At 48.5% G+C, this 142259-nt stretch overlaps 2 protein-coding genes, 1 long non-coding RNA gene and 1 pseudogene across 14 annotated transcripts; 3 read left to right on the top strand and 1 right to left on the bottom strand.

Annotated features, from left to right (window-relative positions):
• The first annotated feature begins 39358 nt into the window (after positions 1–39358).
• Positions 39359–49285, top strand: CREG1 (cellular repressor of E1A stimulated genes 1). 2 transcript variants are annotated; one of them, XM_023640485.2, is made up of 4 exons: positions 39359–39789; positions 43015–43134; positions 44617–44801; positions 47974–49285. In XM_023640485.2, exons 1-4 carry the CDS (start codon positions 39436–39438, stop codon positions 47975–47977), a joined length of 663 nt encoding a protein of 220 aa, XP_023496253.1. In that variant the 5' UTR covers positions 39359–39435; the 3' UTR covers positions 47978–49285. The 2 variants fall into 2 exon arrangements, with proteins under 2 accessions (XP_023496253.1, XP_023496254.1); XM_023640486.2 differs by lacking the exon at positions 47974–49285 and having other exon boundaries at positions 39377–39789; positions 44617–44805.
• Positions 49286–54143: 4858 nt separating this feature from the next.
• LOC138924201 (uncharacterized) lies at positions 54144–68387 on the bottom strand. The gene is made up of 2 exons (XR_011438958.1): positions 68248–68387; positions 54144–55409 (listed from the first exon to the last, which is right to left on the bottom strand). It is a non-coding gene; the product is annotated as an uncharacterized lncRNA (long non-coding RNA).
• On the top strand, positions 68383–141543 carry CD247 (CD247 molecule). Of its 11 annotated transcripts, none has more exons than XM_005609631.4 (8): positions 68383–68517; positions 135487–135590; positions 136230–136286; positions 136647–136730; positions 137177–137209; positions 138027–138083; positions 139016–139057; positions 140302–141543. In XM_005609631.4, exons 1-8 carry the CDS (start codon positions 68460–68462, stop codon positions 140365–140367), a joined length of 501 nt encoding a protein of 166 aa, XP_005609688.1. In that variant the 5' UTR covers positions 68383–68459; the 3' UTR covers positions 140368–141543. The 11 variants fall into 11 exon arrangements, with proteins under 11 accessions (XP_005609688.1, XP_003364958.1, XP_070123717.1 ...); XM_003364910.4 differs by having other exon boundaries at positions 137174–137209; XM_070267623.1 differs by lacking the exon at positions 68383–68517 and adding an exon at positions 116281–116379 and having other exon boundaries at positions 137174–137209.
• Positions 129464–130656, top strand: LOC111773657 (mitochondrial carrier homolog 1 pseudogene; annotated as a pseudogene).
• Positions 141544–142259: the final 716 nt, after the last annotated feature.

Genomic DNA, 142259 nt, shown 5'->3' with positions numbered 1-142259 from the left:
AGTAAAAAAATAAAATATCAAACAGAGTCCAATCAGGCCTCTGGTTCTAACTCCCAGCTTACAGGAAATACGGCCTATGGCCTGTTGATGATCCAGGACGATTTAATCAGGAGAGCCTGGAGTGGGGAATTTCTATACATCAGATGAACTGGTTTCTTCAACAAATAAATGACATTACAAAATAAAGAAAGAGAAAGAAGGTTCTGTTATAAATTTAAAGAGACTTCAGAGAAGTATCAACAAAATGCAACGTGCAGACCTTTGCTGGATCCGGATTCAAACACATCAACGTTTTTGTGACAACTGGGAAAATGTGAACATTGACATTAAGAAATCAATGTTGTTTTTCTTAGGTGTGATAGTGATGTTAACTAAAAAAGTTCTTGTGCGTCGAAGATACTTACTGAAGTATTCATGGCTAAAATGAGGTCCAGGATTTGCTTTACAATATTGCAGAGAAAAAATGGTTAGCGGGGTAGGTAAGGTGGGGTTGGGAACGTAGGGATCACTGTTGAAACTGGACGCAGGCATGTGGGAATTCATGGCACTGCTCTCTTTGGTTGTATGTGTCCTTATAAAGATCCATATTAATGGAAAAACAGTGAGCAAACTCAGGTTGACTGGGCATCCAGGACAGGTCTTGCTGTAGGAGAGGAGAGGGGCCCTAAAAACTTTGAGATCCATAAATACACCACTATCTACTTTAAAGACTTGCTGAAGGGCAGTCTCCTTCATATGGTTGTTGGGAGAGTGACTTTATTCATTTCTTAAAACTTTGAGAGGCAGCTCCGCGTCCCAGCAGCCCCATACCTATGTATACTCCCGAGAGAAACGCATGGATGTACCTCCCAAAAGACGTGGACGAGAAGGTACACACCAGCTTTACCCACAATGGTGCAAAACCAGAAACAGCCAAGTATCAAGGGACAGCTCAACAGATTGTGGGTTGTTCATACCATAAAAATGTTACCCAGCAATAAAAAGAAACAAACTACTGACACACACAACGACATAGATGAATTTCAAAAACATAATGCTGAGCAGAAGCCAGACACAGATGAACACATGCCGAGCCGTTCATTCAAAACAGGCTGAACTAAGTCAGAATAACGGTCAGAGTAACAGTCGTCCCTGGGGGGTGGTATTGACCGGAAGGGGCATGAGGACCCTTTAGAAGTGATGGAAATGTGGTCACATCTTGATCTGAGCGCTGGTGTATACATATGTAGAACCTATTGACTTGGCATTTAAGATCAGCATGCTTTGCGCATTCTACACTGTATATGTTATAACTTGATTTTAACAACAATTTTTAAAAACAGGAAAAGAAAAAAAAAAAAAGCCTGGAAGTATTTTAAATTTCTGAGACACCTAAGTGATGGTGTAATTTAAGATAATATTTTTAAGGTCTAAAAACACCTTTCTGAGTTTCTGCCTCAGCAAAAGTCTGTTCCGAGGAAAATGCTGCCTGGAATATAGTCCAGGGGTCAGGGGAAGGGTTCCAGTTCTACCCAAGACTTCCATCCTACTTTTCCTTTTTGCAAAATGCATCAGCCTGTTTAGCCAGCTGTTTGCCCCGGTAGCAATTAAAGAGTCCATTCTTTTTTCATTTTGTTTTTTTTTCTGAAAACATTCATGGCAAAATCCTAATCATCACCAATTCAATACACTAAGCCAAATGAAGTTGTGTATCGAATAATGAGCATGCAGCCTGTGAAGAAAAAAGGGATTGTTTTCCAGAACCTTCTTCTGGGATCTTGGCGGGTGGGGACGGAGGGAATGGGGGGTTGGCAGAGTTCGGTAAATCGTACTGGACGTAGAGTAAGAAGATTTGGCTTCTAAGTCTAGCTGGTTCTCTGACTAGCTATGTCTTTAGGGACAAATCATGCAACTTCTCTCATCTTCAGTTCCCCATTTGAGAACTGGGGAGGATAAGCCCGCAGGGCTGTCATGAGGATTGAATAAGAGCGTGTGCACAGCGGCTCGCACAGCTCCTGTCACTCAAGAAATGGTGACTATAATGGAGGAGGAAGAAGAAGAACCAAGAAGTCTAAGTTTCTTCTTTCCATCCTTCTACTTGTCCCTTTTCTTCTCCTCCTGACCTCCTGGTGCCTCGAGGGTCCCCCAGCCCTCCTGCCATGCTCAGGACCTCACTCAGACACCTCCTCTTGGGTGCTCCATTGCACACCTGAGCCAGAGTCACAGATGTGCCCAGTGTCTTCCGGATGCCCTCCTCCAGGTGCAGAGAGCTGGGGCGCTGGGGAGTTCCATTGAGGAGGCGACACTGGGATTAAGGACAAAGACTCAAAGCGGGTTTTTGCAGGCTGTGAGGTCAGCAGAAGCAAACCAGAGGATACGCGAAAGAGGGAGAAACCACGTCCGGGTGGCTGGGATGGTGGAGGGGAACGAGGGCTGGGCCGGGACGTGCGGAGGAGTTCACCCTTCAGTAGGAGAAGGGGCAGCATGGCAGACGCTGTTTGGCGAGGTCAGATTGCGTTTTAGGAAGAAGACCCTGGCAGCAGAAGATTCGGAGGCAGTGTGTTTGCAGACAAGAAAAAAAGGCAGGAGATCCTGGCTGCGTCAGCTGAGTCATAAAAAACACCTAAACTGGAGAGGAGAAGAGGGGTTGAAAGATATTGCGAGGTTGATTTACCAGCCCTGGCAGGCAGAAGAAGGAGGAGCTGAGAATAGCTTGAGCTTTCCGAGGAGGGTGGCAGATTTATCAAACAAAAATACAAGATGGACGTGCAATTAAATTTGCATTTCAGACCACAAATGAATAATTTTTAGGATAAGTAGTTCCCATGGAATAATGAAGGTAACATTCAGATTGAATTGGGTGTCCTGTATTTTATCTGGCAACTCCATTTCAGAATCATCTCCCTAAAATGCAAATCTGATCTGCTTAAACCATTGCTATCTTCATTTGACTTCCCAAGTAAATAATCCTCGTGGAAAGAGGCTGCACTTACTAGCTGGAAAGAGTATGTGGGTCAATTGAGCAATCACCTTTCTCATTTTCAGCTGGAGAATCAGCCTAATGAAGAACACTTTTCCAGCATGATCTTTGTTTCAGTGTCATGGGCCCCTGCACCATGCTGTATTCCATATGGTTTTTAGATCTATACTAAATTTACTCACTTTTAAATTTAGTGTTGTCCTAAGTAATAATATCCATGAAATCACAAACTTAGTGGGCTAGTTATTTTTTTTGATACCTATTAAAATAAATACATGACTGTAAAATAAAATTTTACCCCCATACTACCTAAAATTTGCATGCACACTCTGGGAAATTCCGGTAGAGTGCGGAGAGCCGTGCCTGGGCTGTTCCGGTCTGATTCATACCCCACCAGCCTGCAGCCTTAATCACTGTCCAGACAGGGGGAGACGGCCCGGTGTGCTCGCAAACCCTGCACCTGACCGTACTAGGTTAGGAGCAGGGGGACAGGACACTATGAGGTGTGGGCAAGGGAGTTCAGCCTCCAGGGCTTAGCAGGACCAGAGGGGCAGAAGCACAGGTGGGGTTGGCACCCCACTGCCCAGGAAGAGCTGCGTGGGGACAGGGGAGGGCCGAGAACTTGGCTGGAGGTTGGGTTGAGGCGTTTGCGTCGCCGGGGAACAATGCCTCTCCCCAGGGGCTGTAAGCTGATATCCAGGAATGCTCATTGTGGGATTTGGACGTGGACATGATCCACCTGCGTGCACAATGTCTAATTGTCTCTGACTTGTTAAGAAAGCTTCTCCTGATACTTGGTAGCAGTTCAGAGGGATGTCAGTCCCTGGGCTGTCCAACAAAGGTTTTCCCAGGTTTCTTGGTGGAGACTGGAGTCACTAAAATGGGGTACCCTGAACTCAAACCAACCAGCCTTTCTTGCCTAGGCACCTCCGACCCCAAAGGTCCCGCTGACCGGAGGCTCTGCTCATGATTTTAGCACTTCAGCTACACAATAATGGCCCCCGTTGTCATGTTTTCCAAATGCCACAAGGCTCTCCTCCCTCCAGGTTTCACCCATCCGCTCTGCTTGTAAAAAGACTCCTGCACAATGCCAGTGTCACTCTGGGCCCTCTCTCTGTGCTCATCGAAGTCCAGGCCCCTTGGTGTGGGCTGATGGATCCCTGCGCGCTTTTCCATGGAGGGCTGGTGAGATAAGAGACGGTAGGGGCGGGGCCGGCACTCTGTCCAGTGCTCGAGTGTCATAAGGCTGTTCTGTTGGGGGCGAGGCAGAGGGGCTTGGAGGAGATAGCAGAGAGTCTGTTATGTGCCAGGCATCAGGCCAAGCCAACCCTCACCAGGATCCGGGAGGCAGGTACCATCATCTTCACTTTATAGATGAGGAAACTTAGATTAAATTAACTTGCATTAAGGCAGAAAAAGCAGGGCTAGCATTAGACTTCAGGCCTTCTGACCTTAAGTCCAGTGCTCTTTGAGTTATGCCACTGGCTCAATTTCAACGTGATAAGAATTTGGGGGGCACGTTCTGTGTGCCTAGGGGTAGGGTCCAACCCAGTGAATGTAATTCAGATGCCTTGCATCAGCAAAATCTACTGGAACGCAACCTTCAGAATGTTCTGCTTTAACTCCCATCCTTTTTTTTGCTTATTGTTTCACAGCCTTCTTTCCTCATGACTATTTTCAGATACATGTACCCACATTAGTTAGAATAAATGTTAGGTTGCTGTAACAGAGACCCAAAATACAACAGCTTAAACTTAAGTTTATTTCTCTCTCACATAAAATTCCAGGGGAATAGTTTAGAGGCAGTACTCCCCAAAATGGCTTCCTCAGCTCCTACCATCATATTCTGTATCCCTGCCTCCAGGAAGGAGGAGAGTACATGCCTTCATTTTAAGGGGCTGGCCCGGAAGAGTGCTCATATCACTTCTTATATCTCACGTGGGCCCAAACATAACTACATGCACAACTGTAGCTACAAGGGAAGCTGGGAAATGTAGTCCTTAGCTGAGTCACCACGTGTGCAAATTTCCATTGCTGTAGAAAAAGAGACTGGATATTGGAGAGAACAGAGAGCCACTGCCACAGGAATTGTGGGAAGCATGAACTGATAGGCCACTTAGGCTTTCCTTCAGCAGCCTGGATTTAGAGTCAGATTACCTGGTTTAGAGCCACGACTCTGCCACCCAGCTGTGCTCCTGGCAAGTTTCATAACTTCTCTGAATCTCGGTTTTCCCCTGTACAATTAGGTAATACCTAGTCTGCCTACCTTACTGGGGTGTTAGGAGGCCCAAACAAACGAACGTCTTTGAGAGCCTAAGGTAGGCTGCCAGGTCACAGGCAAAGTGGAGGCTACGGCACTGGGACGCCTGGAGGTGGGGTTTTTTGTTTTAAATTGTGAGCACTTGGTGCTGGCTCCCCAACTTGGGTGAGGGTGAAAACCACATATCTGAAGTTTTTCTGTGTCGTCTACTTCGGGGTGTCCTGTTCGCTCCTGTGGTTAGCCTGCCCGCGGTGGCCGGCGCCTCTCCCCAGGCTGCTGGGCTCTCATCCTTCTCTCAGGTGACAGCCTGTGGCAACCCGCCCCACTGGCCCTTTCAGAGCTCTGGTCACATGTGGCTGATGAAGGCCCTGAGACTTACTCCTCGCAAAGTGGATTTGGGTGGAGAGCCCTGGAACAGGACCGGCAGGAAGGAAACAAGCCAATCTGGGCCGTTTCTCCCACCCCATATGCAACAAGCCACAGAAGACAGCCTTGGCATGCTCCTGTACCCCTCGCTCAGCTTGCATTCAGTCTACAGAGTGTGTTAGTTATAGCAGAACGTGTTCTTATCTTAGCCTCTAAGCTCCTTAAGGAAGGAAGGAAGGAAATCTTTTTTAGCATCTATTATGTCACAGGTCCATAAACAACTTGCCAGCATTATCCCTCACCCAGCCTCACTGCCAGCAGGAATTATGACTTCCTTATTGATAGTCGAGGAGTGGAAAGTTGAGAGACGACCTGGCTCAGTACCACACAGCCATCAAACGGGGGAGGCAAGATCTGAGCCCCAGAACTCTGACACCAAGTCTGGCTCTCTATGATACGTGATTATTTCTACCGTAGTTGCGTGTGAAAGGGTAGACACCATATCTTCAGACATTGCATCCTCTCCTGAGCACCAGCATGATATCATGCCCACAGTAGGGACTCAGGTTAGAGCAAATGGCATTTTTCATCATTTTGTCTCTGCCAGTACCCAGTATGGTACCTGACATGTGAAACAGCTCGCTATAGTTTTTATTGGATATACTTAAGTTGTTGGATTGATATTTTTAAAAGAACCATAGCTGCATTCCAAGAGTTGGTTTAAAAGCACCTTGCAAAGCTTTCATGGGAGTAGGGTCTTTATGCGGATAAAACAAGCGAGTGAAATCAGAGAAGGAGGCTTCCTGGACACAACTGCTCATGCCTGGCTTCCTGGCAGAACCCGACGGGGAGTGAACCAATGGCCGACTGCGGTTGGTGTCTGGGTTTCACAGCCATGCATCTGTGGTCAGTGCAGGTGGCCCTTTGGGCAAGCATCCCCCAGAGGAGAGAACACCCCATGGCTACGTGCACGGCAACCACCCATCCTGGGTTTCTTGGCGTCGTCCAGTTTCATATCTTTTGTCCAAAAGTCCTTAGAAAGGCACGTGTCCCGGTTGGGTCATGAGTAGGGCTTTTGAATTTGGAAAATATGGTTACAGCAGACGCGTGGAAAGTGCCTTTTATTGCTTCCTGCTGGTAGATCAAAGCAGAAGGGCTGGCCCGGCCTGGGACAGACTGTTTGACCCGGGGAAAGGGAGGTTCCTCAGGGCTCAGAGGCCTCCAGCTATTCTGTCCACGTCAGGAAGCCAGAGGGGGCCACTGATACAGACAGCCGACGGGCTGGAGCAGGGCTGCGTCCTGAGAATCGGTGCCGGAAAGGGCAGAGAGAACGGTAAGAGGAAAGAAAAGAAGCCAGGCCGAAATGGCTCTTCTGATCTCATTGCACAAAGGAAGGAGGTGACCCAACCTCCTTGTGACACAGGAAGAGGCGCATTAGGGGAAGTGAGCGCTCTCCCCCCAGATCCCTCCAGATTAGAGGCCAAGCATGGGGCCCAGGGCCAGCAGGACGCTCTTTTGCGGTTCTGGCTCTTTCCACACTGGGGTGGCGACACTGCTGGGCAACACCCTCACAAGCATGGTCAAACCAAGCACAAAGCCTGCTTGTTCTCTAGGGTCAGGCCGCTAAGGCCCCCAGCTTCCTCCCACCCTTCAGCTGCCAGCCCTCAGGGAGGTCCCTGTGGGTTGAGCCTTGTCCAGACTCAGGAGGCCTGGGGTCTCATCCGAATTCCCTAGTCAGCTCTGAAGCCTGGGCCACATCACTTTTTCCCTCTGCTTTCTCACCAGTCAGATGAGGAGTAGAGAAGACTGACGGAGTTATAGAGTGCGTACTACAGACGTGCTGGTTCCTTTGCTCTGAGGTGATTCAACTAGCCGACTCTACATTTAAGGAGCTTAAAGATGTTAGTTTTCCTCAGCACAGTAAAATCTTGGTGATTCTACACATCCCACTGATTGATTCATTCATTCACTTAAACCTGCATGGAGCACCGCTATATGTCAGCACTGCTAAGTAACAAATACTGCTAGCTTCTTCTCAGTGAGTCCCTGCTGCCTGTCGCTTGCTGTGTTAGATGCTTCCGATAGATCATCCCATTTAATCCTCCCCACAGCTTTATGAGATGACCCTTCCATTTTTAGACTACGAAGAGTTTAAGGAACTCCCTCCAGGTCATGCATCTTTGATTCTCGGTCGGACACCATGTGGGTGTTCTGATGCATAATTCTGCCGCAGCTTAGATAAACGAGATGCCCTTGAGCCCAATCTCGAGGTTCTAAACAGCAGCTCTGTGGCCAGCGGGCCAGCTCGCAGGCTCTGAAAGCTTTGACATTGTTTATTTGGTGCATTAGGACATGTCCCACCCATTCTAGAAACCTGCGAACCTAGCACACACAGCGAACCCCTTCTCCTCATGCTCCCAGCCGGGAGCTCCAGACCTCATCTACCACGAGGATTAGTGTAGCATGAATTTACAGACTGTAGAAACAGTGCCCTCGTGTGTCAGGGATATAGCACACATTTGAGCTGAGGAGAAAAACACGTTGTAAACAAACTTGAACTATGAAACACTACAGTTTTTGCTTTTTTGTTTTTGTTTTTGCTTTCTATGTCTTTGAAACATGCTGGGGAGAAATGATGAAAAATTGCTAATCCTGCAGAATCTACCCAGAGGCAGATCACTAAGTCTTGGGGCCAGCAGGAGGGGCTGTGGGAAGAAATCTCCGACTACTCCCTTGGTGAGGTGACCTGGCCTCCTGCACTAGCCTGGAACATCCGAAACTTCTGCTGTTTCAACCTGAAAATTATCCTTACTTCTTTACATGTCTCCTTTCTTCCTTGACACTTTCTTTTTCATTTCTTTTCTCTTTTTCTTGTTTTCCCTTCGCTTTTCCCCCTTCCCACTCTACTCTCCCTGTCTGCTCTTAGAAATAGTTATATTTACTTATACATCATAACATTTTCATTTCTCTCTTTTATGGGATTTAAAAAATTTACCTCCTCTTTTTTGAGCATGTGTTTGGGAGGGGGAGGTTGTGCAAAGAAGGAAACTCTGACAAAACGGAGAAAACGAGCCTCGGATTTAGAGGATTTTGATTTGTCTCCATCCATTCATCCATCCCTCCATCCGTCCATCCTTCCATCCCTTCCTGCCCTTTCTACAAAGATTAGCAGTCATTTATCAAAACGCACACAATAAAAATGACACAATATATAGTTTGAGGGATATGATGAAAGAAAAGAGACGTAATACTAAAAAGGTCGGGGGTAAGACCAGCACAACGTAACACATACCCTACAGTCTTGTACGTTTGCTCAAAGTAGGTTGCGAGCTATTTCATTGTGAAATCTCTCACAAACCGGGGCAAAGAGGAAAAAATAATTAGTAACCGTATTTATCATATTCCTTAGATGAAAGAATCCAATGGTTCTTTGGCAGTATTGTGCTTTCTGATATTGAAACCTGACGAATTCTCGGCTGGTGATCAGGAAGAGAGGACTGTGTGATGGTGAGACTCTCAAGGACGGCCCTGCCATGGCCGCAGAGCAAGCTTCCTAAGACTGTTTCTTAAAAGAACGTTTAAAGTAAGGCTGACGGCCTGACTCCAGGGTACAGCTCAGCAAAAACGAAGCCAAACGGGAGGAAAACAATAGAATCCAAGTAGGCAATTTGCTCCTCCGATACATTTCAAGGGTAAAATGTAGAATAACTAAAAAACGAGTGGACTGCGTGTTCTTAGGAAATCCACCGCACATATTATTTCTCCTGACTGGGCTTTTAAAAGAACGGAACACAGCAGGGCGTGAGGTTGAAATCTCTCAAAAGTAACTGTGTGGTTGATAAAAGGAAGATCGTCGTACTTTTAGTAACTAAAATGGGAAGGAATCAAGTCATTTAGAGAGAATTTAGGATTCCATCCAGGCATCACTGATTGGCGCCCACTTCACCCCAGCGGCAGGTGAGATAAAGGAGGGCCCAGAGGCTGAAGCCAAAATCTCTTTCAGAAGAGTTTGGGGTCTACTCCAGCTTATGAAAGAAAGAGAGAGGCACCAAAAGCATTCTCAAATTTTAGTGTGTTTGGGAACTACTAACATATTTGTTTAAAATGCAGAGTCCTGGGCCCACCCCCAAAGATTTTGATTCCATTGTTCTAGAATGGGCCAACGAATCTGCATTTTAAATTCACGAAACAATTGGGTCAGAGACGCTGCCTTCGTGCAGGGCTGATAATTCTAGTTGGGAAAAGAAAATTCAAAGCAGATGCTAGCAATTGCTCACTTTGACAAAAATCCCTCAATTAAACACCTCGACTTAGCATTAATTTTAAACTATAGCTTCCAGGTGAACTAAAAATTAGTTTAGAATTGTGCCCTCCGAATAACTGAACGTTCTCACCTGCTGTATAGAATTGCTGCTATCAGTCAATTTTATGTTGGAAGATGTCTGCCAAAATTGACGATTTTAGAGCAGACAGACTCAAGTCAGTAGATCGGTTAGGACTGGGTTTGGCTGCACGTAGGAGAAGAATCACAGTGGCTTAAAGAACACAGAAGCTTCCTTCTGTCTCACAGAAATGAGTTTCAGACGGGTGGTGCTGGGCACGCACAGTACTCTACAACGTCGGGGACCCCGATCCTTCCAGCGCCCTCATCTTCAGCACGTGGCTTCTGCTTCGTTCCCAAGATGGTTGCGGGAGCTCCCGCCGCAGTTCTCCATTAGGGATAGCAGGAAAGAAGGGCAAAGATGGATCTACTCCCTGCCTTTAAGGACATTTTCCAGGTTTGTACGCAGCAAACCTGCTTATGTTTCATTGACCAAAGCTTAGTTCACGGCCATGTCTAGCTGTAGGGAGCTGGGGAATCTTAGAAATGTATATTTTGAATGGCCATGTGGCCACCTGAATTTGGGGTTCATTACAAAAGGAAGAAGAGAAAATGTGCATAGGGAGACATCTACCAGTCTCTGCCATAGCCATTTGTGGACGTAGATTTGGTGACAAGATCAATCGTCCTAAGAGGAAGCTATTCCTGGTGGGCAACATCAAAGCCACGTCGTCTCCCTTAGAAACAAGCCTTTCTGATCTCGAGAGCAGGCGCTGTGCCTCCTTATCTGAAAGCAAAAGCAGTTCCTAAGATTCACACTGAGAAGGTGATGGGTCAAAATCCCTCTGCTTTTGTCCATTCTGACTGTTTTGAAACCTTTACCCGTGTAACGTGCTTGTTGTGATGAACCCAAGCAGCCCAGGAGAGGACAAAGTCTAAGTTCCCTCCCGTGCCAGCCCACCCCAGGCCTCCCTGCAGGCTGGGCTCGGTTAACATTTTGGGTGATTCTTTCCGAACAAGATTTATGTCTCCCACTCAAAATTGTTACCCGATTTATCAGGAGCCCGCGCTTACCCCACCTTCTATTTTGCTGAGTTCTATATCAGCGTGGAGTTTTACTGCTGATTATCACAAGAGGGACGCAGTGGGACTCAAAGATTACAAACGTCAGAAAGTTAAAGGGCTCCGGAAATCGCAGTGCATGCTCACAATTCATTCCTTGGTTCATGTTGAAATGTAAATAGGACTGGGCTTGCTCTTTTTTTCCTCCCCCAACTTGACTTTAGGACTTTTCTTTATTTTTTAATATTTGGTGGCTGGGCAGGACTGGGAGGCCTCTGTGCCAAGGAGAATGCTCAGCGGAGGAGAGGAAATTTCTTTCCTTTTTGAATTATTTATTTATCTAATACCACCTCACTGTATGAAAGGCTCAGGGTGGTCAAAAGTACGAAAACACTGAAACTGGGATCAAGAGATGGAAAAAGGCAAGTGTTCCAAGCTCTCACACCAGCAGACTGGGCAGGTGACAAAACGAGGAGGTGAGCGAGGTGGGCCTGGAGGGGCCGCACCCTCCCTAAGGGACTGCTGCTCCTGCTTCGGCAGACCACTGCCTCGAGCGGATGCAGGCCCAGGGAGCCTGACTTCATTTCCTCAAAGGATGGCAGAAATGCAGATTTCCTGATTTATAAATACCGGAAACTCAATTTTTAAAAAACTTCAGGGTTGAATCTTTGAGGTTGGAAGTCAGGTGGTGGTTTTCTTTGGAGGGTTGAGGATGACCAGGAGGGGACATGAGGGGGACTGCCTGGAACGTTCGTGTCTTGATCTTGGCTGGTTATGTAGGTGTGTGCAGTGGTGAACATTTCATGGAGCCCTACACTTATGATTTGTGCCTTTCCTCTCGATAAAAAGGTAGAAAGAGAAACAAACACCAGCAATGCCAAAACAACCGCAGACTGGCTAGAAAGTCTGTCTCCAGCCTGGATATCTCTAGGGGCACACTGGTGACAACTTCTGAAATAAGAGCAAAGGAAGTTAGGCTGCTGACATGGAAGGGCAGGTCCCCGGGGTCCTAGGGTGATTAACATGACGTCAGAAACTAATTTGGAGCTTCCCAGCAGCCAAAGTAAAATAGAAAATGGGAAATATAGTCATTTATATCATTATATAATATCGTATGCCCAGGAGAGAGAAAGCTAAACTTATACCCTAGAAGAAATTTCCTGGGTACACAGGGCTGACAGAACACCTTCTGGCAGGGTTTTGTCACTAGGTGGGAAGAGGGTCTTATTTTATGCCTCTGTCTTATTTTATGTTTCTTGGCTTGCTGCACTGAGAAAGGAAATTCTTTGTTTTTCTTTTCTTCTTTTTGCTGGGAAAGTTTCGCTCTGAGCTAACATCTGTTGTCAATCTTCCTCCTTTTTCTTTCCTCCCCAAGGCCCCAGTACATAGTTGTATATTCTAATTGTAGGTCCTTCTAGTTCTTCCATGTGAGTCGCTGCCACAGCATGGCTACTGACAAATGAGTGTGTGGTTCTGTGCCCAGGAACTGAACCCGGGCTGCCAAAGCAGAATGTGCCAAACTTTAACCACTAGGCCATCAGGGCTGGCTCAGAAATTTTTTTCCATGTAAAAGTAAACATGCGACTTATACGTTTATGAAGCATAATAACATAATGAAATCTTGAATCCAACACCCAATTTACGAACTAGATTATTATCAACACCACCCAGACCACCAATGTACGGCTCCTCTCTATCTGTCTCCCACCAGAGGTCATGTTATCCTGAATTTGTGTTTTAATTCCTTTGGTTTTAGAAAATAGTTTTACCACAGATGTATATATTTACAAACTATATATATTATTTAATTTTGCTTCTTTTTGAGCTTAAAAAAAGCATTATATGATGGACACCTTCTTCAATTTGCCTTTTCCCACTCAACTTAGTATTTCCACGATTCATCCACACTGATGCAGGCAGTTGGAGAGAATTCATTTTCACTGTTGTATAATATTCCACTGGGTGAGTATTCCATGTGTTATTTATCCATTCTCCTGTTGATAGAATTTGGGTAGCTTCCATTAGGTTTTGTTTCTGCTATTATAGAAATTGCTGCCCTAAATGTTTCCTGGTGCACATGAGGAGAGTTTCTCTAGGGTACTATTTCTATCATGAGAAGAGCCAGGTGGTAAGATACATGTCTGTTTAACTTTAGAAGATAATGACAAATTGTTCTCAGTGGTGGCAAAAAATTTATATTCCCACAGCAATGTATAATATAATATCAATATTTGTTTAGTCAGACTTTGTCATTTTTGTCCTTCTACTGGAAATAAAACATTGCTTTCACTTTTATAACTCAGAGTGTGACTTGGCATCTTTTCATAGTAGCCTTACCCTAACCTTTAAGGTGCTGTGGTCACCTGGAGTTTCAAGAACTGATATTCAACAAGTATAGCTTGGACCTATATGTTGTCCTATCCACAGGGTCAAAGGTTGAGGAAAACATTTTTAAAAATAAGGGACACATTCTTATGCTGATCCCAACTGACTTTCCTACGAAGTGTTAAATATATATCATGATGGTGACTGGTTCAAAACCTGCCTGCTTCCTGTAAGGAGTATGGGTCTGAAAAGCCCAGATTTGCCCAGAAAGAAAACCGCCCTGGATTTTATTAGGGATGTTACATAAACTGATCCACTGTTTACAGGAGTAGAAGATTGCTGTCCCCAGCTATGAATCAGCCTCATATTTGGCATGGATTTAAGACAAATCCCATGATAGGAAAGCTTTCCAGTGTGTTATTTGGGGGTTCTGGTCTCCTGCACCCCATCAGAGGGCTCTGGGATCAGCGAAGACCAGGATGGTTTCTCCCGCATCACAAAGCAGACAGTCTCTCCGCATGGCGTGCTAAGCACTCTCTGGGGAGCAAACTCACCCTGACGGAAGAAGCTGCTTGGTCCCATCTAGACAGTTTGGGTGGTGGAGGGAAATCATGGGCTTGACTCTGCAGAGCAGGCTTAGTGTTGGAGAAGGAAGAGTGACTTTGACTGTAGTGTTCTCTTTGTTAGTCTGTGATTCACGGCTTGGTCCGAGAGAGAGAGAGAGAGAGAGAGAGAGAGGCTCTGTGTGTGGAAACCCCATGGGGTGTTGAGGCACGACCTGTCCTTCTTCAGTGCTGTGGTCCGTGTCTACTGTGCCTCCAGCACTCCAGCATCCTCTCCCGCATGGTGCTGGCACTCTTGGGCTCCCCTCCCCCCTCTTAGTCACACGATCAAGAAGCAGGGGACTCAGGCCTGGGGCAATCCCGGTGGCTCATACCCTGGCTTAGGAGGGGGTGGCTGAGCTGAGTGGGTCTAATGAGAAGAAATCTCAGACTCCTCTGGAGAAACTACCAGAACAGAGGCTCTGTTGCTGCACTGCGAGTTGTGAGGTTGTGATGGTTTGCCCCAGCTGGGCCGATGACTGAAGCCGACACAGAAGGAGCAAAGAGGTGGGAGAAGCCAAAGCTGGAGGACATCCCGGGCTGAGGGGCAGCCGAGCTTCCCTTGGGACCCTCAGGAACAGCACCAGGTGCATTCCCTCGTCTGTGCTCTAGTCACGTGGAGTGTGATTTGCCTGACAGGTGATCCAGAAAACATCCTCATTGGTGACCACCTAAAAGAATCGGAAACAAATGGAGGAATGAGACACCATCCTCCTTTTCTATCACAGCATTTAGGGGCTCTAGGGGCCCAGAAGATGGCAGAAGCCCCCAACCAGGAACCATGGGGCCTGCCATAGTGGCCCTCACAGACACATCTGAAGGAGTCAGTGGAAGCAGCGAGACCCCTTGCGAGGCCAGTGGCATCTGGGGAGATCCGCGCAGGAGGAGGGGAAGGCGGTGGTCACTGTGGCGTAAATTCTACTAGGCCTGGTTGATGTGCCCCTGCCCCTTTGCTCTGCTCCACCTGTACCACATACACCCACCCCCGGCCCCTCCTGCCCCAGGGCCTTGGCCACATGCTCAGTGGAGATCCTCGGCTGCTGCCACTGTCATCACCTCGTGTCCTACTAGTGCCAGCTGCCTCAGCCTCCCCGGAGAGGGCCTGGCTTCTGTGTGGCTTCTATTATGTCCATCAGAGCAGTACAGCCGCCCAGATTCTTCTCAGCTGCACCCCCCCGTGCTGGGGCGTCTCCCACACTCTGGGCTCAGGTGGAGGGCCACACTGCAGAGCTGGGATCTGGCTTTCCTGGCAACTTCCCAGGAGCTCAGCCCAGAAGTGCAGGGGAATTAATGCCCCATGTAGTGAACTTTAAAAATGACAGAAGGAGATGAACGACCTGGCAGATACACCCTCTCCTTGCTTCCCCAGAGGGATGGTTCCAAGGCCCGGTGTTTCCACCCGGCTTGTCTGGACGACATTCTGGATGGCTGAGCAACCTGCGGTCTTTTCTTGTGCAGCTGTGGGCAGCTGATCCATGTGCCACCTTGTATTTGCTTTCTCTCCTTCCTTGCTTTTCCTCCTACCCTGGGATTCACAATAAAGCTGGTGAGGTTTGCCTCTGGCTTTGTTTTCTAGGGAACACGGGCTGGGATAGTAACTGACAATGTTTGTCATGAGCACATGTGAGCTGTTCCCTAGAGGGAGGGTTATGAGATTCACAAATGAAAACACAGCACTTTCAGTTAGTATCGAATTCCAGGGAGACAACCAAAAATTTTTTAGTATTAGTATGTTTCAAATATTGCACAGGACATAATTATGCTAAAAAATTATTCACTGTTTATTTGAAATTCAAAGTGAACTCTGCGTCCTGTATTTTATCCGGCAGGCCTATCTGAAGACTCCGAGAAATTCCTGGGGGCAGAGGAGTGAAGAGACTTTGCAGGGTTTGAGATGGGGAACAGTGCAGGCAAGGCTGCACCGTGCAGAGCTGTACGGAGAATGAGATGACACGGCGAGAGTGTGAAATGTGAGGGGCAGTGAGGGCAGGAGGAGCTGTGCCACGATGAAGAAACTTAGATCTGCACATTGTTAGAGGAGTGATGCACTCACTTTTTAGAAAATATAGATCATACTCATGAAAACCCTGAATGGTGAGATGCTAAAGAAAAGTTGGACGAGGGACAAGATGGAAGGAAGGCAAGGAGGGCAGTTAAGAGGCTGGTCAATCATTGACGCTGGAGAGAACGGGGGCTTAAACCAAACCCATGGTGGTTGGGATGGAAGACAGCTGATGGTTTCTTGGGACATTAAATTTAAAAGTCATGGTGAATAATGGGATGACATGGGGCCTGGTGAGCAGAGGGAGGAATCTGCAATGCACTCCAGTGATGCATTTCTGCCTAGGCAACCAGGGCCACCAATGCAAATAGGAAGAACAGATTTAGGGGAGGGAAGCCACGAGTTCAGTTATGGACACTTTGAGTTTGAGAGGGTCTGTAGGCGTTGCGGCAGAGAGGTCAAGAAATGAGTGGGTGTAACAATTTGGGTTTGGGCTAGAATGGACAGGCCCACCACACAACTCCACAGGGCACCTTTAACACTACATTCGGTGAGACTGGTGCCCCCTGGGGTTGTGCACCATGTTGGTCCTGACGGTAATGATGACAGGGAGTGTGGGGAGACAATCTCCATGGCTATCTGGCATTTCTACTCATCTTGTGAACAGAAGCACTGACTGCCTTTGTTCTCAACTGTCTTTTCATGGATGTTTGTTTAGCAAACAGCCTTGGAAGACAGAGATGGTATCTCCCTCCAGGGCAAAATGCAGGGCTGCCTCCTGTCCAGTTTAACAAAGACAATGCGCCCCTTAGGCATGCTTACTGCCCGTTATAAAGGACTGGGTTCCCTGAGTTCAAAGTTCCTTTCCCAAATGCAGCCCGCTGAATGTGCAGATGACACCTGGCCCTCTTCACACTACCTTGTGGGAACTGGGCTTGGAGAACCATCCCAAATGGTGATGCTCTGACTCCTGCTATTGCTCTGAGTAATAAAATCCTTGGTCTCGACCCAAGAGTCTTGTGTCCTCCACCAGCATTCAGGAAACTGTGCCAGGCTAAATTGTTGACTTGCAAGTAAGGTAAAATACCAGGTCCTTTACGGTTCTTGACAGGGGAGAGAGGAAAGGTCAGGGCCAAACACACAAATTAAAGAGCCATCTACACACATTCAGCCTGTATCCTCATCTCTTTTTTCCTATTTTTTTTTCACTTTCCTCTATTTTTCTTTCTCTAAATTATAAGCCCTGATAGAGAGAGTTTAGGAAGAAAGATGAGTCAGGCATTGCAGGTTAGTTCACTCAGTCTTTCGCAATCCCCTTCTTCTATGTGTTTCTCTTGTTACAGAGTTTGGGAATCTAAATATTAATACTTCCCAGTATCTAGAGGTGGCCATCTGACTCAGTGTTAGTCAATGAGATTTCAGCAAAAGTCTTCTGGAGGGGCTTGGGGGTGGTGGTTCTGGGAAAGCTCTTGTTTTCCAAGTTTAAAGGGAGGAAAACTGACATAGACACAGTCATTTTGTCCTTTATTCTCCCCCTTTCTTCTGGAATGTAAATGTGATGCTTGGAGGTGTAGCAGCCATCCTGTGATCATGAAATAACAAGCATGAAAATAACCCCCAACATTCTAAAGAAGGAGGAGTGGTAAGACAGAAAGGACTTAGATCTTTGATGATGTTGTTGAACCGTTGCACCAGCTCTGGACTGTATTTCTTCAAACTTCTTATAGCGTGAGAAAACTAAACCCCCAATTTCCTTTTATTTGCAGACAAATGGATTAACTGATAATGTATCTTATTCATCATTGTTTCCTTGGTACTTAGCACAGTGTTTCCCATAAAGTAGGGGCTAAATAAATGCCTGTTAAATAAATTTAAATGAAATAAATTTCTTTCAATTTGTAGACTAGGAGGATCGTATATTTATAGTAAAATCAAAGGATAAATAATTCTAAGTTTTTATTGTAGAAAATTTCAAAGATATAAAATTGTGTATAAAGTAATATAATAAACCCTGAACCCCCATGTACCCATCACTCAGCCTTAACAATTGAGGATAAATAATTTAAGGCTGTTTGAATACTTATGTGTTACATAAAACTATACGGCCATCACAGATAACTCTCGTTTGTGAAAGTGATCACTATTTAATTGCATTGCATCTCATGTATCTTGAAATAATAGAGAAGATGTAATTGGTTTATTGCTGAATTAAACATCGCCATTGGGACTCCATTGGAAGATACAAAGAGACAGATTTTCAGAATTTTATAAAGTCAAAGCCAAAAAAAGCTATAGCAGAAAGAGCAATTCAGGGAGTCAAGAGCCCTGTTTGGGTCAAACCTTGCCTTAGTTTCCTCATCCATAACAAGTGGGGGTTGAAATAGAATCTTCTCTAAGGACTTTCCAGCTCCAACATTACACGATTTTAAAAGAATCCTGAATGTTTGTTAGGCAGGTGACACTTGGCCCACACACTCAGGGTGTTAGTTTTGCTTTGAGTCTGCACTTGGACCTGGCTCTGGGCCGAGAAGAACGCAGCACTCTTCTCCACGGACAGTCCTGTAGTGGGTGCTGTGGTGTGCCACCCACTTACACGCCCCTCACCCCCTCTCAGGCCGGAGCCACTCGTTTCCTCAACTGCTCAGAGTGTTGGCAACTTGCAGCTGGCAGCTAAGCCCCTCCCTGGAGCTCGCCTCAGCTGGTGAGTGCTGCTGGTCAAGGCAGAGGTATAAACGTCCAACCCCCTAGCCCCAATCTGGGACAGCTTCAGGGCCATCACAGCTCCACAGGACTGGGGGCATCAGTTGAGGCCTCTGATGTGACCAAATCACAAGTCATCTTCTCCTGCTGCCCCATGCTGCTCCCTTCAATCCCCCTGGGCATTGATTCTAAGAGCACTCCCCAATAAACTGTTTGTGCCAAGTCTCCCTCTCAGAGTCTCATGTCCAGGGAGCCTGACCTGTGGCAGTTAATGCCAGGACTGGTCCAAGAAGGAAGACTGTTTATAAATTGGATGCAATTATTGTAATGAGCAGCAAGGTTGAAGCAGCTGCCAGAGGGGGGCCTGACCTGAGAGAGCTACTGAAACGGTGACTGGAACGTGATGTCCCTGAGGGTGAGACAAACGGGCAGTCAACAAGGGTCTTGCTCAACCTATGCAACCAAGGGAAATCCAGAGTGGACAAGAGACTTCCGGTTTCTGGTTCCGCATGTAAGGAGCTTTCAAGTTGCCACTGTCCTAACAACAAGCAAAAAGCTGAACAGACTGAAAAATCAACTCTCCTTGGGTCGTAAGAGAGGGCAGAACACAGCTGCCTCCAAGACTGGAGAGACAGACAGGTGGACACAGGGAGCGGCAGGTTTCCGGAGCAGAGACCCAGAAGCTGAAAGACCTCAGGAACCAGGGTGTCGGGGTAGGAAAACCTGAATGTAATTGATGAAGTGCTGGGGGCTCAGATGGACAACTCTGAGAATTAAAAACTGCAGAGAAACTCAGTCACAGGGGGCCCACAATACTGTGAGTTCAACCTCCAGGAGCTCACCCAGGTTCCCAGAGTACGTATCAGAGAAAAATCCCCTCTGGCTTCTGGCAGGGGAGGGATACAGGAGCCATTTTGAAACAGCCAGGGCCCTCCCTTCTTAACAACGCCTGGCCGGGGGCGGGGGCACTAATTAATCAGAGCCTAACCTCCTGGGATGTTATCAGAGCCCAACTGACCTGGGGAAGGGAAATAATCAACTCCAGCCAGCTCTAGCCATCCTGACCCACCTAAGAAGGGAGAAAAAAACTGAGAAACTCTTGCAAAGTTCACAGTCCAGAGGCATGGCCTCGCTGAAAGTGTGACCTGGTCACAGGACTGTAGAGCACTTCCCCTCCCCACACCTCCCACCACATCGCTAAAGGCCTGTTTACAGCCATTCCTTTTACCCAGTGGATCATGGCTGGCTATCAAGAAAAATTACAAGGCATACCAAAAGGCAAAAAACACAATCTGAAAAAACAGAGCAAGCACCGGAACCAGACATGGCAGGGATGTTGGAACTGTCAGACCAGGAATTTGAAACAACTGTGATTATTAACATGCTAAGGCCTCTGGTAAATAAAGTAGACAACATGCAAGACTGGATGAGCAATGTAAGCAGAGAGATGGAAATCCTAAGAAAGAACCAAACAGAAATGCTAGAGATCAAAAACACTGTAATAGAAATGAAGAAGGCCTTTGATGGGCTCATTAGTAGACTGGACACAACAGAGGAAAGAATCTCTGAGCTGCAGGATATGTCAATTACAAACGTCCAAAACTGAAAAGCAAAGAGAGCAAAAATTGAAAAAAATACAGAACAAAATACCCAGGGACTGTGGGATAACTACAAAAGGAATAATATACATACCATAGGAAAACCATAAGGAGAAGAAAGAGAGAGAGGAAGAGAAGAAATAGTTGGAACAATAATGACTGAGAAATTCCCCCAAATTAATGTCAGACACCAAACCGTAGATCCAGGAAGCTCCGGGAACACCAAGCAGGATAAATGCAAAAAAACCTCCACCTTGGCATATCATTTTCAAAATACAGAAAAAGATAACGAAATAATTCTGAAAGAAGCCAGAGGAAAAAACATCTTATCTATAGAGGAACAACGGTAAGAATCACATCTGACTTCTCTTCAGAAACCATAAACAAGAAGAGAGTGGAGTGAAATACTCAAAGTATTGAGAGGAAAAACCCACCAACCTAAAACCCTGTGAATTCTGAGAAAACATCCTTCAAAAGTGAAGGAGAAATAAAGGCTTTCTCAGACAAACAAAAGTTGAGGGAATTTGTTCCCAGTAGACCTGTCTGCAAGAAATGTTAAAAGAAGTTCTTTATAGAGAAGGAAAATAATATAGGTCAGAACCTTGGCTCCATGGAAAGTAGGGGAGAGCGTCAAAGACGGAGTAAGTGAAGGCAAAATAAAAACTTATTTTTCTTATTCTTAATTGACCTGAATGCTCAGAATAATACTAACAATGCATTTGATGATACAAGCTAATGTATATGTGAACATAATATATATATGCTTATGTACACTTATTTATAAGTGAAATGAATGACAGCAATGCTACAAGGGATGGGAGGGAGGAGTGAAGATTATTTACGTTTCTCTCACCCTCCGATCCAGCGATACACTCCTTGGTATTTACCTAAAGGAGCTGGAAACTTGTGTCCACTCAAAAACCTGCACCCAGATCTTTAGAACAACTTTATTCATAATTGCCAAAACTTGGGAGCAACCAAGCCGTCCTTCAGCAGGTGAATGGATAAGTAAACTGTGGCACATCCACACAATGGACTGTTATTCAGCACTAAAAAGAAATGAGTGATCAAGCCATGAAAAGATATGGAGGAAACTTAAATGCATATCACTAAGTGAAAGAAGCCAATCTGAAAAGGCTCCATACTGTGTGACTCCAACTATATGACATTCTGGAAAAGGCAAAACTATGGAGACAGTAAGAAGATCAGTGGCTGTCAGGGGTTGTGGGGTGGGAGCAAGGGGGGGTGAATGGGTAGAGCACAAAGGGTTTTGAGGGCAGTAAAACTATCTTGTAAGGTACTATAATGGTGGGTATATGTCATTGTATACTTGTCAAAACTCATGGAACATACAACACCAAGAGTGAACCCTAATGTGAACTACAGACTTTGGGTGATGATGATGCGTCCGCGCAGATTCATCGATTCTAACAAATGTACCACTCTGGTGGGGATGTTGACAATGGGGGAGGCTATGTACATGTAGGGGCAGCAGGCACATGGGAAATCTGTTCTTCCCCCTCAATTTGGCTGTGAACCTAAAATTGCTCTAAAGTAATAAAGTTTTAATAGTAATAAAAAAATGGTTCACCTCCATTAGAGAATTGGCACACACACACACACAAGTGGATCATTAGGAGACTGAGAACAGCCAGCACAATAAAAAGTTAAAAACCTCTTTTTTCAGTTTTCAGACCTAAACCAGTTTTCAGACCTAGAACCCATTAATCGAGGGGAGGCTGAATCCTCGGAGGAAGGGCTTGTAACACCATGGCAGGTATAAACGGCAAACCTAAAGATTTGGGTTGGTGGTCCCCAACACGTGTCCATTTAGTTTATCACTGTGGCCCGGGATGGACCCTGGAGGATGACAGCAGGCTGCAGCAAGCTCTACCAAGTAGTAGCCTCAGTTGCAGCTGCTGTGCGCGTGTGCTGTCTCTGCTGGAGTGAGCTAACGCTAGTGTGTAGTGGTGTGTGGCCAGAGGTTTGGATGTGCCTCCCTTTCTAGCGTTGTCGGAAAGGAGAAACCGAAACTGTTCTCATTCATGCGAGACGGTCAGTGGCATGCATTCTTGCTCCTCTAGAACTTCCCTCCTCCTGTTATAGTCCAGCGAGACCTGGACGTTCTAGCCATGCTGAGAACATCACATTGGTCCCCCTTATTACTGACATTGTGTTATTCAGAATGTGTGAGCAAGGAATGGCGACTACATTGGAAGAACAGTTAAGACATGTGAGCCCTACTTTCTGACACTACCTCAGTGGGCGAAGTGGTTGCAGCCTGGTGAGGGTGGAAAGGCTCCCCACTTGCTTTTGCCGGACTGGTGCAGCCTTAGTTTTTTGTGTGTGGTATCTGGCTGGAGTAGAGTGATTATTGTTTAAAAGTTTTCTGCCTTGCTAGAATGATCTTTTCTAACTGTCTTTGGATAAAGAGAACAAGATTTTGTTGGAGCTTTTTCTTTTCGTCTGTGCCCATTTGTGTTTCCAGGTTGCCAGTTTCTTCAGCTCCAAGGCCAGGATACATGAGACAAAAAGAAAACCCAGGGAACCCACTGCTGTATTGTTCCTCGGGTCCCAAGGTCTCTAGCCGGTCAGCCACCTTTTCTCTATCTTTCAGAGTCTTCTTATGTTTTTTGAAAATACATATGTAATATCCAGAGTGTTTGGATGTACTTATTGGGAGGAATAGGGAAAAGTAACATTCCACCTGCTGGAAAGTGCAAGTTCAGAAGTACTTGATCCACAGAAATGAAATCTCCTATAACATAGCATTAGACCAAGGGATCCACTTCTCAGCAAGGGAGATGCAGAAGTGGGTCCACGACCATGGGACCCAGTGGTCCTTCGTATACCAGAACATCCAGAAAATGCCATCCTGATAGAGTGATGGAGTGTCCTCTTGAAGGCATAGCTGAGGAGCTAGGCTGGAGTTGATACCATGGAGAATGGGGTACGATCCTCCTGGACAGAGTGTACACTCCCAATCACCAATCAGTATATGGTGCAGTATCCTCAGCAGGAAGACTACTTGGGTCTGGAAACTGTGGGGTGAAAATAAGAGAGGTCCTGCTTACCTTTTCTCCAAGTGGTCCACGTTGGAAATTTGTGCTTTCTGCTCTACGGTTCTGGGCTCCGCACGTTTAGAGGTCTTGACTCCCAGAGCAGGAATGTTTCTACCATTCACCCTGGGTGTCTCATGCTGAGAGATCAGCAGGAGAACACCCTGATCATTAGGAGGAAGGAGGTCGGCTATTACACAGTGAGGGCAGAGAAGAACATGTTTGGCACCTTGGTGATCCACTTGGACATCCCTTGGTACTCTGTTGCCCAGATCCGATGATAGATGGACGAATGCAGCAGCCAAGTCCTGAGCAGGGCGTGATGATCGGGCTCAGAGCCCTCAGGGATGAGGGTCCGGGTCATTCCACCAGGTAAGCCACCTGGAGCAGCAAAGATACTCACCAAGGTTCAGAGGAATCTAGAAAAGACAGCCGCAGAGGGAAATTATGAGTAGTACAGTTGAGAGCAATTGCAGCAGCGAGGGTTATCACTTGTCTCACTGGTCATCCTCTCCTAAGTTTTCTCTAGGAAAAAAGTCTATTGGAAGAATTCTCAAAGAACTGCTTCCAAGTTTATACGAAGGAAGCAGATTCAAGTGGTGCAAAGGGTGGACTGTGAGACTGCTTTGCTGCGCGGCCCAGACCCCCTCCCCCGCCCCGTGAAGCCCTCATTTCTCCCGCTGCTGAGTGTTAACAGCTGACAGTTTGCTGCTGCGTCCTCCTTCGGGGACTGCCTGCAGCTGAAGAGAACCGCCTCTTCCTGGTCCCGTTCCCACATCCAATCGCAGGTTGACGTGGAGGCTACAAAGGCCTGGACCATCAGGAGCATCTGAAAGGCCATCCCAGCTCCAGAGCTCCCCGTGGGATCAGCTGAGGCTTTTGTTATGACTGTGTCACAACCCAACTTCTGCCCAATCCTGCTTTCTTCACTCTCCACAGATGTTGATTCCCGAGTCACTCCCAAGAACCTTGCTGCCTGCAAATATTTGTTTCAAAATCTGTTTCCTGGGAAATCTGACCCGAGACGTCGCCACAACAGGCGTTAGCAGGCTGCACTGCCTTCGAACTGGCCTGCACACACACAGGCTTTTCTCTCGACCTGGGGAGTACTGCAGTCACAAGACACTATCTAGAGGCCCAGAGGTTTCACTGAAACACTGCCGAGGAAGGAGTCGCTGAAAATCTCGTGAGAAAGTGAGGTGGGAGGACCTAGAAGGAAGGAAGGTACACAATCAGAGAGGAGATGGAGATAGATTCAGTTTCCATCAAGTTTGGGGCCTGAATCATATGCCTGAGGAAGAGGAGCTGCTGGGAATCAAGAGGCAAGCCAAGACTCTTCATCAGCTCCCAAGTCAAGGAATGGGAGGCTCCACAAGCTGGTGATGCAGGGCTGCTAAAGCGCTGCCCGTTCCTGTGTACAGAATAGCCTAGCGACTGGGACCCAACACTCCTTTCGGGTTATGACGAGAGGACTGTGGGGCAGCTGGCCTGAGGCACTGGGTCACCACTCCTGTTCTTTTCCTCCCCTGTTCTCTGAGCTGAGAATCAGGGTTTTGTGTCCAGTCCCAGAGTGACAGCCTAATCACCACAACTCTGTCCTCTTTTTACAACATAGTCAGGCCTTGACCTCCCCCTCCCCCGCCCCTCAAATTTACATGGAATCTAAGATGAGAAGATTATGAGCTGCAAAACTGGCCTGATCTGCCTGGGGAGGCTGTCAAGTAGATTTTGAGCCTTCAGAACATCCAAAAAGTGTATTTTTGCTCTGGAAGTGCCCAGACATGGAAGAATTAAAATTATTTCTAAGGGTTCACAGATCAAGCAGAAACCCACAGGACTCAGAGGAAGAAAACACACCTGTGAGACATTTTCCCTATTCCAGCCTGACCTCTCCTTAGCTAATTGCATCTGCAATGACCCTATTTCCAAGTAAGGTCACAGCCTGAGGTAGTGAGGGTTCGAACTTCAAGATACGAAGTTGAGGGGACACAATTCAACCCACAATACTCAGTGAGGGTTGAGTTACTGCCCTTTGCCTGAACCCCTGCTAAAAAGAATGGAAGGAATTGTGCTCGAGATGAAACGAGGGGTCAGGATGGCGGGAAATCTCACGCTGTTTCAGACACATCTGGATTGTAGTTTATCGTAAATAGACAAGAAGAGCTCAACTATGTTATTACATAAATTAACTAGCAGAATTGTTGGGTGATCATGACATCTGGTAAAAAGTCATATTTTCAGAAGACATTATCCTCTAAGTAAGTATTAGCAGCTCGTGCCATTCCTGAGCTTATGGAAGTAACATGTTTGATTTCAATAATTGGTCAAGCCCAGAGGACTATAACCTGCATAGTAGAAGAATGTGTCCTTAGAATTTTAGTCTGTGCTCTGCCTTTGATATACACTTTTGCCACAGAAATTTACCCAGGCCGTTGGCCCAGGTCTCAATGGTGTATAATAGCAGCTAACATTTATCAAGCACTGACTTTGCACCAGGCACTTTTGTAAGAACTTTATCTGTGTATGCAATGCTCACAACAACTCTATTACTGCCGTTGATAGATGAAGAAATTGAGGCGCAGAGAGGTTACACAGCTCCGAAGCAGCAGCATGAACAACAAAAGAAAAAATAGATAAATTGGACTTCCTCAAAATTGAAAACTTTTGTGCATCAAAAGGCATTATTGAGAAAGTAAAAAGACAACATATAGAATGGGAGGAAATATTTGCAAATCATGTATCTGATAAAGCTCTAGTATCCAGAATATATAGAGAACTCTTACAGCCTAACACCAAAAAGACAAATAATATAATTTTTAAAAGTTGGCAAAGGACTTGAATAGACATTTCTCCAAAGAAGATATACAAATGGCCAAAAAGCAAGTGAAAAAGCGCTCAACATCATTAGTCATTAGGGAAGTGCAACTTAAAACCTCAATGAGATACCACCTCACACCCACTAGGATGGCAACAATCCAAAAAATGGAAAGCAGCAGGTATTGGTAAGGATGTGGAGAAGTCGGAACTCCTGTACGTTGCTGATGGGAATGTAAAACGGTAAAGCCACGTGCAAAACAGTTTGGTGAGACCTCAGAAAATTAAACATGGAATTTCTGTATGATCCAGCAACACCACTCCTAGGTAAATACCCAAAAGAATTGAAAATAGATACTCAGATCCTTGTACAAGAATCTTCATAGCAGCACTATTCACAATAGCCAAAAGATGGAAAAAACCCAACATCCATTAATGGATGAATGGATTTAAAAAAATTGTAGTATGCACAATGGAATATTATTCAATCGTAAAAAGGAATGAAGTACTGACACATGCTACGTATGAAGGAACCTTGAAAACACTAGGCTGAGTGAAAGAAGCTGGTCACAAAAGGTCAACAGGTAATGTGTGAGTGCATTTGTATGAAGTATCCAGAATAGGGAAATCCACAGAAACAGAAAGCAGATTGGTGTTTTCCATGAGATGGGGGTGACAGGGAATGGGGAGTAGCTTCTTAATGAGTAGAGGGTTCTACTTAGGGGTGATTAAAAGCTCTTAGGACTGGATAGATGTGGTGCTTGACAACATTGTGAATTTATTAAATGCCACTGAATTATTCAATTTAAATGGTTAACTTTATATTATGTGAATTTCACCTCAATTGAAAAAACCTTTATTTTCTGGGCAAAGGTAAATAACAAAAGGGTTTAAAATTTCTTGTATTTATAAAGATCACTGGCTCCTTTGTGGAGAATGGATTGTTGGCAATGGAGGGCAGCAAGGACAGGTAGAGAGAGACATTTAGGTGGCTCCTAAAATCATCCAGATGACAGAAAATGGTGGTTTTAACTTTGGTGCCAACAGTGGGAGAGAGAAAACGTGGGAAGAAGAATCAACGTGATGAAGTGATAGAGAAAACAGGAGTCCGAGATGACTCAGGTTTTCAGGGTAACAAACTTAGGAGTGCACCATTTTGTTGAATTACAAAATTTGAGAGAAGAATAAGATTGGGTGGGAACTTTATTTTTAGACTTGAGCTTGAGAGGCCTGTGAGACGCCCAAGCGCAGCTACTAATTAGGAAGCTGGAAATACAGATTCGAGAGTTGTTGTCCCTTTGTTGGCTGATGAAACCGTAGGAGAGGTTGAGATCGCTTAGAGAAGGAGTCTAGGGAAGGAAAGAAGGCTTACAACAGAGCCCCAGGGAACGCCACAATTTAAGGTGAAATAGAGAAGGAGAAGCAGGCAGAGGAGACTGAGACGTGCTAAGAAATAGTGGAAAGCCAAGGAGAGTGAAGCCCTGGAGTCAAGGGAAGAGACTGTTTGGAGGACAATGGAGTGGTCAGCTGTGCTGAATGCTTCTGAGAAGTAAAGTGTCCATGGATTTAGCAGCATGGAAACGATTGTCAAACTTTCCACGGAAGGATGGAGAGGAAAGCCAGAGTCACTAATCTGGAGAGCAGGAATTTGATTTCTTCGCCCTCTTGACTTCCAGCTCACTGCAGGGTTGTGCTAGATTCTGTTCGCCTAACTCCTAACTTCTTGGTACCCAGTCCCACCAGTGCTGCCCACAGAATCTACGTGATACAGCCCCTACGTGACACCACACCTGGAGATTTTGCCCGTGACGACAAAATACTCTCTTTCTGCCACCTCAGCTATTGATGTTGCTTCTTGATGCTAACTTGCTTCTCATGCTCAAGCTTTCATGTCTGGAGGAAGCAGGTTGGGGGCAGTAGGATCGAGCTGCTAGGAAGATTTACCATTCCTCATTCCTCCTTTCTTCCCTGGATGGCTTTCTCTGTCTCTCCCTCCTAGCAGATAACAGACCTTCCTCCCAGATCGAGCATGGAAGCTTTGGGCAGTTTCGTCTCTGGTTAAAGGGCTTGGTTGACCAGGGAGCACATTCAATTTTATTTTCCACTCCCCAGTGCTGGGACACAGGCCGCCACTCACAAAAGCCTCCATCAACAGTGTGCTAGCAAATATTTAACAATCAGCTCTCCAGGGAAAAAAAAGCCCTCATTTGTGGCATTTGCCAATTTCCATAGTGTAAATACTCCCGACTAATTTCAAGCTACTATGAGGCCTCTGACCTCAGAGATAGAAAGAGCTGTGTGGAATCAGCTCTTAAGAGTTGGTACATGCTGGCTCGGGGCCACCACTGCCTCCATTCCTACCTTCAAACTTCTTCCTAGAAACTGGTCATCTGTTTTCTCCTGATCTGCTTCCTCCAGAATTTACCAACAGATTTGACATAAGGAGTGTGCTTGGCACATAGGAGCTGCTCCACGAGTATCTGTTGAGTGAATGAAAGAATGAATGAAATCATTGTTTCCTGCTTCACTAACTACAGCGTGAAGCAAACGGTACTCCCTGAAGAAAAACGAGCTGGTTTGAAAGGCAGCCTGAACACGGAAAGGGCCCTGCACCTGAAGTCGGGAAGCTCAGATTTCAGACTGGCTCTGTCACGTGGTATCCACGGTACTTAGAGCCAGTCCTTTAAGGCTCCAGATTTCTTCGGGGTCATTGTAAAATGAGGCTCAGAAGAACCTGCCTAACACACAGGGTTGTTGTGAGGATCAAATGAAATACTCTATAATAAAAATTCTGTGGTGCTATTTTATTGGTATCACTGCACAGCAGAATCAGAAATACATAAAAGCTATGAACCAGTTTGTAAGAACGCTCATCAGAAAGTAAAGTTTAATAAATGTAACCACAAACACAGGGTGGAGAGCATGGGCATTGGATCAGACAGAGGTGGGTTTGAAAACAGATTCTGCCATTTATCCACTCTGTGACCTGAGGAAATCACATCAATAAAATGGAGATAATAATACCTACTCTATAGAGTTGTTGTAAGAATTATAATTAGATAGCGTATCAGTCGAAATAGGCTAAATGATGCTATGGTAACAGCGCTCACATCTGTTTGTCTACAAACAACAGAGCTTGATTGCTATTTCCCACTCATAACAGTGGTCACTGTGTTTACTTCAGATCAACTCAGGCGAGGAAGGGAGGATGTGCTCGACACTGTTTCAGGATCTGGGACGCGGCTGCCGTGACCTGGAATGTTGTCAGCTGCCCAGGCAGAGGGAAAGAGGGTCTTAGACCAGCATGGAAGTGAGACATAGCGTTTCCACTGACAGCTCTTGGCCAGAACTAGTCACATGGCCCCACTAACCCTAAGTTGGTCGGGAACCACAGTCCTGCCTGAATACCCCATCAGCCTGAAATATGGAGTGGACAGCATAACACCTACCACACAGAGCGTACATGATAACACTTGGCACAAAATGCCCTCTCAAAGAACAAGTGTTGGTTGGGTTAATTCAGGACAAAAAAGAGGAGAAAGCTTCAAGCAACATCAAGAATTTAGCAGAAAAATATTATGAGAAACACCAACCCCTGAGAATCCTCAGTTATTCTGTGAGGAAATGCTGAGTTTCCCAGCCTGGTGTATGAGCTCTTTTAATTTAAACATTACAGGGAAAAGTGGTCCTACTAAGCTGAAGGAGATGGGGCTCTCCAGGCTGCTGCTAACAGATTTTCAAAAGAATAGTACAGACTTCCAATATTGACGAGTTTCTTTGAGGATGTCATCAGTTAACATTTTAAAAATCATAATTGAAGTAGATTTTTTTTGAGAAATGTCAGTGGGTTATTAAGAAAGTGTTGAAATGAGTTCTCTGTGGTTGTTTCAATTATGTTGTGACAAGTCAGGCACGTATCTCCTGGGCCGAGGCTGGGAGCTGGTTCTGCTGGGCTCTTTGTCCCTGAGCTCTGCTCTCCTGGTCATAAGTCAATAACCCACCGCCCCCCAGGGCATCGGACCAGCCAGATGGAAGGGGGTTAATTTACCTCCACACCCACATATCTGCCTCCTGCCTAACAGGAAGTTGCATCTCTTGAAGTCCAAGTGGAACTGAGGGTCATAAGAAGCTTACGTGTGATGAACGTGGGTGGTTTGGATGGTTTTTAGAGCAAAACCAGGTTCCGCGAAGAGGGTGCAGTGAAATAAAGATTTATGGAGCACTTCCTGAGGTGTTTCTGTGTTTTGTTTTTTGAGAGGGTGCCCACTTAAAATTTTTGTGACATTTCAGTTTTAAAAAAGGTTACCCGTGGAGTACTGAGAGGATTTACTGAGAGTTCAAGCAGGCTTGTAGCGGGAGGCCCGGCGCATAGATGGGAGGCCCGAGGAGCCCCACGGCGGGAAATGGATGCCTTTGTCTCCCTGTGGGACCTCGAAGGCCTGGCCAGAGCAGGTAACCTCCTTAAGCATTTTTCTTTTTACTTTCATTAAGAAGTCTTTCAGGCTTGTTATTTATTCTAAATAATCCTTTAAGAAAACACACCTGAAATTACGGTCAATGGCTAAAGGAAAACTTTCTTCTACTCGCAATAATTCTGACACCAAATGTGTGGGGTTTTCCCACATCAACTGATTCTCCGACTCCGGACACGCCAACCGGGTGTCCTACAATTCGATTCTGACACCAACTATCCAGAGTTAGCGCAGACCCCACAGGTTAGGGGTCCAGTCCCACAAGACTGCCCCCCACTTCAGATGCCAATTGGAGGTAGTGGGTCCCCGGGTTACCCACACTTCTGTCCAACTTGGCTACAAATTGGGGATTCCCGTGACCCCCTCCTCAAGTTTGAAAATCTGCTGTAGCAGCTCGCAGAACTCAGGGAAACGCTTATGTTTACCGGTTTATTATAAAGGATAGAGACGAGCAGCCAGGTGAAGAGGTTCATAGGGTGAGGCCCAGAAGGGTCTTTACTGCAGGAGCTTCTGCCCCAGTGGAGTTTGGGGTGCGTCACCCTCCAGGCTCATGGATGCATTCACCAATCCAGAAGTCTCCGAACCCCGTTGTTGAGGGTTTTTCTGGAGGTTTCAATACATAGGCATGATGGATTAAATCATTAACCATTGGTGATTAACTCAATCTCCAGCCCCTCCTCCCTCCCTGGAGGTCAAAGGGTAGAGGAGTCCGTCTGAGATCAAATATTATAACAAAGATGCTCCAATCACTCAGGAATTTACAAGGGTTTTAGAAGCTCTGTGCCAGGAACCAGGGGCAGAGGGCAAATAATAAGCTTCTTCTTAAGTCCCAATGGCCAAGAAAGTCTGTCATGGAGGAAATAGAGAGGAAAATAACCACAGGCTTCCTCCTCAACTCTTGGAGCAGCAAGAAACGTGGACATGTCAGGGTGGGCTCTCCCTGCTCATCCTTGACCTCAGGAAGGGGAGAGGCAGTGCCTCTGCCTCCGCCCGGGGCAGGGTATCGAGGTCCTGAGGCTGGCAGCTCCCGGCACAGCGCCTAACTCCAGCTGCACAGCCCTTCTGATCTGGCTGCTCTGGCACCTGAGGGTGACTTGCAGAAAACAGGTTGTCTGTTCGTCTGCTCACTAAGTGATAGACCTGGGGCCAGTTCCTTAACGCCCATGGGCCTCAGTGTCCTCAGCTGTAAGACGGGGCTGATAAAAAGAGCTCACAGTCCTTAACCAAGAAACTTTGGACCAGATGTGTCTCGGAATTCATAGTCGTTCAGATCTAAGAAAGTAATAAGCTGCCCATAAGTGTCTATTCTACATATCACGCAGTGCCCCAGGGGTCTGGAGCTGTACTCAATAAGCAATGGACTGTGAGAGGCACTGAGGATGGGCCGTTTCCGCAGAGGCCCTTGGAGTCCTTGTGCTCCACAGCTGCTCCTTCCACCCCCTCTTACACACAGCTCTGCCCCTAACTGTTCCTCCCCACCCCTCCTGATGAAATCCAAATTGCCTGAACCGTGGCTGCTGATGCACAAGAATTCCTCCCTCTTCCGGAACTCATCTTTGTCCGACTGTTCCTGAAACTTGCTAAACTGGCCTGACCCCCTGGTAAAGAGTCCGTCTCCGCCAAGGCAGATGCTCCTTTCAGGGGCTTCTCATGCTGGAATTCTAGAACCAAGGCTTAAGCTGATGGTGTTCCGGGTACTTTTCCTCCACAACATTCAGAATTCTGCAGGGAAACACAGGGACGCTCACAGTAAGCAGGGTGGATAAAAACCAGAAGGAACCTCCCCGAGGCAAGGTTTGCTGCCAAATGACTTAGAGAAACTTTCTGTTTTGGATTTTGGAAATGAAGATATGAGATTGGGAACCTGTAGTTTATCTTACAGGGTTGATGCGGAGATTAAATGAGATGGTCCATGAAAGTGTTTAGGACTGTGCTGAGCACGTGGAGCTTAGTATTCACCATGTTGATGACACTGAGAAGGTTGTGTAATGGGGAACTGTCACTGAGGAGCTCAGAACCACAGAGGCACAGAGTGACCACAGTTTAGGGCACCACCACGGGAGAAGGCATCCTCTCATCCTGCATCCTGAGAAACGATCCGGGGGAGGGGGAGCTTCCAGACACGTCTGCACTCCAGCACCGGGCTGCTGTTTGCAACAGCGATCCTGCAATCCGGCAATCCTGCACGTCCTCAACAGCTCAAAATAAAGGCTCTGAATGCAGCCTGTGGTGGGCTCTGGTTTCCTAGCTGTTATATTATTTGTTTTTGCACAAGGCAATAGTAATAAGATCAGCTCCCTAGTTTGAGGAGTGACCCAGAATTCTTGGGCTTCTTATTGGGGATGGAAGGGCACAAAGACGGAAGAAATATGTTCTTTTGATAGAGGCGCGGGAATGGAGTGGTGTGATTTAAATTGTACTCCAGGTTATACACACTATAGAAGTAAACTCAGCCAAAAATACTTTAAATATTGCCCATGATTTAATCATCCATTTATTAATTCATTCAACAGTCAGTGCTCGAGCACCTGCCACGGACCAGGCAGTGTTCCATACCTTGGGAATTCAGCACTGAACAAAATAGATAAGGTCCTTGCTGTGGTCGGAATGTTTATGTCCTCCCCAAAATTATGTGTTAGAATCTTAAAACCTAATGTGATGGTATTAAGAGGCAGGGCCTTTGGGAGGTGGTTAGGTCCTAAGGGTGGAGGCTTCGTGAATGGGATTAGTGCTTTTGTAGAAGAGATCCCACAGAGCTCCCTTGCCCGCACCATGTGAAGATACAGGGAGAAGCCTTTGACCTTGTAGGGGGCCCTTACCCCAGCATGCTGGCACTTGGCCTTCTAGCCTCCAGAACTGTGGGCAATAAATTTCTCTTGTTTTTAAGCCACCCAATCTGTGGTATTTTGTTATAGCAGCCCAAACGGACCAAGGTGGTCCTCTCCCATGGAGTTTCCGTTCTGGCAAAAAGGGTGGACAAATGTAATTATTCATCGTGGGGAGTGCTAGGAGGAAAATAAAGCAGAGCAATGGGGCTGGGGGTGACCCAAGGCGGCCGTTTCGGATGAGGTAGTCAGGGAGAGTCTGCATGAAGTTATCTTTAACAGCTGAGGAGGCTGAGAAGCCGGCCCACGAAGAGGTTAGAGAAGTAAGTTCTTGGAGGAAGGAAGAGCAGGTGTACAGCCCCTGAGGTGGAAAAGGTTTGCGAGATTTGAGGAACAGCGAGGAGACACGTGTGGCTGGAGCAGGGTCAAGGTTTGAGAGGCGGGCGCAGAACAGCTCAGTAGGACCTTGCAGGCCACACATCAGAGTGTGGATGTAAGTGTAATGAGTAGCCATGGAGGGTGTAGGGAAAGAAATAACACGGTCTAATTTAGAATTACTTAAGGGACGTGAGAATTGTTTTTCTCTGGTGTGTTCTATCTACGATCTTTCACACATCTTGAATGGAATTTATAAGAGAAAGCCTTGAAAAGACTTTTAATTCATTCTAGTTACTGTACCTGGTATTCTAGTAGCCACCTAGGTTACTAACAGTGACTTCAGTCACAATTTAACCTCCAAAATGAAATCGTCCCCCTTGGTATGAAAACCTGTGGTTGTTGGGAAGAAAGCACATGATCTAGTAAGGGTGGCTTTTTCCATTGTGCAAAACCCTGTTACGTTAAACATATAAACATTTCTGACACACGGTGCGTGTGGAGCGAGATCTAAATGACATAAGCACCTCGTATGCAGCCGCTTATCTTGACAATTCCGCTCTCTCAGCCACTACTCAGCTTGCATTTTCCTTGTTGCTTTTAGGAAAAACTGTTAACAGCCCCATCACTCCCCATCCCCCGACGCTTCCCCACGCCACTCATCCACTCTTTTGACAAGTGAAGATTTTCACACCGAGCCTGAGCCTCTTTTGGAGGTTGTAGAGAAACATCGGCGGGCGTGCAAGAAACAGCCATGCTGAATGCAGTCCAGAGCTGCTGCTTTAAGACCTCTGACCATGCCAACATCCTCTTCACCTCACAGTCTCTGGCTAGCTAATAGTTTCTCCTTCTTTCCAATGAAAGCTTTACCTGCATAGGTAGCTTCTGTTTGCCTGGGAGACGAAATGGGTCATATTAACAGTAACACTAGGTTTATGGCCCTCATCTCCACCCCCGACAGTGGGACCTCAATTCCTCTCCAAGCCTCTCCCATCACCAAGTTGTCTCACACGGGCTCACAAACAAATGAGCTCAACCTCCACTGTCTACACAGCCGCACAAGGGCCCTTCTTCTCTTGTCAGAACCATTAGTTGAGCCACATCCACAGGGCACGTTGTGTCAGGCACTGCAGGTCTGTGTGCTACCCACAGCTGCCGGGCATCATCAGCACTGGGGTCCACTGTTGCCTCACATTATTGCCACCATATGCACTTTCAGTTTATGTGGTTGAGGTTTTTTTTAGTCCCTGCTTCCCCTTTCCATCATGTTACATTTCTAGACTCAGGCACGAGACCAGGGGAGGGTAGAGAGCTGTACTGGAAGATAAACATAACTTGTAGATGTTTTTCTGAATTCACAATAACTGTATTCATAACTGAACACTAAAGCCGTGTCATTGTGCCCATCCCATCTGCCTGTCTTTCCCACGCCCTGGTGTTCATGTTCTATGTTAATCTCCTTTTCTTGAGGGACGGGATATCATTCTGAGATCATTAGAACGTTACAAAAAGCCTCTGGCTTCCGTCTTGCTGGCCCTCTCTCTTTCTCCTTCATTCACTTGCTTCGAGGGAAGCCAGCTGCCATGATGTGAGCCGCCCTATGGAGAGGCCCATGTGGCAAGGCATGAAAGGAGGCCTCCAGCCAGCAGCCAGCAAGAAACTGAGGCTCTCAATCCAACAACACACAAGGGGACTGAATCCTACCAACAACCATGTGAATGAGTTTAGGAGCAGATCCATTCCTAGTAGATCCTGAGACCAGTGCAGCTCTTGGCTTAACACATTTCCCCCACCCTGTGGGACATGCCTGTCTCCCACATTGGTTCTTCACACTCCCTTCAACTTTCAGTTGCTTTTCTCAACACATTATGTCTCCTCGCCTGTGTCCATTCCACTTCCTCTCTATATACCTCTTCCCTTCCTTCTCTCTCCCACCTTCTCATTGTCTGCCAAGCTTCTGTTTATCCTTCAAGTTCCAACTCCAGAATTACAGCCGATATGAAGCCTTCCCCCGAGGTAGGCCGAGGTTCTTTCTTCCATACCTCCTCTGCCTCCTGTAAGTCCTCCACATCATGCTGATGGCATTGAATTATAATTTTTGGATTTGTGAATTAATTAGGCAGAAGTTTCCCTTAAGGACAGGAACAATGTCTATTAATTAATATCTAATTTCTCAGCACCTATTTCAGTGCCCAGGGCTTGGTTGGCACCTGTAGGGGAAAAAGAACCATTCCTCTACCCTCTAGGTCCTTCTGGCTGGCCTAAGGATTAAACTGACATGAGACAGAACAACAGGAGAAAATCAAACAAAGTTTAATAACATGTATACATGGGAGAGACCCAGGAAAACTGTCACCAAAATGGCCGAAGCCACCACCTTAAATACTGTCTTTAGCTAAAGACAAAGGAGGATGTTGGAGGCCGAGGTTTGGGATTTCAAAGAGGAGGAAAGCAATTTACAAAGAGATGGAAAAGCAAATGTTTGATAAACAAGTGGTTTGGGGGCCATCTATAGACAATGTGAACCGAGAGACATTTGGTGAACAGCATGTACTGGGTGCTGCTGCCAGATACCTGGCACTGTGCTCCATGCCGGGGTATGGAGATAATGAAACCACTGCCCCTGACCCCAGTGAAAACTAGGGCTGGGAGTGACCCAGACAAATAAGCAAGGGTGACACCATGTAAAGAGGGAGCACGCAGGGTCAGTTCTTGACAGGATGGATCGAACCCAAGTTAAGAAGATCACTATTTCCCAGTGGGCCCTTGGTGGGTGGGGATCAGCTCAGGCTGTTCAAATATAGACAGAAAGTCCAGCTGAGACGGTTGACACAGCCACTCTTTACTAAGGGTTTCCCCCAATACCCCAATGAGGAGGCTTTGCTAATTAAGAGCTGAAACACCCACTGTTATCCTTGAATGTTTCCATTCAGTCGTCCTCACTTCCTCTTGTTGATTTTATAAGACTCTGTGTGCAAAGAATTCAACCAGATATGATTCATTAAGTCAGGCAGTCATTCAATAAATATTTATTGAGTGCATACTCTGTGCATTGGGGATGCAGAGGTGGACAAGATAGACAACATTCCTGCTCTCCTGGAGCTTACATCCTAGCAGGGGAGATAAGCAACAAATAACTAAATAAATATGATTGTTACAGAGCACCATGGTTGCCAGGAAAAAAATAAACAGGATTGTCCACTGGAGACTAATGGAGGAAGCCCTCTTAGAAAGAGTGGCCAGGAAGGCACCTCTGAGGAGTGACATCTGAGTGGAGATCCAGATGGCAGAGAGGTAGCCATGCCCATAGCTGAGGGAAGAGCATTTTGGGCATAGGGAACAGTGAGTGCAAAGACAGACACTGAGGAGAGGTGCCTAAAACTGGAGGGTTTGCAGGCCTCCTTCTCACGCTCTGATGCAGGAGACCACGTTCTAGCCACCTGATTTGTCATGGAGCTATGATAGGGCGTATTGTTATTTCGTATGCCAGCAGCAAGTGGCACAGCAGTTAACAAAAAATATTTTTGATCCTCTTGCAAAAAAATATTATTCATATTCTGAAACTTGCAAAAGGCCCATATTTTGCATTTTAATAGAACATAGAGCCAGAAGAGGTGTCAGAAATCATCTAATTCACCTTCTCATTTTAGATGAGAAAACCAAGGCCCATAAAGGTGAGATGAAAGCTCACAGTCACATGACTTCATAGGGGCAGCGCTGAGACCAGAACTGCAAATCTGGATTGTGTGTGCTCTTTCCGTAAGAGGTTAAGGATAAATATTTGTAATTGGCAGGCACCCAAACTACTTGTATTAATGTTACCGAGCACAAACACAGGTTTGTTTACCCACCGCACAGGATGGGGACAAAATCTGGAAGGCCAGGCTTATGTCAAGGAAAGAGGTTAATTTGGGGTGACGTCAGTGGGGAGACAGGAGTGCACATTCAGAGGAAAGTGTCTACGTGCAGGGAGGGGGTGGCAAGGTAAGGGAACCTGCAGGTGAGTGTCCTTGGTTGTCTGCTTCTGTGATGGATGGTGGATTCCAGCACTGGGAAGCCGAGGAGTTGGGGTCTGGGTAACTTAGTTTCTTGATATTCTCTGGACATCAGTTTTCCTGCAATAAACTTCAAGGACCCGTAATTAGCCAAGACTTCAGTGTGAGGCCACCTGGGTTTTAACAATTTGAAACTTCTATGCGCACTGTGTGAGGGGAAGGTCCATGGTCTGATCTCAACACTAGGTTCACGGATCTGTGAAGCTCAGGGATACGAAGGTTAAAGAAATCGATATTTACCAGGAGTGTAACTAAAGAAGCAGGGAACCGGGATGGGTGCTTTTGGTTTTAACCCCATGTGTGCTGGGGTTACTGTAGGGAAACTGATATCATCGCTGGTATCATTCAGTACTTGTTTTGAAAATGATAAACCTGATTTTCCTCCTCTCTAATTTCTCCCACTTAGTTTCCCAGCTAGCTTGAAGCTGTTCTAAACTCAGCTGTTGAAAAGGAAGCAACGTTGGACTAAGGGTTGTTCTCATTCCCCTTCCCTGAATGTGAAAGCAGTGTGTGTAACACGCTTTGACCACCAGAGGGAACTGCAGGCTCCTATTCAGAGTAGACAGTCTTATTTCTACAGGTGAGTTCTGAGTGGCAAGAGAATCTTGGCTGAAGGTGCGAGGCTGAGTCCGGGGTGAAGGAGAGGCGGGACTGGGGCTCACACACCTGTTGCCCACACCTGCTCCCAGGCCTGGCCCACAGCAGCTGAGTGAAGTTAGCTCATCTCTGTTGATCAACACACCTGGGAGAGCCAGATTCACAAGCTGACCAACTCCTACACCAGGCAGCATTTATAACAACAATTAGGGCAGGGTTTTGAGGCTAGGCCAAAAAGATTAGGACTCACTCTGAGGAAATGTGACCAGAGCTTACGATGATCATGACTGTAGGTCGCATGGTGTGAGCTATTGACCACTTCCCAGACTATGAGAATGGGGGAGGCCCCCCTGAAAGAGTGGAAGACACCAGCTTAGGAAAAGCTACATACATGGGGTGAGGGGGGTAAGTAAGGGCAATAAATTTATGAAACCATTGACTCCAAGCCTGATGACCTACAGATCCCAAGCCAGTTTGGATGAGTTGAAATTCGTGCATGGAATACTGCTAGCAGACCAACAACCCCTGAGCGTCTGTCTGAGAGACTCCCGGGCCAGGAGCAGCGTCTTATAAGTCTTAAACTTTGGGGCTTCTGTCTTCGGCCACTGGGACCCTGGCTGCTCTTTGGTGCGGATAGTGGAGTAAAGAATAAAGAGGAGCATATGTAGAGAATGCAGCATTTCCTCTCAGATGCCAGATAGCCACATCCCAAGGTATTAAAGGAAGGGAGGGTGTGCGCGTGTGAAGAGGCTGGTCCTCTCCTAGTGCTATGACTTACGCAAGTGGCTTAATTTCTTGAAGCCTCTGTTTTTCCATCTGTCAGAACAAACATCGACCAGAGGACCGTTTCGCAATCCGCCAGAGCGGCGGGGTGCAGCGGGAGGAAGGTAGACCGACCGGTCCGGCAGGGGGCGGGGCTGGCCGGGGGCCGCCCCCTCCGTCCCGGCCGCCCATTGGCCCGTCTCGGCAGGCGGAGGCCGGCCAGCGGGCGGGCGCGGGGCCTGCGGGTCCCCGGGCACCGGACTGTCGCCGCAGCCACCGCCATGGCCGGGCGTGTCCGCGGCTCCGCGCGCGCGCTGCTCGCCGCCCTGCTGGCGCCGGCGCTGGTGGCGCTGCTGGTGACGCCGGCGCGGGGCCGGGGCGGCCGGGACCACGGGGACTGGGACGCCGCCGTGCTGCTGCCGCCGCTGCCGCCCCGCGAGGACGCGGCGCGCGTGGCCCGCTTCGTGGCGCACGTCTGCGACTGGGGCGCGCTGGCCACCGTCGCCACGGAGGAGGCGGTGCGCGGCTGGCCCTTCGCCGACGTCCTGTCGCTCAGCGACGGGCCCCCGGGCGCGGGCAGCGGCGTGCCCTACTTGTACCTGAGCCCGCTGCAGCAGGCCGTGAGCCACCTGCAGGTGAGCGCGGCCCGAACCATGCCTCCTCGGCCGGCGGGCAGCTGAGTCCCAGGAATGTCGCCCGCGCCCTGGGCGACGCGCCGGGTGCGAATTCTTTGCCAGCCCTGGAGGACCTCCCTCCCCTGAGTCGTCTCGGAGTGCGGCGTCTCGTTAACTGGGCTCTTATTATTAAAAGTTTTGCAGAACGTACAGATTGGGGGGTAGTTAGTTAAGCGCTTGGTGTCCGTGGCTTCGGGGTTTCTCTTTCTTAATCCTTCATTTCTTACTCCTCCTTCTGAATTAATTTTCCCCTCCTCAGCAAGAAGGTAATATACAGGGTGGTGGACGATGACAGTGCTTTTTGCCGTCGTTAGGCCTCCTGTGCACGTGAGTTTCCTCTGCGGGGAGCAGAACTGAGGGGAGGTCATCTCCTCCTCACCCTTCGCCCTCCTTTTGGGGCAGGCTGCCCTCCTTTTGGGGCAGGTTCGGGTTTACAACTCGCTGGTGGAACCCCTGCTGTCCCAAGAGAGGGGTCACAGACAGAGCTTGGGAGGCGAGAGCCATGCAGTGCGCCAACAGAGCCTGATTTGGTGGAGGGTCGTTGGAGAAAGATCCCAGCTTTGAGGTTAACTGGGAAAGTACAACATTGTGGATAAAGATGAAAGAAACTGATACTTGATTAAGCATCTGTGGTGGGCCAGGCCGCCCTTCACCTTCCAGATGTCTTCCATTCATCCCTAAATAACCCCTGAGGTGGGTGTTACTGCAGAAGCACCTGTGGCTTAGGAAGGTTAAGGAACTTGCCCAGAGCCCATGGCCAAACTGGATTTCACCCCAGGTCCAGTTGCCTTTGAACTGAATATGTCCCACAGACCAGTTTCCTTTGGCCCACACAGAGTTCTGTGTTGTTTTTAATAAATTAGTTACCAACCTTTGAAAACTGAGATTTCAATTAAAACCCTAAATGTCTAACTTCTTGAAAAATTGGAAGATCTGTGGCTCTGGAGGCCTGCATTTGCTGAGCAAAAACAGAAGCAGCTGCCTCCTTTAGCCAAGGCACATACACAGTACAGTCGCCTGGGAAGACCTACAAATGCTATGCCAACGGGCCGGCCCGGTGGTACAGCGGTTAAGTGCCCATGTTCTGCTTTGGCAGCCCGGGGTTCAGGGGTTCGGATCCTGGGTGTGGACATGGCAGTGCTTGGCAAGCCATGCTGTGGTAGGCGTCCCACATATGAAGTAGAGGAAGATGGGCACAGATGTTAGCTCAGGGCCAGGCTTCCTCAGAAAAAAGAGGAAGATTGGCAGTAGTTAACTCAGGGCTAATCTTCCTAAAAAAAAAAAAAAAAAAAAGGCAATGCCAAGGCACTTTATTAAAAACGCATTCAATAAAAAACAACCCCCAACTGCCGGAATCCCTCCTTGAGGCTTCTAATGGGGGGGTGGGGGGGGGGATTGAGAACCACTTCCATACAACGATTATATTTAATTTAAACTTGTGCCCATATTATTATCCCCACTGTAGGAATGAGGAAACTAAGACTCAGGTGCAGGGACTCAGCTGTGGCTAGCCAGCTCATGGCTGTCAGGTAGAACTCCAGCCCAGGTCCTTGACATCTCTAGAAAGAGGCAGTGGTAAGGAACCTACCCAGGACTTGTAGTTTCCATGATGGCATCGAAAAGGCTTGGCCACATCAGAATTAGTCTGACTGATTCCATCAATCAACCAGTCAAGGTTGGTTAATACCGTCCACTTTTTCTCCTCCTTCTGACCTGTGTCTTTTCCCTGTCTGCCCCTGTCCACCCTGCCCACCAGATTTACATGAACAAAATGCCACTCAGCATTGCCCTCTGCCTGAAACCTTTAACAGCATCCACTGCTTACAGCTGCGTAAGATTCACCCGGGGTGTTTGTTTAAAATGCAGGTACCTGGGTTGGTAGTGGAGCCAGAAATCAGCATTTTAACGAGCTCTCCAGGCGGCTGTTCTTGGAAAGCCCTGACGGACGCCAGCCTACAAAGTAGTCTTGACTCCTGAGCTTGGAGTTGAGTTACCCTAACTCTGCCCTCCTCCTCCCTCCCCTCAGAAAGCCTCTCTTTCAAGCACGTTGGGTTTCTCACTACTCACAGTCCTGTCTTAGACTTTCCCCTATACAACCTATAGTTGTATATACAACTATAATACAACCTCCCACTCCTGTCCTGATTCTGAATATCTTGTAAGGCTCCCGTAGTTTCCACATCACTCCAGGCTATGCTGACAGCTCCTAACACCGAGCTTCGAATACATTTAACTGTACCACTCACTTGGCAGTTAGTTATGCACTGCCTTTTGACCTCTTCTCTGTCTTTGTTTTGTGTTAAGTTTTGTTTATGTCTGACTTTTCAATCAGGTTATAAACTCAGAGAAGGGAGAGACCTTAGCTGAATCCCACTCTCCCTTTTTTTTTTAGTCTTCTGTAGACGCTTTGCCTAATAGTTTATAGACAGCAAATATTTGGCTAAAGGATTTCAAGGAGATCTCTTTATGGCACTATTTTGATGGGTCACTGTGAAAGGGCAAAATTTCCCACACAAGACATTTGGAGTTTAAAGTGCTCAATGCAACGTGTGGATTTTGCTGTAATCTGTCAACGGTGCCTTTTATGGAGCTGATTTCTGAATAAGAAAGAATGAGAAATTTTGCTTGCTTCACTGTTTGAGTCCAACAATTCTTCTCTTGTTGCTGGAGCAGGAGTGAGCTACTTCTCCCATTTTGAAATCACATGACAATTTCTGCTAGCATAAGATAACCAAGAAGCATGAGTCAGCTATTTCTTGCTTAAATTGTACAATTAGCCAGTTGAGCAACTGTGGTATTTTTATGCGCTACTTCCACATTAGAGTCTAACCTTTACATCTTTCAGTGAAGGCCATAGCCCAGCCTTGTGTTTGGGTGGTACTATAATTATATTTCCTCTGGTGAATATGGGACAAATTAAGAATTTAAGGGGAAAAAAGTGTTAAAAATAATTCTTACTGAGTCAGTTCATTTTAAATATGACCCCTCCCCCACTTTTGGAGAGAGGGTCAGGATCAGTCTTTCGTCCAAGTAGTGATTTTCCTGAGTGGAAGGTGGTGGTTTGTAATTCATTGTGTGACGGAAGAATGGTCAAGCTCTGGGGACGGTGTGTATGCAGCTGGTGAAATGTATTAGCTCTCCAGAGACAATGTTTCACATGAGAGGGTCTTCGTTTTCTCTCTACAGGAGAATCCGCATGCTACACTGACCATGTCTTTGGCACAGACTGACTTCTGCAGGAAACATGGATATGATCCCCAGAGTCCCCTCTGTGCTCACATAATACTGGCAGGAACTGTTACCAAGGTAAATGGTGATCCCACAGGAGCAGAGGCTGGTGTTAGAAGAGCATCATATTATCAACAACGAAGGAAGAGAGATTTTGAGAATAACATAAAATTGATTTATGCTTGAGATACAGAGGTGGAATACGTTCTAGTGTATAATTTCATGAAAACTCAATGTTTTAATCAGTTGCTTTCATTTAAGTGTTCAGTAAGATATCTATGAGGAAAATGAACTCTTTTTTTTGAGGAAGATTAGCCCTGAGCTAACATCTGCCAGTCCTCCTCTTTTTGCTGAGGAAGACTGGCTCTGAGTGAACATCCATGCCCATCTTCCTCTACTTTATATGTGGGATGCCTGCCACAGCATGGCTTGCCAAGTGGTGCCACGTCTGTACCCGGGATCCAAACTGGCATACCCCGGGCCGCCGAAGCAGAGCGTGCGCACTTAACCGCTGTGCCACCGGGCTGGCCCCAGAATGAGCTATTTTTTGAAGGCACACAGATGTAACAGCTGTGAAGTGTCTGTATAAGGAACGTCTGCTCAGGCAAAGCTCACCGCTCCCCGCCTTGTTTTAGGCTGTGGGGTATTTCCCGTGTTTGGCTTCCTCGCCTCTGTATGTGGACAGTGGCTGAGAGCCGAGAGCGTCCTAGGGAGACTAGAAGGAAAGTGTCCGGTCTAAATTCTGGAAGTTCGTTTAGACAGTTCGGATGAGTGCAGGAGGGAGGAGGTTCAGTAAAACCATGGGCAGGGCAGAGGGCAAGGTTTCACGAGCACTGATCTCACTGCAGGCCAGCAGATGTGGTTTCTGACCTTGTCAATCGTGAATGCTCAGACAAGTTTTATTCATGGTCTGGAAGGTCTGTGTGGACACATCTCTCGCTGAGTGTCCACGGCAGGAGAAAGGAGGACGGGCGGCAAGTGCTCCTGATTTCCATGGTGCTTCTGAAGACTTCCTTCCGTTGTGTGCACGCATCTGCGTCTTTCACGTGTGCTGGTTATGGGATAAATGTGCCAATGTTATATGGCGTAAGCACCAGTAACATTTTATTATAGTATCTTGTGCCAAAATTACTGTGCAACGATGAAAATTGGTACCGACGGTTTCCCACTTCATTACGTCTGTTATCATTCACATTTGAAATCTTCATTGTTCTCTGCATTTCTTCCAGCTTCCTTTCTTTGCTCTTGAAACCTTAAGTTTGAGATCAGGATTTATAGTAGATCTTAAAAGTTCTCCTCACAAGAAAAAAAATAGAGAATTTTTAACTGATGTGATGGATGTTAACTAAACTTATTCTGGTAATGATTTCATAATGTATACACATATCAAATCATTATGTTGTGCACCAAAAATTAATACAATGTTTTATGTCAATTATATTTCAATTTTTTAAGGAATAAAAATTTTAAATCAACATTTATAATTGTATAAACTCTTTAGGATTTGAGAAAACAAAACGTCACTGCCGTGAGAATGTTTATCTTACATATGTCCTTTAGGTGAATGAAACAGAAGTGGACTTTGCAAAGCGTTCATTATTCATTCGACACCCTGAGATGAAAACCTGGCCTTCCAGCCATAATTGGTTCTTCGCTAAGTTGAACATAACCAATATCTGGGTCCTGGACTTCTTTGGGGGACCAAAAATAGTGACGCCTGAAGAATATTACAACGTCACATTTCAGTAAGTATTTACGCGTCTTCCACCTTTCTAATATTCCAGCCCTTGGTTGTCCTCAACCTTCTTAAGCAAAGGGGGTCTTAACCATTGCATGCACTGTGGGCCCCTTTGGCAGGCTGGTAATGCCTACAACCACCCTCAGAATAACATTTTTTAAATGCACGAAATACATAGGATTACAAAGGAGACCAGCTATATTGAAATACATTGATAAAAATATTTTTTTAATGTGTGGTCTAGTAATATGTCGGCTTTTTAACGCACACGTTGAATGCTAAGGTCTAGTGGTGAGTGTATAGCTTTACTTTCAGAGTAGTGAGGACTGAAAACAGTATTGTAAGAGATCTTTGATGACTTCTTGTGATATGAAAGCATCCACAGTTTCTCTATTTCTGTTGGTGACAGTCACAGTGCTATCACAGCTTTGGTGTATTGCCTACATTCATCATTGAAGGAAATGATAAATTTCAGTTAGAGCTAAATGAAAAGGAAAACGTTTTCTTCCATCACAGACCCCCTGAACTCTATCTGCAGGCTTGGACGCCAGGTTGAGGTCCTGTGTTGAGACTTTGCTTGTGGGGCCCTGGATGGAGCCCAGTTCTGCCCCATGATGGCATTTTCTCACGAGAATCAGTCTTGGTTGCTTCTGGACTATGAATGATCCACAGCTGAGTCTGAGCATGTGGCCCCATCCCCTTCAGCCCCCAGCCCTGTGAGTGCCTGTGGGGCTGTGTGGCTTATCCCACCAGGAAGTGGACACATGGAGGGGGGCGGTTGACACCGGTGGGGCCAATGGGAGAGAATGAAGGAGGACAGAACTGGGAAAAGGACAGGGAAGAAGGATGTCTTCCGATGCCTTGCAAGAAGGTCAGGGTTGAAGTGAAGGAGTACAGGGACTGGTGCTTTTCCCGGTGACACAGGTAACTGGCCTCTCTGACATCCTCGAGGCTGAGCCGGCGGTGGTAACAACACTGACAGCAGCATTGGGTGTTGCTGGCTGGCTGGCTGCTACACTGGGTGCTTTACACGTGTTAACTCCTTGAATTCTCTCCACACCCGTCCCACTTAGGGGATGATTTTCCTTGTGTGTAGGACTGAGAGCTGATGAACAGAAAAGTGAGAAACTTGCCTGAAGTCAGGCAGCCAGTGAGGGATGGTGCTGGGATCCAAATTCTGGCGTCCTGGCCCCAGAGCCTTCACCTGGCTTGTTACCATGACGATCTGCCCCCCCAATCCCCCCCCCCCATTACCCCACTGGCAGCCGGGGGCCTTCTGATCCAGTGTCGTTTATAATGTGCTTCCTGCTTGTAACGACCGACTGCTGTTTGTGGAGCTTAGGGCGCTGATGCTCAGCTAGACTTATAGGCTGTAGCTCCTTTTAGGGCTTAAATTCTTAGCATTTATTTATCGTCTTATTCTATTGTAGGACAGTTCCATGTTGAACTATTGACTCCCCACCAGGACTCTAAATTTCTTCACAGCAAAGTTCAGGTTTTGTGTTTATTTTTTATCCTGAACGTGGCCTAGTTCAGTGCATGGCATAGAGCAGCTGTTTAGTAAATACTGGCTACTTGTACAGCAGATAATTTGAGACAAAGGTTCTCAACTTCTTGTTTGAGTAAAGAATCCAGCAGTCCTGGTGTTCATTTTGCTGCTGTGCATGCAGGAGAGAGGCGTGGGCCAGTCATTGTCTCTGGGCTGGCAGGGCCACCTTCCTTTATGGGAATGTGGAAGTAGCAATTACAACGTTATGACTGGGCAGCAAATTATCAAGGAGGATGGCCAGTATGATGACAAGCCCGCTGTCGGAGGTGAAAGTTCACTTTCACGGGACGTGACAATCTCTGACGTATAGTTTCTCTGTATAAATAACATGCCCAAGGGCAATGCTTACTTTAATAGCAAAGTAAAAATTCCCATAAGTCTCCATGCTGAATAAGTGAATAAAATAGATAAATTTGAGGCTCCCACTTTATTACACAGACGAGTGAGCCTTTTCTGCAGCTCAGAGATAAGAGGGAGCATTTTCTCCTTGTCCACTGTGTGACCCCTTCTGAGGCAGGACTCCAGAATCCCAGGAACGGGCAGTGCCTTCAGGCTGATGTTTCTGAGCACGGGCCTCTGCGTGCTACCTGTCTGTTTCAGAGGCCAGGAGTGGGCCCCCACCATCCCACCCCGCGATGGGCCGCCAGAGCTGTGTAATAGCCCGTGCAGTGTCACAATGGTGTCTGAGAGGGCTGAGGCCTGTACGTTCTTGGGGAGTGCTCCCAGGGGCCTCACAAGCATTCTGGGGCTTCCCCAAATGGCAGCCACCTTGCCCCGCCCACCCAGGTTAGATCCGGAAGATGGTCTTTCTACAGATGCCATAAAGCCTCTGCATCCACTCAGATGGGGTCTGTTCAGAAGCTTCAACACAAGTGCTGCTTGGTAGGGGTCCTGTGGGGCCAGCTGAATGTGGTTCACCTCACTGGACTGTTGGGTCAAGACCCCACAAACATATTTGCATGCTGAGTGGCAGGTTAAAATGTTTACGTGGAGAATTTGCTGACATCCTTGAGTAAACAGTTCTCCTAAGTGTGAGCAGCTGCCTCCTATCGCTGTGGGGTCTGAGCAGCAGAGTGTTTGCACCAGGCCTCGTCTCTTCTGCGGTGCCCACGTGTTGCCTAGCAAGGACAGAGGTGACGAGAGGTCACGGATTACAAACTTGCTCCGTCTCCTTTACCTGGAGAAGGATTTCCTGATAGCTGGGGTCAAGGGCACCTGCCCAGCTGGACTCAGGGTGGTCAGGCACTGGCTAACTGCTGCTCTTTTGCCCTAAAGCTCAGGACCCCGTCTGCTCTCAGCAGCTTTTGTCCTTTAAACCTTCGGATAGCCCTGAATGAGATAACCACAGCAGCATTTACTAAAGTGTCAGCGCCATGCTTGGAGAGGAGGGGTGCTGGCCAAAATGAAGATTCCTAGGCCCAGCCCTAAACCTGTTGATCCCAGAACTCAGGAATCTGCATTTAACCACTCGGGTGATCCTTCAGTACATTAAAGTGGCTGAAATTAACTCAAAATCTTAAACTTTTAGATCAGAAGTTTCTCTAGTCTTTCCCTAGAATGAATTTACTTTTAAGATTTGTCAGCCGAGTTGAATGAACTAATTCTTTCTCCTCTCTCTTCCCTTCTCTAGGTGAAGCAGAATATGGAGAATTTAACCACATGTGTGAGGTTGCTTGGGGTGGCTCATCAGACTTGAAGGGCTTAATGTTTCTCTCTGGAAGGATCCTGGAAGATTAGCCACTTGTCTTTCACATGCTGGTTTGTTTGCTTGCTTGCTTCTTTACAGGAATAGGTGGCCCTGTTACTGGATTTCTTGGAAGATGTGGTTGCTAGATATTTTGTTCATATTTTGAAGCCATTTTCTTAGAGACATGTCTTTTATTATGATCAAAGAAATTCTGTCCCATCGATTCCGAATAGTTTCCCAGCGGTGCTCCTTGAAGAGGGGCAGGCCCCAGGCTGGACTGCCCGCTGGCATTTGAAGGTGCTTGAGGGTGTGTATGGGTCCCTGGAAGCCACTGTCCTGGGGGAGGGCGTCGCTCACCCCGGCTGCCCTGAGCCTGCAAAGGGGTGGGCTCCTGTTGTAAGTGCCCGAATAAATCTTGCCAAGACATGAAACCCAAATGGGGCTGCCTACTTGTGGCCCATTCACATCTGACAGTCCTGGGTATTGTTGATCCAACACAGGGCAAAACTATTAAAGAACTTTGTTTCTTTTTTTTAAGTTTTCAAATCTGGGGCAATAATTACCTAGAATAAAAAAAAGTTCATGAAACTTTTCCTGAATTTGATTTCCCCACCTAAGTGGAGACTGTATAATTTGTTTCTTCCACCCAAACACACAATCATACACACGTACACATTATTATTATTCTTTTGCCCCAAAATGGGATTGCAAAAGAAAAAGAAGGCAGGAGGGTGTTCTGTGTGTAAGTTGTTTCTCGTTCTTTGATAAGCAGAGTTAACCCAGACATGCGTCACCTCAGCTGGAGTCAAACGCCGCCCCCCCCCCCCCCATGGCTGTGTTAATAATGCTGCCTCAGCAGTGACCTAGGCTTCCTCAACTGCTCTGAGTCCCTAAATTGCTCCTAACGCTGTGACTACTTAAATCAGGTGATCAAAGGGAAGGTAACATGACATTTTTTTAAAAAAAATCACATTTCTTCAGAAGAGAAGAAACTATTCAGTTTTACTACTGACATGCTTGATTTCAGAAGGTGAGCTTCCTTGTAAAGAGGTGTTGTGAATCAAGCCGCTGAGTCTTCAAATGGCTAAGAGAAAGGAAGTTGAATATGAATCATGAATCATGCTTGTAACTATAAAATGAACTTACCTGGAATCCAGCAAACAGCTTGTGTTTAAGAAAAATGATTTATGTCAAACTTGGTAAAATGGGTTCAGTATTTAAAGCACCAATAATTAAAAGCATTATTTTAATGAAACGTGTTGGATTTATTTTCTTAAATGTAGATGTTAATGTTTATTACACTTCGTTTCCTTGTCTATGGTCAGAACCCTTTTGTGTTATTTTAGCCTGCTCATAAATCAACCACTGACTGCTTCAAAGCTTGAAGTGAATATCTCGACTCTTTCCTATTGGTAAGCAGCTCATTATGTCCCCAAATTTGGGGGCTGGCCAGAATGCAGCCTTCATAAGGGTCTCACCCCAGGGCCTGGGTTGCCAAGGTGCCTTGTGATAGAATGAGCTGGAGGGTGTCTGTCTGGTTTTCTCCCTTTACTCACTTATTGCGAGTTTTGTCTCCATCTTTTGGTGCCCTATAAAAACATATCTATATTCAGGTAAGATCCCATTATCACAGGGGAAAGTTACCCAGTTTTTCTCAGCAGGCGCTGCAGATTCCTTTTAATTCAGTGTGCAGAGTATGTCCCTATTATGTTCTGATTGCCCACCAGAGGGCACTGTAGACTACTTTTTGTGCAAATGCCAGTTTGTTGTACAGCTGAGCAGGTCAAGGCCCGAAGAATGACACCATGGGTGGGGTGGGAAGTGCAGAGTCTCGAGATGACACTGGGGTGGAGGCAGCCCAGCAGGGGCCTCATGCTGCTGCTAGGCTTTCATGGATTTATCGCACTGTCCCTCAACGCCATGTGCCTCGGGTCCCCCCGTAGCCCACCTGCTGCACAAGAAGGGCAGAGCCAGGGCCAGAACCAGATAGGGGATGAGTCTCAGACAGGGACTGGCTTTGGCCCAGAAAGCAAGGCAGCTTCTGGTCAAGAAAAGACAAAATTAAAAGGAGAAAGAGGGAGTGGCTGAGGAGCCCAAAGATGCTGAGCCCAGATGGCTGCATTTGGTGGATCCTGCTGGCCTTGAATCTCTGCTTGTTGGTCTTTACCACACCATGACCAATCATCACAGTTTATTCTGTCTTCTAGGCCAGGTTCAAATTCTTTGCAGGTATGTAGTGGGGTGGGGAAAAATCCTTTATGGCACGAGGAGGGGCTCAGTGAAATAAACGCATAAATATTCTGACCTGAGGTGGTTAATGTCGTGTTTCCCTTCTTAGTAATATTCAGACTGAAGATCACAAAGTAATTGAAGAAGAGATTCTACTTGCCCATAATGGGGCGTGTTTTCAGTTTTAACACTGAAAAAATGTTCTAGTTTGTGTAAAGCTGGTAGGTCAATATTTTTTAGGGAAATTCCAAACTGTCACTTCAGAACCAGATGCTCTATAAATTTTCATCTGGAAAGACAATTATAACTTAAGTCCTTTTGGAATAAGTCAACCAATAAAACTTTAATCTTTTTCTTATTTTTTTCTTAGTATTTATTGTAAGATCTATTTGTGTGAAAAATAAAGATAGTTTAAAAATTCATAATCTCACCAGCCAGCATGGCTGCTAATATTTTGATGAATTTTCTTCCAATCTTTGCCTCTATGAAGGTGTTTAAACCTAGTCAAGACCAGGCTGTATATTGACTGTCCATCACGCTTTCACTTAATCACTAGCTTGTTATGCTGGTGGAAACCATTCATAAGGATGGTTTAGAATGGCCGCACAATATTTCATCAGATCCGTCTACCCTGGCTAGCAAATAATGGTCTGTGTGAGGACTCTGTTGCTAGTGACAGAAACCCTATTCAACGTGGCTTAAGCAAAAAGAGGGGTTCACTGATCTTAAGATGTGCCTTCAGAATTCCATCTTCATCTCCTGGCTCCTCTTCCCGCTGTGCTGGTTTTAACTGCAGCCAGCAGTCCTGGAGCAGAGAGGCTGTATGGTTCCCAGCCAGCAGAGCAGTCCTGAATAGTCACTGTGTCTGGGGACAGGGTGCCCATGTTGGCCGAGCCTGGGGCCTGTGTCCTTCCCTGCAGTGCGGGGTCCAGCTCAGCAGCGGTCAGCACCGCAGGCAGGGGGACGCAGGGTCTCCTCAGAGGAAAGGAGAAGTTACGTCAGCTGAAGGGACACCAGACAGGCAGAAGCTAAAGGCTCTTACCACTTTCTCCAGCGTTTGAAAATTTAAGTTGCTTCCAATTTCCCCCTTATAAAAAAAAACTATCTTTCTGCATAAAATAGTCTCTACGTCTCTATTTTCTTAGAGAGATTCTCAGCAGTGGAATTCCCAAGCCAAAAGCTGTTGGTACATGTTACAAATTGCTCTTAAGAATTTGTATCAATTAGTGGTGCGTCAGCAGTGTGTGGAAGTGCTCAGCTAGCACTCTCACATTGACCGCAAAAATGGTATTGTGTTATTTTAATTGGCAACTCTTAGGTTACTGGTAACATTGGACATTAAAAAACTCAGTAAATATCAGTTGCTTTTCTTTCCTTTGCTCCAGATATCAGTTGGTAACCTATAGGTTGAGTTTTCTCGAAAATAAAAGTTAGGATTACTATAGAACTTAACTTTATAAAATATGTTCACACACAGGGTTTTATCTGACCCTTGCAACAGGCCCAAGAAGTAGGTGGGACACACATTATTTCCCTTATTTCAGGGAGGAGGTTGGAGTCCCCAGATGCTAGCTTGGGGGAGCTCACACAGCTGCGTGTCAGACCCAGTCCTTAAATCTAGCTCTGTCTGCAAGAATCCAGTGACTCCTCCGCTGCTGCTGACATACGGGTACTTTAAGAAATGTCTTGCCACTCGTATTAAAGGTGTGTGGTATAGAAATGGCAAATGCCATGTGTTAGAAATCTCCAGGTTTCCATGGGTCGCACACTGACATCTTCTGGGGCAGGCAGTGTGGAGTATAGGAAAGAGCGTGCACTCCGAAGCCAGAAGCCGTGTTCAAATCCCAGCTCAGCCACTCAGCCTGTGGCCCTAGGCAAATGCTCTGCCAGCGGGTCCGCTCCCTAAGTCCCCTCGGATGCGCGGTGCTGATGAGCATTACTTAGTCTCCATCAAGGTGCGGATAGCCCGAGGCCACCCGTTACGCGGATGCGCAGGTCAAGCTGCGGAGGAGCTAAGGACCAGCCATTTCCTAGGGAACGACGCCGCGGGAGGTCTCCTCTGCCGTGTGTCAGTCGCTGGTCTCCGCTGGTGCCCGGTGTGCGCCCCCCGGGAGCAGCGCAGAGGGGGACGCTCGGGCCTGTGGCGCGGCCCCGGAGAGGTCCGGCCGGCCGGGCGGCCGCGGGAGGAGCCGGGAAGCTGTGCTCGTCTCGGCAGCCGCGAGGGGCCGCGGGGGCTGCACCGAGCCGCCGCGCCCGGGGCGCACAGTGCCGGCTCCTCCTCCCATCCCGGGCCGGAGCCGCCGCGCCGCGGGAAGCCGGGGCCCCTTTCTGTCCCCATAACCACCCTTCCTCCCCCTTAAGCTGGTGACCTTCCTAGGGGACTGTAAAGGTCTAATGCGGCGACCCACCTGCCCCTGACCACCGGTCCCCAGGGGTGGGTCCCCTTCAGGCTTCTTCCTGGGGCAAGAGGACGCAGACCTGCGTGGGGTCCCCAAGGGCCGGGCTGGGCTGCGAGAGGACTCGCGAGCCCGCCAGCTGCCTCTGCCCCATGCAAGCTCAGTCGGTCCTGGCCCTTTGCCAGTGACAAAAATGCCATCTGCACGAAGGCAGAGCCTCTCCAGCGCAATGAGACCGGCAGGCAGCCGCCCGCGTGCAAGCCGGACACCGCCGTCACTGCGCGGCGCCCTCGGTGCGCGCGAGGCAGGGCGCTGGGGAGCCCCAGGGCCCAGAGGCGGCCGGCACGGGATCGGGCCTCTCCAGGGAGACAGCAGCTGGCAGGGCCGGCAGGGGAGGGGGCGCTGGGGAGGCAGGAGTCGTATACTTAAATATAACGGCCAGCTAGAAGACCACTGCGGGGCGGGGTGGGGGGGGGGGGAGGGTGCGGGCGACGTCTAGGTCAGCCCCCTCTTTTTTTAAAAGAGAAGAAAGATACTTTATTTTTTTTCATGTTTCAATTACAAACACAAATGAAGACAACTACTTTTTGTCTAACAAGTATTTACTGAGCCTCAGGTTTGCGCAATGCACTGTACCAGGTCTCAGGGACCAGGCCACCCTCCAAGAGCCACTTTTCTGACGGAGGAGCCCACAATCTCTCTATTTCTCAGGATGTTTTTCAGTCTCAAGTAATAAAAAAGCCACCTAAAAACTCAGCCCCTTCATCTTATAACTGAGTACACTGAGGCCCAGAGAGGGAAAGTGATTTGGTCAACGTCACACAGCAAGTTCAGGGCGAAGATGGGAGCAGATGTCAGGTCCATGCATTCACAAAGCAGTAACTCTCCCTGGTGCCACACTGATAGGAAGATCGCTTGGCAGAGTCAGAGGTAGGGATAAGGCACCACAGAGACCAGAAACTGGTTAAGAATATCCACTCTTAGCACGTAGTTACAAACTGGGCTCTCAGATGCCCTGGCATCTCACAGTTTGAAGCTTGCTCATTTCAGAAGGTGATTTTGTGTTTGCTCAGATGCCCAGGAGTGGACTTTATAAGACTTCTGATGCTAAACTCATCCGCTCCACCAGCCCAGGAGCTGGAACCATGTGTTCAGAGCGCACGGGAAGCAGATGCGTTGAGTCTGACCTGGTCCTGAAGAACAACAGGGATCAGAGAGGAAGCACGCAGGCCCTGCTCTGGGGTGAGGGCCTCCCCTCCCCATGGAGGCCTTGTCACTCTGTTGTGTCATCGGCTCCCCTCCATCTGCCGCCCTCTCCACAGAGACTGGGACCCCCATTCCGGGCTCGCATCACTCCTGGAGAGATTTTGCAGGCAGCATCTGCCCCAAACATTTTACAACCCTCCTGCGTCCTTTCCCCAGGCCACGAGGGTGCCTGTCACCTCCCCTGAGTGATGTGAAAGGGAACAAACTCTCGCCAGCACCATCTATACAAAGGCCATTTTATTCATTCCTCGAACAATCCGATGAGAAGGACGTTGTTAGCTAACCTGGAACAAGGAGTTTCAGACATTTATGAACTTATTCAAAGGCAGCTGGAAGCTGGGAAACGGCGGGGCGGCGACCTGAGCGGGGCCGGCTGTTCTAAAGCTCATGTCCTTCACCGGCGTGGACCAGCACCCCGAAACCTGAGCTTAGTCCTGACTCGGCCGCTTACCAGCTTTGTGAGCTTGGGCGAATTGCTTAATTTTTCTGAATCTCAGTTTGCTTAACTATGAAATGGAAACTGTCCACCGATATTGACCACCTTACTGAGTCACCATGAAGATTAAATGTGACAACATAGGTGAAAGTGACACACAAATGTAGGGCAGCCCCATTAAAGCAGAAATGCTCTTTCTCCGGGGGGGGGGGGGGGGGGGTCTTTGGCCATCAACAGCAATATTTTGCAGGTTGTAATTCTTCTCAGCCCTTGATAGTATCTCTTTAGTTTTACCCACACCCCAGCTTATTGTTGCCATCTTTTTTAAATCTTTTATATCTTTGTGCAGACTTTTCATTTATTTGTTTCTCACGTGTTTGGACTTAGGCATGCTTTTCCCCCTGAATGTCTCATTAAAGAAACAAAATTTTGTGACAGATTTTCTTAAGAACAAATAATCTTTTGAGAGGAGGGCCCATTAGGTGAAATTGTGAACATTGCAAGCACATCTTCAAGAGCCATGCATTTTCAACCTCTGTAATATTCAAGGCCATTTCAACTGCAAGGTCAGAATCTAAGTCAAATAGCTTAAGAAAAAAGTTAATCGTCTTATGAAATGGAAAAGCCTGTGGGTGGGCCTTTAGGTATAGCATGATCCAGGCTTTCAGTGGATGCAGTAAGTGTTCTATCTGTCTTTATGCATCTGTTGTTCTGCTCTCTTCTGGGTTGGCTTCATTCCCAGGCAAGCTTCCTCCATCTGGTGAGAAAGGTGGATACCAGGCATACCTGCTCCTTACAGAGGAATAAGGAAGGAGCATCTTCTTTAATAGCACTTTTGTGGGATATAGGATTGTAAGATGGCCTCCAAGATTGCCACACTTGGGTGTATAATCTCCTTAATCATGGGAAGGACCTCTGCATATGATGAGACATTACTCCTGTGATTATGTTATGTTATCCTGGGTGGGCCTGATCTAATCAGGTGAGCCTTTAAAAGCAGAGTTTTCTCAAGCTGGTTGCAGAAGAATTCAGAGAGATGCGCTCCGGTTGGCCTGGAAGAAACCAAACATCCATGTTGTGAACAGCCTATGGGGGCCACGTGGGAAGGAACTGTGGCGTTCTCTAGGATCTGACAGCAGTCCCTAGCCAATAGTTAGAGGAAAATAGGGACTTCAGTCCTGTATTTGTAAGGAAATAAATTTTGTCAACAGCCAGTGACCTTGGAAGAGCACCCTGAGCCTCAGATGAGAACAGCAGCCCTGGCTAACACCCTGATTTCAGCCCCATAAGACCCTGAGCAGAGAGCCCAGTCATGCTGTACCCCGACTTCTGACCCACGTTACTGGGAGATGGTAACTCTGTGTTGGTTTAAGCTACTAAGTTTGTGATAATCTGATAAGCAGCAATACAAAGCTAATACAAGCTCTGAAAAGCCCAATCCTAGCCCAGGGTTAGGATCCTTTGGTTGCAAGTAACAAGAACCAACTCTGGGTAATTTACGCAAAAGGAAATCTACTGGCACAGGGTTCATAGAGCCACAGGACACAAGCCACTGCTGTGATGGGTCCCAGCAGGAGAAGTGAACAGCGGGTGTTGCCAGGTCTTGTTTCACTCTTTCAAGATTTAAATTCCAGGAGAAAGCAGCTAATCGGCTTTACCTGACAGCCTCACCAAGACTAACCAAGGGAGAATAGTTGGTTCTTCAAAGCAAAATCGATGGAGTGACATCGGCAACATGGCTAAGACACCCCTTGTTCATGTCCCGTCCTCAACAACAATTTGGCATCCACTTATGGACAGAACCGCCTTTGTAGGAGTTGTGGGAACCAGCACCACAGGCCAAGGGGTGCAGCAGGAGGCTTGTCCACCTGTGCATGGGGTAATAGGCAAACAGACCTCCCTCCTGGCTGTGGACCCTGCAGTGGCCCCTGAACCACCTCCAGCCCCTCTCAGCCACGGTCTGGGATCCCCTGGAAAGCACTGTCTCAGACAGTCACCCACAGATGAGACAGCCTTTGCGGAAGTCCAGGTTCCAGAGAAGTCCCAGCACTCCGCTGGAACAAACAAATACACATGTGGATGCATTAGAGTGGCCAAGAGGAACAGCTTGAATTGATTTGTGTCATCCCTTCCCCCAGGGGGCCCAGCTTAGGGATGTCTCTGCCCTGTGACTTTTCCTATGGGGGAAAGTGAAAGCATGTGAGTGGGCACCTAGTTTCCCCAGCTGTGTGGGATGCTGCTAAAGAGGCTCATTTCTCTCTTGTTCCATCCAGAGCACTGAATCATGAGCTGTGTGACTGGGAGGCAGGAAGAGAGTGGCAGATGGGACCCTGGAAGGGCATTAAAGGGATGTGAATCCTACCAGCTGGGTTGTGGACTTCATCAAGAAGCTGGTCCATGAGCTGTTAAGGATGCCTTGCAGAGCCCCCCAACTGGGCCAGAGGCTGCCCAGCACTCTGCAGGCCTCACCCACACTCCTGGCTCTGCGTGTGCTCCTGATGGTGGTGGTGAGAGTGAGCATTGGCAGATGGCTAGTGAGCATGTACAGAAAGCTGGCCTGAATCCACGGGCCACAGAGAGACCAGAAACGTGAGCTTTACTGCCTGCCTTGGGAAAGTAAAAGGGAGGCTGTCGGCACTGGACCTGGTGTGTGACAAGATTGAGAGAAGGCATGCAAGTTTATGAATTCTCACAAGAGGGAGCCAGGAGCATGGAACAGGCATATCCACAGAAGGTATGAGAAAGCCTCAGAGTCTCGAGCAGGGCTGACAGAAGATATTTCTCTCCCAAAGCCAGTTAGTAAAGGCAGTTCCTGTGAAGACAGGAATGCAAAACTTCAAGGAACATGAAAAATCAAGGAAACGTGACACCACCAGAGGATCACAGTAATCTTCCAGGAACTGATTCCATGGGTGTGGAGTGTGTGATTTGCCTGGTAAAGAATTTAAAACAGCTATTTTAAGGAAGCTCACTGACCTACAAGAAAACACGGGAAGACAATTCAGTGAAATCAGGAAAACAACACATGAACAAAAGGAGAAGTTTAACAAAGAGGTAGAAATAATAACGATAATTTAAAAACCCCAGAAATTCTGGAGCTCAAGAATACAATGAATGGAAAACACAATAGAAGACATCAAGAGTAGAATGGGTCAAGCAGAAAAAAGAACCTGTATGTTAGAAGACAGGAACTTTGAAATTATCAGGTCAGAGGAGAACAAAGAAAAAAGAATAAAGAAGAGTGAAGAAATCCTATGTGATCTATGGGATGCCATCAAAAGAAACAATTTGTGAATCACTGGAGTCCCAGAAGGAGAGAGGAAGAGGGGGGCAGAAAGCTCGTTTAAAGAGATGGTGGTTGAGAACTTTCCAAATCTAAAGAGGGATTGGCGTATCCAAGTTGATGAAGCTCATAGTCATCAAACAGACTCGAATTAAAGAGATCTTCTCCAAGACACTTGATAACAAAACTGTAAAAAATCAAAGACAAAGAGAGAATCTCAACAGCAGCAATGGAACAGACGTTTATAACTTACAAGGGAGCCCTCAAGAGGGTGTCAGCAGATACCTTCCAGGCAGGGAGAGAGTGGAAGGATATATTAAAAGTGCTGAAATAAAAAAACTGCCAAGAATACTCTATCCAGCAAAGTTATCCTTCAGAAAGGAAGGGGAGATAAAGATTTTCTCAGAGAAACAAAAACTGACGGAGTTCATCACTGCTGGGCCTGCCTGACAAGAAATGCTGCAAGGAGTTCTTCAGGCTGAAATGAAAGGACACCAACGAGTAACGCAAATTATATGAAAGGAAACAGCACACTGGGAAAGGTAAATATATAATCAAATTCAGAGCACTCACTGTAATATGGGAGTGTGTTAGCCACTTAACTCTAGTATAAAAGTTAGAGGATAAGAGTATTAAAAATAACTATAGCTGCAATAATTTTTAAATGAATATACAATATAAAAATAAGTAAATTGTGACATCAAAAACATAAAAGGGGGAGAAAAAGGATAGAGTTTTTGTATGAAATTGAAGTTAATTGTTATCAGCGTACATTAGACTGTTATGTCCACGAGATTTTTTACATAAGCATCATGGTAACCACAAAGCAAAAACTTACAGTAGATTTACAAAATACAAAGAGAAGTGAATCAAAGCCTACCACTATGGAGAATCATCAATTCACAAAGGAAAGAAGCAAGAGAGGGAGCCAGGAATGAGGGAATTACAAAACAGCGAGAAATTAATAAGATGACATTAGTAAGCCTTTACCTATCAATAATTACTATGGATTAAATTCTTCAATCAGAAGGCATTGTGTCTGGATGGATAAAAAAACTAGACCCAACTCTATACCACCTACAAAAGACTCACTTCAATTTTAAGGATACATATAGGCTCCAAGTGAAGGGATGGAAAAAGATAGTCTATGCAAGTAGCAACCAAAAGAGAGCATGGGTAGCTATGTGTATAGCAGACAAAATATACTTTAAGCCAAAAACTGTAATAAGAGGAAAAGAAGATCACTATATAATGATTATGGGGTCAATTCTTCAAGAGGATATAACAATCATAAATATATACGCACCCAACATCACCTAAATATATTAAGCAAATACAAACAGATCTGAAGGGAGAAATACAAACAATACAATAATAGGAGGAGTCTTCAATACTCTACTTTACAATAGAGCATCCAGACAGAAAGTCAATAAGGAAATGATGGACTTGAATTGCACATTTGACCAAATGGACCTAACAGACGTGAACAGAACCTTCCATCCAACAGCAGCAGAATATACATTCTTCTCGAGTGGACATGGAACTTTCTCCAGGATAGACCATATGATGGGTCACAAAACAAGTCTTAGTAAATTTAAGAAGGTTGAAATCATACTAAGTGTCTTTTATGATCACAATAGCATGAAACTAGAAATCAATAACAGGAGGAAAATTGGAAAATTCACAGTATGTGTAAACTACACAAAACACTCCTGGACAACAAATGGATTAAAGAAGAAATTTTTTTTAAAATCTTGAAACAAATGAAAATGGAAACACAGCACACCAAAACCTATAGGATGCAGCAAAAACAATTCTAAGAGAGAAGTTAATAGTGATAAATACCTACATTAAGAAACAAGAAGGATTTCAAATAACCTAACTTTACACCTCAAGGAACCACAAAAAGAAAAAACTAAACCCAAAGTTAGCAGAAGGAAGGAAATAACAAAGATCAGAGCAGAAATAAATGAAATAGAGACCAGAAAAACAATAGAAAATATCAATGAAACTAAGAGCTGATTTTTTGGAAAAAATAAACAAAATTGACAAACCTTCAGATAGACCAACTAAGAAAAAAAGAGAGAAGACTCGAATAAATAAAATCAGAAATGAAAGAGTAAACATTAGAACTGATACCATAGCCACACAAAGGATCATAAAGGATTACTATGAACAATTATAGGCTAACACATTGGATAATCTAGAAGAAATGGACAAATTTCAATAAACATAAAACCTACCAAGACTGAATCATGAAAAAAAAGAAAATCTAAACAGATGAAAAATGAGTAGAGATTGAGTCAGTAGTCAAAAATCTCCCAACAAAGAAAAGCCCAGGACCAGATGGTCTCCCTGGGGAATTCTACCAAACATTCAAAGAAAGAAAAATTATTGCAAATCCTTCTCAAACTCTTCCAAAAAAGTGAAGAGGAAGGAACACCCCTAAACTTATTTTACAAGGCTGGCATTACCTCAATACCAAAGCCAGATAAGGATACTACAAGCAAAAAAACCCACAGGCCAATATCCCTGATGAATATGGATGCAAAAATTTTCAACAAAATATTAGCCATCCAAATTCAACAGCACAGTAACAGGATTATACACCATGATTAAGTGGGATTTATCCCTGGGATGCAAGGATGGTTCAATATATACAAATCAATAAATATGATATGCCACATTAACAGAATGAAAGATCTAAATCACAAGATCCTCTCAATAGATACAGAAAAAGCATTTAAGAAAATACAACATTCTCTCAAGATAAAAAATCTCAATGAATTGGATATAGAAGGAATGTACCTCAACATAATAAAGGCCATATATGACAAGCCCACAGCTAACACCACCCTCAGCAGCGAAAGTTCCTCTAAGATTGGAACACGATAAGGGTGTCCATTTTCACCACTCCTATTCAACAGAATACTGGAAGTCCTAGCCAGGGCAATCAGGCAAGAAAAAGAAATAAAAGACATCTAAATCAGAAGGAGAGAAGTAAAATTGTCTTTGTTTGTGGATTATATGATCTTATACACAGAAAATCCTAATGACTCCACCAAAAAACTGTTAGAACTAATCAATTAATTCAGTAAAGTGGCAGGATACAAAATCAACATTTAGAAATTAGTTGCATTTCTATACACTAACAAATATCTGAAAAAGAAAAAAGAAAACAATCTCATGCACAATAGCATCAAAAACAGTAAAATACTTAAGAAATTTAACCAAGGTGAAAGGCTGTACACTGAAAACCGTAAGACTTGGTTCAAAGAAATTAATGAAGATAGAAATAAATGGAAAGATATCCCATGCTCATGGATGGGAAGAATTAATATTGCTAAAATATCCATACTACCCTAAGCCATCTACAGATTCAATGCAATCCATATCAAAATTTCAATAGCATTTTTCACAGAAATAGAAAAACAATCCTAAAATTGATATGGAACCACAAAAGAGACCATATAGCCAAAGGAATCTTGAGACAGAAGAACAAAGCTGGAGGCATCACTTTTCCTGATTTCAAAATATACTACAAAGCTATAGTAATCTAACCAGCATGGTACTGGCATAAAAACAGACATGTAGACCAATGGAACAAAACTGAGAGCCCAGAAGTAAATTCTCTATATTCAGTCAACTAATATTTGACAAGAGAGCCAAGAATACTCAATGGGAAAAGGATACTTTCTTCAATAAATGGTGCTGGGAAAACTGGATAACCACATGCAGAGGAATGGCCTTGGACCCCTATCTTACACCACTCACAAAAATTAACTCAAAATGGATTAAACACTTAAACAGAAGACTTGAAACCGTAAAACTTGTAGAAGAAAACATAAGGGAAAAGCTCCCTGACGTTGGTCTTGGTAATAATTTTTTGGATCTGACACCAAAAGTGTAAGTAACAAAAGCAAAAATCAACAAATGGTACTACATCAAACTTAAAAGCTTCTGCACAGCAAAGGAAACATCAAGAAAATGAAAAGGCAACCTATAGAATGAGAGAAAATATTTGTAAATCACATATCTGATAAAGAGTTACTGTCCGAATATTAAGGAACTCACACAACTCAATAGCAGAAACCCAAACAATCCTATTAAGAAATGGGCAGAGGAACTGAATAGACTTCTTTCCAAAGAAGACACAGAGATGGCCAACAGGTACATGAAAAGATGCTCAGCATCACTAATCATCAGGGAAATGCAAATCAAAACCACAATGAGATATCACCTCACGTTGTTGGAATGGCTATTATCAAAAAGACAAGAGATAAGAAATGCTGGCGAGGATGTGGAGAAAAGGGCACCCTTGTGCGCTGTTGGTGAGGATGTAAACTGGTGCAGCCACTATGAAAAACAGTATGGAGGTTCCACAAAAAATTAAAAATAGAACTACCATTTGATCCAGCAACCCCACATCTGGTTATATAGCCAAAGGAAATAAAATCTTGAAGAGATGTCTGCACACCCGTGTTCATTGCAGCCAGGGCATAGAAACAGCCTAAGTGTCCATGAACAGAAGAATGGGGAGAGAAGACGGGCTACATACACACAATGGAATATTATTCAGCCACGAGAAAGAAGGAATCCTGCCATTTGTGACAACATGGGTGGACCTTGCGGGCACTATGTTAAGTGGAATAAATCAGACAGAGAAAGGCAAAACTATGATATCACTTACATGTGGAATCTAAAAAAGCTGAACTTACAGAAACAAAGGGTAGAATGGCGGTTACCAGGGGCTGGGGCTGGGGGGGTCAGGGAGATTGGGAGATATTGGTCAAAGGGTACAAACTTCCAGTTATAAGTTCTGGGGTACAGCATGGTGAGCCTGCAAAGACGAGGCCCCATGAGGCGTTTGGGTGGGATCCTGCAGGACTGCTGGAAGTATCTGCCCCAGTGGAAACCCCTCAGGAAACGGCATGAGCTGGCCTCCAGCTGCTTGTCAGTTCAAGACCAGTCGGCTGAAGCGGGATGAGCAGGCTTGGGTCAAGGCACTGGGGCCTCAAGGCCTGGGGATGTGCTTCCCCATCCCAGGGACCTTGGGAGTGACTACCTCTGGAAACCCCAAAGGATGGAAGCCAATCCTACTTTTTGTGCTTCTTTTCCTGGTGATCAGGAACCCAGGAATTGTGAGGCTGCACCCCAGGTCCCTGCTTCCTGGAATGGGGCTGCCGTAGTCTCAGAATGCAGGGGAAAATCAGAAGCCCAAGAGGGGACCATCCGGAGCAAGGAGTTATGGGAAGAGGCAGACCCATAAGCCCCTCATAGCGGCCTCTCATTTAGTTGTGGGCAAAGCTTTCCCACTAAATTTTGATGAACTAATATAGGAAAAAGGGGGGTATATTGGCTCATGTAGCTGAAAGTAAGGCAAGAGGGCAACAGGAATAGAAATTCTCTTTCCCCGACTCTTGGCTCAGCTTTCCTCTGGGTTGGCCTCATTCCCAGTCAGACTCTCTCTCCGTGTGGAGAATAGATGGCCCCCACAGCTCCAGGCTTGCACTATCCTCACAGTTGCCATCCCCAGGGAAAAACAGCATCCTTCCCCTGTCGTTCCAGCAAAAATCTCGAAAAGGGCTCTCATTGTCCCTCCCTGAACTAATCATTGTAGACAGCAGAATCTGATGCTCTGATTGGCTGGTGCTGTGTCCTGTGCCCACCTTTGGAGCCCAGTGGAGGTGCAAACTTTACTCAAAGTACTCGAGGATTAGGGGAGATGTGGGCCTCTCCAAGGGAAATGAGGGTTGCAGTTTCCAAAAAAGGGGGCAGGTCAAAATAATTATTTCACCGGAATTACTCATTTGAAGAATTATGAGATTTCATTTAGCACCGATATCTTCTTCTTACCACGTACCTGCTCATGTTCTGTTTTGCCTGTCACCTTGCACTGTCTCTGTCCGCAGCTGTAGCCATTTGACTTCTATCAGTTCAGCTCCGGTCCTGAGCCCCAGTGCCTGCCTTATGTGTGGTCTTTACATTGTCTTTGCGCTACTCAATGCCCAGTCAGCCCTCCAGAGGCAAGGGCCCTTTTCTCTGATGACAACTTTCCCAGGTGGCAGCTCCATTCGCCAGCTTCTGGATTCCCCTTGCTGTGCTCTTCTCAACAGTTGAGGCATCCTCCTACTCAGCATTGGACTTCCTGCCATCCTGGATGTTACCATCCATCCACCCACCTACCCACCCATCCAAAATGTACTTGGAGCTAGAGTTCAACCCTGCAGAATAGCCAGGCCTTGCCCACTAGGAACTCACAGCTGCTGGGTATCAGGTTCTATGTGGACTTTCTCTCACCTCCTACCTCTGCCTGTGTCCTCCTCTGCAGAGTGTGGGCCTCGTTCTAGGTCCCAGCCCCAGCTCACTGTGCTCACCAGGGCAAGGCTGGAGGCAGTGAACAGTTATTATTTTGTATATGCCCAGAATCTTTTCCTTTCCTTTCTTCTATTACAAATGATTCTGGTAGGGCTGTTAATCATAGTGTCCCATCTCCAATCTCATCTTGTCCCCCTGGAAACAATGGTTGATCCAAGAGGTGAGCATAAGACCCAAGCTGGGCCAATTAGAGCATTTTCTGAGATCGGTGTGGGGATATTGTTTCTGCTGTCTATCGCTGTGTAACAACCATCTCAAATTTTAGTGACTTAGAACAACCCACCATTTCAGTTGTTCGCGCTTCTGTGGGTTAGCAACTCAGGCTGGCTCCGTTAGGCAGTACTCTGTCTGGCCTTACCTGGGGCCATTGATGTGGCTGTAGTCCTGCGGTGGCTCACCTGGGGCTGGATGGTCCAAGATGGCCTTACTCACTTACCTAGAAGTTAGTGCTGGCTGTCAGCTAAGCCACGTACTCCAGCAGGCTAATCCAGGCTTCTCCACATGGAGGCTGGATTCCCAAAGCAGCAGGACATATGGCTGGCTCCAATGTACAAACGCTTTTCAAATCCTTTAGGGTTTTTTAAAGATGGGAGAAAGAACATGCTTGCATACTGATGAGAATGACCCAATTTAGAAGAAACAATTGATACGCAGGAGAGAGAAGAGAAAATTTCTGCAACAATGTCCTTGGGAGGCAAGACAGGATAGAACCCAGCAGAAGAATTGATACCGATACGATAGGTAAAAAAGTATCTTCACTGTAGTTTGAATTTTGACTTATCTTTCATTCATTTAAAAGCCATTAATTACTTCCTTTTCCAAGAATATTCTATTCAAGTCCTCTGCTCATTTTTCTCATGTGCTTTTAGACGTCTACCAGCCTGAAAATTTCATGCAGGTGAGGATTCCTTGTCTGTTTCACTCCTAGTTTTTTTTGTGTGAGGAAGATTGACACGGAGCACACATCTGTTACCAATCTTCCCCCTCTTTTTTTTTTTTCTCCCCAAAGCCCCAGCACATAGCTGTATATCCTAGTTGTAAGTCATTCTAGTTCTTCTGTGTGGGATGCCACCACAGCACAGCCTGATGAGCAGTGTGTAGGTCTGCACCCAGGATCTGGACCAGCAAACCCCATGCCGCAGAAGTGGAGCACATGAACCCAAACACTTGGCCATGGGGCCAGTCCCAACTCCCAGTTTTGTCTTCAGCATATAATACAGGACTTGGCTCCTGGTAGTCACTCAAAAAGTATTTGTTGTAATTGAATAATGTTTGGATGCTCTCTATGTATAAAGGAACTAAACCCTTTGTCATGGTGCTAAAATTTTATATAAACACAATCATTCAGTACGTGCTCTTTGCCTGGCTTCTTTCACTCGTTTAAATGATTTTGAGATTCAACCATGTTGTTGTATCACTAGCAGTTTATTCATTTTTATTATTATTATTTCACTGAATGGGCATACCATAATTTGTTTATCCATGCATCTGTTGATGGATATTTGGGTGGTTTCCAGCTTTGGGGTATTCCAAATAAAGCTGCTCTGAATATTCATAGGCAAGTCTTTATATGGGCATATATTTCCTTCTCTCTCGGGTGGATACCTGGGAGTGGAATGGCTGGATCATATGGTAGATTTATGGTTAACTTTTGAGGAAACTGCCAAACTGTTTTCCAAATGGTTGTATCATTTTACACTCCCACCATCAGTCTGTGAGAGTTCCAGTTCTTCCCCATCCTGGCCAGTTGTTTAGTTTTAGCTTCATTAATAGCTGTGAGGTGGTATCTCATCGCGTGCTAATTTGTATTTCCTTAATTACTAATGATGTTCAGCATGTTTTCATGTGCTTACTGACCATTCATTTACCTCCTTTTGGAAATTGTCTATTAAAATCTTCTGCCTATTTTCTTATTGAGTTGAAAGAGTTCTTTATATATTCTAGATATACATGTTTGCAAGTAATTTCTCACAGTCGACGGCTTGCTTTTCCATTTTCTTAATGGTGTTTTCCAATGAACAAAGTTTTAATTTTGATGAAGTCTAATTTATCAATATTCTTCTCTTGTGGTTTGTGCTTCTTATGTTCTATCACAAAGATTTTTCTCCTATGTTTTATTCCAGAAGTTTTAGTTTTAGGTTTTACGCTTAGGTCTATGAACTGTTACAGTTAATTTTTGTGTATGATGTAAAATGAGTAACTATTTTTTTTTTATTTTTCCATACAGATATCCAGTTGGACTAGCACCATTTGTTGAAAAGACTATCATTTCTTTGTTGAATATTCCCTGTACCTTTATCAAAACCTGATTGGCCGGGTATGTTTGAGCCTATAGTGCCATAAATACAATGTGGTAATTATGTCGCTTTGTAATGTTAGATGTCTGGCAGGGCTATTTCACTCTCCTTACTCTTCTGTTACAGAGGCTCCTGGCTATTCTTTCGTTTGTTTGTTTTAGCATTATTTTTGTACTGAGATATAATTCACATAATATAAAATTCACCATTTTAAAGCATACTCTCAGTGATTTTTAGTATATTCACTATGTTGTGCACCATCACCGCCATCTAATTCTAGAACATTTCTGTCATCTCAAAAAGAAACTCTGTACCTATTAGCAGTGGGTCCAATTTCCCCCTCTCCCCAGGCCCTGGCAACTGCTAATCTACTTTCTGTCTATAGATTTGCGTATTTTGGACATTTCATAGAAATGGAATCATATCACATGTGGTCTTTTGTCTCTGCTTCTTTCACTTAGCATGGTTTTTTCAAGGTTCCTCATGTTGTAACATGTAATAATACTTAATTCCTTTTTATGGCTGAATCATACTCCATTTGGGGGATATACCCCATTTGTTTATCCCTTCCTCGGTTGGCTTGTTTCCAGTTTTGGGCTTTTATGAATAATGCTTCTATGAACATTAAGATACAAGTTTGGTGTGGACATACGTTTTAGTTCTCTTGTGTATTTGCCTAGAAGTAGAATTGCTGGGTCATATATGCTCTGTTTAACTTTTTGAGGAAATTCTAACCTGTTTTCCACAAGGGCTTCATCATTTGACATTCCCATCAGCAATGTAGGAGAGTTCCAATTTCTCCACATCCTCATCAACACTTGTGTGTCGTTTTTTTCTTAGCCATCCTAGTGGGTGTAAAGTAGGATCTCACTGTAGTTTTTTGGTTTTGGTTTTGTTTTTTTGGTGAGGAAGATTGTCCTGAGCTAACATCTGTGCCAATCTTCCTCTATTTTGTATGTGGGATGCTGCCACAGCATGGCTTGATGAGCGATGTGTCAGTCTGCACCCAGGATCCGAACCCGCGAACCCCGGGCTGCCAAAGTGGAGCACCCAAACTTAACCACTAGGCCGCTGGGCCGCTGGGCTGGCCCCACTATAGTTTTGATTTGCGTTTCCCTAGCAACTAATGACATTGAGTATCTTTTCATGTGCTTATTGGCCATTTGTGTATCTTCTTTGGAGAAAAGTCTATTCAGATCTTCAGCCAATTTCTAATTGGGTTATGTTTTCTTATTATTGAGTTGCAGGAGCTATTTTTTTACGTCAGCATTTTTAGTGAGATGGATCGATTAGTTTAGGGAGAATTGGAATCTTCTTAAGAGGGAGCCTTTTATCAAAGACCAGGTTATCCCTTTCCATTTACCCAAGTCCTTTCGTGTTCTTCAGTAATGTTTTAAAGTTTGTTTCATGCAGATCTTACACTTTTTATTAAATTTATTTCTAGGTGTTTATCTCTTTTATTATTGTAAATTACTCCAACATTTAATTGTTGACAACTAACAAAGTGTGCGAAATACTACGTGAGCTGTAGTATTTCAAGCTATTCCACGTTTCAAATTCAGGCCAAGTTCCGATCTGCATCCTCAGACCTCCTCCAACAACTTGTTGAGATGTTGAGTGAGACAGTAAGTAGATCGCAGAGGTGACACTAAAGCCCAAGAATTCTCCATTTAGCCTGACTCTGAGTCCAGCACTCTGTCATCTTACCAACCCCGATAAAATATATGAGTCTAGGAAAACGGTAAATGTTCTTACGTGCAATGGGAACTCGTATTTGCCTAGGGACTGACTTCACCAATCAAGATAGCAATTAGATAAAAATTAGACAAAAATTATAAAAAAAGGAAAATAAAACAATGATTAAATGAGAGAAAAAGTAAAATTGAGGCAGAGAGAGACACACACACACACGCCACCCCCAAACCCTCAAACCTCCAGGGCTTCCTGCCTGTGAACCGAAAGGGGGAGTGTGAGTTTCTGGGCCCTGTTGGCAGGTGCCTGTCTCCTCAAAGGCCCCATAGTCCTCCACTTCCTGAGGAGGCAGCAGCAGAACAAAGCCGGCAGAGACTTCTTTTCTCTTCTTTGTCCCAGCCACGGCTGCCACGGCCTCTGCCTCTTGGCACCATCCCGGGGCACAGGACAAGATGAAGTGGAAGGCTCTTATGATCGCGGCCATCCTGCAGGCGCAGTTCCCAGTCACAGGTAAGGCTGCACGTATCAATGGCAAGGAACTTCTAGAACCACTTTGTGCGTGTGTGCGCGGGGCCGGGCGACACAGTGGAGGGGTGGTGGGGAGCTGGTGTCCCCTTCGAGTCCTGTCCTCGCCGGATCAATGGGCAGCTGAGCAGGGAGGGGTCCGGCTCGATGCTGGTGTCTGCCTCATTACAGCCAAGTCGGGCATCAATTCTGAGCCAGCCGCTTGAAAACACACCTGCCCATAGTATAGATTTTTCCAGTGATAAGGGAGAGAAACGTCCATGGGCGGTGGGGGGGCGGGAGAAGGACAAGCAGGAAGGAAGTGGAAGAGCAGCCAAGCCAGGCCCAGGTGGAGGACAGAGAGCGGTATCCGGCAGAGGCCGGACGGGGTCACGCGATGTCAGCCAGGCCGTGTTTCGTGCTGCGACACTTTTCTAGTCTTTGCATCTTCTTTTACCCCTGTGCTGGCTCTGGCCGTAGCTCGGCCCCTTCCCATCTTCTTTCACCCACAAAGAAGACTGCATTCCTTGGCCAGGCAGGTCACGGCTGTGGCCCTGGCTGACTTGAAACAGCTCGACAGGCCAAGGACTAAGTGGGGTTAAGAAGGAGAGAAGCGGCCTCCCTGGGGGTCTGTGTCCAGGCTCAGCGCTGTCATGGCCACCCTTGAACCCCATGGCCAAGGGCCGCCCTGTGACACACCCGTCCCAGACACAGTGACTCACCCACTTCAGGCAGCTCTCTCTCTGAGGCCAAAAGCCAGAGGTGCTGATGGAACATAGAGGACAGATGAGAGGATGTGACTTGTTAAGTCGCCACCAAGAGTAACAACCAGCTCACACCTCGCCTCATTCCAGCTCGCGGGAGCCTGGCTCTGCTAGAATCCTTTCATCCCGCCATGTTTTCTGGCCCAGATAATGAGGAGGAGGAGAAGTGAGAAGAAGAGGAAATGGACTGGGTCGGGGCGGGGGGTGGGGAGCATCATGACGTTTTTACCAGAAACAGGACAAGCCATATTTGAATCTTAAGAGGCAGGGAGGGTGGTCACAAACAAGTGTCCTTCCTCCACTTTACAGCTCACCCCAGCATGGGAAGGCATTTAGCGACAACGGTGGGAGGGCAGGAAGGCCATTGCACTTCTGATCCTGCCAGGGAGTAGGGGACAGCCCTGCCCGGCGCCCCGGCGTTTCGAGGATGAAGCAGTGGCGGGGTTTTCTGTAAGGTCACAGCTCTCTTCTCAGAAAGGCCTCGCTGGGTGTGAGTCACATGGTGCTGGGGGTTAAGGACACCCGAGTGAGCACAGAGAGCCATCCTTGTGCTCGGGGGCCGAGAAGGCCCGTGACACCCTGACTGCCTGTGAGTTCAGTGACCTCGGGGGACGCGGCTGGCGTAGGCCTGACCCTGGGCTGCAGGCTGGGGGGCGCCTCCGCGTGGAGCGGCTGCGCTGCCCATGCGTGTGGGGTCCAGCTCGGTGCAGAGTGGAGTTAGGAGAGGAAAATAAAAGCTGCGGGGTGGTGGCGGCTGTCAAGGCGGTAAACAGCCCCCGGGCAGGCCCGGCCGCCCCGCGGTTCAGAGCCCCCCCTTGGTGCCGCTCGCTGTGCGAGTGGAGATGAACTGTCAGTTACCTTTACATAAGGCTCCAGGACAAAAGTCCCTGCAGGCGCCCTAGCCCGGGGGAGGCGAGGCAGAGGGCCCGGGAGAGGCCCCGCCGCCTGCAGGACGCCCTCTGCGGTGGGCCCTGGAGGAAGGGCTGCTGAGGGAACTTGAGCTGAGGTCTTCTCTCTTTTCTAGCTCAACTAAGTTACCCCCCACCCCAATGCTTTTAAAACATTACTTTTTACTAAGACTTTTCCATTTCCTTGGAAATGCCCAGATCATTAGGGTCAAAGCAAATGATGCCCGAGTCCGTCTGCACGAGCAGGTGTCCCCGGGTGAGAGTCTGCCCAGACAGCCGCCAGGTCCGAGGCCGGCAGAGACTCAGGTGGCGTGCTGGGGGCATGGGCACGCTTTCACCTACAGAGTCCTCAGGTGCCCAGTGCGCTAACTCGCTGCCACACCGTGGCCAAGAGCACACTCAGTGGTCAATGTGGCCTTTGTCCTTTCTCCAGGGAGGAGATGCAGCTCTGCTACAAAGCCTCAGGAGATGCAGGCTCCAGGCTTTGAGCAGCCCTGCTCTTAGGGAGGCAGGTGGATGTGGTGAAAAGAGTCAGGTCAATCAGAGAGCTGCCACTTTCCTAGCTGTGCAACCTTAGGCAAGTTACTTAACCTCTCTGGGCCTCAGTTTTCCCACCTTCATTGCAGGGTGTGAAAATAAGAAGTGAATGTAACATGTTTGATACACAGAATAGACAGCCAATAAATAGGAGTTGAATTATTACTTCTTGGCCTGTTTTCCTGGTCTCAATACTCACGAACAGGAAATGAGAACTGTGGTTGGGATTCTTAATGTGTTCTTAGGCATGCTGTAAAGCGGCAGTGGGCATTTTCTCCGTCTGTTGAAACACCGCCCTCCCTTCTCTTGATTTTTGAGCTCACGTCCAGCAGCACGAGAATGCAGTGGCGAGCCACCCCGGTGGCAGGGCCACGGCAAGGGTCAAGCTATGGCGGGTCACAGGATGAGCGTTACAGCTAACATTTAACTTCTAAAGACACTTCTTCTCAGGGGATATTCCCCAAAGTGAAAACATGCCTAAAAAATGCATAATATAAATAATTAGGGGGAGGAAATTGCAGACAAATTCCACCCGATCGTTGCTGGTCAGGGCGGCCGCCCGGATTTTGAAGCCGAATGGTTGGTGTGGGTGCACGGTGACTGCGCATTTAAACGCAGACTTCTTGAAAACCAGATCTTTGCTTAAACTGCTTGGAGCTCGACTCGAGGGGGGCTATACGTGACGCCAGGACAAGTTCTTCATCCATCGCATTTCACCACTGGTCTCTTTCGACCTCCAGTGGCCTGGCTCAGCTCCCCCTGGTGAGCTCCTTGGTCCTTCTGCCCTGGCGTTTCTCAGACTCGCTGGGCTGGAGCCCACCTTTGCGGCCTTGAAACATCCCCCAGAAACAGTCCTGGGAAGCTCTGGCTTAGGCGAATAATCACGGCTGTATTTATTTAAAAATTGTTCTTATTTCTGCCTTTGTCTTTAAAAAATTAGATTTAATTTTTACTGGTTTACTGTTTGACTTTCGAGCGCCCCTGGCGCTGTCTTGTGTTTTATTTGGAAAGGTTCAGGCGCATTAGAGAACTGTCTCGCGTGAGAGTTGTCCTTTCTCTCCTGAGCCCCATTTGCCTAGGGGTCAGCTAATTAATTAAATAAATAGCAGGGATAATTCAAAATAAATTCCTTAGCTCAGCTTGGGCCACGGCTGGTTCTTATGAACACTAAAGTGATGGTGGATTTAATTAATTTGAGCAAACAGTCAGTCAGTTTGGTTAAAAAAACAATCAAACCAGTCATTTGACCTGCTAGTTGAACAAAGTGATCCGTTCAGTCACTGCACGTTCATAGCCCTTCCTCCCAGCCGAAAACCCGGAGTCTGTGTCCCCGAGGGGGAGAAAGACGCCTCAGTCCCTGCTCAGAGGTATTTCCAGCACTGAACTCATGCCTGGAGCACGTCCACACACAATACATACTGTTGAAGGAATTAAGAGGTGGGCAAATGAGGGAAATCTAGATGTTTCCATGTGATTAAATTCACTTTCATGGTTTATTTGGGGGTGGGATATATTGGAGTGGCATTATTTGGACCTTTCCTCTAGAGAACTTAGTATTAAACAAAGTACTGAAAAAAAAAAAAGAAATTAAACTGGTGGAGGGAACAGAGCAGTCGAGTGAATAGAATGATTAGAGATGAGTTGCAAGGACAATTTAAGATAAAAACCTACGTTAAAATGTTCTGATTGGACCATATGTAATTTACGATATTCATTTATTTTTACCTATGAAAATGTTAATTTCATATGATTCAGGTGATATCTCAAAAATAAACAAAGACACTCATTTTTCTGACTTGGCTTTAGCACTAAGGAAAAGCAGAAAATAAAGAAGGCTATCGCTGTTGATTGGCGATTGGAGATTTCCAAGAAGGAAAATAAGCGTTTGTGGACTCCGGTGTAAATCACATTATCCAGTTGCCCAATTACCTCAAAATATGGAAAGTAAAAAAAAGCAGGCTATTTGCCTATCATAGCTCAGTTTGGTCTAGGTCACTAAATAAATGTTCCAAGTAGCTGTCACTTTTTTTCCTTTCTTAATTAGAGGTATTTTTAACAAAAATATCATAAAATCATTAGAGGAAGTTATAAATTTTTTAAAAGCCAAGCTAGCCTAATAACTTTTCATTTTCACTTCTTTATGTTCCATTCCAATATTTTTTATAAGCGTATACGTATTTTTATATAATATTATAAAATGGTTTCTTAATATTATATATTTTTTCTTTTTCTATTATAATTTTCTAGTTCTTTTTTCTTAATATTCTGAGCGATTTTTTCATACTTAGCCTTCATGATTGTTTTTAATTGCTATGTAAACTTCCATAGTTTATGCGTCGTATTTTCTTCACTGCTTCCTTATTGTTGGACATTTGAGCTGTGTCTAATTTTTGGTATAATAGCTAATCCTGCAAGAAAATCTTTACATGTGTAGCTTTTAAAATTTCTTTTGAATTACTGGACAGGACTGACAATTAAAAGAATAGGTTAAAGAAAAAAAAGACATTTCTCAGGACAGTTTAGACTTCTGCTGCTCTGTGACCATCTGCAGTGTGCGTGTCTTCCGTGGAGCAGCCTGTGGTGGAGGCCCTGGAACCAGAGCTATCTGGATCCAGCCCTGGTTCCTCCCCAGCCGCTCTGGGTGGGGGAGGGCCCCCTTCAGGCCTCGTTGCTCCTCTGTAAGATGGCGGTAACAAGGTGGATTCGTGCAGCTCGGTGGAGTGCAGAGGCTGCTTGGACGTGCTACGCACAAAAGGTGCTTGAAAGAGCGGTAGGCATTGTCCTGTGTGCCTCAGTTTCCCGCAAAACAGAAGAATGCCATTTTCGCAATGCAATAGAGTGGCACACTGGTACTAATAGGCTTTTCTTTTTCTCCTTCCATCACTAAACTACAGTGTAAACTTGGGCAGAATCTCTCTCTGGGCTTTAGCTCTCTCATCTGCGAGATGAGAAAGGAGAGGGTTGAACATCCTTTCCAGCTACAAAATTAATTGCATATGGTCTTGAAATTACAAAGTTTTTAAGAACATTTCATTACCTGGCCCTCCACCGCATTGGTATGGCTCACAGAATTAGAAACCTAAGCTTCATTCTTGCAGCTCCAAATATTTTTTCTTCTGAACTTCCACCTTATCACACTATTTTTAACTCTCCAGCGGGAGCCTCTGCTGTGAAAATCCAAGGACGCGAGGTCCAACATTTTCTTGCTTGTCCCCTATGGTTGTGCATCGGCTGCAGATTTATTGGGGCCACAGAAGGGCTTTGTGGGTGAGAACTGACTTGGAGAGAAAGCAAATGGCCGTCTGAAGCAGCCGATTGCAGTGGTGCAAATGTCAGGAGCTCCCACTGACCACTGGGCTTGCCTGTTATGGTTTGTGCTACCCATCAACTAATTTTCAGACTCAAGAGGAAAAGAACAAACGGAAAGCATTAGAACGAGGACAGGCAGGAGCCTTGCCCAGTCCAGACCGCCATTCTCAGCAGGGCCACCCCTTTATATTTACAGACAGCTCTCCAATGCCCTCACGTACTTGATTCTCATAGCCATCCCATGGCAAGGAGCAGAAAAGTAGTAGGATTCTCTTTTATAAGCGAAGAAAATGAGATTCAGACGTTTGACGAGTTGCCTAAGGGTAGAAGCAGCCCAAACCCAGTTCCTCTGATCCTTTGTCCAGGGTGCGCATTCTCGAATGTTCTCTGCAGCTTCTACCGGTCCCATCAATTTATAATATCATACACCTGATGAGTGAATTCTGAAGCCGTCTTTTGAAAGTATCTCCCTTAGTAAGCATTTATTACTATTTTTCTCTCAATTTTTTGAAGTAAAAAATTATTTTGATGCTGCGTATCCTCAATATAAATTTTTCCGCTGAGTATGAAATATTTGGTTGTTAACACAGAATTATGTTTTTCTCTGGCATATTATTATAGTTCTGAACTCACATTTCCCCTAAATCTGGTAAAATCTAGATTTTCTGTTTTTACTCTTAATATTTATATCTATTTTGGAGCTTTTCTTAAGAGAGATGGGCCTCAGTTGCAATTCAACCCATTTCTATGTGTGCAGGCACCCCACCACAGCCTTACGCACAGGTGGAATCAAATGTGAAAATCAAAATATAAATTAAATCTTATTTGAGCAGCTTTGATCCTAAATACCAGCCTGTAATTGATCTGCTTGGTAAGACGGTAATCTCATACGGTGTGCAAGGTTTTGTGTGTGTGAGGTTTTCTGAAAGAGTAGCACACTATTACACATGACTCTGAGTTGGGAGTTGTTTTTTTAATGAAATCCGTGAGGAATGGGAGAATTGTCTTTGAATGACAAACGTCTACAATCAATTCTCAATTGTTTATGTCAGATTTTAGCTTTGAGCCCACTTGCACCTACCTGGGCTGAGCTCAGGGAGTGCAAACCCTTCTGCTGTTGACTTGAGCAAGGAAAACCAAGATGGGAAATCTGATGCTCAGAGAAAAATGCAGGAAGCATTAAAGAGCCAAATGTGCGAATATCTGTGAGTTAGGGGGCCCACTTCCACAGCCGACTGGGAAGAGGACGGGGAGAGGGGACCTGTGCAGGAGCTTCAGCCGGACATCTGTAGGGGCGCTAGGCTATAGGTGCGTCGCCTTCACCAAGCCTCGGTGTTGGGGAGGACGGCTGGGAGTGTAAACTGACACCACCATTTAGGATTAAGCAAATCCCTGCTTCTTTGTTGCTGTAAATACTGGAAAGTCAACTGTGTGTTCCTATGTTTCCCCGGTTCCCCACCATGGGACTATCGTAGGTGAATGACAGCCCTGAGTGAGAACTGCCCTTTTGTCCCCTGGGCTGGGAGTGATGGTGGAGAACTGAAGAGAAGAGATGTTATAGGGCACAGAGTAGAAAAGCCAGCCTGAGGGGTGGGGTTGGAAGCTGCAATCTGTTGCCACAGCCGGCCAACTGGCCAGAGCAGCGTGCTCCAGGGCGCAGGCAGCTGAGCCAGGCGAATCCATCACGGCAATAGCTTTTGCCCAAGCCCTATCCCGTGGGTTATGGCCAGGCGGGGGCTGGCAAACATTCCTGCCAGTGTGTGTTTTTACCCATGTGCTCTGGTGCGGGTGCAGGTGTCTGTGCCCCAGTGTGCGCGTGCTGGTGTGTGTGATGCTGTGTGTTTGCGTATGTGCTCTGGTGTGTTCCAGTGTGTGCGTGTAGGTGTGCATGCATTGGTGTGTCTGGTGCATGTATGTGCTCGTCAGTACGCTGATGGACATGTCTTGCGTCTGCATGTAAGTGTCTTTGTGAGCACCAAGAAGTGGTTCTGTGTGTCTGCTGTGTGTATTTATGAGATTGGGGTGGCAGCAGGACAGCTCTGTAGAACAAAGGGCAAACATTACTTGAGTTTAGAGCTGACACTCTAGATGGGTGAACAGTGGGGCTGAGATGTCACAGAGCACATTCCCAGGTTTCTTTGCAGAACGGAGACAAGAAAACTTCTGTCCAAACTAGAATCTCTAGGCTAATGTAAAGTGGGAGCAGCCTCTTCATAGATGCAGAGACTTCTCAGGTCTCCCAACCCCCCCACACCTCCCTCACTCTCCCCATCTCCCTAGTCAGCCTGCTGTCTGTTCTTCTTTCCACCTTTCTTCCTCCCAGCTCCCTCTACTTAGAAAGCTGACTTGACCCCACCCCCACCTGTGGAAACTATCTACCCCCTTACAATCAAGCCCAGATGTGTGGGGATCTCTTGGACCCACTGTTGACATTTTTACCAGCGTTAAGGTGACAAAGGAAAGTGGAAATTTTGTTATTCTCAGAACTCAGGGTTAAAAACCCAACACAAATTGTGCCCTATGGTGAGCCCTTCTCGTGGAGGAGGCCCAGCACACAAGCAGTTTCAGGAACGTTCACCCATCAGCAGAAAATCTTACCAGCTCCCCAAATTCTCACTACTGCTTCCCACAGTGGCCATCCTATGAGTTTCGACTAAAATATTCAAAATGCATTTGATGCTTTTTGTTCTTTCTGCCCCCAGAATAGACTGACAGGCAATCAGTAAGGTGGCTCCTGGTGACCTACTTTGGCCATTGAGATTTGGTATTGCCAGACCGTTAGTGTTTTTTTTTTTTTTTTTTTTTGAGGAAGATTAGCCCTGAGCTAACTACTGCCAGTCCTCCTCTTTTTTTTTTGAGGAAGACTGGCCCTGAGCTAACATCCTTGCCCATCTTCCTCTACTTTATATGTGGGACGCCTGCCACAGCACGGCTTTTGCCAAGTGGTGCCATGTCTGCACCCGGGATCCAAACTGGCGAACCCCAGGCTGCTGAGAAGCAGAACGTGCACACTTAACTGCTGCGCCACCGGGCCGGCCCCGTTGGTTATTTTTAATATCTGATTATTCAAACCATCTGGTCAGCCCCTCGGCTTATCAATGAGTAGATGTCTACCAAGCACCTCTCATGTGCCCCAAGGCAAACAAACAACCTGCTGATGGTTGGCCCCACCAGTCCATCGACCCACCCAGTGTCTTGGAGATGGACGTCGAGTGACTGAGAACCCAGAAGTAAAGAAAGCCTCCCTGGTCCTGTCATTCATGTTCTCAGGTTTGATGAAAAAGTCTTAATTTGCCTACAGGCTTCCTTCTCTGTGGTCTGGTCTAATTTTCACCATTTTGTGAACCTGTGCTAATGTCCATGCTGAGTTTAGTCGCAAAGGAGGTATATATCAGGAGAACCATCCAGGACTATTTTGAGTTAGGCTAGAGAGCTTCAGAAATTCTCCCTTTGATGTCCTCAGATTAGAGAGAAATCTTTGTCTTTTCTCCCATCTCACTATCAAGGCTTCAAAACCCAGACCTATATAAAATACACAAATGCTTTCTGGACAAAATGAATCTTGTCCGTTTTCTTTGGATTTCGGTGGGAACAATAAAGATTGAGCTACAAAAGGTTGGCAAAGAGGATTATTCTTTTTCTTTCTATTAAGTGTAGAGGCTTCAAAGGAACAGCTCAGAAAGTCAAATAATTGTATCCACCGCAGCTCACCCATCCATCTCCCCGCTGACCCGGCCTGTGAAATCCCCTTTAAAAACTTGGCCAGCTCCCACCTGCCCATCGCAAATGCAATTGTATTGTTAAGCGTTCCCCTCCTAATTCCACAAGGGAGGCTGCTATAAAGCAAATTCCTTCCGTTTCAACAGAGCACCTCATCAGGAACAGCTCCTGGGGCGGGGGGGTGGGGGGTCTAATTTCCAAAGCTTTGTAATCTCCTCTTGAGAGGGAGCAGAAATGGACGTGAATAAAGTTATAATCATAAGGCCCCGCCATCCGAGGGGGCCAGTGGGGAGCACGTGGGAGGGAAGATTTGCAGAGCAGTTTTTGATCTTCACAGCAATTTCTTGATTTCATTTATTTGGAAAAAACACATTCATCGGATTCTAGCTATGGCTCTAAACACAAAGTCTCTGACTTGAAACCGATCCGATTCCTGGTTTGGTTTCAGACCATAGCTTCTCAGAAAATTCCTGTCAGCCATTTTGAAGAGCACAGACGGGCTCCTCTGTGCCAAGGGATGAACAGAGGATTTGGCTGTTTAGGGTTTTTATATTTGGGGTTGAACATTTTCTAGCAGCATCCAAGCCTGGATTAATTTCAACTAAAAACAGAAAAAATCTAACTCCAAATTAGCCAATCATCTCAAATTCAGCGCAGCATGATCACCCAAGGAAGTGAGTGTTGTGCTGCTGGGTCCTCTCTAGGGAGTCCTCTCTATGGTCCTGGATGCTCTCCCTGTAGAGGTCCTTCAAACCCATGGTCTTTCTCCACCAGGTCTGACCCTGTGTCATCACCTCTCTCTCATCACCTCCATTCCTTCTCTTTGAAGGTTTAAAAACAAATCCTTTCAGAGGGAATATACGAGTCACGTTTAATGGGATTTTGAATTATACAAATTCAGAATAACGCAATACGAAAAATTAATAAGGTCTCAATTTATGTGCACTATTTAAAACAACGTGACTCTTATTGTACATTTATTCCTTTGAGAAATTAACTCGTATTTTGCAAAGTTGTCAGGAACGCACCTCCCCTGTAGTGTAGCTACAGAAGTGGCTTGTGGTAACATCCTGTTAGGCTGGGGTGGGGGTGGGGATAGGAGAAGAAAATCTTCTCTCTGGGAAGCTTTTCTGTCATCTAAGTGGGCCTTGGCTGATATGACAGAATCACGGGATGTTTGAGCTGGAAAGGATAGATCTCTTTAAGTTACACGTCTAGATTTTACCAGAGAAAGCCTGGTGGTCCAAGAGATCAATAAATCAGCCAAGTGTCACATTGTAAGCGAGCAGCAGCGGCAGTCCTTTAACCCAGGACCTTTGAGTTTCGCTCCAGCCATCTGTCCTCTGGGCCACAGCTTGCACTGCTGTAAGTAAATGGTGCTTCCGAGCAGGCCACTCGAGCCTCAGGTGCATGGGAAGAGGCCTCACGTTGGTCTGGTACCCACAGGAGAGCGGCAGTGGCGGGGCCGCGTTAGCTCAGCCCACCCGTAGGCTCTAACGGTGGGAGACCGGCCACCTTAACAAGCAGGGACACAGCCTTCAGTTGTTTCAGGAGGTTCGCAAGGGCACTGGGTCATCCTTACAGGGAGGAAACCCCCTGGAAGGGGGCAGGCCGTGCTGCTGAGGAGCCTCATTTGATGTCCTCCACTCCAGCTTCTACAGGCACGTTCTCTTTCTTCTCCAGTTTTTTGCCTGTTAGTACCACAGGGCCTGACCTGCCCACCTACAGGAAACAGGCTGTCCGAGGGCGGGAGCAGCCCCAGTGCCCTGAGCCGCGTGAGCCTCCCCTGCAGCCTCTGGAGGGGATCAGGTCAGCCGTCTGCTCAGAATCCGTTCAGGAAGGGGGCAGGCGGTGGACAGGCAGGAAGAACGCTATAGACGCACACACATCTGGACACACATAAACACGTAGAGCCAGAGCACTTTCTCTGTAGAGACGGCCGATAACAGTTTCACGAGTGACCCCGATACCTTATATTATTAGTACATCTTGGTTCAGAAAATGTCTTATGATGTGTAAATTATACTTCAACAAAGCTTTTACAAAAAGAGAAAATGTCAGCCACGTCCATGGGAACCTTCGCCCCGCTAGGTGAGGCCGCTGGAAAGTTCTATGCAGGAGAATATGATAACAACATTAAAAGACACTTTGGAGAGTGTTATCAAATCCTTTGGTAATGTAAGGATTCGTTTGCTAATTTAGCTATTTTCCTGAGTGTGAATTTTCATTTACTGGATTTTTATAGAATAGACAGACACGTGTAATTTTCTTTAAGAGAGACGGGCCCTGATTTTCCCGTCAGTCGTTCGCCGGTGGACGACCTCCCCAAGCTGGGCAGGAGTGACCCCTGGGACCTGGAAGGATTTCCTTTTTAGAGCTTTCTGGGACGCGGTTCTATCTGGGGGTCCCAGCCCCTCCGGGCAGCCACTCATGACTAGGAGGGACAGAGAAATGCCTCTTCGCGCAGAGAAATCAGTGGCATCTCTGACTTCTCTGCTGAGACTGTTCAGGCCCACGGTGACCTCGAGGGCAGCGACCGCCAGTCCGATGCCCTGGCAGCCAAACTCGCCTCTAAGAGTGACAGAGGCCCTGGGAAGAGAAGACTAGACTAACGAGAGAAAATCAAGTGATTTTCCCATGAGTGAAGAGGGTATGTGTTAACAACACGTTTCACCGTCAGAAATACTGTCAGAGGTAGAAATAAGATAGAGAGCATGGCCAGGCCTTAATTCCTCCTCAGCGTATCCCCTGGGCCGGCGCTGCTCTGGGACAGGTCCCAGCTGCTGTGCTCAGAGAGCTCCCTCCCACGTTTCGAGGGCTGATGGACATGGCTGAGGTCTGCTCAAGTGGTCTGAACTGCAGCGACGGCGCTGGTGGAGAGGAGCTTGTCTTATGTGTTGTTTACACGCATTAGGTCAACTAATCCTGTAGCACTTTGGCTGGTGGGAAACTGAGGCCCAGGGGTACATGGCTAGCACACAGCAGAGCTTGGCCTTGACGCGCTGGCCTGGCCCCGCCGTGAACTGTGTTGCCTGCAGCGGGTGAGAGCCTGACGGTGTTGTGAATTTGAAGGAGGAGTGGAGGTTTGTTCGCCATGTGGAGAAGGGAGTAGGGAAAGGGCAGGTTCGCTGGAGGGGATAGGATGTCCCACCTCGGGAAACCGGAAACACCACCTAGGGCTCTTGGTAGCCCCCTTCTCTCCCCTGGAACCTCACTCCCCACCCTCAGGATGGTTCTGGGATGAGGAGCCTGGGGACACCTCCCATTCATGGCCTTTGCTACACTGACATGCAGCCCACCCCCACTCCAGGCCTGGTCCTGACCTGCCACCATGGGGCCAGCTGCTCCCATGAGCCACCCTTCCTCGTCCAAAGGAGCTAACTCCTAAAGGACTTGCTCACTGAGGTTTACAATGAGGGCACTGTTTTCCAAGCTGTGCTCTGCAAGATGGGAACACTGTACTGCGCAAAGAGGGTACGCACGTGTTGGAAACACCAGTTTAAGGAAACTTCAGGAAGGTTTTGTTGTTGTTTTGCTGTAGGGCTTTTCAGACCCCTCTCTCTGCAAGTGTGCATTACACATCCCCTGGAGGAAGAGAGGGAGGAGCTGTAGTGTGCAATGCTGTGCAAATTAATTTGACCCCATTTGGCATTTGTTTTTTTCGGGGAACACCTATGAAATGGCCCGCGGAATACAGTTTGAGAAAAGCTCAGTCGAGGGCTGTCTTGAATGGCTCAAAATGTTAGGGCTCTGAGAAGGCTGGGCTGGAGGAGGGAAGGGACGCACCTTGGGGACACAGGATCCAGATGGCTAGGACTTAATGCACAGAGGAGGAGAGGAAGACGCCCCGGGAAGGAGAAGTCTGCTCGAAGGCATGCGGCAGCAGGAGCGCCAGCGCCCAGGTGAGGGCCTTCTGAGCTCCGTTCCTTCTGAGCAGCTCTCGTGCCCCGCTCACCCCCACGGCAACCAGGACGGGCAAATGACGGGGGACCTTTGGGGCACCAATTGGCAAGATTGTCCCAATAAAAAGAGGGGCCAATAATACTTTATCCTTCTTCAATGACCTATGTGTTAAACTCTGCCGGAAAACCTCCAGACAGCCTGAGAAGATTGAGTGCGTCCTTTGTAGCGGATGCCTGCAGAGCCCGTCCACAGCACTTTGGCCTCCCCCTCAGTCATGTGGCCTGCTCTCCAGCTGCCCATCCACCTCTTGGCCGAGGCCTTTCTTGGCCTCGAAGCCTGCTCTGCGCTGTGCACCTGCAGGCCGGAAATGCAGGCGGATTAACGGTCTGGAGGAGCACCCCCGGCCAGTGACTGATTTGGGGAGCTGTGGTACACCGACCCGAGCGGCCTTGCCCCTCATGGTGGTCACTGTGTGGTACCTGCTCAATACTGTTTCCTCAAATTTGCCAGCATCATGAAGCCCCGGTTGTTAACGGGGTAACTAGCTTGACGATGCTCCCTTTCTTGATTTCCTTCCCTTATTTACGTATTTACTGCATCAGTTTCCTAGGGCCGCCATAACAAAGTGCGACAAACTGGTTGGCTTAAAAACCAGATATTTATTCCCTCGGAATTCTGGAGGCTAGAAGTCCAAAATCAAGGCATCAGCAAGGTTGGTTCCTTCTGAGAGAGAATCTGTTCCAGGCCCCTCTCCTAGCTTCTGGTGGTTTGCTGGCAATTTTTGGCACTCCTTGGCTTGTAGATGCATCACCCCAATCTGCCTTCACCTTCACACGGCGTTCCCCTGGATGTGTGTGTCTGCGTCCAAATGTCCCCTTTTCATAAGGCCACAGCTGTATTGGATCAGGCCCACCCTAACGGTCTCATCTTAACCTGATCATCTGCAAACACCCTGTTTTCAAATAAGGCCACATTCACAGGGCCTGGGGGTTAGGGCTGCTATCAGCTTCTGCTGGGACAGGTCAATCCATGACACCTGCCCGAGCTTCCTGGGAATGTCTCCCAAATAAACCACCTGCACTCTAATCTTTGTCTCAGGGTTGGCTTCTGGAAGAACCCAAACCAAGACACCCTTTTAAAAATGGTACCTCAGAGGTACAGCGAGACTATGAAACTTTCCTATCACCATGTAAGAAGTCCCTTACAGAAATACCGATTTGAGTCAACAGTTTAATTTCTTACACAAGAAACAGTTTAATTTCTAGACACAAGAATATGCTTCTCAGCGTCTCCTGAGACAACCTGGTATGGTCGTTTCCAGGATGGCTCAGTTTACTTGTTTGGAACATTGGTTGCCGTTCCCCATGATGCGGCTCCGTGAGGAAAGGGCAGAGGCATGGTAACAGGCCATAAATGCACAATGCTCTTTGCCATTAGCACCATTAGAGGAAGGACACTGCCAGCCCAAGGCAGAGACACTCACTTCTGGCCTGGTTGACTCTCAAGCCCCTGCTGAAATGACTGGCATAGATGCAGATTGTGGGGCTGCTGAACCAGCTCTGTCCCCTCCCTCCCTCCAGAAGATGGAATAAGTATGTCAGAAGGGAGGGTGCCTCCCATCTAGGAAGCACCGGGGTTACCCTTTAGAAAAACATCGCCAGCACATTCTGCAATCTCGAAATGAATCTGAATAGTATTTCAAGCAGAAGAGCTTGTTCTGGATTTTAGACAGTTTCTTCTACCTGCTCCTTTTCCCTGCTCCAACTCTGACATCTCGGCTCCACATAGCAGGGGTCTGAACTGGCAGAGGGAGCCTGCAGGAGGAGAGGCCAAGGCGGCAGCTGTGGCTGGCCCCTCCTGCCTTCTGCATGTTCTCCTTGGCTGGTGAGGGAAGAACAAACGAGGTTGTGTTTCCAGGTCACAGCTGCCAGGGGCCCCAGCTGCGAGGCGGAGTGGTTCCAGTTCAGTTCTGAGTCAAGAAATGCTTCGAACGCGTGTTCGTTGGGAAGACCAGTTCTCTCTGCAGCTTTCTGCAGTCAGCGAGCATTTGAGAAACTGGCTTAGGCTCCAGCCCTGACTTACAAGGAAAGACTGTGTGAGTGATTTTAGTTCAGAATAAATTTTAATTCTAGTGAGACCTGCTTGTGTACAAAACAGGTGTATAGGCAGGGACAAAGGATGACCTTGATTTTCTCTGCTGTTGCAAGATTCTGTGTGTGAGAGAGAGGGAGAGAGAGGGAGAGACAGAGAGAGAGACAGGATATAAGCAAGCAGGGAAGGGACAGGAAGATGTATTAAAAGGATCTTCATGGGAAAGAATATAACTTCCATGATTCCTTTTCTCTTCTCTGGGCCGAGGGTGTGGGAGGTTGTTGAGTAGATTGTTGACCAGAAGCACTGCTGGAAAATGCCTCTTCTTTGTGGAAGAAGGCCACTCCGTAAGGTTCACATCCTTAGCAAGGAGGCCCCATTTGCTCAGCTGATTTGGGAGAAGGGAACAACATCTTAAAGCAGAGTGGTCTTCATTTATTCCAGACTCCTTCCCCTGTCACCAACTTTCCATCTACCTTTAACTTCCATCTCTCATATTTATCACATGCCTAGGCACACCCGGTATTTCCACATATGGTTCCATCTCACAGCTCATGCAATCTTATGACAACCCAGTGAGGTCGGCATTAGTACTCCATGTTACAGAAAAAAGCTCTGAACCACCAAGAGATTTGTCTCAGGACTTGTCGCCAGTAAGTGGTACGGCCTAGGTTTGCACCTGGCATCTCTGCCGCCTGATCTTCCAGGGTCTTCACTGTACTGAGCTCCACCACTAAGATGGCCGCAGGGAGAGGCGCCGTCAGAGGAGGCGGCTATGGTGCTGGATGCTGAGACCAGATCCGAGTCTCTTCTCTGGGTAACTAGGATGCTACTGACCACATGCATCCCCATAAGACCCTAAGAAAGACCTGCCTCAGGCCCTAACCCAGGGACACAGGGACCACCGCCAAGCCACCTGCAGCCAGCACCTCCTGCCAGCACCATGTGCAGCCACTCAGGAGCTACCCGCTGATGTGTGGAGACTGGGGCTGGATGCAATTGACTGAAGGCTGCTTGTAAACGCTTCCTGGATGTTCTAAATGGGGTCTAGGAGTGGTTAGTCCTAGGAAAGACCTGCCCTCTGGCCAAGTCCCCTCTCCAGGGGTCACTGGTCATGACTAATGTGTAACATGGTCTTCCTTCACGTGGGGAGGATTGTTCCTCAGACTCTTCTCTGTCCTTCTTGGTGATGCTCAGCCCCCACCTCTGCTTTGTAGCCTTCGCAGCCCATCCCAGCCTGCAATAATCCGTCCTTTTATTGAACTCCTGAGGCATTCACCATCTTCCCTGCTCAAGTGATGGTGAACAGCATGGATTCTAGAGTCACACTTCCTGGGTTCAAATTCTACCTTCAGTACTTTTTAGCTGTGCGTTCTTGGGGCAAATAAAAGCTCTCTGAATCTGGTGCTCTTTATCTGTTTAATGTGGGTAATGGTATCCAGCTCAAAGGGGTTTTATGAGGAGCAAATTGTACAACACATGGAAAGTGTTGGGCTGGTGCCTGTGTTGTCATTGATCGCTGACTCATGTCATCATCCAACTCTTGTATTATTAATTAACTTTCCATGTAGTTTCCACTTTGCTTTTCCAACGGAAAGATTTTTGAGGCAAGAACCCTGACATTTGTTTCTTTGTATTCTCTATATGCCTAAAGTATGTGTCCCTGGACCCCCTCAGACCAAACCCATGGTTAAGAAGCAGTCAGCAAACTTTCTCCAAAGGACCAGTTAGGAAGCATTTTAGGCTTTACGGGCCGCAGTCTCTTTCATAGCTGCTCAGCTCTGCTGGGGAAGCACGAAAACAGCCACGGACGATACGGAAACCAATGAGCATGGTGATGTCCCATTAAAACTTTGTTTACAAAACAGGCAGCCGCCCAAATTCGGGCCACAGCTTGTCCTTTGCCAACCCCTGGTTAAGAGAAATGAGATCAGAAATCAGATGCTTGGGTCCAAGTCTGCCTCAATTACTTCTTATGCCCTGTTCTCCACCTCTGAGTTTGAAAGGAGGCCCCATCAGTAAGTGTCTGCCCACCTCTGGCTGTTCCCATCCCATTGCACTAGGAAGATGCCTGAGGTGCCCTCCTTAGAGAGCCACACAGCTGGAGCGGGTGTTTGGTTTCAATGAACAGATAACACAGGTGCCAAGCTTAAAACAAAAATGGCATGCATCTGTTGGGAGAGCATCTTTAAGGTCAATAACCCTGTCACTAAAGTGAAATGGAAAACCAAATGTGATTTGGCTTGTCTGAACCATAAAAGCGTTTGTTATTGTTCTCTGATTTGCTCCGTTCATAGAGAGTTTAGTCAGAGGAGTTTCTATTCTCAGGAACTCATGGCACATCACAACACATAGCTCATTCGTCCTCAGACAAATACTGCTTTGCATAACAAGCTTTACAGGCAAGGGGGTGGCGATTATGAGAAACCATGTGTGTCAGAACAGCCGAGTGCTTTGAGAGCAGCAGCTAAAAGTTAACTAACAAAACATGTAGGTGCACAAGCCATCTCTCTAATTCATACCAGAAGCTCAGGTTGTAATAAACGGGTGGCATATTCTGTTTTATTTTCTATTTCATATTGTATTTTATTCTATTTTAAACTTTTTTATGACCCTTGAAATTGTGTTGATTTTGAAAGTAAAAATCCAGCACCCTGTTAAGGAAAGACAAAAACAGATGAGAATTAAAGAGCAATAAGGGTCTGGCTCAAAGTGGCAAGAGTTATTGTAGGACAATCAAGCATTGGGTGATGTCCAGATTTCGTCTCGTGGAAAATGGAAAGCTGCATCATGAAAGTTGTCTGCCTCATCATCGTGAGCCTTCTCTTCAGAATGGGATGTACTATCCTCTCAGAAGCAATAATCTCCTTTGGGTCATGAGTAAAATAAGTTGGATTCCATGTTTCCATTTCATGATATAGAGAATATTTTTTCAGTGCAGCATAAGAAATAGAATGTCACCCAGGAGAAGCTTAGCAGCAGCTATCGCCCAGGCAGTAGCAAAGTGGGAGAATCTCATAAAGAGAACCCACATGGGCAAGGAGGAGAAACCCTCTGTGTCTGTGTTGGTCATGGTGCGAGCGAGTGGATTATACTTTGTAGTTTTGCCAAGTGCTTTCACGTAAATTACTTCATGAAAAATCCACAGTCCTTTGGCATGCGAAGGTATAACCCCCCTTTTACTGGTGGAGGAGCTAAAGCTTAAAGAAGGTAACTGATTTGCTCAAGATTAGTTATTGGTAAAGTCGGAATTTGACTTCTGTTCCTCCGGATCCAGATCCAAGCTCTCCTCCTACACAGTTACATGTGGGCGGGTTCCGCATATACCTGTGGCCTGGAGGGCTGCTGTGCGGGGGAGTGAGTAACCTTATAGAAAAGAATACACTCAACTAAAATTTGCACATGAACTTCCATTGCTACACGTACTTTTTCATTTTCTGTTTGTTTTCCTCTTAGAGGTTAAACTTTCCATTCCTGATTTTAATGCAAAGAAAAGCTAAGTAAATTCCATGGGCCACTCTTGAATAAGACAAGCTAGAAAAAATACACAATGCCCAGTGACTAGCCTAACAGGATGTGGACACCCTTGGTCACGGCTAACTCTTTTACAGTTTAACCCTAGCGACAATTTCCCAGTAATAAAATAGCTGCTTTTTCTGACATTTGTTAGTCTCCAGTTACATCAAGTCCCTTTTGATTAAGTGCATGAAGCAGTGTTTCTCAGCCTCTGCACTATGACATTTGGGGCTGGATGATTCTCTGCTGTAGGGGCCGTCCTGTGCACTGAAGGATGTTTAGCAGCATCCCTCACCTGTACCCACTAGATGCCCACAGCACCACCAAGTTGTGACAACCCAAAACGTCTTTAGATATTGCTAAAATCCTAGGGGGCAAAATCTACCCCTGGTTGAAAACCAGTAGATTGAGTTCATAATTTTTGTTTGTCAATCACTCAGTGATGGATTAGGTCATGAGTGACAATCCAGTCTGACTTCATTTTGGTCATTAAGTTGACCAGCACAGGAGGCTAGCAATTAATCCGTTGCTGATCGCTTTCCCCAACATTCGTGGAAATGATGGCCTCAAGCCTGCCCTGTGAGCATGGCTTTTGAAATGGCTCTTCCCACAGGGGATAGCCATAAACCATGGAAAGCAACCGCTTGACATCAGGAGGCTAGCAATTGATCCATTGCTGATCACTTCCCCAACATTTGTGGAAATGATGGCCTCAGGGCTGCCCTGTGAGCATGGCTTTTGGAATGGCACTTCCCAAGGGGGACAGCCACAAACCACGGAAAGCAACCGCTTGACATCAGGTGTCCACAGTTGGCAAGTGCCTCCTTCTGTCTTCCGTCTGCAATTTCCGTCTAGATGGGGGAATTGAGGGAGGTCAGTTTCAGAAGGAAGTGGAAAGAGCATAGATTCTGAGGCAACTAGACCTAGATGGAAATTCTGGCTTTAGCACTACCCAGCCATATGGCCTTGGGCAAGGGACTGGACCTCTCTGAAACTGTCTTCTCCTTTATGAAATGAAGATAACTCTACCTAGCTTGAAGAGATGTTGGGAGAATTAAAGATCTGTATGGAAAGGGCCCAGTTGGAGCTAGGTGCATAGTAGCACTATAATAGATGTTTTCTATTACTATAAACTAAAAAAGAATGAACTCCTGAATGCCAAATGGAGTGCCTGAGGCATCTCCATGGCATACCAGTGGCCATGTCACTCCGAGGCTGCTCTCAAGGATCTTCTGATGATCCCTGAACATGTGCTCATCTCCAGCTCCCTTGAGGTCCTCTCCACCTGGCCTCACCCCAATGTCTCTGCTCCTCTGACTCTTGAGGGGCCTGAGCATTTCAGAACAGAAGGTTGGAAAGATGTGGATTCATGTAGAAAGACACCAAAGCACTTTTGGTTTTAGCAGCTGATCTGATCTGAGGAGTGAAAAACAACCAAAATCACTGAGCCACAGAGTGATAGAAATGTGAACAGACAGGCAGATAGGAAGGCAGCTCTTGATCCAAGCAGCACAAAAGCCACTGCTTTGGCAAGGCCTGGAGGAGAGGCTAAAGGACAGGAAGGGTGGCAGAGAGCTGCCACAGCCCAGGGTACCCACGGCCAAGCTTCTGGCATCCATCACCCGTATGCAGTAGGGTCGATATCAGGCACGAAGGAGAAAGGGCCAGACACTCATGGAATGTTTGGCAGCCCAGGGTAAAATGATAAAGGAGGCTTTTTCATCACCATCCCTCTTCCCCTTCTGCATCATGGAATCTGTGCTTGGTAAAGGACCTAGGAGATCCTCTGTGTCCCAATCCCTTTATTTCACTGGCCCTGAGAAAGGAGGTGGCAGAATCATGAAGCTGGTGGCTGAGCCGGAAAGATGCTGTAGGTGGAATTCAGATCATGGATGGGGTTGGGGGCCCCTTAAATAGGGAGTGCCAAGTTTGTTCCAGTTGAGAGTTTGTGATTCTGGATCTGTAACCCAGGACTGACCATCAGCCCAGTGCTCTCTGTGTTAGGCCAGGCTACCCTCTCAATCCTGTGGCTTATTTTAACTCTAAATTCTAGGGTAACAGGTGTTCAAAGAGCTCAGTACTGTGTCCAAATCAAATATCAACATTTACAATCTTTATGTCCTTATTTATTTAATGCTTCCCTAAAAGCAGTAATTTACCACCAAGAAAGGTTCCCCTGCCCTATAATACTAAAGAAAATGGGAAATAGCAAAAGACAACCTGAGGGCCGGCCCAGTGGCGCAGCAGTTAAGTTCGCATGTTCCAATTCTCGGCGGCCCGGGGTTCGCCGGTTTGGATCCCGGGTGCAGACATGGCACTGCTTGGCAAAAGCCACGCTGTGGTAGGCATCCCACGTATAAAGTAGAGGAAGATGGGCATGGGTGTTAGCTCAGGACCAGTCTCCCTCAGCAAAAAGAGGAGGATTGGCAGTAGTTAGCTCAGGGCTAATCCTCCTTAAAAAAAAAAATAAATAAATAAATAAATGACCTGTAAGCCAGCAAGTCGACTACATTCTTTTTTAAATTGCATAGATTTTATTTTCTGCTTTAGAACCTAAAACGCGCACACTTTAAAAGATAACATTTTTCATATTTTTAATGATTACAAGGTCAAAGCATACTTACTGTGGAAAACCTGGAAAATATAGAAAAGAACAAAGAAAAAACAAAAATTATTTTTAAAAATTTTGTCACCAAGACTCATTAGTGTGTTGGTGACTATCTTTCAGGTTTGAATATGTGCGTTTAGTTTCGTAACTGTTTTTCTCACTTGACGGTCAAGCGTGGCCTTCTTTCCCCGGTGGTCAGTATTTCTCTCGGGCAGCGTTCGTGCCTATGGGCGCTGTAACGCCTCCCACACGCCTGCTGTCGGATAGGTCAGTGACTTCACATTTTGGCGCACTGTGAATGGTGCTGTTGTGGACATTCCTGTGCCTTATCTGTGTCCACATTTGGGGTTACATCCTTGGAATAAATTCCTGGCAGTAGAATTGCTAGGTCTCCCCTCACTGTCCATGTCCCTGCTTCCTGGGGCCCGCCTCCAGCGCCTTCGTGGGCCCAAACTCTGCCTCACCCACCTTCCTCGTACAGCTCCCTAAACTCCAGGCCCACCTGGATCTGATGGAGATCTCACAGGTGACATGCTGCACGTCACACCCCCCTGGGCCTGCTCTCCAGAGGACAGAGCTGATGACCATTTGGAGCCATGGTGGTCAAGACCATTCCTCCCAGGCATTTCTGATGGTGGCCGAGGACTGCTGTGCTCTGATCCAAAGGCATCTCTCAGGAAACTCAGGGAGGCCGTTTAGGAACAGATCCCAAATCTCAAACTTCTACCCAGCTCGGTCCCTGTTTAGACTCTTGTCTCGCCTTGCAGTGACCCTGGCTGTGGCCCTTGTCTACCTCTCAGCCCCACCCAGGAAACCCTGCTCGTCAGCTGGCCTTGCTAATTTCTCCCTCAGCCTAACACCTCTGAGAGCCAGCTGCTTCCTCCTAGGTTCCTTCTTCCTACTCCCCGTCCTATCTGAAAAGAGAGTCAGCCTCACCTTAGGCTGGAGCAGGCTTCAAGGCCTAAGTGACGTGAAACCCCAGCGCTTCAGGATTTGGCGGCGAGCTACTGCTTGGAGCAGACCTGTAGCCTGGCAGCCCAAGAACCAAGAGGGGCGGGGGAGGTGGGGAGGATGGGCAATAGGGGGAGGGGTGCACAGGGCACCGCGATCCTGCTACAGCACACGCAGGCCCACCCTACATCAGCAGTCAGAAAGCTGGAGGTACCTTCAAGGGCGTCAAGTCAAACCTCTCCTCCAACATAGCTCTCAACAGTGTCTCTGCTGGGTGGAAATTCAGACGGCTGGGAACACTGCTGTGATCGACAACTCACTCTGCAGCTACTGTCTGCTTTATTCCACAAGCATGAGCAGTCTGCCGAAATCTTTCAGGTGGCCAGTTGGGCCACCAGTCCCCCGCTCCTCGGGACCCACCCTCCCGCTGTGTCTGAAGGGACGGTCCCCAACTGCTCCGGGAATTCAAGAACCAAGTGAGGAGGGAACAGAGTTCCAGCCCCTCTGGGGGAAGCATTTGAGCTCCCTGGACCCCAGACATCTCTGCTCAAGGATAAGGCCCTGGAACAGGTCTCAAACCGTCCTTCCAGCTCTAGAATCCAAGCATTCATGATCTGATGTCATCACTGCCTTGTCCCTCACATTTGTTTTTTGACGAGAACTTCACCCTCAACACCCATTGCTTTCATAAATATCTCTCTGTATCCGGATCTTATAAGAGATACAAAAAGCGAGACGAAGCTCCCACCCTCCGAGGAACACAGGATTCACGATTCTACCTGATCCTTATACCAATCCAGTGATGTGGGTGGTGTCAGGCCAAAGTGCAAAATAAAACTAGGACCGCGAACAGGGCCCGCGGAACGCTGACAGTGCTCTCTTACTACCTCCCCACCCGGTCTTTCTTTGGACCCTCACAACAGACTGAAAGGCCAACAGAGGGAGGGAATTATTCCCGTATCACAGCTGGGCAAAGTGCAGCCCAGCAAGCTACGTGATTTCTCCCAGTGTCCTGCTCACACTGGTGTAGAGGGACCTCTGTATTTACTGAACACCAAATCCTCAAGAGAACCCAACACGGTCTCCAGAAAATTCCAAGTACCTAGCCATTCCCCAGGTGGAAGGAGAACATCCGACCCTTTTGGAAAGGATGGAACCAGTCCCTAAGCCTTTGGCACAGGCTTTGCTGACCTGGCCCCAGGGGTTCTGACTTGATCGTGCCGTACACAAGAAACAGAGAGCAAACGGCCCTCAGAAAGCAGCCACCTCCAGTCCCCCGCCCTTCCGTCCTCCACAAGTCACTCTTCACCCAGTTATGCACCCTGCTTCTCCTGCTCCCCTAAGAACTCTGGGGAGGTGACTCTGGATAAGTAAAGCTGGCAGACGGCCACCCACGGAGAAGGCCTCTGGAACAGGAAGAGTCTTGGAATTCGTCAGCCAGCTTCTGGGCCTGGGCTCCGCCACTAAGTAGCCTCAAGCACATCACTCGATGTCTCTGATCCTATTTTCTTCGGTACCTCACAGAAGGTTTGGACAGAGATAATCAGTAAGGTTCCTTCTAGCATGGAACTCAGCCATTCTGGAAAAGGGAGGCAGGAAATAGGTGTACATTAATGTCACCACTGGAGCTTGAGCCTGGCTGCCTTCTTCCTCTGTGTCAGTCACTTCTCCCCCATTCCCTGCTGACACAACCTCCTGCCTTAGGAAAAGGAAAGGCAAGAGGAAGCTGTGGGAGGGGAATGAGAGAAGAAGGGGGAAGAGAATTTGTCAAAAATACAGCCAGGCAGGGAGGAGTCTGGGCTCTGAAGGCAGACCGTCAGGATTCAAATCCCTCCTCTCCATGTTCCAGCTGTGTGACCTTGATGTGTTACTTAAGCTCTCTGAGGCTCCGCCTTCATCTGCAAAGTGGGCACAATAGCACCTCTCGCATGTGGCTTTTGTAAGACTCAAAGGTATAGCCCACGCAGCCCTTATGGGGGGGCGCTGCGACAGACGGCGGCGCGACTAAGCAACAGCTAATTCTAATATGCAGATGCTTACTCTGTGACCCGGGAGGGGAAAAGTGGAGAAGGAAAGAGGAAGATGGAAAGAAAAGAGAAGACAAATTAAGAAAATGGGGGCAGGAGAGAAGGCAGGAAAGGTGTGAGGGCAGGAAAGGTGGCAATGCAATCCTTTTCCTGCCCAGGAGTGGAATGATACGAATGGACTCCAAAAAATATTCAACAACCCCCCTCCGCCCCTCCCCGCGCCTTCCCCTCTGCCCGCGGCGGGCCCACGGCCGGAGTGACGCCTTCTCTCACGGTGGGCCGGTGGGCCGTGCTCCTCCAGGCCGACACCGTCCTGGGCGGCCCTGGACCAGGCCGCCAGCGCAGCCTCCTCCCCTCACACCCCCGGCGCAGGGGTCCCTTTGAGATGGAGCTGAGTGGTTTCCCACCTCCCACTAGGGGGCAACTGTCAGTTCAAGAAGGAGGTTTCGAGGGGCGGGGTGTCCCCCACCTGGGGCTAACCCCGGCTCGGGAGGTTGTTTATGATTTGAAGCTGAAGACGGCAGCCTACGCGCCGGGAGAAGAAAATTCCCCTGCCTGCTAGTAAGAGGCTTCACAGACGCTCCCCGGCCTGTTGTTTTTTTTGGTTTTTAAAACAGTTTCCTTGTGCACATCAGGTTCTAAACTTTACATGCTGTTGCCTACCTTTATCTCTGAGAGCAGTGGAAAATGTTGGACTTACAAAACTGCCGACTGGAGAATAATGGAGAGAGGCAAGGTCTCCTGCTTTACCGGCTGTAAGGGTTAAGCTGTGCGCCTGCGGGGACCCCTGACCACTGCCTCTCCTGTCTCTCCTCCTCCCTGGCAAACGCAGAATGTGAGCCGATAAAAGCCCACAGGGCAATCTTAACGCCTAAGACAATCATAATAGCATGTGCTTCGAAATTTTCCCCCCAGTGTTTCATTGTAGCAAAATACACATGAAATTTGCCATCTTAACCATTTTTAAGTGTACATGTAGTGGTTATATAACCATCACCACCATCCAGCTACACAACTCTTTTCATCTTGTAAAACTGAAACTCTGTCCCCATTAAACAACTCCCCCCACCCCCTCTCCCCAGCCCCCGGCACCCACCGTTCTGCTCTCTGTCTCTGTGAATTTAACAACTCTATGTCCCTCATATAAGTGGAATCATACATTGTTGGTCCTTTTGTATCTAGCTCATTTCACCTAGCATAACATCTTCAAGGTTCACCTGTGTTGTAGCTGGCATGTTCAGAATGTCCCTCCTTTTTATGGCTCAATAATATTGCATTGTGTGGATGGACCACATTTTGCTCATCCACTCATCTGTCGATGGACACTTGGGTGGCTTCCACCTTTTAGCTATTGTGAATGATGCTGCTGTGAAGATGGGTGTACAAAAATCTCTTCAAGACCCAGCTTTCAATTCTTTTGGGGAAATACCTAGAAGTAGAATTGCTGGATTATATGGTAATTCTATTTTTAATTTTTTGAGGAACAGCCAAACTGTTTTCCACAGCAACTGTGTCATTTTACATTCTCACCAATAGTGCATAAGCAATCCAATTTTTCCACATCCTTACCAATACTTGTTATTTTCTGTTTTTTGTTAATAGCCATTTTAATGGATGTGAAGTAGTCTGAATTTTTTTAAAGGAGGAAACGCCAAAAAAATTTCAGAATTTATGAATATAGAATAAAATATACTATTTCAAATGTGACAAATCGTTTTAACAAATTCATGATTTTAACACACACATGAAATATAATAACTGCTGATATAAATTCCTTCAGAGATGTCAAAAGGAGGACAGGGAGAAAGAATGGGAGAAGAAAAATTAAGGAAAATGGGGGCAAGGTGAGGAAAAACGTGGAAGAGTTTGAGGGCAGCATCTGGAGCCATCTCTCGGAATCATGAGGCCCCCGGCCGTTCTGACACACCGAGCCCACTGCAGGCTCTGTATATGTGCTTCCGCTTGAGGACATTGCTTGCTTTCTACAGTGTACCTCTGTGCTGGGAAGGACAGAGAGATGAGTGAACCCCTGTCCTCACTTGGGTCAGAGGGTCAGAAAAAGCCTGGGGTGGGGGCATTTGGCAGCTAAGCTGGCTCTGCCTCCGGGGGAAAGGCCAGCTTCGTCCTGGGTCTGGCTGCCCCAACACCCAGCGTGGGTGCAGGTCAGAGGCAGGGCTGGGTGGCATTCAGTCCTGTGTTTTACACATTTTTAAAGCCACTTTTGAGGGAGAAAATGCATCGCAGTTCTTTCCTTTCAGGGAAACCACCTGTGTGAAAGGGGGAGGTGGGGAAAACTCAGGCCAGGAGGGGCTGCCCTACGCTGCGGTCAGGCAGCTGGGCTCGTGCGCTCGGAAAGCCCATCGGCCAGGGACCTTTGGCCTCTTTCCTACAGGCCACTCACATCAAATTTTACAGATAGCAGGAAAGAGGACCCAAGTCCCTGTCCCGCGTCACTGGGGGTTTGCGTCCCGGCGTCTCTGATGTATTGTTTTTCTGACAAACGTGGCTTTCCCCTGAACAGCAGCATTTTGTGTCTCTCACCCCTGAGCGGGGTCCCACTTCCATGGAATTCTGCTACCAAACCACACGGCCAGAAGAGGCGCAGAGCCCACCCAGTAGCCGGGCATTCGTGATGTCTCAGTGGGAGTGTCGCCCAGTCTCAAAGCAGGCAGGAACTCTTCAGTTAGCCCTGTTTCCAGACACTAAAGCCTGAGATAGCATTTCATCCTATTTGAATACATATTTGCAGAGAAGGTGATGTGGGAACACTTTTATTTTTGCTATTGGAGTGCTAATTTAACACCGTGCGTATTTTAAATGGTCACACAAGAACAAAATCCATACCTATAAACAGAGAGTGAGGGAGAAAATCCTAGGAACTCGCCTTTATCTTTTCCATTTTTATTCCGCAGTGACAGTCTCTCTTGGGAAAATCTTGCCTTGGGTTTTTATTAGTCTTTTGTAGGCTGTGGGGTATTAAAGCCTCACAAATCCATTACGTGCTTCCCAGCCCTGCCTTTCAAGCCACTCTCTGCGGGGTGTAGACTGATGAAGTGGTGGGGGAGCAGCTGCCCTGGGCCTCTCAGAAGAGGCTGGTGAAGACAGATTGCCTCCCCCAGGAGGCCCTCGGCAGCCTTCCTCCAGGCACGCGCCCCTCACTTCCCTAAGTTTCTGTTTGGAGGTACTTCAACGACAGCATTCCGCTCCTGCATGTGGCGTGAAAACACGCGTCCACATGCAGCAAGGGACAGACTTGTTTTGCTCCATCAGAGGATCTTTCATCTATTAAAAAAGTCTCAATACTACCATATGTCATCTTAGCAATAAAATAATTTAAAAAATTTTTAGAACATATGATAATATCTTATAGCTGTACCCTGATTTCCACTTAATAAGTGCTTCCAAAGTGTTAGCTCATTTGCACCTCATCACAAACCCTTTGAAAGAGCCATCGTCGTTCTCATTTGACAGAAGGAGAAACAGGTTCTGAGAGACTGAGTGGGTTCCTCAGGGGAGCACAGCTAGACAGTGATATGGGATCGTGGGCCTGGGACCCACATCTCTAACTCGGGGTCCAGCGCTCCTTCCTCTGGGCACGCCGCCTTCTGGTGCAGGGACACTGCCCAAGGCGCGGCTGGAAGAACGGTGGGCGGGGCCGTCGCAGCGTGAGGTCAGTGACCACCTCGGTCCCACTGCCCAGAGTGGCCACTGGTTAGAGCACGGGACAGAGGCACCAGGGCGGCGTGGGCGGGGAGCAGCCCCTGGAGGCGGGGCGCTGGGCCGGCCTGGCCTCCCCGGGGGCGGGGGGCTTCTGCGCTCTCAGGGCTGGGCGGGGCCTGTCTGCGCTGACCCTCTCGCAGGCTGCAGAGCCCACAAGCCAGAGAGAAAGGATGTGGTGGCAGGCACTGGCCTCTGTAGCGTGGGAACAGACCTGCATATTCTGGTGGCCTGCTGCTGAGTCGCTCGCTCCGCTGCCGAGCTCGGGTGGGCTGCTGGCCCCGGCGCCTGGCCCGAGGGCATCTGGGCTCTAGTCCCGGCTCCGTCACTCACCCCTTCCGTTTTAGTTCTCTTTTTCGGTTTACAAAGTATTTTCCCCTAAGCAGTCTCTCTTGGTCTCCACCACAACCCTCTGGAATTGGCTCTTCCCTGATTTGCTCTGAGGCTCAAAGAGGTTAAGTGACTAGCCCGTGGTCCGCGGCGCTTCTGCTTCTAAGACCAGGGCCATTTCCAGCGCCCTGAGTTGTCTCTCACGAGCTGCCGTCCTGCGTCCCTTCTGAATTTGATTTCTCATAAGAAAAATGAGGGGGTTGGTGCAAGAAGCAAACCAGTTTCTTGATCTTGCTGTGATGAAAACATGTTTTCTTTCCACTGACTTTTCCAAGTCGCTCATTTCTTTGGCCTGATGATGCCTCTTCTCTTGCCACCTCTTGGGAGCAGCAGGGTTGAGGCCACCAGTCCCTCTGAGCATGGGGATGCTTCCTTGAAGGGGTCCGAGGGGCAGTGTGGACAGGGAGGGAAGGGCAAAGAGCCTTCTGGAAGATGGCCAGCAGCCAACCTTACTCTCCCCGGCCCCAAGTCCTCAGGTCATTTTCTTTTTGGTTCTTGACCTGGTTGTTCAGGCTTCTTATCAACACAAGGCTTCTTTCCCCATCCCCATCCTAGGGCCATTCTGGTCTCCTCAGGAGCTCAGCCAGAGGGAAGCAGAGAGCAAATTCATGTTTTTCTTGGTGGGAAATAGTTAAGATGAAGCACATCCACCCAAAGGGTCTGTGGGGGTTGGGGGCTGGAGCCAGGACTGAAAGGAGAGCTTCCTGAGCTCTGCCTTCGTGTCCCCACTGCTGCCCGCGCTGTAGCCACCAGGAAGCCAGGCGGCAGGGACTCCTCCCCACAGAGCCTGGACCTGGAGCCCTTCCCTGCTAGTGCTGGCAGCACTGTGGCATGAGGAGGAGGAAGCTGGGACCCTGACCCCAGGGAGCTCCCAGGGATTCAGGAGAGGCAGACGAGTAACCAGATCATTTCCTGATCTCCAGCAGTCTGTGCCCCGGATTGAGTTTCTGCCACTGATGCTGCTGAACTGTCAATCATTCCACTAGCTGTGGGGCCACCCTGGAATGTCACTGAGGGGTGGAGGTGGGAAGGGGCAAGTCCACTGGGTACCACCTCGGAGCCGCTGGCCCCCACCCCTCACCATGCCGGGGGCCATCTGTAGATCTGCTCAGCCAGGGCATCTTGCCTTTGATACCCAGACCCTTGATGCCTCTCTTTTCATGAAGTGGCAGAGGTGGGAGCTAAATGTGGGACTTGTTCTCGGGATGCTCAGGCGGGAGGGCTCCAGATGGTACCTCCTTCTCCAGGCCCTCCACCCTGGCCTCAGAGCTCCCTGTGGACTGTGGCAGCGCATGTAGATAAACCCCCCAGGCCCTCCCCTTCCCCAGGTGGAGGGGTGGGCAGCTCAAGGCTCTCTCCCAGGAGAAGAGATCATCCTCTTTGGACACGAGTCCAGAAGGATTCCTTAAAGTCACTCGGTCCTCCTCGGGGCTTGGAGACCAGGCCCAGCCTCCCCAGCTGCTGCTTCTGTCGCGGCTGTGTTTCCTCTGCTGTCTGGTCACAGCTCCCTGCTCTTAAAGGTCAGCACCCAGCCCAGACCTGCAGAGGCTTTCCTTCTGGTGAGGGCAGGTGATGGGAGAGGGGTGTGGGCAGAGGAGGGGGAGGAGGAGAGTGTCAACCCATGGTGCAGAAATGGGTTTGGGAGACACTTGGAGAGGAAGGGCTCATTCGACACCCGCCCGCAGAGGCGAGATAAGATTCGAAACAAACGAACAAGTCAGTGCCCTAATGTCACGCAGTCTCTGCGCTGTCAAGGGCAGGGGTCTGGAGGGAGGACTCACCTGCCTTCTCTCTTTATCATCAGCACCTGCAGGAGCTCAGCATCTTGTGAGCACGGGGAGAATGTATGGGCCTGATAGCTTTGGGTTCTGAAAGGTCACTAGAGAGAAAGAAGAAGATGTCATTTTGACCCCTTCGTCCCAGAATGGTGGGGGAGAGTGCTGTCCCCAGAAGGCAGGGAGGGAGGCGGAAGCTGCTGTAGTTTCATAGTCATCCTCAGGTCAGAGAACTTTTCGTGAGACCCAGGGAAGGCCTCTAATTTCCACTGAGTCAGTTCAGAGGGTGGAGCCTCTTCCTGAGAATTGTCCAGAGGGTGACAAGAGTAGGTCCCTGGGGTGTCTCAGTGGAGTGGCAGGGAAGGGAGGGGCAGGTGGCCTGGACAGAGATCACGCCCAGTGAAAGGTGCAGACAGGCCCTGCTGCAAAGACCCGAGGCCCACCTCACGGAGGCCTGGGTCCTGCTTGGCACCCAGCATGGGCTCCTGCCCGGCTGCCGTGGGCCTCACTGTGTGCCCTGCAAAATGGGCAAACAGGAATTCCTGAGCAGTCTCACAGGTCTAAATAAAGTGGTGATCCTGTGATGGCCCCTGCTTTTCCTGGAGAAAGTTGGGACAGTGGGCCCATTTGCCAAGTGGAGTGCTATGTCTCAGTCAATCCAACAAATGGTTTCGTAACCCCCAGTGCTCAGTGCTGGACTGCCCCAGGGGCTCCCCGCATCTAGCCCCAAGAAAGCTCTGGTTTCGAAAAGAAATAAGACATTTCAAACAAAATGATCAGAGCAGTGATTCTGAATTTTTCTTTCAACCTCAACCCACACTATGGATGGCACATGTGTGCTCCCCATGTGCTGGCAAAAGGCCCCCCTCACCCTACTTCCAAATTTCTCCACCAGTCAGGAAAGCTTTTGGAAAGCAAATGAGTGAAAATGACTTTAACGTAGGTATAGCTTTGATTCCACTTTAACTTTTTAAATAGAAGTTCTTTCCACGTTTTTGTATTCTAGATATTATAAATAAGCACTTCTTATAACACTTCCTAATGGGGAGCGGTTGAGAAGCAGCATACTAGACGCCGAGTCTCAGGCGGTGCTATGATTGTGCTCGACATCAGCCTGTTGTTGCCTTAAATATTCGCATAAATCTTACATCTGAAAACAAGCTATAGGTTACGGGTTTTTCACATTACAAAAATTCCCAAGAATGCATGACAGAAGCCAAGAAATTATAGCCAATCACAAATTAAATGAGTTATCCACAACCAAATAATTTCAAAAGCAAAATTGTAAAAGTACTTTCAAATCTTTTTATATCAAAATAACAACATATTTTATGTGGAACGCAAGTGCATCTTCATGTATGGTTTGAAGTAGAATGGGCAGAAGGTCCTGCTTAGATCATGCTCTAAAATGTGTGTCTATTTTCTTCGAAATCACCTGAGAGGGATATTCCGCAGTGCCCCTTGACTACATACTCCAGAGCCTGCAGTCTCCGGCTTAAGAGGTTCCAAACTAAAGTTTTGGAGCTGGAAGAGATCTGGGTGTTGGCTATCGGCTGGTTGAGCAGGAAGAGACCTCTGGGGGTGCCGGGGGGCTGGGGGGGAGCACGAAGGAACACAGCAGCTGCACAGTTATATACAGAAAATATACAGTTTTCCTCCATATTAAAGACCAGTGTGGGCTCCTGTCAATTCTCTTTCCAGCTAAATTAACCCTATTCTCTTTACTTTTCATTCCACTTCCTAAGCCACTTCCCATTTCCATGACCCTACTGAGACCTCTCCAGTCCTTCTCCAATTTGGTACATGATGAAGAGCTTTAAATCAAACGAGAAAGTGAGAAACTGAGTCTCTTTCACTCCAGGGCAGAGCTGTGTCTTAATCATAGGGCTATCCTCACAAATCACCTTTAACTTGCAAGTCTACTATCTTTTCAGATCCATCGAACAGCTGCCTAATTGGGTCTTGGCCTCTGCTGGGACTGGGGTGTCAGACCACAGGAAGTGGCTGTTGAGTAACATGGCCCAGCCAGTACCTATTTTTGGATTTGAGTACCCCTCTGCATGGAGCTAGATGTTTTTGTATGCGGCATGGGAGACAAAAGAGAAGTAGAAAATGTGGCTCCATAGTCAAGAAGTTCTCACCCAAAGGGGAGAGGCAAGACTCAGGGTCGCGAAGCAGTGAAGACTGCAGCTGTGATAAGGCGTTTGGTGCAGGAAAAGAACTGACATTTGCGAGCGGAGCTCAGTGTACCTGGCGTGGAAGAGGTGACCTTGACTGATGGGTAGAAGGGGTTTGACAGGAGGGCAGAGGGGTCCCGGGTGAGGAAGTGGCCACTGTTCAGGCCTGCGGAGGGCTGGTGTTAGTGAGGCCCCCAGAGGCGGACCTGGCTGGGTGAGAGAAACGTGAACAGGGGACATAGGTGGAAAGTTGGGTGACCAGAGTATAACACGCTGAAGCCACATGGTGGGGGGCCTGGGGAGTGAAGGTTTTCAATATGATGTAAAAGCAAACTGGAACCCCTGTGTGGTTTTTGATAGTGGGGGGATGGAGGGGGACACATGACCCCCATCTGGCTGCAGTGTGTGGCAGATCGAGGTGGATGTATCACATCGTGTAATTGCCACCATCTTGTGGTCACAGAGTCATGGTCGTGGAAACAAGATGGGCAGGTCTGTGGGACCTTTGAGCTAATACAGGCTGACCGCATTTTCTTTTGATTTCTTTTTACTTTAGTTTTCATTCCAGTTAATCCTCTGCCCCTTTTCAAAGTAATGCATATTTAATTTTGAAAAATTTAAAAGAACAAAGAAGAAGGAAGAAAAAAAAACCCTATTCATCATCCATCTCTGTAGAGTACCCACTGTTACCAGGGTCATCTGTTTCCTGCCAGGCTTTATTTCTGTGTCCTGGCTACCCTTCATGGTTGGGATTAAACAGTATAAATAACCCAACTGTCCATTAGCCACATGGGTTTGAATGTTTTTAGTGACAGGGTGGTTTAAACCCTTTTAGTGACCAGGATCGCACTACATTTTTAAGCATACCATGCCTTTTTAAAACAGAGATAGCATTAAAAATGTTTTTCCACTTACGAAATAATAATATATGCTTACCTAGAAAATGTGCAATATTTAAAAGTGCAAAAATTTAAATCATCCATAATCCTATTGTCCAGAAATCGCCTAATCTATTGTTGTTTGTTTGTGGTATTTTCTTCTAGTATTCTTCCAAAATAATGCACATTTTAAAAACGAAATTGAACCTGCAACTAAGATAGACAACTGTGTACGGGGAGGGGTTGGGTAGATAAAAGCAGGGGGAAAAAAAAGAAGATTGGCAACAGTTATTAGCTCAGGTGCCAATCTTTAAAAAAAATAAAAAAGAAATTGGAATCACACCATATGCAACTTGGATCTTGCAGCCTTCATTTACCATATCCTAGAATCTTCCATTTTCTGACAGTTGTGAACATTATATTAACCTAACATTTATTGAGGACTTAGCATGAACCAGGCCATTGAGAGCATCTTACGTGTATTAACTCATTTCATCTTCACAACAGCCCTTGAAGATAAGTACTAGTTTTTGTTCCCACTTCACAGACAAGATAACTGAGGCCCAGGAGGTGGGATTGGAAGCTCAGTATCTGACTCCAGAGCCTGCACTCCTATCCACCATCCTGCCTCTCCAACTGGTCCTCAGTGGCACTTCTTCTACTGGCCTCAAGTACACACACATGCACACACACGCACACAAACAATTTGAAATAAAAAACATTTCAAATATTAAAAGCATCTCTGAGGTCCCCAAGTCTTGCCTTTTCCAGGCTTGATATCCTCATTTGTTCTTCATGGCTTGAAGGCCCTTCGCCATGCTGGCCTTCACTCAGGCAGCTCTGGTTCTTCTGTGTCCCTTTAACGGGTGGCTAGAAACAAAAGCATGGCTGAGGAGTGACCTGCCCCAGGAAGGTTGCAGCCAGCCTCTCCTCCTGTGTGTGCTGGGCGCAAGACACGTGTCAGGGTGGCCAGAACTGCCTTGGCTTTTGTGACTAGCAGCTGAACTGCAGTGAACAGAGTGCTGCTTCTAATCCCTCGGCCCCTCACAGCCCCACGGCCTGCATCATCCAGCTTCTTCGCCTGGTCCAACGGAGCACAGCCCAGGAGAAGGGAAGTTAAGAATTTTGAGGGCCTGAGTGTGGCTGGACTTTGAACTTCCGTGACATCTTGGTGGGGATCAAAATGGCAGCATCTTGCCTGCCTGGGTCGGTGGGGCAGGAGGGGAGACCCAGATCAGGCAGCAGGGATGGCAGCTGCCCCAGCAGCACCTGCGCTTCTCCAGATGGCTTCCAAGTTTTGCACTAAGATGTCCCAAGAAGTCATCAGCGGTCACAAGAGCCAGCCTGCAAGTCTGAGCAGGTGGGAGGACAGATGAGGAGCGATCTCCTGGGCAGGCTCTGGCACTGCAGAGATGGCACACCAGTCGGGCCCCTCCCCTCACTGGTCTGTCTGAACACAAGAAAGGCAGCCGTGTTTGCCGGTCGTCTGGCACTGACTGCTTGAGGTGGGGGTCAGGGCAGGCTCCAGGGACAATGGCCAAGGTCATGGACTTTGTTCTTCCTTTTCTTCTCTTTTGGTGTCTCCTGGGCTGACCAGTCCAATTTTGTCTCAGGGTCCTGATGGAGGAGGGAGCGTCATCTGGTAGACGGTTCATCTTATGGCCTTAGTGGTGTGCAGAAGCCTAATGTGCTACTCCTCTCAGGGTAATTGCCATTTTAACAGAGACCTCTTAGAGACCAAAATGCCTCCATCTAATGATATTTTCAGCAGAGGGAACTTCTTGCTGTCCCTCGACTTACAACAAGGCTGCCCACAGCCTCTTCCACCTGTATGCAAGCAGGACAAGTCCACAAGCCCGCACTGCATCCTTCACATCCTTGTGCCTTCACTGTCCCATTTGTGAGATGAGGCTAATAATGGTATGTACCTCATCGGGTTTATGGGGGTTAAAAGAGATGAGGCATAGAAAGGGCTTAGAATTAATCAGGAACATAGTTAGCCTTCAATATATATTAGCTATTATTATCGCTGTGAATTATTATTTTGGTTATAGAGCAGCTTCACATATATTATGCTGCTTTATCCTTATGACAGCCCTGTGGATTAAGTTTTATTGCTCCCGTTTTACAGATGAAGGAAGGGAACTGAGAGATGTAGTATGCAGCTAAGGAAGGACTGAGCAGAGCTGAGCGCTTTCCGAAGGCTCCTTCCATTCGCTCAGCAGAAGGGAGCCCACAGGGGACCAGCCCGGGGCCTGGTGCCCCCGAAGCACAAGAGAAGCCCAAGAACCAGAGCCCACCCTCGGAGAGCTCACCAGAATCTCAGAGAAGGGTCAGCAGCCTGGGAAAGGTGCTGTTTCAACCCCCAGTGTGGCAGCTACCAGTGAAGCTTCACCTCTGGCCAAGTGCCTGTCTTCTGAAGGGGGACCCAGGGTGGCTCCTTCTGTTCCAAACATGCATGAAAGCACAGAAAATACTGCAGTGAACTGCATGTACGTATTTCAGAATGTAGCTCTGAAAGATAGGGACTCAAAAAACACAATACTATTGTCCTACCCTACACGATTCACAGTAATTCTTTAATATCATCAAATGTCTACTCAACGTCTAAATTTCTCCAACCATCTCTCTCTTTTTTTTTTTTTTCACTTGATAGTTTGTTTGTTTGAATTAGGAGCCAACTGTTCTGTGTTGCCTAGTCTCTTTTATTTATATCTACAGTTTCCTTTCCCCGGACCCCACCCTCCCACACCCTCTCTGTGTTTCCTTGAACTGTATTTGTTGAGGACACCAGGTTGTTTGTCCCATAGCATCTCCCTCAGTAGGATTCGCTGATGGCACCCCTGTGGAGTCTTGCAACATGTCCCCTGCCTCTTGCACTTGTATAAAGTGGCAGTTGGGTCTGGAGGGTTGAGCAGATTCAGGTCTGACGTAGGAGCGAGACCACTTCAAGGTGCTTTGCTGTGTTTTCATCAGGAGGCTCGTGATGTCCCAAGGTCTTTCTTTAGGTGATATTGGAAGCCAACGTTGCCTAGAGCCTCTATTTCATTAGGAGTTAGCTTTTTTTCCGTTTATTTGGTGGAATATTTCTATAGAGAGAAACTTCTCATCAACTCTTTGGCTACCCTGATAAAACCCAGGATGAATGCTTGGTTCCTTCCCCTTGTTTCAAGGAGTTGTTATTTTTAGATGAAATGATGGATACGATGCCTGTGACTTGATTCGAAATAACCTTGGGAAGCGGCGGGCAGGAAGGCATGTGGAAGAAGAGCCGTGAGCTGATCATTGTTGAGCTCGGTGACAGGTGCACAGAGGTCCAATCTACCATCCTGCTTTCGTGTGTATTTCATATATTTTATAACAAAAGCCAGGGGGACTGGGTTCAATAAAAATTAAGTAACAGTTTGATTCCCCAGCATTGTCCAAGGGAGAACAGTGAGTGTGTTGGTTGGTTTTAGTGTCATGATGACTGATGGACCTCAACATACTTAAGTGTTTCAATCCATGGCAGCTGTTTTTCTTACTGATACTGAAGTTATTCTAGCATTGGCCACTGGGAACCTCTTCCAGTTGGCTCCTAGGGGCCAGCCCCAGGGCCGAGTGATTAAGTTTGCGCACTGTGCTTCAGCGGCCTGAAGTTCGCCGGTTTGGATCTTGGGCACAGACATGGCACCGCTCGTGAAGCCATGCTGTGGTGGCATCCCATATAGAAGAACTAGAATGACTTACAACTAGGATATACAGCTATGTACGGGGGCTTTGGGGAGGAAAGAAAAAAAAAGATGAAGCTTGGCAACCAACGTTACCTCAGTGCCAATCTTCCTCACCAAAAAACGTACCTAAAAAAAAAAGTTGGCTCCTAAGTTCTTTTTGACCCAAGTCAGTGGTCTCTGATAGTGTCCTTGCTCTCAGTGTGACAGCATGTCCCATTTGTGTTGTGCATTCCTACCCAGACCCCGGCTGTTTTCCAAGACAGGCCTGCTGTCTTTCGTGAAGGGTCTTTTTTGTGCCTGGTCACTGTTACCTAAAAAGATCTCTTTGAGGCTCCAGTTAGACTCTGTAGCCAGGAGCAGAATTTTCCTCCTCACACAGCAGGCAAGTGTGCCTCTGCCACCCTATCCCCCACTGCCGCCGCCCTCGCACCCCCGCCCGAGCAGGTGTCTCGGGGATGCGTTGACTATGCTGGTGGGTGGGTGGAGGGGAAAGGAGATTAAAATCTGACTTTAAAGGCTCAGCCGTAACTTGCTTGAGGCTAACTCCCCCTCCCCAGCCTCAGCCCCACCCCCAGACTCAGAACCAGGGAGAAGGAAAGAAGGGCAGTGAGAGTGTTTAGTATCTCTATCCATCTATATTTAGGCAGATTATCTTGCAAACTAAATCAGAGAGAAAGCTTTAGGGAGGAGGCTGCGGGGTACCTCCAGTTCAGGTGGCTTTATCTAATCTGCAGGGGGGTTGGGTAGGGGGTGCTCAGAGTAGAAAGAGCTCTCCAGAGACAAGTGTCAGATGAAAAGGGCCTAGAAGACTAAAGGGGTCCAGGCCCAGCACAGCCTTCGGATACGCGAGGCGGCACCATGTAAAGGCAGGGCGTACCGCTCACCTTCTGAGGGCAGAGCTAGACCCTGGGTCAGTGTGATGAGGAGGCTGGTGACACATAAACCCCCAGTGGTGGGGTGAGGGGCTGCCATGTGAAGTGGGGCGCTCCCCTCGCAGTGAGAGGCCTGCGAGTCTGGGAGAGCACCAGGGAGGCGTGTTTGGGAAGGGGTTCCAACACGGTGACTGGCACACGTTCTCAGAGAGAGCACGGCTTCGCGTGTGGCAGAGGAGCAAGGGGCAGGGCTCGCGGTGGGAAGCACCAGCTGTGTGAACTACGTCTGGTCGGTTCCTTCCCGTTTTTTCACAATGGGGACGCTAATCTCACCTCATCCTCGAGGCTGTCGTGGGGCTTAAAGGCGTCAGTGAGCCCAGCAGCCCTGTGAATCGCTGGCTGTGAGAGTGACAGCACGATCCTTGCAGCTTTCTGTGATCCCCTGAGCGTGGGGAATCTGTAGACAGGCAAGAAGCAACCACATTAGTTTTCAAACAACGTCCAGGTTGAAGCTGCTCTCAGACGCCAGGTGGATGATAGAAAGGCCCAGAATAGGGGAGGTGGCGAGCAGAGGGAGGGAGAAGCCAAGCTGGATGGAAGTTTGGGCAGCTGGTCATTTCAGGGGATAGAACCACACAGAGGCCGTAATAGTGTCTGAATATAGAACTACTGTTTTTCAAGGAAAGGTCTCAGAATAGATCTCCCAGGAAGACTATAAGGGTGTATGAGTGTGTGTGCGTGCGTGCATGTGTGTGTAAAACTTAGAGAAAACAAACAGTGGCAGAAACCTGAGGAGTCCAGAGCTGGCCTCCTTGCAGGCCTGGTTTGTAGACTGTTGGTGCCGGCTGAAGGGTGAAGGAGCGGGCCAGCACGGAGGCTGGGGCAGCGGGGCAGCGGGGCGGCGGCCCGGAGCCCAGGGTTTCCAGTGCCAGCATGTGTCCTGCGACCCTGGGTGCCAGGCTGCGCAGAGTGTGGACCAGGCATAAAGGAACCCTCTCTCCAGGACATGGGAGTCCCTGGGCCATGGGGCCGCCCCAACTGGACCACACTCGTGATACGTGAGGAGGAGAGATGAGACGTGAGATAGGCAGCCATCTCACTCACGGATATAGACACATTTGAAGCCTTTCCTACAGATGCCTCTGCCTGCTTTGATTTCTATTTCTTTAAAGAAAACTGTGAAAAATTAAACATACAAGCTGCAGGAGGACCCGATTTTAACGGCGACAAAATCCTGATAGAAATGTAACGACACCGTCCCTGACCTGCTGTAAAACAGCAATCTTGGCTGTGTTGTTACTGCCCCATCGAAAAAATCCGCCATTTTGCCTTCTCAATTTTGCTATATTTGAATAGATAAAGTCAATTTGGCTAGACTTGCTTTTCCCCACGTGTACACACTGTGCACGACACATTTAGCAAACAGACACATTTAGCAGGGGCTGTAATTCTGCCAACCTGGGCTGCTACCCAAAACACTTCCTGAAAAAATTATTGTGAACTTTTTTCAGGACATCATTGGAAACAGTACTTCCACAGAAAATATAAGTGAATATATATTTGATCTCAAAATAAGGAAATATTTCCTAAGCACATGAGTAAAAGTAAAAAATGTGACTACTTAAATTTCAATTTCTGCGTGTCAAAGACACCAAATGAAAGATAGATGATGAGTGGGAAAAGACAGATGACAAATACAAAAGAGAAAGGGTGACTATCCCCAGTCTGTAACATGCTCTTAATGATCGCTTCTTAAGCAAGCATGACAAAAAAAAAGCAGAAGGCATCACCACAATTCATAAAACAAGAAACATACACAGTGAAGAAAATGCACGAAAAAAATGTTCAACATCACTAATAATCAAAGAAGTGCAAATTTAAAAATTAGACTCTCTCTTTGGCTTACAGGTGGCTTGTTTTGGTTTTTGTTTGTTTGACGATAATATCCAGCATGGGTGAGAATACAGTGAATTATAGGCTCTCGAACACGGATGAGTGTCAGTTGGCACCAGCTTTCTGGGAAGTAATTCAGCCCTAAGTTTAAAGAGTCTCAAAAATATTTATTCCCTTTGGCTATGCATTCCCATGTGTTTTATTTATTCTTCAGAAATAATCAGAGGGATAAATATATCTGTGTTGGAGGATGTTTATTGCAACACTATTTACAATACTCAAAAATCAAGAACAAGCTATTTCTAACAATAAGTGGAGTGGCTAAATAAATTACTATATATAGCACTATCTAAAAATAGTAAAAAATAGGTTGCATTAGGTAAAAAGCAAACAAAATCCCTAAGGATACGACCCCAATTTTTTAAAAAATGCGTTAGAATAAACACTGCAAGAAAATACAGCAAAATGTTAACAGTAATGATGTTTGAGTGCTAGGGTTATAATTTTTATTTTCTTTTTTATGTTTTCTGTATTTTCTAATATTTCTATAATTAACAGTTTTACTCCTATAATCAGAAAAGTTATACAGAATATAAAAATGATTTCCCCTAGTTTTGAATTGAGAAATCAAATTCATCCTAATGTCCCCAGGGAGCCCAGACAGGGCAGGTCTGGCGGGGACTAAGGAGCTCCACTCAATACAAGCTCCCGCCGAGGCACCCGTCGGATCTCCCAGCAGAGGTCTGAGTCCCGATTTCAGGGGAGAGCCGGGCGCAGGTATAAACGTTGGGGTCAACAGCACACGGATGGTATTTTAGAGACCTAAGAATGGATGGATGAGATCACAAAAGGAGTGGGTTTAAGAAGATTAGAGAAAAGGTCGGTGGCCTGACATCTGGGAGAGAAAGAGGCATCAGCAAAGGAGACGGAGCCCCAGTGACCACGACGGCGCCCAGCGCAGGCTCTTAGCAGACACGTCTGCACTGACCAAAGGGACAACACAGGGTCTCCAGGGACTGATTTATTCTAAAACCTCAGATCACTTGCCAGCACACTTTCCTTTATCTCTCCTGCTCCTTTCAGGCCCAATTCTTGACAAAAAAGGAGGGGGCATGCATTGTTCTCAAAAATAAAATCATGTTTGTATAACAAAAAACGTCAGATTAAAAATGCGCTGATTCAGCGTTTGTGACCATCTTAGCAATGTGTCAGTGTCTCGACACCACTTGTGCACACTGGGAAGTACTCCAGTAGGGGAGCACAGGCAGGGGGCGGGCTCCCTCTCCCGTGAATCCCCTTGATTAAATGTGCACCTGGATCTTACAGTTGACAATCACACGGGTCTCCAGCTTCGTTTCCGGTGATCGGTCCTGAGGGCCTTTGGTTAGGACCCAGCACGTTTGGACTGTATCAATGCACTCAGTCCCACAAATACATAAATCTTGCTTGCCAGACTTTTTAAAAAAGATTTATTTCGAAACCAGATGACGTCATTTCAGTTTTAGGAACTCCTGTTTTTGAGTGTAGTTTGCTTCTTTTCTACGTTCGGGAGTGTAGCTTCTTTAGGCTGCTTGGAGGAGAAAGATTATTTTATTTTTTGACTCCCTGCATTTACAGCGGATCAGCCAGGTGGAGGACCCCTATCTAGGAGAGACGGGTTGACTGGGAATGGAGGCGTTTGCTGCTGTAGACTGGTTGTTACAATTTAGCAGAAGGCAGGGCTGACAGTGGAGGTGGGAAGAGAAAAATGAGGGTTGCCTAGTCTCGGTTTCTCCTTCTTGGGGCCAAGGTAGTGAGGGTAGGGAGACCAGCCCTTCTGCAGGAGCGAGGCGGTGATGTGGCTCTGTGGAGGTCACTGGACTCGACTGAAGGAAAGCGGCTCTGAAGCAGTCCTGCAGGGTTCCTGGGAGGCTGACTCAGAGGGGTCTTCACATTAAACCGATTGATGGTCTCTCCATGTCTGGGAGAGGTGCTTTGGCTCCGTGTCAGAGCTCCCATCAGACAGGCCTGCGCTGTGAAAGCTTTGAAAAATGGTTGGGATGAAAAAATGGACTCTGTGCAATAGTAAATTATAATGATGCTTTGTATTTATAGCGCATGCCCCAACTGAGGGAGCTCTGAGTTCTTTATGGATATTAACTCACCTTTCTCACAATAGAGAAAAGATCATTTTGTCAATTCAGTATTTTTGTATCCTTTTTTTCTTTTGCTGGGGGAGGAAGATAGGGGTGTTTTCTTATATAAATTTGGAGGCAATAAATCTTCCTTTCATTTTTTTCTGCTGGAAATCTTCTCTTATTGGATATCACATAAGAAATTAAAAATGAATAGTGATGCCTAGAATGTGTGTGTATGTGCATTTATATGTCTTTGTGGGTGTAGTATCTATATAAATATTTAATTTTTATGGTCTAAGCCTTCTCCCTCAGTTTTCATGAGCTAGAATTTATTAGCTACTGAACAGTGGGGCTATTATTATTTGCTTTTGCACCTAAATGATTTAAAAGTCAATTATGAACTGGCTAAGGGGATTGGAGAACTGTGGCATGTAATATGGCTCAGGCAATTTCGATTTGTTACCCAATGTCTGGAATGAGGAAGTGTCCGGGGTGGGAAATAGCCCACAGACGTACTGTGCAGATATTAAACCGACCAGACAGAGGCCTCAGGTCACCGGGTTGTGAGCAACTCTGCTGGGTTTCCTCTGGGTGGGGTGGGGGTAGGGGCAGGAGGTGCTGGTGATGTACAGGCAGACACATAAATCTGAGGATAAAGCAGAACCCCAGGACTGGCCAAAAGGATGGCTTACAACCAGACAAGCCCAAGGAGCGACTGGTCATAACAACCAGCTGCGACACAGGTCTGCGCTCTGAACCCCTAGCAACAATTAGAGCAAACGCCAGCCTGGCCCAGGGCCCCTGGAGGGAGAGTAAACATTTACTGCATTTCCTATTTCTCTGCAAAGTGCCTCTTCTGAGTCACTAAGGCAGAGAAGGAGGCTAGAAGGCGGTAATAGCCCAATACAACCAAATTATTCGTCAAAGGGAAGTTCCCCTATGGAATTCATGTCCTTTGAACCCTCCAAATGGGAGACAGGAGTTTTCAGGTGGTAAAGAAAGGTGGAAAATAGCAAGGCACAGTTCCTGTGCTGGGCCCTGGGGCTTTATGACTTTGTGTTTGTGTGAAGACCCGCTGAAAATCAGATTATGCTCACCTGGAAATTAGCCAGGAGCAAATGGTGAATCTTTGTTAACAAGCTTGGAGTCCACGATAAATTTTAAAAAGTGAGAGCGCGTGACAACGAGCATTCACCATAAAGCTTCGGTTGCCTCTGGGTTCTGGCCTGGAAGCTGAAAAGGATAAAGTACTTTGGGAACAAGAGCCAGACTTCGGACGCTTTTGCACATTAGCTACCTAATGAAGGTGCCCCAGTCTGTCTGCTGGCCGGTTATGACTCAGTAGACTTCTTGGCAGTCCCCTCCCTCGAAGACTGAAATTGCCGTATGGCACATACTACACACACACACATGTACATGTATGTGTACACATACACATGTACCTATGTGTGTCTGTCTATATGTATGTGTAGGCATATATGTATGCCTACACACACATATGTTTTCCCTCATAAAGAACATCAATTAAACTTTATTTTTGGTATTTGGGTGACTTAAAATTGAGGGAGAAAAAAGCAGGGCAGGGGAATCATGATTTTGTAGGTAATCTCTACATGAAAATTTCCCCAAAAACATTAGTTCCATATTTTAATATTAAAGAACCATCTGAAGTGGTATGACATGAAGGTGCACTTAAATTGGATACACGAAACTGTCTAGCACCTTGGATCTGTCCAGAGACAAGCCGATTTCTTTTCCTGAAGGAGGTCAGAGGTAACCTGGCAAATGGTCAGAAAAGTGTGCAGGGGGAGGGTATTTTCTTTGGCCCCTCGTCTGATCTGAGGCGCTCCTAAGTGACTGGTTCCGCTTGTGAGATCCGTGCTGAGCCGCAACGCCAAGGCCGCAGCCCGAGCCCCCAGGGCAGTTCATGAAGTTTGGGTCTCAGGCTAGTTGATGCCACAATCAATCGAGTGTGTTGTCGGGAGGCTAAGCCAGAGAAGCAGCGCTCCAACGAGGAATTTCTATGCAGTAAATATCACTTAAATTCCTCTCAAAGTTGGAGCTGGTGTCAAAGTCCAAAAAAGCAATATTCCGTGGCAACTGCCGTCAGGAGTGTGTTTGTGCCCGGCCGTGTATCATCTGAACACTCGAATTAGCAGGGAAGAGAGATAGTGAGTTAATATCACCCAGCTGACTGCTCCAAGAACTGCTTTAACTGCAGCGAGAGAAATATGGAGAGGGCACGGCCAGCCATCAATGACCTCCAAATGACTAGACGCTCAGAATTTTCTGGCAGCCTGGGCTAGATAAATAATTCCCACTGTGAAATAAATAAATTCCCTGAAATATTTCAGGGAAACCAATGCTTTCACTTCCTGGCCGCTGTCTACAAGGAGCTGGAGAAATACTCCAGGAGAAGAAAGGAAGATGAGGGAACAGCTGCAGCTTTCCACCCCCCGCCCTCCGTGTATGAGGGGCTGGTCCCGCAGTGAGGCTGGCCCGGTGGGGTGGGAGTGGGAGTTCTTCCAAGAACGCTGTATTCGAGGTTTGTAAACACATGGTTCCGGGTCTGGACAGGTCTTTGGAAGGGAAGGAAGGATGAGGGCATGAAAGGAGGAGGGGGGAGGAGACATGTGGAGAGGGAGATTGAGGAGGAGAGACAGAAGGAGAGAGAGGAGAGGGGCTAGAGACAGCGAAATCAACAAAAAAGGAAATAAAATGAAGGGAGCGAGAAAAGAGACAGGGAATAGTACCAGTCACTCTAAAGTAATGGGCACCTTCCTTTTACAGAGCACACACTGCAGATACATATTGCCATTTTGGAGCCTTTTCAGAAACTGTACTTTGCCTTTTTTACTTTAATTGAAAACTTTTTGCCTTTAAAACAGAGATGCTTGCTGTTTGGGGTCAGCACTGTCGCCCTCCACCTCCAGGTGTTTCAGAGCTAGAACAACAACGGGCAAAATTCTTCCCCATCTTTTTCACTCAGTCTGCTCCCCCGGCTTTCTGCCTCCAGAAAAAGGATGGAGGTTGAGAAAGAGAGAAAGAGCTTTCAGGGGCTCAAGATATCTGGGCCCCTACCTGCTTCAGGAGCCAAGACCGTTGCCCAAAGTGGGAGGCAGCAAGTTCTGAGCCCGAGGAGCTCCTCCCAGGCAGTCTGCTAAAGAGACTATTTCTGAGCCCTTCTCAGGGCACCCAACCCCTAGAGATGTGCAGAACTAGAACTAAATTTCTCTTCCTCTGAAGGAAATCGGGGGTGTTTAGGAACCCTGCACACAGCAGGGAGGCCGCCTCTGTATTTGGAGCTAAGAGTGTATAGAAAGCCTGTTAGAAAGGCAGGCTGGGGAAAGAAGCAAGCTGCCTTCCGTATGGCACAACCAGGGAATGCAGAGCTGGGCTTCCCGCTGGGCGCCGGCATGGTCCCAGAGTGATTCTGTTCAAGGAGAGCGGCATCTGCATGGGGGGAAATTATAAACATTATTTCCATTTATAAATTAAGCTCCTTAAAGGAAAGGAACTTAAAAACAGTTTTTTTATTGCCCAATGAAAAGACAATTGGTACCAGCCACGACTGACACATTCTGGAGAAAAACAATGCACGAGCAAACACAGGACACATTCAGCTGCAGGGGCTCTGTTGGAGGTGGTTCTCAAAGGTGGGCGTCTTATTAGGCAGGGTCAGGAGTTCTGAGGTGCCTGGTGATCTCATGAATGGGAGGGCTATCTCCAGGCTGTGCACTCCTTAAGTCAGCAAACAAAACATCAAAAACAAACAAATTAATCTTTTCTTCACTATTTTGCCCTGACCATTGCCCTTTATAGTTATAGGACCTAGGATTCACAGAAAAAGGAAAATTCTTTAGCCAAAATGAATTTCTAGTTTTAATTCAGGTGAGAGGTTGACAGTCTCCTTAATTTAATAGTTTTGGGAAATACATCTATGTAGCTTCAGGTCAAATTCCAGCCACTCATTTGAATGCGGGCTATTTTTCTTAAGTTTAGAAGTTTGACTTTGTTCCACAAAGTAATGACTCTTTGGATTTGGGGTTCAACTAACAGATCAGCATAATTTAGTTCCAGTTCCCATCCCACCTGCCTGTCGGAGGCTGAGGTGCAGGATCAAGAGAAGGGAGGTGCCGGTTACGATTCTAGATTCTACACCCCAGCAGACTAACTCCACGAAACCGACTCTTATGTTTTGTGACTAAGTGTATGTGTGTTACTCTCCCTTTGCCTTCTCCTTTTAAAACAAGAAGTGATGAGTTTTTCAGGTCTCTGCTTCCAGACCGAAGGGCTGCGGGCATTTGAAGTCAGATGGGAGGCAGGAATGAGCGCTACTAATTGGGTGCATCCTGGTGTGCCAATATAAAGGGCAGCCAATCGAACTGCGGGTTTCTGAGTTTGCCATCCGTACCTGGCCCACCTGGGGATTAAGAAGGCTTGCTGGCCGCAGGTCATAGGTCACACTGCAGACTTGACTGCAATTCCCTGGATGATTCTCATACCAGAGCGGACAGGGTCACTGCTATGCTAAATATCCCAGAGCAGCTCATGCTCAGTGGGCACAGAGAAAAGCCACACAGACGCTCGGAACAATTGCCAGGGTGGCCCATCCTCCAGAGGGACCTGGATCAAGCCAAAGAGCAGTCCCCAAGTCCTTAGGGCCAGGACTGCCCAGCAGCATGTCAGCCAAGGCTATCAGAAGTACTCCCATACCTCGCTACCTCAGGCTTCAGCCGTGTAAGAGGGAGGGTAGGCCTTTCCAGGGACGGGAGGCTCGAAGGCTCGGAGGCTCGGTCTGGCCCCTTCTACTGGCTGGTCATATGCTGCTGACATTACAGAGAGAAGCCAGGTAGGGAAATGGCTCACGTGCCTCTTCACTGTAAATGGGTCTGGAGCAGAGATAGCCCTCTGAAGGGCCTGTCCAACGTCTCCCAGCAGGGCCTTGACCCGGTCCCAGAGGAATATTCCACCTCCTTTTCCAGCTTAGACACTTCTGAGAGGCAGGCTGTGCCCGTTGGCAGACCCTCTCGCACCGGCTCGCATGTGTGTGGACACATTTACTCCCAGGTCCTAGTCCAGGTCCTGCCATCTGCGTGCTCGGGATACCCACAGAACACCAGCTTTGCCAGCCCTCCTGCCCGTTGCTAAGGCTTTGTTCCCTAAGCCACACCGGTTCAGCTGCCCGGCCAGACTCAGGGCCTGGCACACACAGGCCTCTTCTGTGATCACAGGGCCAGAGCTGCATTTCAGGAGAGGTTCCAAGGACGCCGGCCTGTGACTGCAGAGCAAGCCCAAATTCCAACCTTGTCCTTGTCCTGGGATGTGAGAGGGGAACATCAAGCCCTGAGCAGGACAAAGAGACAGATGCGCTCCCATCAGCCTCCTGGGCTTGAAGAGAACCAGGCAGGGAGGGGACCTGGGCTCTACGCAGGTTCCGCACTGACCACCTGTGACGGTGGCCGGGTGACCTATACAATGCTAGATGTCCCACCTTCCTCCTGCTGGCTCCCGCCACTCTGTGACTCGGCGGGAACCCACCTTTAACTCCTTTAACAGCCTCCCATCAGCTACCCCTCGCGCCTGCTGCCCTGTGCGTGAAGAATGCAGAGTAACTTAGACATTCATTGACCTAAAGTGCTGCTGGGGATGGGGGAGGTTCATAGGAGGCATCAAAAGTGTACTTTTACTATTGTCTCAATTCAAAAATTTATATTCTTATATAATACATTGTAGAACTTGGAAAATAGGGAAAGGCATGAAAAAGGTTTGAATCGCTCCTAATTTCACAAACCAGAGATGAAACCACTGTAAGCATTTCTCTGCATTTTCTTGTGGTGGCTCTTCTGCAGCGATACCCGGATCTCTGTCTACGCTTGTAAACCTACGTTTAGAATCAAATAGGAATGGCGGTGGGGCGCTGCAGGGGCGGCCAGGGGCTCTGCAGACCTCACTGAGCCCTGGTGGTCATGGTGAGACATCCTGAGGACCCAAATTAGGGGGTAAGTGAGAGAGCAAGAGGAGAGGTGACAGGCGCAAAGACTCACCCCCCGGACGCACCCCTCACCGCCACCCCCCAGAAGGGTGGGTTTGGAAGCCGCAGGGCGAACCCCCTCCCTGGGAGAGAGCCACGATTGGAGGTGGCAGCCCAGCAGGCTGGCTCTCGGCCCACGCTCGCCCACGTCCCCAGCGCGTCCCCAGCCCGGCAGCTGCAGGGGCGGCAGGCTTTGTGGGGCCTTTGATCCGGGCGAACGGAGCGCGTCACAGGCGGCGGCTCGCGCGCGGGGGCCGGGCCCAGGTCGCCGGGCTGTCAGCCCCCAGGAGAGCCTGCGGGCGCAGCCCCTCTGCCGGCGACCCGCGCGGGAGCCCGGGAACGCGCCCCTCCCCCAACTCCCGGGCCCCGCGCACCCCGGGGACCCCTGGCCTCGGGAAGAACGCGCCGGCCGGGGCAGCAGGCTGCGGGGACGCTGCGGGCTTTTCCGACGCTCACTTATGTTTCTTTTCCACATCTGAGACATAGAGCTTAGTCTTCATCTTAGCTGTTCTTGTCAAATTTTGGGGGATTAGCGAGAGAGAGTTGAAAACACAGCCATGAAGGAGGCAGCCCACTCTGGGCTCGCCCCAGAGCAAGGGTTCACGCGAAACCGACCTGACTTTATCATTTGTTCATTCATCAAACCCTTCTGATCACCTACTTCTGCTGGCACCAGCTAGGGACTAGACAGTCAGAAAAGAGGAAGGTATATTCCAGCCCTTGTGGAGTTTAATTTTTAATTGGAACAGACCTGTCATCAAATAATCAGCGAACAATATGTCAAGAACTACAGCATCTGCAAAGTCAGAAATATTACCATAAACTTATTCTTAAACAGAACGTTAACAACATTTTCAGACAATATGCTCAGTATGGTTTTCTTCAACCTCCAGACACCGTACCAGGAAGTTCTTCTAAATTTAAAGCAATGAAGCCAATTGTTAATGCAAAAACAGGACAAGAAATACACTACAGAGCGTCCAAAAAGGCTGGAAACACAGAGAAGTACTGTATTTCTTGTACCTTTTTTTACAAGATGAACTCTCAGATCCCTTTCTTAATTTAGAGGTACTTCATCTGAATGAGTGTCTGAAGGTTGAAGGAAAGCATATTGAACTCGTTATTTGAAAATGTAGCTACTCTTCTGTTTAACAGTAAATTTAACCCATGGTTCCTGACTGTTAGGGCACCCTTAGAAGAGAAACTGGTCCCCACTGAAAGGACACTGGTTCTGCCTGAAGGAAGCACAGAAATTTTCCCAGAGGAGGTAACATTTGAGCTGAGCCTTGAAAGATGATAAAAGCTGGTCACGCTGAAGCATGTAACAGGAGGGTGAGCTGCGCAGTCTCGTGGAGGTGGCAGGCTGGCCCTCCCAGAAGGTGGCAGCCCCGTTCTGGGGGAACCTCGGCCTGTTCTTTGTTTAGGCGTCAGTGGGATGCTGCCCTGGGTGGCAGTCCTGCATGGCAGGGCCTGGGCCTGAGTCAAATGCAAGGGGGCCTGCCCACGGCCTGGGACCCCCGTGAGTCACGGCCCTGCCCGCCTTCCTCCCTCGAGGGCTCGCAGGCTGCACCATGCCCGTTCCTCTCCATCATGCTCACCCCAGGGCCGGGCCTGTAAGGGCAGCAGGAGAGGTGGGGGCATGTTTGGAACCTGACACTTTGTAAGGGTTCCTCACTAGGCAATGTTAAGTAGTTTTCTTCCTGACGATTAGCTCGAACACTGGATCACAGCCAGAAGGAACCATAGAGACTGTTACATTAACACACTTATTTTGGAGGTGAAGAAACCAGGGGTGAAGTGATTTCTCTGGGGTGATTTCACTTTGGGTGACAGCGTTGGCTCAGGCTCCCATAAAAATGATCTCTCGGGCCTTTTCCAACTCATCGGTTCTTTGAAACGTAAGGGGCAAAGCTTGTGCATTTTACAGTATTAATGACCACCAGTCAATCAGGCAGCCTCTCAGTCATCTGAGCAGTTATTTAGTTACCGAGCACCGCGCCGCCTGACGCTGGGCTTCCTACAGTGGTGGAAACAAAGGCACTAGAAGCCATGCTCTTTGCCTCGAGCAACCTGCAGTCTAGTCGGGTAGGAAAGAACCCCTTCTACACAATGAGAGTAACAGAGAAAGCGCTCTTTGCACTAACAAATAATGACTGCAGTGGCTGGCGGTGTGGGCTGGGGCTCTGGGGAAAGAAGTCTTAGGGGAAGGTGAGAGCAAAGAAGGCTTGGAGAGCACGACTGGAGGGGCAGGGAAAGGTGGCACGTGGATGGAGAGCTGCGGGCGACATTTGGGAAGACTCCAGCAGGCCCGCGGTTTACACAAAGGCGGCCTCACTCCTGGCAGGCTCCCTGGCTTCCGCTCACAGTTCTCACCTTCCAGGTTGGGAGGCAATTTTGGTCCTTCTCCATCCAGGATAAATCAGTGAAAGAGACTCAGGGGCAAGAGGCCAGCTCCATTTTGGCTGCAACACGTGTTTGTTCTTTCCTCCTTCGCTGGTCATTCTGGTCTGTTTGAGAATTGGACTTGTTCTCTTTGGCTGACTAACCCTGCACCAGGGACTAAGGCATGCTGAGGCATGCCCAGGGCTCCATCCCATCTCCACACAGCCCTGAGCAAAGGGCTCCGAGCCCCTAACTTGCCCAGAGCAGCTCGTGGCTCCATGCCAGGAGCAAAGCACGCTGCTGAGATGTGCTGATGTGCCCAAGACACCCAGCCCGCTCCTGGCCATGCCCAGGCTGGCACCTCACACCCACTGTTCAGAACCTCCCAGGGCACAGGTGGTGTGGGGTCTTCCCGGGCAGCCCCCAGCACCCCACCCGCTGGTCCTCAGCCAATGACTGGATGTGAAGAAAGCCAGGCTAGAAGGAGACAAAGAAATTCCAGGACTGTCCTTGCTAGCATATTTTAAACAAAGCAGAGCCTCAAGCAGCCACGTTAGGTATGGCATGACGTCCCCGGGAGATTACACATCCACACGATGAAACGTGGGGAATGAATGCAAGGGGGACCTGCAGCGTCCACGTCGTGGCTTTCTCAGTGTTTCTCTGACAGAGGGGACGGCGTGTGTGGGAACCGCTTGCTGTGTCTACAGCAGAGAGCCTTGGGGCTGCCCTCCCTCAAGGAGCAGACTGTGGCGAGTGCTCAGGTGGGGCCAGATGCGTTCACGGAATCCTCCAGACCCAACCAGCGCAGAGGGCAATGGTCCCAAAGGGCAGGGTCCCCGGGTACCTGGGGGAGTGTTAACAGGCAGACCCCTGGCCGCCTTCAGAGACTCTCATTCAGCTGCTAGTGGCTGATTCTGACACAGGACCCAGACCAGCTGGGGAAGCTGCTGAGGACTTTGCCTCTGCTGCAGGCCGACGGGAGCAAAGAAACCCCTCTTCACCCAGCAACCAGCTCTACCAACTTTTTCTGTCCTTCTAAGTCAAAATTCTCTGCATCTGTATTTTTCATAAATACCCTGTCATGGGACCTGATTAGCACAAGTCAGAGAAAACCAGACAGACCCCCAATTGCCGTCCCCTTGGCCTCGCCCCTCTTTTTTGTTTGTTTGTTTCTTTTTTTTTCCCTTTTTTTTGTTTCTTTTTTTCTCTTTTTTTTTATTAAGGTTATGAAAGTTAACAACCTTGTGAAATTTCAGTTGTACATCATTATTAGTCATGTTGTAGGTACACCACTTCACCCTTAGTGCCCTCCCCCCAGCACCCCTTTCCCCTGGTAACCACCAATCAGTTCTTTGTCTATATGTTAACTACCACCTATGAGTGGGGTCATACAGAGTTCTTCTTTCTCTGTCTGGCTTATTTCACTCAACATAATACCCTCAAGGTCCCTCCATGTTGTTGTGAATGGGACGACTTTGTCCTTTCTTATGGCTGAGTAGTATTCCATTGTATATACATACACCATATCTTCTTTATCCAATCATCAGTTGCTGGGCACTTAGGTTGGTTCCATGACTTGGCTATTGTGAGTAATGCTGCGATGAACATAGGGGTGCATGGGACTTTTGGAATTGCTGATTTCAGGTTCTTAGGATAGATACCCAGTAGTGGGATGGCTGGGTCATAAGGTATTTCTATTTTTAACTTTTCGAGAAATCTCCATACTGTTTTCCATAGTGGCTGCACCAGTTTGCATTCCCACCAACAGTGTATGAAGGTTCCTTTTTCTCCACAGCCTCTCCAACATTTGTCACTCTTGGTTTTGGATATTTTTGCCATTCTAACAGGTGTAAGGTCGGCCTCGCCCCTCTTCACCAGGCCCCTGGCTCCGGGTGGGGTGGGTGAGAGCACGGCACCAGCAGACGCAGTGCTCTGCCCTCTCGGGGCGCCCGCAGGGGAAGCCCCGCCTGGGTGCCTGGGCTCCAATGTGAAAGCAGCTCTCTAAGCCGAGTGGCAGCTTTGACGACATTTGGAGTCCCCTGGGGAGAACAGAGAGACCCCTGTGCTTCCTCCTTGTTCTCTGACGCTGGGGGAGGAGTGCTGGCAGCTGAGGCCCAGCGCTGGCAGGCTCCTGTCTCCTGGGCCTGTGGGTCAGGGAAGCAGCGCCTGTCCTCACGGCCGGGCAGCTGTGGACACGTGTGAGCGTGTGCCTGACGACCCAGGGTCTGCTCTGGACCCTGCCTCCCATGGGGCCCCTTGGATGGTTCTCCCTTACGTCTGGGACACAGCCCCTCCGACCCCCGGCCCCTGAGCCCGCTGCAGATCCAGCCACCCCTGAGAACTCCCAGCCCGGGCGCCTTCTCAGCGGAGGGCCGGGGGCGGTGCGGTGGGGGGAAAGGGACCGCAAGTGGGGGCGGCCCGGAGGGTGTGTGAGCGTTCAGATGGAGATCTTGGCGATAACCCGGCTGGGATGGCGGCGCTCGGCAGGAAGCCCCGAGCAAGCGGGGAGCCAGCTGCGGGACAGAGGGGAGGGGCTGCAGCTCCTGTAACCGCACCGCCGGAGGGCCGGCTGCAGCCCACCCTGGCTGCGTGGGGAGGCAGGGCCTCAGGGCCCCTTCCCCGGGCCCAGGTTTCCTCTCCCTCTTGGGAGGGCTGTCCTTCGTGGATTTGGTTGGTGACCTTGGGGGTGGGGTGGGGGTACACCTGAGTGCACCACTGTGGGCTCTGACAGCCTGGGCAGGAGCCCACCCCGAGTCAGACCCTGGGTGGCGGGGGTCAGGGGCGAGCCGAGCGTGTCCACCTCGGGAGAAGCCGGAGCCGTCCTTCTCCCTTTCTCTGAGGGGCGCAGCACCGGAGCAAGGGAGCTGGCCCCCCGAAGGCTCAGGTTCGCCTCTCTACCAGCCCAGTGAGCTGTTGCCTCTATCCCATGGCGTATCGATGTCTGATTTAAAATCTAAATAGCATTTCCTGCCCCCAGCCTTGAGCTTGAGAAGCGGGGCCTCGTCCCGTGCCTTGCCCCGGGCCTGCCGCTGTGTCCTGCAGCGGGAGAAGCCGTGCGCAGCGCGCGCAGAGGCGGAGGAGGCACCGCCCTGGGCTGGGGAGCCCCTGGCTGTAGGGGCGTCCGGCAACAGCCTGGGGCGGCAGGACGGTTCCCAGAGGACGGGTGAGGGCTGCACCCCTGGCTTCCTTCCACCCCATGGTCTCCCTTGGGTCACCCAGGCAGTTCCACTCCGGATGCCCAGAGACCGGCTTGGCCTCTAGGGTGCCTGACTCCTGCGTGCAGGGGCACCGGCTGGGCGGGGCTGCGGGTCAGCGCTGCTTCCATCTTCCTTCACCTGCTGGCTCCCTTGGCTGGTGCTCCTGTCGGGGCGGGGGAAGAAGGGCTTGCATATGAAATCATCTCATTCCTGCAGCGCTGGGAAGTAATAACAGCAACAGTGATCATGCTATTTACCAGCAGTCATGGTTTTTGTGTCCATAGATAACTGTAATCCTATCCCCCAAATGCCTTTATAGTGCAAGTTTCCGTGTATTGGAGATGCTTCCACAGCAAGTCAGCACCAGAAATGTACTGAGTCACAGCCCAGTCCAAGGTGCTTTTCTGGGTGGACGAGTCCCTGTGCCCCCAGTTTCCGCTCTGCCTAGAATTGTGCCACACACGCCGTGTTTGATTTAAGGATGCGCATTTGTTTTTGTTTGGGTTGTTTAGTATTATAAATGTAATATGCTGTCATGGTTAGAGTTTCAAAAGCACAAAAAGGTGCAAAGTAGGAAGTCAGTCAAATTCTCCCGACTTCCAGAACTTGTCCATCCTCCCAACAGAACCTCTATCAGATAAATTTTTGAGTATATATGAGTATACTTGTGCAGCCTGCATAAGATGTCTTTTCTTTTTTATACACAAATAATATACACACTGCTCTAGAGCTTGCTTTTTTTACCTAATTATCTTGGAGATCTTTCCACAGCAGCGCGTATAGAATCACCTGTTGTGTTTTTGCTTTTTGAACTGCTATACGTGAATATACCAAAATTTGTTTATCACTTTCCCAGTTGGTGGACATTTCGTTGTTTTCCTTTTTTTGCTCCTGCAGATGATGCGGTAAACACTCTTGTACATATATCTCTGCATACATACTGTGAGGGTTTGTCTGCAGAATAAAGGCTCAGAGAAATGGCAAAATCCCGCCTGGCGTTTTGCCAGAAGGGGTTTGCTCTGGAGTGGCTCTTTTTTTAAATGGTGCTGATGCTCCAGAGCGTGATGCAAGGGCTGAGTGCTGTGTAAGAAGACAAAGGCCTGGCGGGACCTCGCCTCTCATCTGGGCTCCGCTATGTAGGCGCCTCGGGGCCTCAGGAGAGTCACTTCATCTCCCTGACCTTCAGGCTCTTTATCTGCAAAGTGGAGCAAATCAGATCTGCCCAGCTTATCTCACCTCACTGTTGTCAGGCTTGCACAAAATCGAGAAAATAGAACGTTTGCAAACGGAAAGTGTGAAGCAAATGTTTGCAGTGACCTGCCGGTTACAGCGTCGATTCCTGGAATCAGGCAGGAAAGCCGTGCGTCCAAGCGGGCATGGAGAAGAGGAATGAGTCTTTCTCTCTCTCTCTCGATATGTATATATATATATGCTGCTCTCTCGCTCTCTGTATGTATATATTGCTCATACTGTGCCTGGCACATAGCAAGTGCTGTCTGCTACAATGAGAGACTTGTCCCCTGGACTTGAGGCGCTGCTGGAAAGGCGGAGTGAGTGGAAGGGCCCCAAAGCATGCAGTCTGCTCACTGAAGGTCCCTCGCGTGTCTTTATTCCACTCCCAGGGCGTGGCCGCGGGCACCGTCTCCCTTGTGTTTCTCGGCATCCTGCACATCTCTCGGTGGGCGAGCTGTTTACTCACCTGCCTGCTCAGCCGTGAGGCCAGGTCTGTGCTCCTCGCTGCCTGGCACAGCGCCTGGCACCTCCTAGTAGCGATGGTCACTGCCACGCACGGAGTACCTGCTAGGTGACAGGCCCTGGGCTAAGTCCTTGCTCACAGGAAATGAGCACCCTCCTTACAATTGCCCAGAAGTCAGGAATTATGGTGGCTGTTTTTAGAAAAGCAAACTGTCTTATCTTGCTAGGGCTGCCCGAACAAAGCGTCCCAGACAGAGCAGCTGAAACAATAGATGTCTATTTTTCCACAGTTCTGGGGCTGGCAGTCTGAGATCCAGGGTCGGCAGGGTGGCTTCTTCTGAGGCCTCTCCCCTTGGCTTGTAGGTGGCCACTGTCTCTCCGCGTCTTCCCTGCGCATGCCTGTGTCCTGCTCTTCTTGTAAGGACCCGCTCGCATTGGATCCAGGCCCAGCCTACCGACCTCAATTGACCTTAATTACTTCTTTAAAGACCCTATCTGCAAATGCTGTCACATTCTGAGGGACTGGGGGTTAGGACTTCAACCTATAAATTTTGGGGGACACAGTTCAGCCCATAACAGGAACAGAGCCTTGGTGGTCACATGTGTTAATAAATGATGAAAGAGCAAAAGAATGAATGGATTCGCCATCCCTTCAGGAGAAATAAAACAACCTTCTGGGTGGAAACCACAGCTTGGTTTATGGGGCGAGGGCAGAAGGAGACCAAGATTGCTGCCTTCGGGGGAGGCACGCAGACCAGGGAGCGCCCTGCAGTGTATTCTGGATTTGAGGCCTGTCCTACAGCTCACCTGGCATCTGTAGTCAACCCAGAGGCCCAAGGCAATGGTGAACCAAATTTATTCCAAATGGGTTTAATTGTTTTCTTTTTAATTTTATTTATACTTTTGAAATTACAAAAATAATGTATATTTGTTGTAAGAGGAGAAACCTCTGCAAATGCTCCCATCTCATTCAGAGTAAAAGGCACTGGCCAAGGAGGGTCTCACTAATGCCCCCAATTGCTCGTCACCCTCTAACCGCATCTTTTAGCACTCTCCCTCATTCATGCCTTCCTGGCCACATCTGCCTCCTTGCTGTTCAGATATTCCAAGCCTGGTCCACCACAGGGACTTTGTGCCTGCTCTTCCTCTGCCAGGAGTGTCCTCCCTCCACGTGTCCTCACAGCTGAGGCCTTCTGACCACCCGTGAACAACCGGATCCATCTCCTTGTCATTGTGTACTTTCATTTCCCTGATAGTTGTGAGACTGAGTGTCTTTTTATATGTTTGTAAGCAATTTGTTTTTCCTCCTCTAAGAATTGCCTACTTGTATCTTTAGCTGAATTTTATCTCAGACTGGTTGTCTTAGTTTTCATTTTTCAAAATATTATCAACTGAATTCTAAACCTGTAAAAAACTTTAGGAATGAAGCTGTTCATCACAGAATTACTTACAGTGGTGAAAAATTGGAAACAAATGACCATAAGTGGCAAATGGTTAAATAAATAGGGGGAGGATTATTATGCAACCATGAAAAAGGATAATTAGCAAAACTATGAAGTAACATGAAATATGAATATATGAAATAACACGAAAATATAATATTAAATTATAATGTAATATCAACTGAAAAAGCAGATTTTTTTCAGGGAAATTTTTTTATGGAGAATTATTACAATTTATAAATAACAAGTACCTTGGAAGGCAATCTGCCATCTTATTAATAGTGGCTGTGTTTGAGTGTGTTATTATAGATGATTTTGACTTTTTCTACTTTGCTGCACTTTTTTTTTAATTGAGGTAACACTGGTTTGTAACATTATATAAATTTCAGGTGTACATCATTCTATTTCCATTTCTGTCTAGATTACATCATGTTCACCACCCAAAGACTAACTACAATCCATCACCACACACGCATTGCCCAGTCACCCCTTTCGCCCTCCTCCCGCCCCTCTTTCCCTCTGGTAACCATGAATCCAATCTCTGTATCTCTGTGTTTATCTGTTATTTGTTGTTGTTTTTATCTTCTACTTAGGAGTGAAATCATGTGGTATTTGACTTTCTCCCTCTGACTTATTTCACTTAGCATAATACCCTCATGGTCCATCCATGCTGTCGCAAATGTCAAGATTTCATCGTTTTATGGCTGGGTAGTATTCCATTGTGCATATGTACCACATCTTCTTTATCCATTCATCCCTTGATGGGCACCTAGGTTGCTATTGTGAATAATGCTGCAGTGAACATAGGGTTGCATGTATCTTTATGTATTCGTGCTTTCATGTTCTTTGGATAAATACCCAGAAGTCAAATAGCTGGATCATACGGTATTTCTATTCTTAATTTTTTGAGGAATCTCCATACTGCTTTCTGTAGAGGCTGCACCAGTTTGCACTCCCACCAGCAGTGTCTGAGAGTTCCCTTCTCTCCACATCCTCCCCAACACTTGTTGTTTCCTGTCTTGTTAATTATAGCCATTCTGATGAGTGTGAGGTGACATCTCATTGCAGTTACCCTGCACTTTTATAATAAGTTGATTTACTTGAAAATGAAAAGTGATCACAGAAAAATTTTATTGCACAAATTATAACAAGTTTAATGGAAATAAAAATATAAGAAGGGAAATATTTGCTCATAATCCTGTTACCCCTGAGAAATCAAACAGCCTCCTTTCTTCCCTGGAATCGTTGTCCCCTTGTCCCCTTGGAATCCTTGTCTATGAGGATACATAATTGTAGCTCGCCGTGCCCAGAGATTAGCTTTACAATGAAACACGAGCATTTGAAATGCAACACTGAGGAAGTGGAGTTGAGCAGGCTGTGGCAAATTAAAGTGAGTAGCAATAAATTATATGGCACTAGTAAATTGTACGGACTTGTTCTGCAGGTCAAGGTGATCAGGGAGTCTCCAGGTGGGTCAGCTCTATGGGCATTGGCCAGTGTGCGTCCTGGCCTCACATTCGCTGGCAGGCCATCCTTCCCTAGGGGCCTCTCAGCCCCCTGCCCCCTCAGAGAAAGAAGGCCAAGCGTAGAGTCAGGGTATCACCTGCTAACATGGTGCGGTCCTCCGATAAGGAAGGACTCCACGGCCTGGTGAGGAGACCCCTCCCCAGCCCCGAGGACCGTAAGTTGTCAAGGGCAGTACCAAATGGTGGTTAGGATTTGGACCAAATGGTATCTGGACAACAGGTCCAAACAGGCCTGCGTTCAACCCTGGCTTTAACCTCTGAGTCTCACTTTCTTCAGCTGTAAAGTCACAGTTGCCGTAAGGATGAAATGAGCAAACTCCCATGTGCTTCCTGACACAAAATAAATCTTCAGCCAGTGGTTCTCATTATTACCTGCATCCAGCCTATATCTTTCCTGCTGCAGGGAAGGTCAGTCGCTCAATGAAAGGGAGCAACCACCTGAGGAAGGTCTGGGTGCTTCTGGGGCGGTGGTCAGTGGGCTGGGCATCACACACAGTACACCACAGGCACCCCAGAGCTGCTGCCACTGCCTTCCTAAGCACGTGACTTCCTGTTTTCTGAATTCTTAGCCTGCAATGTCATCACCACTTGTGTCTGAGCCTGGTGGGGGGCTGGGCAGCTGCAGGACCCTGGGAACAAGGTTGGGACGCAAAAGGTGGGCGGGGCTTGGGGGCTGGCCATCCTACCCACATTGTTGGCTTTATGGTTAATATTGACGCTGTCAGTGCCTCTGTACTGAGAGCCTACCGGGTAGCAAGCCCATCCCCTTTAAGTGCCACACACCCTGGGAGGTCACTGGGAGATTGTCCTGTGGTCACACAGCTAGTTCAGCAGCAGAGCCAGGCCTTGGACTCAGGTTCTCTATGTTCTTGCTGTGATGCTAAAGTGCTTCCTATTACGGGGGAGACAAGCTGGACACGGGTGGGACTTTAAAGGCTGCCTCATGGAAGGAGGAGAATCTGTGTTCTTTGTGCTTCTGAAGGCAGAACTGGGACCTAGTTGCTTTTTTAAAACCCTGAAAGTTAGAGCTCTCCACCAGTGATTGATGGGTGGTGAGCTCCCTGTCACCCAAGATATTCAAGCAGAGGCTAGAGATGCCAGAGAAGAAATTCCTGCAAAGCTCTCTGGCTGAGAGGAACCCCAGAGGCAATGGGATAAAGGGGAGAGACAAGGGACTTTGCATCAGATGCACTTAGGAACTTTCTTGCTGAGTGACCTTTCTGAGCCTCAGTTTCCTCATCTGCAAAATAGAATCGAGGATTAAGTCAGATAATCCTGACTTATTAGGACAGGGCAAAGAGTTCTCCAAACTGTACACAGGGGGCCAATCTCTAAACTGTATGCCGGGGGCCAATGTAAGTTACCCCATTATCATTTCGTGAAGCCGGGAGCACTCACAATGCCCACACACTATTGAGCCCCTACTATGTGCAGGCACTTTGTGCAGATTCATTGTCTGACTTCATCCTTGTACACCCTGAAAGGTGGGTATCTCCATCATGAGCAAGGAACCTGACCAGGTCCTGTCCCCAACCTTGGCATGAAGGGGTGACAGGTGGGAAGGCCTGGTCTGCTCCTCCTGCTCTTTGTACCCACGGAGCCTCTATGGTGGCAGAGAGGCCACTGGAGACCCGTGGGCTCAGTATGTGCCACCGTGCAGGACACTTCCCCCTCACTCTCTCATTTTATCTGCGTACCTACCCTGTGAAGTCAGTCTTCTTAAACCCCTTTTGCGGATGGGGGCTCTGAAGCTCAGGGGGCTAGGAAAGCTGTCCCCCAACACAGAGCCAGCGAGAGGCAGATTCAGAATTTGCATCTGAGTCTTTCTGGCTCCAAGGCCTATGTTCCTTCCTCTTCTCAGGCGGTCTAGAGCTGGGTGAGGAGGGAAATAAGCAAGTGAACTCAAAATGCATCACTGTGCTTTCCAGGACTGTAGGGGAGGGGTCGCAGGTGAAAAGTTCACGAGCCGCTGTGACTAAGTGTCAAAAGCCAGCAAACAGTAACGGCTGTGAGCCTCTGAGAGCTGGGTGCAAACTCTGTGTCCTGTCCCCAAAGATGAGATGCACCTGAGGCAGAGGTAAGATAAGTACATGGAATCAGGAGACCCAGTGATCCCATCCAGCTCTACCACTAAGCTGCAGGTGTCCTTGGGGAAGTTACGTTATTCCTCTGGTCCCAGTTTATCAACCTGTGAATTGGGCCCAGTACTAGCCGCCTGCCTACTTTCTGGGCTTCCATGGGAATCAACTCCATCAGGCACAGGAGCAGTATCTACAGGAGTTGGATGTGAGAGGTTCTGCAGATGCCCTGCTCCTAAGCAGGATGTGCTGGAGGAGTAGGCTGGCTGGAGGGGAGACGGGCACCAGTGTATACTTGCGGCTTCCGGCTATGGCAGGACCAGGTTGATTAAGACCTGTTTTCCCTGGTCTCAGAAGTTCACAGCCTGGCTGAGGGACACACAATACAATTCAAATACACCTCACCGAGAGAAGCCAGATTCTGTAACAGCAGGTGCCTCCCCCAGGCCCTCTGGGGCCCCGGAATCTTCCTGTTAATGGTCAGTGCCATGAAACTTCCTGAACTCAGGGCTTTCATGAAGATGACAAAAGGGTGTATAGAGATGACTAGGCTCACTCTCACTAATAAGACATGACATTTTTAGACGCAATTAACCGTACGGATAGATACTCTGATCCGTCTCTGGTTGCTCCTGGAGTCCCCTCTGGACGTTTCACATGGGCTGTTCCAGGTTTCCAGCTACAGGGTAGGAGGGCTCCAGCTTATGATGCTTCAAGTAAAACTGCGGGTGGCGCCATGGGGAAGTTGTGCCCCAGCTCCCGGCGGAGCAGAGCGGCTTAGGGGTTGAGGCCGGGGCTCACGACCCACCGCCTGAGCACCGCGCAGGGTGCCACCCTGGGGCTGTGGCGCAGCCCTCGGCTTGCAGGATGGGTGGCAGGTCCAGGGGCCAGGGCTCCGGGGACAACGCCCCCCTCACCGAGGCGCTTTTCGAGCCGCTGGGCGAGAGCGTGACAACGCTCTACCTGAGGCTGTTCATCCAGGTGGTCATGAGCCGATGCCCCCACCAGCGGGACCAGTGTGCCGGGGAGGAAGGTGCTCTGTCTGCCCATCTTTTCACTTCCGCCAAGAACACGGTGCAGGTGGATGGGAGACAGGGTCGTTCCGAGGTCTCAGTCCCCGGAGCTGTCCACTGCCCTCTCCGCTGTGACCCAGGGCAGCATGAAGGTTTTCCCTGCAGATGAGATAGAGCAGGTTTCCAACAAGGATGATGTGGAGACTTCTCTGAAGGAAGTAGCGAAGGAGACCTAAGGATGATGAGGCAGTGGTGTCCCACACGTTGGCCCCCCTCCTGCATGTCATCTCAGTGAGCCACATGGTCCAATCTGTGGGACAGGAAGCTGAGTACAGAGGCTGCCGCATTCCACTGGGGAGACTCTCAAAGGGGAGGGGCCGCTGGCATTAAGCCCTTGTTGGGTCAATCCCTCACCTCCTGGGAGATGTGGTTTTCTTGTGAGGCTGTAACCTGCTGGCCCGCTGCATCGGTGCCTACCTGGTATGACAGTGTGATGACAGAGGGCTGAGAAACAACCAGAATCCAGGCTCCCAGCTCAGCCAGGCCCTTGGCCATCCTGAGCTACCCCGAGCTTGTGGTGGGGGTTCAGTGAGCATGCTGACTGGCCCCTTCCTGCTGCCGGTGAACAACTGTGGGCCGCAGGCAGGGCTCCCCCTTCATCCCCACTGCTCAGTGCCAGACCCACCGCTGGAGGTGCTTGTGTGCACAGGGCCGGGCCCCCGGGGGCTTCAGCCTGCTTTTCCGCCAGGTGTTATTGGGATGGTGCTTTGCCCTGGAGTAACCTGAATTACCTAAAAAACACGCTGTCACAGCCTGGCCATCCTGGGGGAGGCCTGATCATCCTGGGGCACCTGCGCGATGACCCCAACCCAGCAACACCCAGATGTGCTCCAGCGCAACTGGGCTTCAGCGCCCACAGTTGCCCTGCGTCTGTCCAGATGCAGGAGTCTGGTGTGGTGGGGCTGTGCCCAGTGGATTGGGTCACCTGTCAGGCCTGGGAAAGGCAGGGTGGGGTCGGGAATTGGGGCAGAATCCCCTTACTTCTCAGATGTGCTGAGTCTTCCTTGTGCAGGGGCTAGAGAATGGCTCGTTCCATCCCAGGTTTGATGGGAAAAGGCTCATGAGGTCAGATCCCAGCCCCGGCTCCCATCCTGCACTCGGCTGGGAGCATCACTCTCCTGTTTGTAAATAGGGTGTGTGCCCCTTCCACGAGGCTGCCGTCATGTCAGGACCCGTGCTCGGAGGCTGTTGCTAGGCTCTGTCTTCGTTTTCCTCAGCGCTACTTTTCTGATTTGAAGGCAGCATCTTCTGAATGGCAAATCATGTGACTGCTCAGAATGCATCCCCTCATCAAATGCTCGTCGTTGTAATGGTGATGCCTCACGTGTGGGACCTGGTTACCTGTGCGTGTGAACACCCAGAAGTTAGGGAGATCGGTGGCTCTAATCCTACCTAGTTTCAAACTTCCTGATGTGGTTTGACACTTTCTCTCTCAAATAAATGTGTAGTATTATCCCCATTTTACAGATGAGGAAACTGAGACTTAGGGAAGTTCAGTAATACGTGGAAGTACACAAAAGTTACAGTGTATCAGAAGGCCTGAGGCTTTGAGTTTGCTCTTCCTCTCTGCCTGTGACGTTTATATCTGTTGTAGGGCACGGCTGTATCCCTATGGAAGGCTGCGCTCGTGTGAGCTTGCAGCTCTGAGCCTCCATCCTGGCCCTGCATGGGCCTATGCTCATCCCAGGCCCCACCCAGACCAATTAAATGAGAACCCAGGGGGAGGGGGTGGGCCGATTCTAATGTGCAGCCAGGACTGAGAGTCTGTGTGAGAACCCTCAGTCAGTCTCTGGGCCCTCTTTCAAACACCGGGCTTCTCCCAGGTGCTGTGATTCTGGGGTGGAGGACAGGGGGGCCTGAGATAAAGCAGCTTCTTCGGTTGTATGGGAAAGCGGCCACCAGGTAACACTGTTAAACACCTCCTAGGAAGCAGCCAACGGTTCCCTTGGGGACTGGATGCAGTGGGGATATGAGCAAGGCGCACAAGTGGCTCAGGGAAGGAGGTGAACATGGGGATCCCTTGGGGATGGAAGAGGAGGAGGCAGAGAAGCTGGGACCCGGAAGGGAGTGGCTGTGGCTCATGCCTTTGAGTTGGCATCTTGGAAAACTGTCTGCTGTTCAAGGGAAACCCCTCCACTCTGCCTGTGGCCTCATGACCTAAGCTGTAAGCTGCATGAGGGCGGGGACTCAGAAGACCCTACCCAAATGCTAGACATCATTGTCCTTATTAAGGAGGAAATTTACAAAAACACCTACAATACATTACCTCACTCAGTTCTCACCACTACCCTTAAGGTAGATATAGTTACCTTGCATTTTATAGATGGAGGAACTGAGGCCCAGAGAGGTGAGGTGACTTGCCCAAGACCACAAAGCTGCTTCGTGGTAATGGAAAGACTAGAACCCACCTGACACCCGATCCTGGGCTCTTTCTATTTCAACATGCCCTGGCATAGAGCAGGTGCCCAATAAATATTTAATCAATTATGTAATTGAATTAGGCCCTGGGTCCCTTCGAGGAACTTTCTGGGCTATCGCTCCCTTCCTCAGGCCCGTCCCTCCCAGCATGGGCACAGTTGGACTGGGCAGAGAGTGGGTCCTTATCCTGGAAGTGTATTGTGGTTAACATCCTCTCCTCTGCCAAACCACACACGACACTTGTCATTGGTCATAAAATCATGATCCTCTTTGGAGAGAAAGAAAACCTGCGCCTATTACTGATCTCCGGGGAGGCGCCGATTCCCCTCCCCCACTGTGCTGGCTCTGCACAACACGAAGAAATATTTCTTCTTATTTGTTCTAAATTTACTGTCCAGTAATTTTTCTGTTCTCATTTTATGAGACAGGCAGCTGAGCGATATTCTCCCAGCCCTTTTTCTGAATCTCAACCACCTCAGTAAATCATTACTGACATCTCCTCTCTAGTCCTAAAAGAAAAAATAACCCAGCCTTGGTGGCCTTTGCTGGGGTCTGGCCTGTTTCCTGGAGACCTTCAAGCTCCCACCTTCGGTCATGGGGGGGGGGGGGGGGGGGGCTTCCGGCGCTGCCTCAGGGCCAGAGGGCAGAACAGCTCCGGCCCCCCTCCCCCGCCCCCTCCCATCCTCCTCCCGACCCCCGCACCTTCCCTGAAAATTCCACTATATCTACGATTGTCCGCCTTGCGCTCTGATGTTGAGGTTGGAGGAGGAGGCAGAAATGAAGAAGGTGCAGCCGTTGGTCTCCAGCGCTTGCAGCCCAGATGCATGGGGATCTCATAACCCACCACGTTGTGTCTGTAGAGTGCTTTGTGGGGTGCAGGCTCCTGCACCTCCATCAGCACACTGACTTTTCACTAGGGGCCAAGGTGGCGGGACAGAATTGCATTTCAGCAGCCGTTGACTGGGTGGGCTGGTGCTAGCCAGGGAGGGCTTGGAAGAGGAACCGGCTCAGGGGAAGGCAGGCAGGTAGGAAGGTACCTGCGTGCCCCAGGAAGAGTGGCATCCACACCACAGGGGCAGGGAGGCAGTGGCGGGAGGGTGGGCGTGGGGGGCGCTGAGCCTGGGCTGCTAAGTCAGGACCGGAGCCAGCTCGACGAGGAGTTTGGACTTTGTTCCGAGTGACTAGGTCGCCGATGGTTTCCGAGCCGGGCCTGCGGGAAGTCTACAGAGAGACCAGCTGCCGGCAGCCAGGAGGAGTCCTGCATTAGGGCGGACGGCGGGATTCAGGGGCTGGGGGAGGGGACTCTGGGACAGGCTTGAATCACCTGCTCTCACGGCCTGTGGGGGAAGCCAAACGTCGCTTCTGCGGAAGGGTGGGCAGGGCTGGGCCCCGGGCAGGAGGGCGAAGGGAGGGGAGACGCACTGCCGGGCGGACGCACGCCCGGGGCCGCCTCTCCCTTGCCGTGCGTGTGTGCTCCTGGGGAAACCTGAGGCTCTCGGTGCCTCAGTTTCCATGTGGTGCTGTTGGTATGATCTGACAAGTTATTACATTAGCACAGAGTACACACTGAAGAAATGTTACGGTCTCACTCTAACAGAAGAGACAGCTAAAAGAGGGTAAACAGCTTGCCTCAAGTCACAACCGGAAGGGATAAGACAGCGCTCAAGCGCGCATTATCCGCTCCTTGTGCCCCGACATTAGTCTGCAGGCGACCAGCAGAGGGCGCGCCGGCCCCGGGGGAGACAGCCGTCCTCTGCTGGGGCGCGGCGCGCGCTGGAGCGAGAGGCTCCGGGGCCGTTTCCCGGGTTGGGGTACTGCGCGCAAACCTAGGAGGAAGCACAGTCCAGACTAAAATCCGTGTCTCCTCACTGACAGTGCGGTGAGCTTTCAAAGAGAAATGCTGGCTTTTGGGTTTTTTCCAGTTATTTTATTGAGGTCATAATGTTTTATAACATTGTGTAATTTCAGGTGTACATTATTATTTATCAGTTTATATAGACTGCCTCGTGCTCACCACCAACAGTCTAATTTTTATGTCACCATATATATGTGCCCCTTTCACTCACCCCCCCCCCCCAACTCCCTTCTCCTCTGGTAACTGCTAATCTGTTCTTTTTATTATCCATGTGTTTATCTTCCACATATAAGTGAAATCATGAAATGCTGACTTTCATTTAGCTAGAATATGTAAGGTACCTCCTTCCCCAGCCCCATTGTACTCCAGTGCTACTGCCAACCAAGTACCCATTAACCAGTTTGACAAGGTTAATATGGCGGGAGGGATTAGGGATCTCTTGGAAATTTGGGGTGGGATAGGCTAAATAGAGACCTCTGAGCTGCATTTTCTAGGATGTATGAGATATTACCAGATGGCTGGGTTCCAGGGAGAGGAAGGGAGGGAATATGTAGAGGGAACAGTGCATGCAAAGGCACAGAGGCAAATAGTCTGGAAGAGCAAGGTGCATCCTGGCAATGGTGAGCTTGTAGCCGGGTAGGAGGGGGGCCAGGGGAGGCTGAGGCCGTGCAGCTAGGACTGGGGGGTAGGGAGATGCCAGTTTCCCGTGGAGAGGAGCAATCACCAAAGATACCTCTGTCTGTTGCTCATGAGACTCCTCAGGGCCCAGGGGGTGAACCCCAGAACCGCACCCCACTGCCCCGGGTGGGAGACCCTGTTCAGTGCCTGGGACCCAAGAAGCAGGGAGTCAGGAGGGGAGAGTTGACCCAAATTCTCACTGTCCTAATTAAGCCAAAGATTGAAATGATCTCATTCACCAGCAAGTCTCTGAACCTGCCCTTGCCAGTCCCCCAGAGTCCTATTTTCTCCCTGTGGGGAGGTCTCAAGGAGCCACACACCCTAATTCAGGTGGTGCCATTCATCCAGACGTGGGCATCTTACGGAGGCTTCCAGAGTGTGTGGTTCACACTGGGCTCATGCACAGCTGGGCTCCCACGACCCGGAGGCAGCAGTCCTGTGTGCATTGGACAGCCGCACCTTCCCACCTAGCTTCTGCCTCCCTCCCATCTTCTCAGGCTCTGTGGCCCCACCAGGCGCCACATCCGCTGTTGGGGCAGGCTAGGTTTACCCAGGAGCTGGTTCAGGGGGGCGAGAGGGAGGTTGTGGTCAGATAGGGTGTGGGAATTGGTTCCAGCTCCCCTTGTCATGATTTCCTTGATCAGTCAGTCAGTCATGCGGCTACCCTGGGGTGGTGGGGGTGTCCTGTCACCCTGGGCCTGGCTGACCAGTCTCATATCTTGGCACAGATGCACAGAGCTATGGTCTGCTGGATCCCAAACTCTGCTACGTATTGGATGGGATCCTCTTCATCTACGGTGTCATTGTCACTGCCCTGTTCCTCAGAATGAAGGTTAGTCCCCCTGGGCTCTGAGGGGAGGGTGTGGGCTCCCCCACTGGGTGGATGTTCAGAGGGGTTTTGGTTTTGGAAAGTCTCAAGCATGGGGTGCCTGGGGCTTGGTGTCCACGGGCAAAGCAAGGACCAGAAAGCGTGCACGTTGGGCGGGCTGGGGGCTTAGGTTGTGTCTGGCGGAGCTGGACACTGTGGGAAGGAAAGCCTGGTGCTGCGTGCCTCCCTGAGGAGCCTCAACTCGTTGCTCTTTTGGATTTTGGACTTTGGCAAAAGACTTTATTTGAAAAACAGTCTTACTGATTTTCTTTTTTTGACTCTGAACCACGCTGCCCTGGACGGTCTCTCAGGCGGAGACCCCAGCGCAAGAAAGCCAGGCTGGCTGTGCCTCGGGCAGGGCCCCGGGACACTAAGCTAGTGCGACGCAGGGACACCCTGCCCCAGAGGTCAAGATAGGAGCTACGACCTCGTGCAGACGCCGTCCATCTGGGACTGTCCTCCGAGGCCCTGGGAGCGAGGGCCTGGACGGCACCCGGGGGCGCGGACCGCAGCTGGCGCCTGTGCGCACGCGCGAGGAAGCCGGGGGCCAGGGCCGGGGAGCCGGGAGGCCCGGCGCGCTCACCGACCGCATCTCTCTTGCAGTTCGGCCGGCGCGCGGACGCCCCAGCGGAGCCGCAGGGCGGGGGCCTACTCTACCAAGTGAGTCATCTCCGCCGGGGGCCGGGCGCGGAGCCATGCGGGGTGGTCCCTGTCCCTGCCCGGGGTGCAGTGGGAAGCGCCTGCTCCCGCGAGCCCGCGCCCCCGCACTTGCACAGCCCGGGTGCCAGGGTTCTCCCGGCGCAGAGGGCTTCTGGGCGAACCCCCACCATGCTCATGCACGGGCTCCGAGATGACAGCGTCCCAGGGGCCAGTCTCCTCCCCCCCTACCCCCCCACCCCCGCCTCCCGCCCCCGTCCCTGCTCCTTCCTTAGTGACCACCGCGCAGGGGGCCGGCCGGTCCAGCGGGACCTGCCTTCTCTTTCCCGTTTCCCGGCTGTGACGCTGTCCCATCTGTGCTAGGAGCTCAACCTGGGACGAAGAGAGGAGTATGACGGCATCGCGGATAAGAGACGAGCCCGGGACCCGGAGATGGGAGGGAAACAGGTAATAACTCCGCGCGTGCGCCCGTGCTCTCTGAGCCCTGTGCGGGGCTTGTTGTTAGAGAGGGCGGGTGGGAGAGACCGTCGGTTTCCTTCACACCCCACCACCAGCCCCATCCTTCCACCTGAGCTCTTCTCTCCTCTTTATCTGGACTAGAAGAGGTGAGGAGGGGTGAGGGAAGAGGGGTCAGTAGGACCTGCTGGGGTGGCCCTTCAGGGAGGGGAAGCCTGTGCGCAAGGGCATGTGCCACCGTGCATTAAGGAGTATGAGACGGGGGAGGGCCCCGAGGGTCCGAGAGTGGCCGAGGTGAGGCTTTGGGAGCTCAGGGAGGGGACAAGCTGGTGGCAGAGCCCACAGACGGTGGGGGGAGTGGGGAGGGTGGTGCAGCTCTCCTGGGCTGGATTCCTGCTTCTCCACCTCTAACTTCTTCCCCTTGCCTCTCCCAGCAGAGGAGGAAGAACCCTCAGGAAGTCGTGTACAATGTGAGTAGAGCAGTGGAACGGCTTCCCTTAGGAAGTCCGAGGGAAGGGCTGGGGGAGGGCTCAGGGTGAAGCCTTTGCGGGCCTTGACTTTCACTTGCCTGCACCAAATACAGCTTCAGCTGCTTGCTGCCTGCAGTGTCCACTTCTAGGAAAGCTCCTCCGCCTGCCTTCCCTCCCTCAGCCCCTGAGCCTGCTGCTGGAGTCCCCTGATCGCCTGGAGGCGTGGGGGGCTTGGGCAAGCCCCTTCTGAGGGGCTCCTGATCCTAGGGGCTGCAGTAGTCTGCTGAGTATCGCTTCTTGTGGAAAAGTCCATCTCGCCATCCTGGCTGTGCGTCTGATTGTGGCTTTCAGATGTTGAGCTGGGTCTGCCACGCAGGGGACCCTTGTGGGTGGTGACCTGCTGTAAAGAGAGCAGCTCTCCTTCCCTCTGGCAGTCGGTTGACCCACAGCCTGTGCGGCTGGCTGGGTAGAGACAGCTTGCTCAAATAAATGATTCTGGGGCTCCAGGTGAGCCCTTGCGTTGTCCAACATTCATGTCCTTTGGCTGGAACTCCACGTCTCATTTTTTTTAACCAAACCTGAGCTGCTCAGCTCAGTGCGAGGGACTGCAGCTCGGAGAAGCTTCCAAAGGGCTGAGGAAGAGGAGGGTGGGGTTGGGGCTGGCTGTGGGCAGAGATGTTTGTGTGAATAAGGCCTGGACCCTTGACTGTGGGAGCCCCCCACCAACTCGGGAATTCAGAGGCTTCCTCTTGTGGGGAGCCCACTGTTTTCTGCGTTAGTTGGTAAAACCAGTGTCTCATGCCCACTTCTTCTCCAGTCTCTGCAGAAAGACAAGATGGCAGAAGCCTACAGTGAGATTAGGGTGAAAGGCGAGGTGAGTGCTGCTCTTTTTAATTCCCAAGGATTGGGTGGGGGGTGCTCCAGAGAAGTTCCACACGGGCTTCCGACACGCCTGCCGTGGGCCTCCATCCGTCCATCCCTCCTACCACCTGCAGAAGCCCAGGTGGCGGCCGCCAGAGGACAAGGTTAACCCGCTCTCACCTACTTGACAGAACTGAAGACACTAAAGAAGGGCTGGTGCTCTTTTAGGACTGAAAAACCAAGTGTAGATTCTAGGACAGCCTATGCTTTGCCAAAGCAGGTCAAATTGGTCGCCATTAACAACAGTAATTATCAAGTGCTTACCGCGTGCCAACGTGTGTTCAGTGCTCAGGACCGCGGGGCCCCTTGCTCCTAAATGATTAAGAATTTCCAAATGGTGAGAGCAGAGTCCTGAGCCCTTCTAAGCAGGGGCCCCGTGTGACTGTAGGTCGCACGTGCACGAAGCCGGCCTGGTCAGTGCTCTGCCAGGTAGATGGTCTCCTTTCCTTCCCAGGTCACACAGCGGGTGAAAAGGGGAGCCAGGATTTCGAGGGGCTCTCCAGCCAGAGTGGCAGCCCCTCTGTAGTTGCCATTCCCAGGGAGCATTGATGATGAGCCAAGAATTGTGAGAGCTGCTGCAAAGCCCATTTATTCCAGGCCGTGGGCAATGCGGCCAGCTCCCGTGTGACCCAGATCCTGGGACTCTGATGTCTGGGAGGATCCGAGTGGGACAGAGCAGACTCAGGCCCTGTCAGAGCCAGGCCTCACCTTACTCTGCAGAGGCCAGGGCCTGACCAGTGGCCGGAGGACCCTTCTCTCCCAGGGCAGGGGTGCTGGCTGGGAAGCAGTCCCTGCCACTCTCTGGAGGCCCCTCGAGTAGGACCCTTGAGTAGAACGGCCACTGCTGTCAGACTCTCTAACCCTTTTCTTGTCTCCTTCCCACAGAACCAGCGGCGGAGAGGCAAGGGGCACGATGACCTTTACCAGGTAGGAGCTGATGGCACTGCCTCATCTGTGCTGCCCGCTCTCCTTCCCAGGGCTGCACCGTCTAACCAGGGTTGAGGTCAGGGCAAGCTTGGGGCACCCATTCGGGCCTGTGGTGACTCCTCTGCCAGTCAGACCCTGGGGCAGGTCTGGGATTCAGCCATTCAAGCCCGTAACTTGGCTCCAGCCAGGAGGCCATGGGAGCCCTGGGCACTGGGCACAGCAGACGAGCAGCAGCTGCCCAGAGGCTGTGTGATGTTGTCCTAAGGGCAGGAGTAGGCAAAGGATGCCACAGAAGCCCTTTCCTCCACTGCTCTAGGCCCTGGCCGAAGCCTTGCTCTGCCCTGTAGCCTCAGACTTAATATGATGGGAAGATGGGCGGGAAGATTGAAGGAAAAAAAAAATTCAAGAAAAATAACTTTACAAAGAAAGTGTTATTATAGTCAGGTGCCTGGCTTATGCAAAGCAGTGTGCATAATTATGCAAACTAAGCACAGCCAACCTACTTCTCTAAAATATAATCCCTAGCGGGTTCTCACTTTGCTCCTTCTGGCTCCTGTGGGCTGTTGACAGCTCGCTCGACTGACTCCAGAGTGTCAGGCCACCTGGCTTGCCTGAGTTCAGAGTGATGTGACAAGGGCGCCCAGAATTTTACCATGTGTGGCTGTTGTGGCTCTGTCTCCTGGACCAGGGAAAGAGGTGTTCCAGTGAGACTGGGACCAGCCTGCCTGTTCCTTGCCTAGGACATAACTATAGTAGCATGGCCTGGGAAGGGGGCTCAGGCAGGAGGGCTGAGGCCAAGGAGCCCCTCTGTCTCCATGACAAATCCTGGCCTCCTGGAGGCCCAGGTGCCAGGAACAGCAGGTTCTCTGCAGCAGGCTTGGGCCCTTCCTCCTCATTCCAGCTCAGTGTTCCAGGTCGGGGACTCTCCTTCCTCTTTGGTCCAATGGGAGGTCGGCTAGGCCCAAGCTCTATAGGGCACAACACCTGGGAAGCTGGGAAGAAGGTGGGAATTTAGCTGGACAGGAATTGCTCCCAGACCATTCCCCACAGGACACGGAACCCATCTCTCTTGCAGCCTCTGGGCCAAGGCCCTGCCTGAGGCATGAGGGGCTTGTTCCTGGGCCTCCGGAAGCTGGGTGGGTGGTCGCAGGCAGTGCCGCGGAAGACGTGTCTTGGTCTTTAGGTGGGATTGTGCCCACACAGGCCTCCTGTCTCATTCTTCTTTTCCGATTTGCTTTCACCAGGGGCTCAGCTCAGCCACCAAGGACACCTACGATGCCCTCCACATGCAGCCCCTGCCTCCCCGCTAACAGCACAGAGGATTTCACCACTCACAGGCCAGACCTGCAGCTGCCCAGATTGTTAAAGACACAGGATAAAGCATTTACAACCCAGTTCACTCACATTTCTCTACCACCAAAGAATTCCTCTCTGTAAACAGGATGCTTCCAGTTGTAACATTTGGTCATATCCAATTTCAAACCATCACACAGAATATTGTCCCTGGACCCTGTGAGGGAGTGCGTCCCCCAGGATAATGCCCTGACCTTGAGGAGCCTGTTGTGAGCACAGCATGTTCTTGGGTCTTCTGGTTTGCTGGGGACTGTGGGAGGCCCCTCTCCCAGCGGCTCCAGGCTCTTAACCTGGGGGACAGGCACTGTCCTTCTCACAGCTGAGATACCTCTGTGTTTTACAAAGTCCCCAGAGAAACCCCAAATATTAGTGCAAGTCCCAGTAGTCTGTATTGTTCTGTTAGCATTTGAGTCGCTTTGCTCCTGCTGTAAATTTGGCTTCTGTTGTCAACCTACCCCCTCATTTCAAGGGAACTTGTTAATCAGGCTGAGGAGGCTGTCGTGTGTCCCCACGAAGGGTCTGGGCGCAAGGCAAGTGGGGAAGAGAGCCTCAGCAGTCGTCCAGCAGCCAGAGGCAGCTGAAGCAGGGAAGCGGTGGATAAGGTGTAGGAGCAGGGGGGCTGTTGTGGGGGCTCAGGGGGGCAGGAAGGGGCCCGCCTCAGTCAAGCACACATTCCTCATCACAGAACCTGTGTGCCCGGCACTGTGGGGACCGTAGGATACCCCAGCCTGTCCTTCCCCTCCCGGAGCGCACATTATCATAGGGGAGGCGGGTTATGACAAACTGGTATAAAGAACACAGACAGTGTCACGTCAGAGCATGAATGAAGCGTGGGGGGAGGGAGGGAAGGGGCAAAACCACATTCTTTCCAGGCACGTGGTCACCTCACACTCCGAGTGAAAGACAAACTCATTGTGTGATGGCCTTAAGGCAGACTTGGCACCACTCAGACCTATAAAGATCCCAAAGAAAGCAGCAGGGCGGGGAGGACCTCCGCTGACTTCTGGAACATGGCTGTGTAATTCCAGGGCACGTGGCCTGGATGGAAACTGCCTCTGCTCTGCCTGGTTTTAATTTATACTGTTTGCTAAAGCCTTACTCTCTTGCATAATAAATGCTTCAGTGAAATGCTACTCTGCCCTGAGCCTCACTTCAGCAGTCACGCCTGTAATGGTCATTTAGTTACGGGGACAGCAGCCTGCTGCCCTTGCAGTGGGGGCCAAACTGCCGGTCCTCAAGAGAGAACAGGATGGTTCCTTGGAACACGTGGGTCGGAGCAGGTGCGAGTGGCCCAGAAGGCTGCTGTGGGGGTGATGACCCGCTGTGCAGGTGAACACGCCTTCCAGGCCAGTGCCCAGGGGCTGGGAGGGCAGTGCTCGGAGCGGCGTGGGCCAGGCTTCATGTGGGAACCGAGAGGGTGATGGGAAAGGAGCCCCGGAGCGCAGGGCTCCCAGAATGTGCCTCATTGGTGGAGTGCGGGAAAATGAGCCGGAGAGAGGCCAGCCGAGCGCTTGGGCGTCAGGAAGCAGCAGCGGTGCCGGCAGAGGGTGTCCGCAAGTTACCTGACAGCTGCCGAGGCCACAGCAGACCCGACAGCCACCAAGGCCAGGGCACAGAACTTCAGTGCAGAGCATTTAGGGAGCAGTGGAGGACAGCAGAGGTCTTTTAGGTCAGTTTCCCTCACAAAAGGTGCCCTGTCCCCAGCGGTATTTCCCCTAACTGCAGGGGCTGTACATAAGGACCCGACTCATCAAGCCACCAGTTAATATTGGGTAAAGACTTTTAAATCCAAAAAGTCTGAGGCCACGGCAGATAAAGCCCCTGAGCATTTGGGACTCCAGCAGGAGTG

This window comes from Equus caballus, chromosome 5 (assembly GCF_041296265.1).
Source record: "Equus caballus isolate H_3958 breed thoroughbred chromosome 5, TB-T2T, whole genome shotgun sequence".
Taxonomy (NCBI): domain Eukaryota; kingdom Metazoa; phylum Chordata; class Mammalia; order Perissodactyla; family Equidae; genus Equus; species Equus caballus.
This window is presented reverse-complemented; position numbering and strand designations above follow the sequence as displayed.

What these genes read in the sequence shown, in the direction of transcription:
- CREG1 (XM_023640485.2), top strand. Translation starts at nt 39,436, where the DNA reads ATGGCCGGGCGTGTCCGCGGCTCCGCGCGCGCGCTGCTCGCCGCCCTG. An exon ending in AGGCCGTGAGCCACCTGCAG is followed by an intron (nt 39,790 to 43,014) that starts GTGAGCGCGGCC and finishes TTCTCTCTACAG; the next exon opens with GAGAATCCGCATGCTACACT. An exon ending in TGGCAGGAACTGTTACCAAG is followed by an intron (nt 43,135 to 44,616) that starts GTAAATGGTGAT and finishes TATGTCCTTTAG; the next exon opens with GTGAATGAAACAGAAGTGGA.
- CD247 (XM_003364910.4), top strand. Translation starts at nt 68,460, where the DNA reads ATGAAGTGGAAGGCTCTTATGATCGCGGCCATCCTGCAGGCGCAGTTC. An exon ending in GCGGGGGCCTACTCTACCAA is followed by an intron (nt 136,287 to 136,646) that starts GTGAGTCATCTC and finishes CATCTGTGCTAG; the next exon opens with GAGCTCAACCTGGGACGAAG. An exon ending in AGATTAGGGTGAAAGGCGAG is followed by an intron (nt 138,084 to 139,015) that starts GTGAGTGCTGCT and finishes TCCTTCCCACAG; the next exon opens with AACCAGCGGCGGAGAGGCAA.